The following is a 121896-nucleotide window of genomic DNA, read 5'->3' as shown; positions in this document are numbered from 1 at the left end:
ACGGGACGGCGACCTCGGTTTCCGCCTCCGCGAACAGAGGAGGATCGTAGCCATGCACGCACTTGAAGGGTGAGAAGCCAGTGGCCTAGGTAGGTAGAGTGTTGTGGGCGAACTCCACCCACACCAGGAGTCTGCTCCATGTCGAGGGGTTCTGGGAGACCAAGCACCGGAGACCAGTTTCCAGCTGCTGATTGAGGCGCTCAGTCTGGCCGTTGGATTCAGGGTGATGTCTCGAGGATAGGCTGACCGTGGCGCCAATGAGCCGGCAGAACTCCTTCCAGAACCGGGACACGAACTGCGGTCCCCGATCCGACACAACATCCCTTGGGAACCCATGGTATCGCACGATTTGGTGCATGACGATCTCAGCCGTGGCCTTGGCCGATGGCAATCTTGGCAGGGCGATGAACCGGACCATCTTGGAGAACAGGGTCCACGACAGTTAAGACGGTGGTGTGACCCCGTGAGGGGGGAAGACCAGTGACAAAGTCCATAGAGATGTCAGCCCATGGTCTGGAAGGGATGGGAAGGGGCTGAAGGAGTCCCATGCAACGTCCGGTGGAAGATTTATTCCGGGCACAGACTGAACACGCCGCAACGTACTCCCGGACCTCCGACCCCATGCTTGGCCACCAGAACCTCCGAGAGATGGCGTGCATCGTCCGCCGAACTCCCGGATGACAGGAAAGCAGCAAGGCGTGGGCCCAGTGAATCACCCTAGAGCGTAGCGACTGAGGAACGAACAGACGGTTCTTCGGGCATCCAATGGGCATCTGCACCCTGCTGTTAGCCTGCTTCACCTCAGATTCTATTTGCCAGGACAACGCTCCAACCACACATGACAGTGGAAGGATTGACTCAGGTGCTTTGGCAACAGGCGCGGGGTCAAATCGACGGGACAAAGCATCCGGCTTGATGTTCTTGGACCCCGGCCTGTAAGAGAGAACAAAAGAGAAACGGTCAAAAAACAGTCGCCATCGTGCCTGGCGAGAATTAAGTCTTTTGGCGTTCCGGATGTACTCCAGGTTTTTGTGGTCCGTCCAGACCACAAAGGGGTGTTCGGCCCCCTCCAACCAGTGCCTCCACTCCTCCAGGGCCACCTTGACCGCCAGCAGCTCACGGTTGCCGATGTCGTAGTTGCGTTCGGAAGCGGAGAGACGCCTGGACAGGAACGCACAGGGATGCAGCTTTCCATCCTGCTCCGACCGCTGGGACAGGACGGCCCCAATCCCCTCATTGGAGGCATCCACCTCCACAACGAACTGGCGACGCGGATCCGGCAGAGTGAGCAGCGGAGCCGACGTGAAGCGGCGTTTCAGGGTCCGGAAGGCAGCCTCTGCTGCAGGCGTCCACCGGAACTGCACACGAGGAGACGTGAGTGCATGGAGGGGCGCTGCAACGGAGCTGAAAGCCCGAATGAAGCGTCTATAAAAGTTTGCGAACCCCAGGAACTGCTGGAGTTTCTTGCGGCTGTCAGGTGACGGCCAGTCCGTCACAGCGATGACCTTCGCCGGGTCCATCTCAACCGTCCCTGCGGACACTATGAATCCCAGAAAGGCGACAGTTGAGACATGGAACTCGCTTTTTTCTGCCTTGACATACAGATGATTGTCCAGAAGGCGCTTAAGGCCCGCAGAGACATGGGTGACATGAGTGTCCGGATCAGGGGAGTAAATTAGAATGTCATCCAAATATACGTATACAAAGTGGTCCAGGAAGTCTCTGAGGACGTCGTTGATCATGGCCTGGAACACGGCAGGAGCATTGGTTAGTCCAAAGGGCATTACCAGATACTCGTAATGGCCCCTGGGTGTGTTGAACCCTGTCTTCCACTCGTCCCCCTCCCTGATCCTGACCAGATGGTATGCGTTTCGGAGGTCGAGTTTAGTGAAGACTTTGGCCTGCTGGAGCTGGTCAAAAACAGAGGACATGAGCGGCAATGGGTAACGATTTTCATTGAGGGCGCTGTAGTCAATGCAGGGCCTAAGGGACCCGTCCTTCTTCCCAACGAAGAAGAACCCAGCCCCGGCTGCAGAGGAGGAAGGACGGATTAGGCCTGCCGCCAGAGAGTTGTCGATGTAGTCATTCAGGGCCTGGCGTTCTGCCACTGAAACGGGGTACAGACGCCCTTTGGGAATGGTGGACCCTGGAACCAGGTCTATGGCGCAGTCATACGGGCGATGGGGAGACTCGAAGCTCTGGATTTGCTGAAGACCTCACCCAGATGGTGGTAACAGGCGGGAACTGTACTCAGCTCCGGGGTCCCGGTCCCTAAAGCAGGACGAACGGGAAGTGGGTTAATGTTCACAGAAGTTTGTTTACCTGCGGACCCAGGACTCCGGTGTTCTTCACAGCCCGACCCCCATCCCAGGATTTTCCCTGATGACCAGTCGACCTGGGGTCCGTGCTGACACAGCCAGGGGTACCCCAAGACCAGGTTCCTAGAAGAGCCCTTAAACAGGTAGAACGGCATGACTTCTGAATGGTCTTGGATGGACACTTGAAGAGGTTCTGTGGCGTGCGTGATTTGAAAAAGACCCCTTCCATGAAGGCCACAGACCCGGACGGGACTGTGCAGGGAACGAGGCTCCAGTCCTAGGTCTTCTGCCAGCATCCAGTCCATTAAGCTGACATCGGCCCCTGAGTCTATAAGAGCTGTGAGGGATGTGGTGACGCCACGGTGTGTTACCTCTAGGTGTGTGAGGCTTCGTGTGGGTCTGCCCTCGGTTGCTATGTGACTCACCCTTGCCGAGTTCTTCATAGGACAGAAAGGAACCAGATGACCGAGCTCTCCACAGAAGAAGCACCGCCCCTCTCGCTGACGTCGCTGTCGTTCCGCCGCTGAGAGCCGTGCTCGGTTCACCTGCATGGGTTCCCCCTCCCTTCCCCTAGGGGGCGAGCGAGGCGGGTCGGCCGGAACCTGGCGGAAGATCCGCCTCTCCGCGGCCTCAGTTCCTCCAGACGTCGCTTCCCCCATGGGACCGCGGCTACGCCGGGAGGCCAGTTCACGGATCCTATTGTCCGTGCGAACGGCGAGAGCTATGAGGGAGTCCAGATCTGACGGTAAATCCAGGGGTATGAGCTGCTCCTGGATGCGCGGCGCCAACCCCTTCAGAAAGACGTCGTACAGCGCCACCGAGTTCCATCCGCTCTCAGCCGCCAAGGTGTGAAAACGGACGGCGTACTCACAGACCGAATCCCCTCCTTGGCGTATGCAGGTAAGCTCCCGCGCCTTATCCCTGCTGGTAGATACGGGGTCGAAAGTGCACTGAAGAGCCTCTTGGAAGGCGAGGAGAGACATGCAGAGAGGGGAGTCGCGAGCCCACTCGGCCATGGCCCAAGCTCGAGCCCTCCCCGAAAGGTGGGAGATCATGGAGGCAATTCTCGCCCGGTCTGATCCAAAAGCATGGGGGGAATGTTCAAAATGAATCGAACAGTCTGTGAGGAAGTGCCTGCATAATCCTGACTCTCCTGAGTAACGCTCGGGAGGGGCGATCCTAATTTCCGAACACCGGGCAGGCGCGGGCGGGGCAGAAGCCGGGACGGCTGACGAGGCTCCCGGGAGCGGGTTGGTCAAGGGCTGCCTTGTACGGAGTTCCTGGACTTGGGAGGTGACCTGAACCATGTGGGCGGCCAGGGACTTCTGGAAGTCCTCCTGCTGGGAAAGGCGAGCCTCCAGGCGTTGTAGAACGGCAGCTGCTCTCTGCTGAGTCCATTCTGGCCTGATTATACTGACAAGGACCACAGAATGGCGAGGACTCAGATGCAGAGTTCTTGGAAAACGTTTATCCCTGAGAACCTGAGATAGGCGTAGGGTTTGGTAAACATCTACACATGATAATCAGGCACAGGACAGAGGGAGACACAGACCATAAATACATATGAGGAGGGACAGCACAGGTGGGAACGATCAGGGATGATTAGGACTACAGCTGTGGGGAAAACAGACATGAACAGGAAAGGGAGGAACTTTCAAAAGAAAACAGGAAGCGACACACGAGGACACAAATGTCAGACAGGAACTTGACGAAACATGACATGTGGTGACCTCTTACTAGAAGTGACAGAGGTGAGGGGAAATAGTGAAAACTTGCGCAGCCACTTGGCTTGTCCTTTTTGCATGCCAAAAGAACAACCTAATGGCTGTGCTGTTCATGTGCAAACTATGTTGAAGGCTGCTCTTTGGGCATGTAAATTTTAACTAATCCAGCCACTTGGCCGTCCCTTGGACATTGTAGGTAGAAAAGCCAAATGGCTGCCCTACAGACGTTCTAGTGTTAACTCCCCTTCTCTCCCTTTCTTCTGTGCCCTTACTCCCCCTCTCCAACATCCCTCCCATCTTTCCTCTTCGTCTTTTCCGTCCAGTCCAAGGTGTGAGTGCGAGAGGGAATGGGTGTGTGTTTGTGGACATTCTACCCTGTGACAGACTGGCGACCTGTCCAGGTTGTCCCCTGCCTTCGCCCACAAGTGGTCGGGATAGGCTCCAGCAGCCCCGTGACCCCGAAAGGGAAAAACGGTTAAGAAAATAAATGAATGAATGACTATTGTGGATCAAGCGGAAATAACATCAATTATTACGTCCTCCAAATCCTCAACGTGTCTGTTAGACCCAATTCCCACTAGACTTTCTAAAGAAACTTTTCCCCTAATTAATGATCCCATATTAACAATGATAAATACCTTTCTGGAAACGGGTTACGTGCCACAGTCTTTTAAATATGCAGTTGTTAAACCTCTTCTGAAAAAGCCCAGTTTGGATCCTAGCATCTTGGCCAACTATAGACCGATATCAAACCTCCCCTTTGTTTCTAAAATCCTAGAAAGAGTTGTAGTTAAGCAGCTTTACTGCCACCTACAGGAGTCCCACAGGGCTCAGTTTTAGGACCCATCCTGTTTATGCTTTATATGCTACCCCTAGGAACCATAATCAGGAAACACAGCATTAATTTTCATTGTTATGCCGATGATACACAGTTGTATTTATCCATGAAACCTGACCAGAATGAGGATATAGAGAAACTGAACGGCTGCATCAGAGACATCAAGACCTGGATGACAATTAGGCCGCTTTTCCACTGCATGGTTCAAGTGACCCAATTCCAATTTTTTCCTCTCATGTGGCACAGATCAGATATGACCGGTGAACGTGTAAGCAGGACAAAAGCGCATGGATTACGATTTTCTCAGATCGGATTCAGGCCTCATTCATATGTGGAAATAAATCAGATACGTGAATTTGCGTGTGCCATGTAAGCAGACAAATCGGACATTCCCCAGTAAATGCGAGTCGTACGTCAGTGACGTCAACTCAGGACACCACCAACTGAGATCACATGACTTATGAAGGTGCTTTTGTGCGCTGATTTTGCTGTTGGAGGTCAGCTGGAACCCCATCAGAGCGTTACCTTTCAGCCTGAGGCTTCAGACCGTAGTCGGAAACCGCTGTTATCTCCGGTCCGGTCCCGGTCGGGACGCAAACGGTAACTAATGAAGCGGACACCGTTGCTCTGGAACAGGCTAGAAGCCGTTTATTTCTTTGCTTGGATCACACTGTAAGTACAGCTCAACGTCTGCAAACACTTCCTAAGAGAGAGCACATAAGCCGGCCGAGCAGGCCTCCTTTTTTCTCTCCCGCGCATCACCTCAACGCCTCCTTACGTCACTGCGTTGCCTCCATGACAACCGCAGTCACATGAAAGAAACACAACAAAACGGGGACGGTTTCGCCATGCTAAACGTTTGCCGTTTGGACCAACACGCATCAAAAAACACACTCATAACTTCTTAAATCCGTGCGGTCAGTGCTCAGGTCCGCGGAAGGCGGAAATGCTGCTACGTAGTCCTCAGAACGTCTATGTTTGATAGTTTCAGCATTGTGTAGTGTAAATGCAAATATCGGATACGGGTCACTTTTAAAAGATGATGTAAGCGGGTCGTCAAAAAAAATTGGATATAGTCAGAAAGTCGGATTTGGGCATCAAGACCTGCAGTGTCAATGCAGCCTTAATGACCTCCTCCTGACCCCAGAAAAAACTGAGGTCATTATACTTGGTCCTAAAAACCTCAGAGATGCTCTGTCTGCTCAGATAGTCTCCCAGGATGGCATAAGTATAGCCCCTAATTCCACAGTTAGAAACCTTGGGGTTTTATTTGACCAGGATTTATCATTTCAGGCTCACATATCTCAGGCGTGTAGAACTGCCTCTTTTCACCTGAGGAATATTGCTAAGATCAGAAATATACTTTCTAAGAGTGATGCTGAAAAACTCATCCATGCATTTGTTACGTCGAGGCTGGATTACTGTAACTCCTTGTTAGCAGCGTGTCCTAAGAGTTCCTTAAGAAGTCTCCAGCTTGTTCAGAACGCAGCAGCTAGATTGTTAGCAGGAACTAGCAGAAGAGATCACATCACTCCTGTGTTAGTTTCACTTCACTGGATCCCAGTTGATTCTAGAATCAAGTTCAAGATCCTCCTGTTAACCTAGAAGGCCTTACATGGAATGGCCCCGTCCTATATTAAGGACCTCATAGTCCCTTACCATCCAATCAGAACACTTCACTCCCTAAATGCAGGACTGCTTGTGGTTCCTAGAATTAGTCAAAGTACGGTTGGAGGTAGAGCGTTTAGCCACCAAGCCCCTGTCTTATGGAATAAACTCCCAGCTCATGGAAGAGAGGCCGACTCAGTTTCTACATTCAAAGTTAGACTGAAAACATTCCTCTGTGGACAGGATTATTGTCAGACTAGTTAGTATTCAGAGATTATTTCACTTAATGTTATACAGTTAGAAACCTTGGGGTTTTATTTGACCAGGATTTATCATTTAAGGCTCACATATCTCAGGCGTGTAGAACTGCCTTTTTTCACCTGTGGAATATTGCTAAAAATGTAGATTTTCTAATTATATTATTATTACCATCTGCTAAAAGTTAAGCTATTAACATGCTTGAATTCAATTTAGTGACAATAACAAGCGCCTTCCGTCCGTGAAACCCGGGTTCGACTCCAGGCTGCTCCCTGTTCCCTTCTCTACCTCTGCCGGTTCCAAGCCCGGTTAGAGAAGGTTGCGCCAGGAAGGGCATCCGGCGTAAAACATTGCCAAATTTACCATGCGACTTGTTCGCTGTGGCGACCCCTGATGGGAGAAGCCGAAAGTGGAAGAAAGAACAATAAGTTGTTAGTAGCTGCTAGAAGTTGAAGCTGGGGTAACTATGGTGCTCTGGGGTTCTGTCCTCTTTTCTCATCTACTTCTACCCTTCCTCTCCTCTATTCTTGATCATTATTCATCATTTAGTTCTCCATGCCTCTGTTTGGTGCAGTGATTCATGTATTGTCCCTCTTTCCCCGGTGGAGGGGGACTGTTTCCAGATTCCAGCTGGTGATCCTGTACCTGACCACGGACCCCCCCTCTGGCTTGTCTCGCGCCCCCAACTCCGACTGGATGAAGCTCATCTGCTGGACTATTCAAACATGTAGTTGTAGAGTTAGATAAGTTAATTCTTCTCTAAGAGTTCTGGTAAATCGCCTGTCTGTCCTGGGGGAGGATCCCTCCTTCATGTGGACACCCCTGAGGTTTCTGCTTTTTTTCCTGGAATCTGTTTTTTCCTTACCGAGAAGGAGGGTCTAAGTGCAGTGATGTCCAGTTTAGTTTAATCTGTTTAGTTTAGCAATCGGCTTTTGTATTCTACAACTGATTTTATATTCAACATTAACATATATGAATAAATGTAAGCATTGAATGAATCCTAATGTCAACGCCCCTTCAGCTTTACAATCATAAGTCAGTTTATATTCTCATCTGGGGATTTTAGTCAGGTGAGCCAGACTAATGTACTAAAGACCTAAAGACATACAGTTGGCTCTAAAGTGTATATAAAATATGATAAAGATTTATTTCTACAGACTTCCGGCTCTCCTGAAATTGTTTTCATAAAACAAGAGATCTTAGACCAATAAAAGATTTATTTGAGAAACAGAATATTGGATGTTGTATCACAACAATGAAAGTCTTCTTGCTGTCATACTTTAGTATGCAGCCTGACCAGTTTGGATCAGAACCAGAACCTCCAGAGTGCAGATGCTAATGGCAGAAACTGATGAGAATTTTCAAAAAAATTTAAATATGAAACAAACATCCAATCAGAAGCAGCAATGCCAACTTTCCTAAGTAAGCCCCACCCTCATTTCTGAATAGTGGGTGGAGCCATCATCAAATACCTGTGCCTGCTTACAAAAGCCAGTCTTACATGCAGAAAGTGAAATAAAACCAAACAAACAGAAGTTTTCATTAGACCCAAAAACACTTTCCTGCTGTAAAAACACACAAGGGAGTTTTTGTGTTTTTTAATTCACTTTTCTTGAAAGTGAATTAAATGTGTCCTCGGATCGGTATAACATTAAGTGAATCCCTGTGATTGAAACTTTTGGTATTCATGAGTGAATGAAGCAAACTCTGAAGGTGATCCAGGAGCTAATGGGTCATGGATTTACTAATCTAGATGTTTAAATCCAGGTAACCGACAAGCAGATGTGGATTAGGACTCAGAGAAACATTAGCTGTTCTGTCAGGTTCTTCAAGGTCAATTTCTCCAAAACAAATCAGGGAAACAGTAAAGTTGGTAAACTGATAACCTTGCGTTATGTCTTTTTGTGGGCGGAGTTACTCTAATTCTAAACTAGTTGATGGTTTATTCAAGTTAAAGCAAGTTAAGGTCTGGGTTCATCTTTTTCAGAAATGTAGTTTTATATTTTTCAGCTTTACTCTAAAAACTAATGAACTGGAGCTTGACAGAAGCAGAACGCCAGTCTCTGAAGTCAGGAACACCCAAAGAACCTTTAGCGGTCCTCCTGCACGGCGGCGGTCCTGTCCAGCAGCAGCTGCCGCAGCTCCTGTGGGTCTGTGACGGGCAGCGAACACCTGAAGTCCTGGCAGACGTAGGCCGTGGCGGCGCCACCCTGTTGGCTCATGGACATCAGGGTGGGGAGCCGCTGGCACAGGAAGCTTTGTGGATCTCCATCAACGAACATCAGAACCTAAAAGAACATAAAGGTACAGCTGGATGACAGCAGCAGGAGGCCCAGGGATCAAGGGTTTCAACAACCACAAAGACTTTTTTTTAATGATTTTCAGATTCCAGACAAACCTCAGAGTCATTCTCATTCTGAAGACGGAGAAACTTCCATCTGAAGTTTATTAATGTGAGGAAGTTAACCGTATTGGACAGGAACTACCCCCCCATAGCAGGTAAAACGGCAGAACTCAAACCACAACCTGGCTAAGAAATGACAAACGTGATGCTTTTAGTTTAACCAGAACTCAAGTCATGATGAACTCAAAGAGGATCTTCTCCATGTGTTCCTGCACTGCAGCTTCCGCGGCAGAATCTATTTTTGGCATCAAATCTGACTCAAACACTCAGATTGTAAAGTTCTGTTGACCTGAGAGTCAATCCAGACAGCAGGAAGCAGCTCCGACCCCCTGACCTGCTGCAGGATACAGGGCTCCAAGGTAGCTTAGCACAGGCTGGGACCAACATGTGATGGTCCTGAAGATCCGTCTCTGAACATGTGATGGTCCTGATGGTCCTGGACTACAAAGCCAAAGTTACCAACCTACTCAGTGACACAACCACATAAAAAGCACTGAGAAGAGACACAACCAGCAGCTACAGGAAAAGGTTATAGACTGCCTATAAAGACTGGAGAGAGATCAAGTCATCGACAAGCCACTATATCACAGACTGTACCCAGGTAATACCACTCCATGCATCTATGGCCTCCCAAAAATCCACAAGGAAGGAATACCACTGAGACCCATTGTCAGCAGCATTGACTCCATCACTTACAACATGGCTAAACACCTGGCTACTATTTTGGCCCCTCTAGTTGGCAACACAGAGCATCATGTTAGGAATTCACAAGATTTTGCAAACAAAGTCAAACATCTTCAGCTGGATTCTGACGAGAAGATGGTGTCTTACGACGTAACTTCCCTCTTCACCTGCACTCCCACCACGGAGGCAGTGATTTCAGTGAGGAAGAGATTACTACAGGAGTCTCAGCTACAAGACAGAACAAATCTGACACCAGACCACATCTGCGAACTGCTGGAAGTGTGCCTCAATTCCACGTATTTCCAATTCAGGGGAAACTTCTACAGGCAGAGACACGGCTGTGCTATGGGCTCTCCAATCTCGCCCATTGTGGCCAATTTGTAAATGGAAGAAGTCGCGAGAAGAGCCCTGGACTCTTTCCCAGGTATTACTCCAAGCCACTGGTTCACTTGGGTCAAGATCAAAATCCAGGAAGTGGAGACTTTCACAGATCATATCAACGCAGTCGACGAGAACATCAAGTTCACCAGGGAAGACACAAAGGACAACACCCTAGCCTTTCTAGACTGTGCAGTGACCATTGGAGAGGACAGACAGCTCCAGGTTGAAGTGTACAGGAAGCCTACTCACATAGATCAGTACCTGTTATTTGACTCAAACCACCCCTTACAGCAATAACTAGGCGTCATCAGGACACTACAACACAGAGCCCAGGAGGTGCCCACAAGCTCTGACGGAAAAGAAGAAAGAAGAGCAACATATCCACCAAGCCCTCCGAACCTGTGGATATCCCAAGTGGGCATTCACCAGATCCCAACATACAGGAAAACAAGACAAGAGGGATCAAGAGCCGAAAGGGAACAGTATTTCCATTCCTTATGTCTCAGGCCTGTCTGAAAAACTAAAAAGGATTTTCAAACAACATAACATCCCATTTCAGCACAAACCAGTTAATACTCTCAGACAAAAACGGGTTCATCCAAAGGACAAAATTCCCAGCTACAAACAGAGTAATGTTGTGTACTCTATCCACTGCAAAGAGAACTGCAATGAACAGTATATAGGAGAAACCAAACAACCTCTACACAAGCGGACCTGAGTCTGCAGTGCGTCTCCACCTGAAGGCCACAAACCACTCTTTCCAGGACAGTGAAGTCTGAATTCTAGCCAGAGAGAAAGGATGGTTTGAGCGAGGAGTGAAAGAAGCCATCTTTGTCAAGAAGGATAAACCTTCTCTTAATAAGAATGGTGGTCTCAGGTTTATTCTTCCATCCATCTATGGCAGTGTTCTGAAACCTAAACAAACCAAACCAGTTCCACCTGAGTCGTTAACAGCTGAAAGAGATGACCAGTTTGGGGAGGGAGTCACTGGCTCCCCAACCCCCAGCCGAAGACAAAGGACTATTAACGACCCGAAACCATGTAGGCTAAGTAGACAATACTATCCAGTTTCAGGTCTGAGTCCTCTCCCATGAGCGCATACAGTATATACCAGCTCTTTTACCAGCTAATTCAGAATTGACAAAGCCGTTTGGGAGGGTGTGAAGCGTCTTGAACTTTAAAAACCAAGTCCAGATGACAGCCCCTATACCTACAACTATGATTAATAGTTATAGGTATAGTAATCAATTTAGAATTAATCATACTAATCATAATCATAGCACAAGTACACATAAAAAACAAGTTGAAAAGTCCAAAACAGACAAAAACTGAAAATAATCATTAACTGAAATATGTCCAATTTCAACAGAAAAAGACTGATCAGAAATCTGTATGTAGCCACAATAGTAAGGCATTTCTCTGAGGCAGGGAGCCTTGGCAAGACTGTTTTGCAGCTATGTGTGTGAGTCGATGGCATAAACTCACGGAAGAGTAGTTTGTTCAAAGGTCTGGTTGATCCAGTTAGAAGTTACACCGAAGTGCGGTTTAAGGTTTAAATAGACAGCTATCAGAAATGCAGCCAGCCACAACAGATCAGCAACAACTAGAGCTTGGATGACAGGAAGTGGCTATGTGACCCGGATGTTAATATAAAGAACTGACCCCACCGCAATAAGAGCGCCCAGGTGTTCCAAATCTGTGATGCAAGTGGGACACTGATCCGGGTTACACAGACAACCCGTCTAACAAACGGAATGGATTCTTGAACGTCACATGCTGATGAAGAACAACCCCACATCCCCTGAAGAGAAGCAGCAGTCACGCTTGAGAGGGCCTCCTTCTGGACCTGCTCAGTCACCATGATGACCTTTGTCTGGACCTAGAGGTGGAACATCTGGGTCCACCATGAAAATTCTGTGTAATGTTCACAGTGCTGCATTTTAGCATTTTAAAAGGAAGGAGATGTTAAGACAGAAGATGAAAAGTATGAAACTGTGTCTTTTTAAGGCTATCAGTCTTCAGAGACATGAGGAACCATGTTGGTGGCCTCCATACCGTCCACATGAACTACATTCCAAAAATAAAACACAAGTGTCAAAGTGAAGCTACATGTCTAATCGATCAGTTCAGGTCTAACAGCCAAATCCATGAGACCCTGCAGATCTTTGAAGATCGTCTGACACTTTTCCTCACCAGCAGGTTCCGTTTTCAGAGGAGTTCCAGGCTCAGACGGATCAAAAACCTGACATCTGTAGTTGTTATGAGCAACAACAACACAAGTTCATGTACTCTTATTGACAGTTAAGGGCAGTTTCCACTCTTTACTGATATTTTTGGGTTTATTATGTTGTTAACTCCATCCAGAAGATCAGCTGCAGACCCTCCCGAAGGTCCAAAGTCGTGAGGGTGATTCTGGGTTTCCTGTTAGAAACACCGGATTACCTTTCTCAATAGGAATCTTTCCGGACAAAATGAAAACGGGAAAAGTCAAATCACTTTATAAAAGTGAAGACAAAGACTTCATCAATTGCAGACTGATGTCTGCCAAAATTTCCAAAAATATTAGAAAAGCTATTAGTAACCAGGTTGGATCAATTCATGACCAGAGAGGCAAATTCCTTTTATGGCTCTAATGGAATTTACTGAGGAAATATTCAAACCAACCAACAATAACACAATAACACACGATATTAGCATTTTCACTTACCTCACAAAACAATTTAACACAATAAAACATAAAATTGTACTTCACAAACTCCATAAATATGGGATTTGTGATCACATCACTGCAGTGATCATCTCATCTCATGACAGCAAACGTGCACGTGACGGCAGCAAACGTGCACGTGACGGCAGCAAACGTGCACGTGACTGGAGCAAACGTGCATGTGACTGGAGCAAACGTGCATGTGACGGCAACAAATATGCACATCTGTTGCCATCATGTGCACGTGACGGCAGCAAACGTGCACGTGACGGCAGCAAATATCCATGTGACTGGAGCAAACGTGCATGTGACGGCAACAAACATGCACATTTGTTGCCATCATGTGCACGTGACGGCAGCAAACGTGCACGTGACGGTAGCAAACGTGCATGTGACGGCAGCAAACGTCTATGTTACGGCAGCAAATATCCATGTGACTGGAGCAAACGTGCATGTGACGGCAACAAACATGCACATTTGTTGCCATCATGTGCACGTGACGGCAGCAAACGTGCACGTGACGGTAGCAAACGTGCATGTGACGGCAGCAAACGTGCATGTGACGGCAACAAATATGCACATTTGTTGCCATCATGTGCACGTGACGGCAGCAAACGTGCACGTGACGGCAGCAAATATCCATGTGACTGGAGCAAACGTGCATGTGACGGCAACAAACATGCACATTTGTTGCCATCATGTGCACGTGACGGCAGCAAACCTGTACGAGACGGGAGCAAACGTGCATGTGACAGCAGCAAACGTGCACGTAAAGGCAGCAAACGTGCACGTGACGGCCGCAAACATGCACCTGACGGCAGCAACATGCACGTGACGGCAGCAAACGTGCACCTGACGGGAGCAAACGTGCACGTGACGGCAGCAAACGTGCACGTGACAGCGGCAAACGTGCACAAGACGGCAGCAAACCTGCACGTGACGGTAGCGAACGTGCATGTGGCGGGAGCAAACGTGCATGTGACGGGAACAAGCGTGCATGTGACAGCAGCAAACGTGCACATTTGCTGCCATCACGTGTACGTGACGGCAGCAAACGTGCACGTGACGGGAGCAAACGTGCATTTGACGGCAGCGAACGTGCACGTGACGACAGCGAACGTGCACGTGATGGCAGCGAACGTGCATGTGACGGCAACGAACGTGCACGTGACGGGAGCAAACGTGCATGTGACGGGAGCAAGCGTGCATGTGACAGCAGCAAACGTGCACCTGACGGGAGCAAACGTGACGGCAGCAAACGTGCATGTGACGGCAACGAACGTGCACATTTGCCGCCATCACGTGTACGTGACGGGAGCAAACGTGCACGTGACGGGAGCAAACGTGCATTTGACGGCAGCGAACGTGCACGTGACGGCAGCGAACGTGCATGTGACGGCAACGAACGTGCACGTGACGGGAGCAAACGTGCATGTGACGGGAGCAAACGTGCATGTGACAGCAGCAAACGTGCACGTGACGGCAGCAAACGTGCACGTGACGCAACGAACGTGCACGTGATGGGAGCAGACGTGCACGTGACGGCAGCAAACATGACGTGTCAGACGATGGCTCCCCCCCCCCCCCCCCCCAATGAACACAAAAGCCACACAACTGGTAAAGCAAACAAATGACAAAATCTATCTGAGACTTTGAATTTTCGCTCGTTCCACTGATGTTCTACAGATGATCAGGAAGCAGAACACTTCAGAACCTTTTCTTTCTGGAGAGACGGTATGTAAACATGCTCAGAGAACGCTGGACTGGTTAGATGTTTAAAGACATCTTAGCCGTCTGCCATCGTAATAGAGAACAAACCCGCTTCTACGTCTGAGGGAACGAGGATGCTGGAGCCTATCCCAACCACTGCTGGGGGAGGGTGGGGTTAATTCGTGACAGTTCCCCAGAGCATCACAGGGCCAGAGAAACACAACACTAGGGACAAAACCAGTGAAGCTATGAGGCATGTTTTAGGACTGTGGGAGGGAACCAAAGAGAACCACACAGGAACCAGGAGAACATGCAGAAAGAACCCAGCTGGGATTTCAACTGACACCTTCTTATAATAAATTTGTAAATCTCTAAAAATGTATTTATGCAAGTCTCTAAATGTTAGATGTTCATTTTCGTGGTATTAGTTGCTTTGTGTTAGATTTCTATCTCCACTGAAAACCACACAGATCTATATATTATTATTATTTTTAATCAGATCCTAAAATGTACACACAGCTGTAAACTGAGACATACATTAAGACACAAAGAAGCACATCCAGATGAAAACTATCATGTCAATGTACAAACATAATACCAAACACAATGTGCGTGACCTTTGACCCGTCATATATTTCCATTTACTGCACTGAACATGTTTCTGCCTGCCTGGTATGTAGAAGACGATGCTGCAGGTAACCGACAGGTGAGTCAAAGCAGAGAAAGAGGAGGAGTTTGTCTGAGTAAACCCAACTGGTTCCCTCTGACCCTGAATGTGAATGCAGCACAGCTCCATCAGTGGAACCTACCGTCCATCCATCCACCATCCATCCATCCATTCAATTCAATTCAATTCAATTTTATTTGTATAGCCCAAAACCACAACAGTCGTCTCGATGGGCTTCGAAGTGAAACATAAACTCAAAATGATCACCAATACAAAGAATACAAACTGACTAATCTAAACTGGCATCCCTGCCCTTAGACCCCCCTCTCTGTGAGGAAAAACTCCCAAAAAAAACGGATTCCGGAAAAAACGAAGAAACCTCAGGGGTGTCCACATGAAGGAGGGATCCTCCCCCAGGACAGACAGGCGATTTACCAGAACTCTTAGAGAAGAATTAACTTATCTAAATCTACAACTACATATATAAAGTCCAGCAGACGAGCTTCATCCAGCCGTGGTTGGGGGGACAGTCAGGGGGGGCGAGTCGAGCTGGAGACAGGAACCACAGCCAGGTGGAGGAGCAGGAGCCGAGACGAGTTACACCAGGGGTGGGCAATTCCAGGCCTCGAGGGCCGGTGTGTCTGCATGATTTCCAGATAGTCTTGCCCTACTCATGGCTGATTACCTAGTTCAGGTGTGTCCAGCCAATCAGAACATGCCAGAGCAGGGAATGCTGGAAAACATGCAGGAATGCGGCCCTCAGTGCCCACCTCTGAGGTACACGGTCAGGTACAGGAGCACGGATGAACCAACTAGAGCCTCTTTTCCTCTTCCCCAGGAGGGGAGAGGAAAAGAGGGACAATACATGAATCACTGCACCAAACAGAGACATGGAGAACTAAATGATGAATAATGATCAAGAATAGAGGAGAGGAAGGGTAGAAGTAGATGAGAAAAGAGGACAGAACCCCAGAGCACCATAGTTACCCCAGCTTCAACTTCTAGCAGCTTAAAAACAAATAGTTATTGTTATTAAGTTTAATTTAAACACATTAACATTAAGTGAAATAATCTCTGAATACTAATTAGTCTGACAATAAGCCTGTCCACAGAGGAATGTTTTCAGTCTAACTTTGAATGTAGAAACTGAGTCGGCCTCTCTTCCATGAGCTGGGAGTTTATTCCATGAAACAGGGGCTTGGTGGCTAAACGCTCTACCTCCAACCGTACTTTTACTAATTCTAGGAACCACAAGCAGTCCTGCATTTTGCGAGCGAAGTCTTCTTATTGGATGGTAAGGGACTATGAGGTCCTTAATATAGGACGGGGCCATTCCATGTAAGGCCTTCTAGGTTAACAGGAGGATCTTGAACTTGATTCTAGAATCAACTGGGATCCAGTGAAGTGAAACTAACACAGGAGTGATGTGATCTCTTCTGCTAGTTCCAGCTAACAATCTAGCAGCTGCGTTCTGAACAAGCTGGAGACTTCTTAAGGAACTCTTAGGACACGCTGCTAACAAGGAGTTACAGTAATCCAGCCTGGACGTAACAAATGCATGGATGAGTTTTTCAGCATCACTCTTAGAAAGTATATTTCTGATCTTAGCAATATTCCGCAGGTGAAAAAAGGCAGTTCTGCACGCCTGAGATATGTGAGCCTTAAATGATAAATCCTGGTCAAGTAAAACCCCAAGGTTTCTAACTGTGGAATTGGGGGCTATATTATACCATCCAGGGAGACTATCTGAGCAGACAGAGCATCTCTGAGGTTTTTAGGACCAAGTATAATGACCTCAGTTTTTTCTGGGTTCAAGAGGAGGTAATTAATTGTCATCCAGGTCTTGATGTCACTGATGCAGGCGTTCATTTTCTCTATCTGGTCATTCTGGTCAGGCTTCATGGATAAATACAACTGTGTATCGTCGGCATAACAATGAAAATTAATGCTGTGTTCCCTGATTATGTTTCCTAGGGGTAGCATATAAAGCATAAACAGGATGGGTCCTAAAACTGAGCCCTGTGGGACTCCTGTAGGTGGCAGTAAAGCTGCTTAACTACAACTCTTTCTAGGATTTTAGAAACAAAGGGGAGGTTTGATATCGGTCTATAGTTGGCCAAGATGCTAGGATCCAAACTGGGCTTTTTCAGAAGAGGTTTAACAACTGCATATTTAAAAGACTGTGGCACGTAACCCGTTTCCAGAGAGGCATTTATCATTGTTAATATGGGATCATTAATTAGGGGAAAAGTTTCTTTAGAAAGTCTAGTGGGAATTGGGTCTAACAGACACGTTGAGGATTTGGAGGACGTAATAATTGATGTTATTTCCGCTTGATCCACAGCAGTGAAGCAGTCTAATGTTACAGAGGTTTCTATGGATGCCTCCATTTCTACCGCTTCAGCCTGTTCTGGGCTGATAGTAGGAATAACTTGATTTAACTTATGTCTAATATTTGAGATTTTACTATCGAAAAATGTAAGAAAATCATCAGAGCTGAGAGAAACAGGAACATGTGGTTCTACTGAGCTCTGACTGCGAGTTAATTTAGCAATAGTGCTAAAAAGAAATCTTGGATTGTTTCCATTCTCTGATATTAAGGTTGAATAGTACTGGCTTCTAGCTCTACGCAGAGCTTTTTTATAATTTAATAGGCTATGTTTCCAGATATCCAGAGACTGCTCTGAACCGGAGCGGCGCCATTCTCTTTCCAACTTACGGGTTTCTCGTTTAAGAGAACGAGTTTCAGCGTTAAACCACGGTGCTACTCGGTTTTGTCTGACGAACTTAGGTTTCAAGGGGGCAACAACATGGAGTGTACTCCTGAGGGCTTGTAAGGCATCATTAACAAAGTGGTCATTTATACTAGGACTGATACTATGGGAGCTGGTCTCAGAGTATTTTCTCAGAATGTCACTAAGTACTGGCTGAACTGTGTGTTTAAACTCAGACACAGAACGGTCAGTTAAGGTTCTTCTAAGCTGTTTCTTATTCACTGGGGCAGAAGGATGTTCCAGTGTAAGCTGGAAGGTAATCAGAAAGTGATCAGAAATGATGGGGTTAAGAGGAAGGACACTCAGCTGGCTGATCTCTATACCATGGGTTAGAACAAGGTCCATGGTGTGCTTATGACAGTGAGTGGGTTCATTCACACTTTGGGTGAAACCAACATCATCTAATAAAGCTGCAAAAGCCTTTCCTAGACAGTCACTGGGGTCATCAACATGAATATTAAAATCCCCTAATATTATAGTTTGATCAGAATCTAAGACAATAGTCGATAGGAAGTCGGAAAACTCAGTTAAAAATTCTGAATATGGGCCGAGGGGGGCGATAAATAATTATGAGTAAAAGAGGTGAATCCTTCCATCATCCTTCCATCATCCATCCATCCATCCATCCATCATCCATCCATCCTTCCATCATCCATCCATCATCCATCCATCCATCCATCCATCATCCATCCATCCATCCATCCTTCCATCATCCATCCATCATCCATCCATCCATCCAACATCCATCCATCCATCCATCATCCATCCATCCATCCATCCATCCTTCCATCATCCATCCATCATCCATCCATCCATCCATCCATCATCCATCCATCCATCCATCCATCCTTCCATCATCCATCCATCCATCATCCATCCATCCATCCATCCATCCATCCATCCATCCATCCATCATCCATCCATCCATCCATCCATCCTTCCATCATCCATCCATCATCCATCCATCCATCCAACATCCATCCATCCATCCATCATCCATCCATCCATCCATCCATCCATCCTTCCATCATCCATCCATCATCCATCCATCCATCCATCCATCATCCATCCATCCATCCATCCATCCATCATCCATCCATCCATCCATCCAACATCCATCCATCCATCCATCATCCATCCATCCATCCATCCATCCATCCATCCTTCCATCATCCATCCATCCATCATCCATCCATCCTTCCATCATCCATCCATCATCCATCCATCCATCCAACATCCATCCATCCATCCATCATCCATCCATCCATCCATCCATCCATCCATCCTTCCATCATCCATCCATCCATCATCCATCCATCCATCCTTCCATCATCCATCCATCATCCATCCATCCATCCATCATCCATCCATCCATCCATCCATCATCCATCCATCCATCCATCCATCATCCATCCATCCTTCCATCATCCATCATCCATCCATCATCCATCCATCCATCCATCATCCATCATCCATCCATCCATCCAGCATCCATCATCCATCCATCATCCATCCATCCATCCATCATCATCCATCCATCCATCATCCATCCATCATCCATCCATCCATCCATCCTTCCATCATCCATCCATCCATCCATCCATCCATCATGCATCCATCCATCCATCCATCCATCATCCATCCATCCATCCATCCATCCATCCATCCATCATCCATCCATCCTTCCATCATCCATCATCCATCCATCATCCATCCATCCATCCATCATCCATCATCCATCCATCCATCCAGCATCCATCCATCATCCATCCATCCATCCATCCTTCCATCATCCATCCATCCATCCATCCATCCATCATCCATCATCCATCCATCAATCCATCCATCCATCATCCATCCATCATCCATCATCCATCCATCATCCATCCATCCATCATCCATCCATCCATCATTCATCCATTCATCCATCATCCATCCATCCATCCATCCATCATCCGTCATCCATCATCCATCCATCATCCATCCATCCATCATCCATCATCCATCCATCATCCATCCATCCATCATCCATCCATCATCCATCCATCATCCAACATCCATCTATACATCCATCATCCATCCATCATCCATCCATCATCCATCCATCCATCATCCATCCATCATCCATCCATCCATCATCCATCATCCATCATCCATCCATCATCCATCCATCATCCATCCATCATCCATCCATCCATCATCCATCCATCATCCATCCATCATCCATCATCCATCCATCATCCATCCATCATCCATCATCCATCATCCATCCATCATCCATCCAACATCCATCCATCCATCCATCCATCTATACATCCATCATCCATTCATCCATCCATCCATCATCCATCCATCATCCATCATCCATCCATCATCCAACCATCATCCAACCATCATCCATCATCCATCCATCCATCATCCATCATCCATCATCCATCCATCATCCATCCATCATCCAACCATCATCCATCATCCATCCATCCATCATCCATCATCCATCATCCATCCATCATCCATCCATCATCCAACCATCATCCAACATCCATCCATCCAGCTGAAATGAGACTCAAAACCAAACGTTTGTTCGATATGATGATGAAAACAAACCAGAAAAAAAAATTTTTTTTTCTGATCTGTAACTGAAACATCGGCGAGTTCACGCCCGCAGACATTTCTGTGAGAAGGTGGCAGGAGCAAAAGAGCTCAACATTGACCTTTAAATACCCCAGTATAACCCCCCTCAGCAGACCGGGTTCGACCTCACAAACATCCAGACGCTTAGTGTTTTCACAGTGGACCCCCCCCACCAGAGATTGGCTCCTTACCTTGAACGGTAGAAAGATGGTGTGAGCTGCAGCAAGCAGAGCGGCTGTGTCTGCAGCGCCCTTCTGACCACAGATCACAATCTGCAGGAGAGCACATGTGGAGGGGGGGGGGGGGGGGGGGACTTTAGTACTGTCAGTCTTTCTTTATTTACTTTGTCCAACAGCTGAACAGACAGATCAGAGATGAAGGCCTCTTGTGTTGGAAAGATTGTAATGTTACAACAGGAGTTCTGGATCTTCTGACACACCAGGTGTACAGTCCAGACCAAAAGTTTGTCCTGTATTTTTCTATAAACCCCCTTTTTAATTGAGGCTAAACTTTTATTAAATACGTTTGTCTCCTTTTTTTATTTGGACTGGACGGAAAAGACGAAGAGGAAAGAAGGGAGGGATGTTGGAGAGGGGGAGTAAGGGCACAGAAGAAAGGGAGAGAAGGGAGTTAATGAGATCTGGAGGAGGATTACAGGGGGGGGGGGTTACAATCATTAAGCAACAAGATGCTGGAGGATTATCATCATTACTGTCTGGTGTGTGACGATAACCACATCACTGCACTTTTATTTTTTTAAGTTCTGCACATGGTTTGTGATTGAAACTATAACAAACACATTAAACATTCATCTTTGCTGATAATTTACTTTTTCTAGTCCTGTGTTCAGACTTCAAGGGTTTCTAGGGGAAACCTTTTATCACTGTTCTCCTTCACTCCCTCATGCACTGTGCGGTTAACAACGACACCGCGCCCCCTGCTGGCTCATCACCGCGGTGATGAAAATTCCCACACCGTCACAGCTCTAGTCTGGTGTTAATGTTAGTCAAAAGGGGCGGGCCCCAAGAGTGGTGGGAGGTCCCTGAGGAGCGTAGTAAACATTCCCTGACCAGGCTCTAGATCAAAGTTTTCATTGAATTTGATTAATGGTTTGGCTTCACCAGCAGATAGATGTGGTTCCAGGTCTGCAGATGGCTTGGTCTCCTCTACAGACCATCTGCATTTAAAGAGTTAGTTTGATCTGGAACCATCACCGGGTTTGGACCACATGATTCTGGGTTAGGGTTTACCCATCCATCCCTGGTTTTCTACGACACCTCCACACACGCTTACCTGTGTGAGCGTGTGGTGATGGGCCATCAGAGCTCGGACCATCTCTGGTAAGGATATTGGGACCTGGGTCAGCTTCTTGGAAAAGGCGGCAAGCAGCTTCAGGGACGTCTGGGTCCGGTCCTGTCCAGTGAAGCTGCTCAGGCGCAGAAGGTTGGAAGCTGACACAGAGTTAGCGCTGGGCTCTGCTCCATCCTGGTCTGGACACAAAATGATTTGAATTAACAGTTATTTCTGTACCAGTAGAACATCCATGGGAGAATACACAGACTCACAGGTCCACCTTGCTACTACTGGGTTGGACCCCCTTTTGCTTTCAGAACCGCCTTCATCCTTGGTGGCATCGATTCAACAAGGTTCTGGAAACCTTCCTCAGATTTGTTTTTGTACTTGTTGGTGTGTGCAGTCATGTATGTGAAGGTTTGTGGAGCCAACAGGTGTGTTTGCAATATTTTAGTGTATGGATGGGTGTGTCTGTGGACAGGCCCCGCCCTTTTGACAAACATCAACATGTCAAAGTTACAATGACAAAGCTCTGGCAGCGTATTGCCCCTTCTTGTCTGTCTTTCTGTAACCAACCCCCAACCACCTCCCTTTGTACCCAAAGGGTAGCCCACCTGCCCCACTGCCCCTCTGTCCTCCATCAATAATGTTTAATGCTGCAAATCACTGTGTATTCCTTTCAAAGCAAAAGCAACAGGAGTCAAGTGGTATTTATCTAAGCTATAAACTGATCAAAGGTTTTTTTATCTGAATCTCTGGAGAACCAATCCGCTTTTGGCAGATCGACTAATCTTCCATGATTTTAGCCGTTCAGCCCGTGAAGGAGGAGTGATCAGAAATATGTTGGCTGTTTGAAAACCACCAGGACTAAAAACGATGAATTTCTGATTTTTTTTAAATCTGTGTAATACTTTAGGATCAAAATATCAATAACAAACTAATGAGTTCACTTCCTAAAGTAGATCTTTCTTCTCTGACTGAAGATCTAGCCTGAAAAACAACATCTTCATCATCGTCTGGCGTTCTCTCACCCTCTTTCAGCTGAAGCAAGATTGTGTCGTCCTTTGGATCGCTGCAGAAGTAGCCTCCTCCCTGCTCATCTTGAAACAAGGAGTCCTGCCGGAGCTGCAGCTCCTCAGCCCAGACCAGCCACTCTGTCTGCATTGTGGCCTCGTACAGGTCCAGGAGACCACAGATGACGAAGGCGTAGTCATCCAGGAAGCCGGCAATTGGAGGAGATCTGGAAAGGCAGAGGAAGGTTAGACCAGCTGGACTGAAGATGTTGTTCTTGTGCTGCTGTAAAGAAAGTGACCACACTAACCAGGACTCCATTGTCTGGGTTTGACAGATGCACAGTCAGCGATGACAGGTTTATTAACCAGTCGACTGACAAAAGAATGCTGTCTCTGAATCTACTTTAATCATTGCTAAAATGTGAAAGATTTGATTTAAATGAAGATATTTGTTTAAAACCTAATGTGTCATCATCTACAGATAGGGCTAAATATACTGTCCGAGTGATGGACGAGCTTCGATAAAGAAACCCGACAGTTATGCAGATGACTCTCAGATGGAGTGACCTTCTCTGTCAGATCATGTAGATTTGTGATGGATTATGTTTTCTTCTGGAGATTCCACTTTGCAGATTAACCAGTTTACAATGAGAGCACAAGTATGGGACGTCCAGAGAAAATCCATCACATTTCTACAAGATCTCACAGGGTCAGAGGTCATTGCACCACGGGTCAGAGGTCATTGCACCACGGGTCAGAGGTCATTGCATCCCGGGTCAGAGGTCATTGCACCACGGGTCAGAGGTCATTGCATCCCGCGTCAGAGGTCATTGCATCCCGGGTCAGAGGTCATTGCACCACGGGTCAGAGGTTGCAGACAGTTTCGAGTGAAAGATGCAAACGATAATTACAATATTTTCAAAGGATTTCCAGGGAGCAGTTCAGGAGTTTCAGACTAACAGCAGCAGGAAGAAGTCCAGTCTGTCACTGAAGGTTAGCGATAACACTGCATCATACAGGGGGTGGGTGTCATCTCCACCCTTTCTGCCACCTCCTTCAATGAGACAAGAGACATCCCCATAAATGGAGCAGACCACTCCTTGAGGCCCTCCAGTGTCCTAAAAGGTCTTTGGAAGAGGTCTCTGCACTCCAAAAGACCGCCGTCTCCTCAGCAGAGGGAGCTGACTTCTTTTTATCTAGATCAGGGGTCGGCAACCTTTTTTACTCAAAGAGCCATTTGGGACCGCCCCTAATAAAAAAAAGAAAGCACCCGGAGCCACAACCCGTTTTGACATCATTATTTATATTATGCATGTATATATTATTCAAAGGTGCTCATTACGTCGATCTTCAATGAGTGTAGATCGCGGGCCAGAAAAGATAAAAAAAAAAAAAAAGTACTTCTTTAAAATCCACCAAAGTCCTCACTGAGAAGTACGGGACTTGATTGACATGTAGATTGGCCAATCGGACATCGTCTGAAGCATACGTCGCTGCAAATGCACATTATGTTCTTTAAAAGATGATACCGCGGTCGCGTGTGGGCGGAGCTACTGGTTCTGGTCTGATCGCTGCATGGAGCGATGTGTTCATCAATGCATGGTAGACACGGAGAATGTGGAGAGATCAGATTTATTATTTTGAAGAGTTCTACTTGGTAATCATGTTTCCATGTGTGAGTTCATAAAATCATCGCAGAGAAAGTCTCTGCTTCAACTCCCGCAGGGAAAGCTGCGTCTGAATCTGACGCCGTGTTTGCATCTCTGACAGAGTTTGAAGCCAAAGCCTCTTTACCTGCTTTTCCTCTCTACCTGTTCACCTGTTCATATCCTCTGCAGCTGAGATTTGTTTCCCCCGCGCTCCTCAGTGTGTCCTACACAGAGAGTGCTAAATACGATAATCCGGGCGCTCCAGCGCCGCACAAGGATGAAAGAGCCGGACGCAGGTTATAGCGGGGATAGAGCGGGTTAAGAAAATGAATGGAAGAAGGCGGCCCGCTGAAGAAATATTCAATATTGTACACATTTTATTATTAGTCTGAACTACCTTTTATCTAGAAAAATCTTTTATTTTATCAGTCCAGTACGGAAAAAAACATCAACAAAAGCTGTGTTGGGCGGTTTTTGGCTGGGTCTGGCAGTTTTCAGATGACTTTTGGGCTGGAAAACTGTGACTCTATCTGGCAACGCTGGCGCGAACTCTCAGTCTGTCATCAGCGAGTTGCTCTCTGCCCCGCGGCACGTCAAGTTCCCGGCAGAAGATCGGAGTGTTAAGCCGCCCCGCGTGTGTCCTCCTGCTATCAGCTCTGCAGGTCTCGCCCGATAAATACGAGCTCATTACGAAGCTGTTTCGTACGTGGCACGCGCTTCGTACGGAGCCAGCAGGGCCTTTGAAATGCCATGAAAAATGAACAAACTCAAATAAAATTTATTTATTCTAAAATACTCATTATTTTCCAAAGTCACAGGGAGCCACAACAGATGGATGAAAGAGCCACATGTGGCTCCGGAGCCATGGGTTGCCGACCCCTGATCAAGAGCATCAGTGTTGTGTGTCCGCTCCACTTTATAGTTGAAGTGAGTACCCAACAGTCCACTCTCTGTGTCCCTGGATGATCACGAGTACTGGCAGAAGTCCACCACCAGCTCTGCAGTTTTTTCCTGTGTTGATCTAGTTCCACTAAGTTCAGTCCACAAAGTTCTGGATCGGTTCTTTGTAGTTCCCGTTATTGTCCTCCATGATCAATGAGAGCATCGTCTAGGAACCTCAGCAGGAGACCGGATCCTGCGCGTGAATCCCGCTATGAGCCAGAACTGCACGGCGGTGGACCTGGACTCTCTTCACCTTGTAGACTATGATCTCTCCTTCAGAGGCTGTTCGTTAGGAACAAACTTAAGAACAACGCCTCAGTCCACTCTTCAGAACAAACTTCGCGTCAGTGACTGGGCTGCGGTGAGCGTCAGGTCACAGATGTGGATATTCATGAGGCGAGTCTATAAACGGCAGCCTGTCCCTTTGAAATTCTCTGATGGTTTCTCCGTACCGGTTCTCATCCTCCAAAGGCCTTCGGTGGCACAAAGGCTGACTGTGATTTCAGACGTCCTTACAGCTGAGAGCACTCTGTACTCCAGTCCCTTCACTTCCTATTCCCTCCGTTTATCCCACCTCCTACAATGACACCTCTGGCAGTGAGTGCAGGAGGATAGACGCTGACAGGAGGACCGATAGAGCAGTGTCAGGAGAGGCGGATGCTCAAAGGCTGAAGCCTGGGAGATGATAGAGATGTGAGGAGTCCTGTTTTATCTGCAGACACACTTCCATTGAAAGGAGACAGCCAGAGAGCTGGAGGGCTGGACTGAAGATTGGAGCCGTGATGAAGTTATGTGGAAATAGAAAGGAGCCGTCTCACTGGGGTCCTCCAAACGGGCCACTGCTTGGTGAAGTAAGATGACCTCCACCTGAACTCGTGGACATCTGCTCTCCACATTGGACCCTTCCTCTGGAGGAGAGCTCAGCTAGTGGTTCAAGCTTCCCATCCAACCTTTACTGCTGAGTCCATGAGTCTTGAGCAGTCCAAGTCCCAGGCAGACGCTCTACCATCAGTCCACTGAGCTGGAGGTTTTTCAGATGTTACTGGGAAATGATCAGTCTGACCCTCCAAATCCACCCGGACTCGAATATGTATCACTTGGTACGACCCGTTTCCCTTTACACCTGACTTCATAGCTTCAGGCTGGAGTCAGATATGCGTTTACCAACCGCAGTCCTGGTAGTCAGTGTCCAGGTCAGCAGTTTGAAGAACTTCTGAGGTTGCTGGGAAGGAGCAGAGAAACTGGATCCAGATTTTTTATAATTCACACCTCCAACGGCACCATCAGAAGAAGATCTCCAAACCCACACAGATACATTTAGCTTCACATGCAGAATTACATCCACATCCCGATACCAGAGCTGGACTCCCCGGGGGTTGAACCTTTCCTTAACCACTCAGCTGAGGAGAGTGAAAAACCTGACAAAGGCTGCAGTCCTCTGATTCCCAGCTTCTCAGCAGTGACCTTATTGATGGAGATTAATTTGAAGCGGTTCTTAGTATGACAGGATGTTTCCATAACGCCGTTATAATGCTGCACCAGCGCCTTCCTATAAAGTCATGTGGAATCTGGAACCACCTGGAAAATCTATGACTTTAAGTCTCCCATTAGCCCAGTTAGATCCAGTCCTCATCAGTCCTTATGGTAAATGATCATATGTGTCTGGAACGGCGACGGATTTATCCTGGAAACCGGCGCGGTAAGCGTTACCAGTGATGACAGCATGGACAGTAATGGAGGAGAGCCGGGCTGTGGAACCAGGCCAGAGGAGGCGTTCATGAGCAGTTGGAGAGCAGTTCATCATGAACATTGTGGCTTTAGAAACATTTTCTGCTGATTTTCTATCATTTCCCACTCCCTCACTCACAGTATTTAGGACACCGGGGTAGCCAACGAAACCAGGGCAGAGGAAGAGGCCGAAGCTCCTAACACCTTCTGACAACAGGAGCCACTTCAGAGGCTTTGAAGGAGAAACCCAAAACACGACCCACAACCGAAACATTTAAAGGGTCTGTTTTAGGAGCGATGATGCATTCAGGGTCTGTTTCAGACACAATGATGCATTCAGGGTCTGTTTTAAGAGCGATGATGCATTCAGGGTCTGTTTTAGAAATGATGATGCATTCAGGGTCTGTTTCAGACACAATGATGCATTCAGGGTCCATTGTAAGGACATATATGCATTCAGGCTCTATTTTAGAAATGAGGCATTCAGGCTCTGTTTTAGGAGCGATGTTGTATTCAGGGTCTAATTTAGGAACGACGATGCATTCAGGGTCCATTCTAGGGACATAGATGCATTCAGGGTCTGTTTTAGGAACGATGATGCATTCGGGGTCTGTTTCAGACACATAGATGCATTCAGGGTCCATTCTAGGGACATAGATGCATTCAGGGTCTGTTTTAGGAACGATGATGCATTCGGGGTCTGTTTCAGACACATAGATGCATTCAGGGTCCATTCTAGGGACATAGATGGATTCAGGGTCTGTTTTAGAAGCGATGATGCATTAAGGGTCTGTTTGAGGAGCGAAGATTGCATTCAGGGTCTGTTTTATGAGCGATAATGCATTCATGGTGTGTTTTAGAAATGATGATGTATTCAGGGTCTGTTTCAGACACGATGATGCATTCAGGGTCTGTTTTAGTAGCAATGATGCATTCAGGGTCTGTTTTAGGAACGATGATGCATTCAGGGTCTATTTTAGAAATGATGATGAATTCATGGTCTGTTTCAGACACAATGATGCATTCAGGGTCTATTTTAGGAACGATGATGCATTCAGGGTCTGTTTCAGACACAATGATCCATTCAGGGTCCATTGTAAGGACATATATGCATTCAGGGTCTGTTTTAGGAACGATGATGCATTCGGGGTCTGTTTCAGACACATAGATGCATTCAGGGTCCATTCTAGGGACATAGATGGATTCAGGGTCTGTTTTAGAAGCGATGATGCATTCAGGGTCTGTTTTATGAGCGATAATGCATTCATGGTGTGTTTTAGAAATGATGATGTATTCAGGGTCTGTTTCAGACACGATGATGCATTCAGGGTCTGTTTTAGTAGCAATGATGCATTCAGGGTCTGTTTTAGGAACGATGATGCATTCAGGGTCTATTTTAGAAATGATGATGAATTCATGGTCTGTTTCAGACACAATGATGCATTCAGGGTCTATTTTAGGAACGATGATGCATTCAGGGTCTGTTTCAGACACAATGATGCATTCAGGGTCCGTTTTAGGAGCGATGACGCATTCAGGGTCTGTTTTAGAAATGTTGATGCATTCAAGCTCTATTTTAGGAACGATGATGCATTCAGGGTCCATGCTAGGGACATAGATGCATTCAGGGTCTGAATTAGGAGCCACGATGCATTCAGGGTCCATTCTAAGGAGATAGATGCATTCAGGGTCTGTTTCAGACACAATGATGCATTCAGGGTCTGTTTTAAGAGCGATGATGCATTCAGGGTCTGTTTTAGAAAAGATGATGCATTCAGGGTCTGTTTCAGACACAATGATGCATTCAGGGTCCATTGTAAGGACATATATGCATTCAGGCTCTATTTTAGAAATGAGGTTCTCAGGGTCTGTTTTAGGAGCGATGTTGTATTCAGGGTCTAATTTAGGAACGACGATGCATTCAGGGTCCATTCTACGAGATAGATGCAGTCAGGGTCTGTTTTAGTAGCAATGATGCAGTCAGGGTCTGTTTCAGACACAATGGTGCATTCAGGGTCCATTCTAGGGACATAGATGCATTCAGGGTCTGTTTTAGGAACGATGATGCATTCGGGGTCTTTTTCAGACACATAGATGCATTCAGGGTCCATTCTAGGGACATAGATGGATTCAGGGTCTGTTTTAGAAGCGATGATGCATTCAGGGTCTGTTTGAGGAGCGAAGATTGCATTCAGGGTCTGTTTTATGAGCGATAATGCATTCATGGTGTGTTTTAGAAATGATGATGAATTCAGGGTCTGTTTCAGACACGATGATGCATTCAGGGTCTGTTTTAGTAGCAATGATGCATTCAGGGTCTGTTTTAGGAACGATGATGCATTCAGGGTCTATTTTAGAAATGATGATGAATTCATGGTCTGTTTCAGACACAATGATGCATTCAGGGTCTATTTTAGGAACAATGATGCATTCAGGGTCTGTTTCAGACACAATGATGCATTCAGGGTCCGTTTTAGGAGCGATGATGCATTCAGGGTCTGTTTTAGAAATGTTGATGCATTCAAGCTCTATTTTAGGAACGATGATGCATTCAGGGTCCATGCAAGGGACATAGATGCATTCAGGGTCTGAATTAGGAGCGACGATGCATTCAGGGTCCATTCTAGGGAGATAGATGCATTCAGGGTCTGTTTCAGACACAATGATGCATTCAGGGTCCGTTTTAGGGACATAGATGCATTCAGGGTCTGTTTTAGGAGCGATGATGCATTCAGGGTCTGTTTTAGGAACGATGATGCATTCAGGGTCTATTTTAGAAATGATGATGAATTCATGGTCTGTTTCAGACACAATGATGCATTCAGGGTCTATTTTAGGAACGATGATGCATTCAGGGTCTGTTTCAGACACAATGATGCATTCAGGGTCCGTTTTAGGAGCGATGACGCATTCAGGGTCTGTTTTAGAAATGTTGATGCATTCAAGCTCTATTTTAGGAACGATGATGCATTCAGGGTCCATGCTAGGGACATAGATGCATTCAGGGTCTGAATTAGGAGCCACGATGCATTCAGGGTCCATTCTAAGGAGATAGATGCATTCAGGGTCTGTTTCAGACACAATGATGCATTCAGGGTCTGTTTTAAGAGCGATGATGCATTCAGGGTCTGTTTTAGAAAAGATGATGCATTCAGGGTCTGTTTCAGACACAATGATGCATTCAGGGTCCATTGTAAGGACATATATGCATTCAGGCTCTATTTTAGAAATGAGGTTCTCAGGGTCTGTTTTAGGAGCGATGTTGTATTCAGGGTCTAATTTAGGAACGACGATGCATTCAGGGTCCATTCTACGAGATAGATGCAGTCAGGGTCTGTTTTAGTAGCAATGATGCAGTCAGGGTCTGTTTCAGACACAATGGTGCATTCAGGGTCCATTCTAGGGACATAGATGCATTCAGGGTCTGTTTTAGGAACGATGATGCATTCGGGGTCTTTTTCAGACACATAGATGCATTCAGGGTCCATTCTAGGGACATAGATGGATTCAGGGTCTGTTTTAGAAGCGATGATGCATTCAGGGTCTGTTTGAGGAGCGAAGATTGCATTCAGGGTCTGTTTTATGAGCGATAATGCATTCATGGTGTGTTTTAGAAATGATGATGAATTCAGGGTCTGTTTCAGACACGATGATGCATTCAGGGTCTGTTTTAGTAGCAATGATGCATTCAGGGTCTGTTTTAGGAACGATGATGCATTCAGGGTCTATTTTAGAAATGATGATGAATTCATGGTCTGTTTCAGACACAATGATGCATTCAGGGTCTATTTTAGGAACAATGATGCATTCAGGGTCTGTTTCAGACACAATGATGCATTCAGGGTCCGTTTTAGGAGCGATGATGCATTCAGGGTCTGTTTTAGAAATGTTGATGCATTCAAGCTCTATTTTAGGAACGATGATGCATTCAGGGTCCATGCAAGGGACATAGATGCATTCAGGGTCTGAATTAGGAGCGACGATGCATTCAGGGTCCATTCTAGGGAGATAGATGCATTCAGGGTCTGTTTCAGACACAATGATGCATTCAGGGTCCGTTTTAGGGACATAGATGCATTCAGGGTCTGTTTTAGGAGCGATGATGCATTCAGGGTCTGTTTTAGGAACGATGATGCATTCAGGGTCTATTTTAGAAATGATGATGAATTCATGGTCTGTTTCAGACACAATGATGCATTCAGGGTCTATTTTAGGAACGATGATGCATTCAGGGTCTGTTTCAGACACAATGATGCATTCAGGGTCCGTTTTAGGAGCGATGACGCATTCAGGGTCTGTTTTAGAAATGTTGATGCATTCAAGCTCTATTTTAGGAACGATGATGCATTCAGGGTCCATGCTAGGGACATAGATGCATTCAGGGTCTGAATTAGGAGCCACGATGCATTCAGGGTCCATTCTAAGGAGATAGATGCATTCAGGGTCTGTTTCAGACACAATGATGCATTCAGGGTCTGTTTTAAGAGCGATGATGCATTCAGGGTCTGTTTTAGAAAAGATGATGCATTCAGGGTCTGTTTCAGACACAATGATGCATTCAGGGTCCATTGTAAGGACATATATGCATTCAGGCTCTATTTTAGAAATGAGGTTCTCAGGGTCTGTTTTAGGAGCGATGTTGTATTCAGGGTCTAATTTAGGAACGACGATGCATTCAGGGTCCATTCTACGAGATAGATGCAGTCAGGGTCTGTTTTAGTAGCAATGATGCAGTCAGGGTCTGTTTCAGACACAATGGTGCATTCAGGGTCCATTCTAGGGACATAGATGCATTCAGGGTCTGTTTTAGGAACGATGATGCATTCGGGGTCTTTTTCAGACACATAGATGCATTCAGGGTCCATTCTAGGGACATAGATGGATTCAGGGTCTGTTTTAGAAGCGATGATGCATTCAGGGTCTGTTTGAGGAGCGAAGATTGCATTCAGGGTCTGTTTTATGAGCGATAATGCATTCATGGTGTGTTTTAGAAATGATGATGAATTCAGGGTCTGTTTCAGACACGATGATGCATTCAGGGTCTGTTTTAGTAGCAATGATGCATTCAGGGTCTGTTTTAGGAACGATGATGCATTCAGGGTCTATTTTAGAAATGATGATGAATTCATGGTCTGTTTCAGACACAATGATGCATTCAGGGTCTATTTTAGGAACAATGATGCATTCAGGGTCTGTTTCAGACACAATGATGCATTCAGGGTCCGTTTTAGGAGCGATGATGCATTCAGGGTCTGTTTTAGAAATGTTGATGCATTCAAGCTCTATTTTAGGAACGATGATGCATTCAGGGTCCATGCAAGGGACATAGATGCATTCAGGGTCTGAATTAGGAGCGACGATGCATTCAGGGTCCATTCTAGGGAGATAGATGCATTCAGGGTCTGTTTCAGACACAATGATGCATTCAGGGTCCGTTTTAGGGACATAGATGCATTCAGGGTCTGTTTTAGGAGCGATGATGCATTCAGGGTCTTTTTTAGGAACGATGATGCACTCAGGGTCCATTCTAGGGAGATAGATGCATTCAGGGTCTGTTTCAGACACAATGATGCATTCAGGGTCCGTTTTAGGGACATAGATGCATTCAGGGTCTGTTTTAGGAGCGATGATGCATTCAGGGTCTTTTTTAGGAACGATGATGCACTCAGGGTACATACTAGTAGTATCAGTCCTAGTATAAATGACCACTTTGTTAATGATGCCTTACAAGCCCTCAGGAGTACACTCCATGTTGTTGCCCCCTTGAAACCTAAGTTCGTCAGACAAAACCGAGTAGCACCGTGGTTTAACGCTGAAACTCGTTCTCTTAAACGAGAAACCCGTAAGTTGGAAAGAGAATGGCGCCGCTCCGGTTCAGAGCAGTCTCTGGATATCTGGAAACATAGCCTATTAAATTATAAAAAAGCTCTGCGTAGAGCTAGAAGCCAGTACTATTCAACCTTAATATCAGAGAATGGAAACAATCCAAGATTTCTTTTTAGCACTATTGCTAAATTAACTCGCAGTCAGAGCTCAGTAGAACCACATGTTCCTGTTTCTCTCAGCTCTGATGATTTTCTTACATTTTTTGATAGTAAAATCTCAAATATTAGACATAAGTTAAATCAAGTTATTCCTACTATCAGCCCAGAACAGGCTGAAGCGGTAGAAATGGAGGCATCCATAGAAACCTCTGTAACATTAGACTGCTTCACTGCTGTGGATCAAGCGGAAATAACATCAATTATTACGTCCTCCAAATCCTCAACGTGTCTGTTAGACCCAATTCCCACTAGACTTTCTAAAGAAACTTTTCCCCTAATTAATGATCCCATATTAACAATGATAAATGCCTCTCTGGAAACGGGTTACGTGCCACAGTCTTTTAAATATGCAGTTGTTAAACCTCTTCTGAAAAAGCCCAGTTTGGATCCTAGCATCTTGGCCAACTATAGACCGATATCAAACCTGCCCTTTATTTCTAAAATCCTAGAAAGAGTTGTAGTTAAGCAGCTTTACTGCCACCTACAGGACAACAGCCACTTTGAAGACTTTCAGTCGGGGTTTAGACCTCACCACAGTACGGAAACTGCACTAGTTAGAGTCTCTAATGACTTGTTATTGGCCTCAGAAAAGGGACTAGTTTCTATTCTGGTCCTGTTGGACCTCAGTGCTGCCTTTGACACTATCGACCACGGTATTTTACTCCATAGATTAGAGCAGGACATAGGGATCAGAGGATCTGCTCTCCAGTGGTTTAAATCCTATCTGTCTGATAGGTATCAGTTCGTTAATGTAAATGGCCATTCCTCTCAGTGTACTTGAGTCAACTATGGAGTCCCACAGGACTCAGTCTTGGGACCGATCCTGTTTACGCTTTATATGTTACCCCTAGGAAACATAATCAGGGAACACAGCATTAATTTTCATTGTTATGCCGACGATACACAGTTGTATTTATCCATGAAGCCTGACCAGAATGACCAGATAGAGAAACTGAACGCCTGCATCAGTGACATCAAGACCTGGATGACAATTAATTACCTCCTCTTGAACCCAGAAAAAACTGAGGTCATTATACTTGGTCCTAAAAACCTCAGAGATACTCTGTCTGCTCAGATAGTCTCCCTGGATGGTATAAGTATAGCCCCCAATTCCACAGTTAGAAACCTTGGGGTTTTACTTGACCAGGATTTATCATTTAAGGCTCACATATCTCAGGCGTGTAGAACTGCCTTTTTTCACCTGTGGAATATTGCTAAGATCAGAAATATACTTTCTAAGAGTGATGCTGAAAAACTCATCCATGCATTTGTTACGTCCAGGCTGGATTACTGTAACTCCTTGTTAGCAACGTGTCCTAAGAGTTCCTTAAGAAGTCTCCAGCTTGTTCAGAACGCAGCTGCTAGATTGTTAGCTGGAACTAGCAGAAGAGATCACATCACTCCTGTGTTAGTTTCACTTCACTGGATCCCAGTTGATTCTAGAATTAAGTTCAAGATCCTCCTGTTAACCTATAAGGCCTTACATGGAATGGCCCCGTCCTATATTAAGGACCTCATACTCCCTTACCATCCAATCAGAACACTTCACTCACTAAATGCAGGACTGCTTGTGGTTCCTAGAATTAGTAAAAGTACGGTTGGAGGTAGAGCGTTTAGCCACCAAGCCCCTGTCTTATGGAATAAACTCCCAGCTCATGGAAGAGAGGCCGACTCAGTTTCTACATTCAAAGTTAGACTGAAAACATTCCTCTGTGGACAGGATTATTGTCAGACTAGTTAGTATTCAGAGATTATTTAACTTAATGTTAGTTTGTTTAAATTAAACTTAATAATAACTATTTCTTTTAAAAGGCTGCTAGAAGTTGAAGCTGGGGTAACTATGGTGCACTGGGGTTCTGTCCTCTTTCCTTTTTTACTTCTACCCTTCCTCTCCTCTATTCTTGATCATAATTTATCATTTAGTTCTCCATGCCTCTGTTTGGTGCAGTGATTCATGTATTGTCCCTCTTTTCCTCTCCCCTCCTGGGGAGTGGGAGTGCTGCCAGACTCCAGTTGGCTCATCCGTGCTCCAGTTCCTGACCGTTTACTTCGCCTTTGCTCCTGCTCCTACACCTGGCTGTGGATCCTGCCTCTGGCTCATCTCCGGCTCGTCTCTGCTCTGTACCTGACCGAGTACCTCGTCTCTGCTCCTGCTCCTACACCTGGCTGTGGTTCCTGTCTCCGGCTCGACTCGCGCCTTTGACTGTCCCCACAACCACGGCTGGATGAAGCTCGTCTGCTGGACTTTTATATATGTAGTTGTAGATTTAGATAAGTTAATTCTTCTCTAAGAGTTCTGGTAAATCGCCTGTCCGTCCTGGGGGAGGATCCCTCCTTCATGTGGGCACCCCTGAGGTTTCTTCGTTTTTTCCGAAATCCATTTTTTTTGGGAGTTTTTCCTTACCGCGAAGGGGGGTCTCAGGGCAGGGATGCCAGTATAGCTTAGTCAGTTTGTTAGTTCATTTTAGTATTTTTCTATTGAACTCTTTGTATTCGTGATCCTTTTGAGTTCATGTTTTACTTCGAAGCCCATCGAGACAACTGTTGTTGTGATTTTGGGCTATACAAATAAAATTGAATTGAAAAATTGAAATGAATACTAGGGACATATATGCATTCAGGGTCTGATTTAGGAGCGACGATGCATTCAGGGTCCATTCTAGGGAGATAGATGCATTCAGGGTCTGATTTAGGGGCGATGATACATTCAGGGTCTGTTTCAGACACAATGATGCATTCAGGGTCCATTTTAGGGACATAGATGCAATCAGGGTCTGTTTTAGGAACAACGATGCATTCAGGGTCCATTCTAGGGAGATAGATGCATTCAGGGTCTGTTTTAGTAGCAATGATTCAGTCAGGGTCTGTTTCAGACACAATGATGCATTCAGGGTCTATTCTAGGGACATAGATGCATTCAAGATATGTTTTAAGAGCTATGATGTATTCAGGGTCTGTTTTAGGAGCGATGATGTATTCAGGGTCTAATTTAGGAACGACGATGCATTCAGGGTCCATTCTACGGAGATAGATGCAGTCAGGGTCTGTTTTAGGAGCGATGATACATTCAGGGTCTGTTTTAGTAGCAATGATGCAGTCAGGGTCTGTTTCAGACACAATGGTGCATTCAGGGTCCATTCTAGGGACATAGATGCATTCAGGGTCTGTTTTAGGAACGATGATGCATTCGGGGTCTGTTTCAGACACATAGATGCATTCAGGGTCCATTCTAGGGACATAGATGGATTCAGGGTCTGTTTTAGAAGCGATGATGCATTCAGGGTCTGTTTGAGGAGCGAAGATTGCATTCAGGGTCTGTTTTATGAGCGATAATGCATTCATGGTGTGTTTTAGAAATGATGATGAATTCAGGGTCTGTTTCAGACACGATGATGCATTCAGGGTCTGTTTTAGTAGCAATGATGCATTCAGGGTCTGTTTTAGGAGCGTTTTAGTAGCAATGATGCATTCAGGGTCTGTTTTAGAAATGATGATGCATTCAGGGTCTGTATTAGGAATGATGATGCATTCAGTGTCTGTTTCAGACACAATGATGCATTCAGGGTCCATTTTAGGGAAATAGATGCATTCAGGGTCTGTTTTAGGAGCGATGATGCATTCAGGGTATGTTTTAGGAGCGTTTTAGTAGCAATGATGCATTCAGGGTCTGTTTTAGGAACGATGATGCATTGAGGGTCTGTTTCTGACACAATGATGCTTTCAGGGTCTGTTTCAGACACGATGATGCATTCAGCGTCTGTTTCAGACCCAATGATGCATTCAGGGTCTGTTTTAGGAATGATGATGCATTAAGGGGTCTGTTTTAGGGACATAGATGCATTCAGGGTCTGTTTCAGACACAATGATGCATTCAGGGTCTGTTTTAGGAGCGATGATGCATTCAGGGTCTGTTTTAGGAGCGTTTGAGGAGCGATGATGCATTCAGTGTCTGTTTTAGTAGCAATGATGAATTCGGGGTCTGTTTTAGGAACGATGATGCATTCAGGGTCTGTTTCTGACACAATGATGCTTTCAGGGTCCATTCTAGGGACATGGATGCATTCAGGGTCTGTTTCAGACAGGATGATGCATTCAGCGTCTGTTTCAGACCCAGTGATGCATTCAGGGTCTGTTTTAGGAATGATGATGCATTAAGGGGTCTGTTTTAGGGACATAGATGCATTCAGGGTCTTTTTCAGACACAATGATGCATTCAGGGTCTGTTTTAGGAGCGATGATGCATTCAGGGTCTGTTTTAGAAATGATGATGCATTAAAGAGTCCGTTTTAGGGACATAGATGCATTCAGGGTCTGTTTCAGACACAATGATGCATTTAGGGTCCATTTATGGAACAATAAAGCACTTTTTTCAGAGAAGCAGATTTTCTGATCCTACAGTTCTCTGCTCACACCAAACTCTGACTCCGTCTGAACTTACATGTGCTGCACGTCCATGTGGTCTCCACGGTAACACGATCGGAGGATCATCTGCCGCTCGGCGTCCCACAGATGTTCCTTCAGGAACCTGGCGACTCGCTCCGCTCTCTCCAGCAGAGCCTTGTCCCCCAGGACAGCGCCGACCCGAGCAAAAGCTGACAGCATGAGTCCTGTGTGGGGGGAGCAGAGGAGATGAGTCCACATCCACCCGCCTCAAACGGCGTGTCCCGAATCTGTGGCTTTGAAGTCCCCCCCCCCCCCCCCGCCCAGCAGAGGACAGCTGATTAAGGAGTTTCCTCATTAGACAGGAAACGCAGAGGCTTCAGCAGGAAAGTCATCCAGGTGGCGGCGCCTCATTACCTCGCCATCATTAGATCAGGCGGCGGGGGAGGGGCAGCCGCTCCGTAATGAACCACACGGCTGGATTATTGCAGGAGGGCATCAGGGATTTTCCTCCATCTGATTTTGTCCAGAACACTTTGGTCTTCTCTAAACTCACCGTTCCAGGAGGCCAACATCTTGGTGTCCAGGTGTGGGCGGGGCCGAACCTTCCTCACCTCTGCCAGTCTGGCTCTGGCAGAGGTCAAGAGTTCAACGACCTTTTCCAGTGAGACGCCAAAGTGAGCAGCTGTTAACTCCAGAGAGTAACGGATGATCAGAACGTTGTGGCCCTGCAGCTCCCCGTGGGGGTCCTGCCAACAGAGGGGGCCCACAGGTCAGACGCCACCCCTACCCACATGTAAGGGGAGGTCCGGAGTCCGTACCTGCTCAGGTGTCACGTTGCCGTGTTCCTTCACTCCGTAATGGTGCATGAAGACGTCTGCCTGGGTGGTGGTTCCACTGCTGCCCTCCACCACAGCAGGCAGGAGCTCCCGGATCTCTGACGCGGTCCAGACGCAGAAGGCCCCCTCCCGCTTCCTCTGGCCCCCCCATGCCGGGACCGAGTCTGCATCCTCTGCACTGTAGAAACCCCCCGACTGGACAGATGGGGGGAGAACATCAGAGGACAGGAGAACATAAGAGGACAGGAGACCACAGGAGGACAGGAGAACATAGGAAGACAGGAGAACATTGGAGAACAGGAGAACATAGGAGGACAGGAAGACAGGAGAACATAACAGGACAGGAGAACATAAGAGGACAGGAGAACATAGGAGGACAGGAGAACATAGGAAGACAGGAGAACATTGGAAGACAGGAGAACATAACAGCACAGGAGAACATAAGAGGACAGGAGAACATAGGAGGACAAGAGAACATTGGAGGACAGGAGAACATAGGAGGACAGGAAGACAGGAGAACATAAGAGGACAAGACAACATAGGAAGACAGGAGAACATAGGAGGACAGGAGAACATAGGAGGACAGGAGAACATAGGAGGACAGGAAAACATAGGAGGACAGGAGAACATAAGAGGACAGGAGAACATAGGAGGACAGGAGAACATAAGAGGACAGGAGAACATAAGAGGACAGGAGAACATAGGAGGACAGGAGAACATAAGAGGACAGGAGAACATAGGAGGACAGGAGAACATAAGAGGACAGGAGGAGATTGGAGAACAGGAGAACATAGGAGGACAGGAGAACATAAGAGGACAGGAGAACATTGGAGAACAGGAGAACGTAGGAGGACAGCAGAACATAGGAGGACAGCAGAACATAGGAGGACAGCAGAACATAGGAGGACAGCAGAACATAGGAGGACAACAGAACATAGGAGGACAGCAGAACATTGGAGGACAGGAGAACATAACAGGACAGGAGAACATAAGAGGAAAGGAGAACATAAGAGGACAGGAGAACATAGGAGGACAGGAGAACATAGGAGGACAAGAGAACATAGGAGGACAGGAGAACATAAGAGGACAGGAGAACATAAAAGGACAGGAGAACATAAGAGGACAGGAGACCATAAGAGGACAGGAGGAGATTGGAGAAGAGGAGAACATAGGAGGACAAGAGAACATAGGAGGACAGGAGAACATAAGAGGACAGGAGAACATTGGAGGACAGGAGAACATAGGAGGACAGGAGAACATAAGAGGACAGGAGAACATAGGAGGACAGGAGAACATAAGAGGACAAGACAACATAGGAAGACAGGAGTACATAGGAGGACAGGAGAACATAGGAGGACAGGAAAACATAGGAGGACAGGAGAACATAAAAGGACAGGAGAACATAAGAGGACAGGAGACCATAAGAGGACAGGTGGAGATTGGAGAAGAGGAGAACATAGGAGGACAGGAGAACATACGAGGACAGGAGAACATAAGAGGACAGAAGAACATACAAGGACAGGAGAACTTTGGAAGACAGGAGAACATAGGAGGACAGGAGAACATTGGAGGACAAGAGAACATAAGAGGACAGGAGAACATAAAAGGACAGGAGAACATAAAAGGACAGGAGAACATAAGAGGACAGGAGAACATAAGAGGACAGGAGAACATAGGAGGACAGGAGAACATAGGAAGACAGGAGAACATTGGAAGACAGGAGAACATAACAGGACAGGAGAACATAAGAGGACAGGAGAACATAGGAGGACAAGAGAACATTGGAGGACAGGAGAACATAAGAGGACAGGAAGACAGGAGAACATAAGAGGACAAGACAACATAGGAAGACAGGAGAACATAGGAGGACAGGAGAACATAGGAGGACAGGAGAACATAGGAGGACAGGAAAACATAGGAGGACAGGAGAACATAAGAGGACAGGAGAACATAAGAGGACAGGAGAACATAGGAGGACAGGAGAACATAAGAGGACAGGAGAACATTGGAGGACAAAAGAACATAGGAGGACAGGAAAACATAGGAGGACAGGAGAACATAAGAGGACAGGAGAACATAGGAGGACAGGAGAACATAAGAGGACAGGAGGAGATTGGAGAACAGGAGAACATAGGAGGACAGGAGAACATAAGAGGACAGGAGAACATTGGAGAACAGGAGAACGTAGGAGGACAGCAGAACATAGGAGGACAGCAGAACATAGGAGGACAGCAGAACATAGGAGGACAACAGAACATAGGAGGACAGCAGAACATTGGAGGACAGGAGAACATAACAGGACAGGAGAACATAAGAGGAAAGGAGAACGTAGGAGGACAGCAGAACATAGGAGGACAGCAGAACATAGGAGGACAGCAGAACATAGGAGGACAGCAGAACATAGGAGGACAACAGAACATAGGAGGACAGCAGAACATAACAGGACAGGAGAACATAACAGGACAGGAGAACATAAGAGGAAAGGAGAACATAAGAGGACAGGAGAACATAGGAGGACAGGAGAACATAGGAGGACAAGAGAACATAGGAGGACAGGAGAACATAAGAGGACAGGAGAACATTGGAGGACAGGAGAACATAGGAGGACAGGAGAACATAGGACGACAGGAGAACATAAGAGGACAAGACAACATAGGAAGACAGGAGTACATAGGAGGACAGGAGAACATAGGAGGACAGGAGAACATAGGAGGACAGGAAAACATAAGAGGACAGGAGAACATAAAAGGACAGGAGAACATAAGAGGACAGGAGACCATAAGAGGACAGGAGGAGATTGGAGAAGAGGAGAACATAGGAGGACAGGAGAACATACGAGGACAGGAGAACATAGGAGGACAGGAGAACATAGGAGGACAAGAGAACATAGGAGGACAGGAGAACATAAGAGGACAGGAGAACATTGGAGGACAGGAGAACATAGGAGGACATGAGAACATAAGAGGACAGGAGAACATAGGACGACAGGAGAACATAAGAGGACAAGACAACATAGGAAGACAGGAGTACATAGGAGGACAGGAGACCATAAGAGGACAGGAGGAGATTGGAGAAGAGGAGAACATAGGAGGACAGGAGAACATACGAGGACAGGAGAACATAAGAGGACAGAAGAACATACAAGGACAGGAGAACTTTGGAAGACAGGAGAACATAGGAGGACAGGAAAACATAGGAGGACAGGAGAACATTGGAGGACATGAGAACATAAGAGGACAGGAGAACATAAAAGGACAGGAGAACATAAAAGGACAGGAGAACATAGGAGGACAGGAGAACATTGGAGGACAGGAAAACATACGAGGACAGGAGAACATAGGAGGACAGTAGAACATAAGCGGACAGGAGAACATAGGAGGACAGGAGAACATAAGAGGACAGGAGAACATAAGAGGACAGGAGAACATAGGAGGACAGGAGAACATTGGAGGACAGGAGAACATTGGAGGACAGGAGAACATAAGAGGACAGGAGAACATAAGAGGACAGGAGAACATAGGAGGACAGGAGAACATAGGAGGACAGGAGAACATAAGAGGACAGGAGAACATAAGAGGACAGGAGAACATAGGAGGACAGGAGAACATTGGAGGACAAAAGAACATAGGAGGACAGGAGAACATAGGAAGACAGGAGAACATAGGAGGACAGGAAGACAGGAGAACATAGGAGGACAGGAAAACATAAGAGGACAGGAGAACATAGGAGGACAAGGGAACATAGGAAGACAGGAGAACATAGGACAGGAAGACAGGAGAACATTGGAGGACAGGAGAACATTGGAGGACAAGAGAACATAGGAGGACAGGAGAACATAGGAGGACAAGAGAACATAGGAGGACAGGAGAACATAGGAAGACAGGAGAACATAGGAGGACAGGAAGACAGGAGAACATTGGAGGACAGGAGAACATTGGAGGACAAGAGAACATAGGAGGACAGGAGAACATAGGAGGACAAGAGAACATAGGAAGACAGGAGAACATAGGAGGACAGGAAGACAGGAGAACATAGGAGGACAGGAAAACATAAGAGGACAGGAGAACATAGGAGGACAAGGGAACATAGGAAGACAGGAGAACATAGGAGGACAGGAAGACAGGAGAACATAAGAGGACAGGAGAACATTGGAGGACAAGAGAACATAGGAGGACAGGAGAACATAGGAAGACAGGAGAACATAGGAGGACAGGAAGACAGGAGAACATTGGAGGACAGGAGAACATTGGAGGACAAGAGAACATAGGAGGACAGGAGAACATAGGAGGACAAGAGAACATAGGAAGACAGGAGAACATAGGAGGACAGGAAGACAGGAGAACATAGGAGGACAGGAAAACATAAGAGGACAGGAGAACATAGGAGGACAAGGGAACATAGGAAGACAGGAGAACATAGGAGGACAGGAAGACAGGAGAACATAAGAGGACAGGAGAACATAAGAGGACAGGAGAACATAGGAGGACAAGGGAACATTGGAGGACAAGACAACATAGGAAGACAGGAGAACATTGGAGGAAAGGAGAACATAAGAGGACAGGAGAACATAGGGGGACAGGAAAACATAGGACAGGAGAACATAGGAGGACAGGAGAACATAGGAGGACAAGAGAACATAGGAAAACAGGAGAACATAGGAGGACAGGAAGACAGGAGAACATAGGAGGACAGGAAAACATAAGAGGACAGGAGAACATAGGAGGACAAGGGAACATAGGAAGACAGGAGAACATAGAAGGACAGGAAGACAGGAGAACATAAGAGGACAGGAGAACATAGGAGGACAAGGGAACATTGGAGGACAAGACAACATAGGAAGACAGGAGAACATTGGAGGAAAGGAGAACAAAAGAGGACAGGAGACCATAAGAGGACAGGAGGACATTGGAGAACAGGAGAACATAGGAGGACAGGAAAACATAGGAGGACAGGAGAACATTGGAGGACAGGAGAACATTGGAGGACAGGAGAACATAAGAGGACAGGAGAACATAAAAGGACAGGAGAACATAAGAGGACAGGAGAACATAAGAGGACAGGAGAACATAGGAGGACAGGAGAACATAGGAGGACAGGAGAACATTGGAGGACAGGAAAACATACGAGGACAGGAGAACATAGGAGGACAGTAGAACATAAGCGGACAGGAGAACATAGGAGGACAGGAGAACATTGGAGGACAGGAGAACATAAGAGGACAGGAGAACATAAGAGGACAGGAGAACATAGGAGGAAAGGAGAACATAGGAGGACAGGAGAACATAAGAGGACAGGAGAACATAAGAGGACAGGAGAACATAAGAGGACAGGAGAACATTGGAGGACAGGAGAACATAGGAGGACAGGAGAACATAGGAGGACAGGAAAACATAGGAGGACAGGAAAACATACGAGAACAGGAGAACATAGGAGGACAGGAGAACATTGGAGGACAGGAAAACATAGGAGGACAGGAAAACATACGAGGACAGGAGAACATAGGAGGACAGGAGAACATTGGAGGACAGGAGAACATAGGAGGACAGGAGAACATAGGAGGACAGCAGAACATAGGAGGACAGCAGAACATTGGAGGACAGGAGAACATAGGAGGACAGGAGAACATAGGAGGACAGGAAAACATAGGAGGACAGGAAAACATACGAGGACAGGAGAACATAGGAGGACAGGAGAACATTGGAGGACAGGAGAACATAGGAGGACAGCAGAACATTGGAGGACAGGAAAACATACGAGGACAGGAGAACATAGGAGGACAGCAGAACATAGGAGGACAACAGAACATTGGAGGACAGGAGAACATAGGAGGACAGCAGAACATTGGAGGACAGGAAAACATACGAGGACAGGAGAACATAGGAGGACAGCAGAACATAGGAGGACAGGAGAACATAAGAGGACAGGAGAACATTGGAGGACCGGAGAACATTGGAGGACAGGAGAACATAGGAGGACAGGAGAACATTGGAGGACAGGAAAACATACGAGGACAGGAGAACATAGGAGGACAGCAGAACATTGGAGGACAGGAGAACATAGGAGGACAGCAGAACATAGGAGGACAGCAGAACATAGGAGGACAGGAGAACATTGGAGGACAGGAGAACATAGGAGGACAGGAGAACATTGGAGGACAGGAAAACATACGAGGACAGGAGAACATAGGAGGACAGGAGAACATAGGAGGACAGGAGAACATAAGAGGACAGGAGAACATTGGAGGACAGGAGAACATTGGAGGACAGGAGAACATAGGAGGACAGGAGAACATTGGAGGACAGGAAAACATACGAGGACAGGAGAACATAGGAGGACAGGAGAACATAGGAGGACAGCAGAACATAGGAGGACAGGAGAACATTGGAGGACAGGAGAACATTGGAGGACAGGAAAACATACGAGGACAGGAGAACATAGGAGGACAGCAGAACATAGGAGGACAGCAGAACATAGGAGGACAGGAGAACATTGGAGGACAGGAAAACATACGAGGACAGGAGAACATAGGAGGACAGGAGAACATAGGAGGACAGCAGAACATAGGAGGACAGCAGAACATAGGAGGACAGGAGAACATTGGAGGACAGGAAAACATACGAGGACAGTAGAACATAGCCTTCCAGAATGAGACAGATCTTTTTGCTCTGCTCGCCCCAGACTGACGACAAATGGTCTGAAAACCCCAAAACAGCCCTGAAAGGAGAATGGGACCAATCTGCAGACCAGAAAGCTCATTTCTACATCACAGAATCACATTTGAAAGAATTCCTCTGGAATGTTGAGTCACTTAGAACATCCAGAACCCAGCAGAGGATTCTGGCCAAGTTCTGCTCCATCATGGAGGTTCTCCACAGACACAAGAGGACTTCTGCCCCCTCAGCCATCAGGCTACTCCATGTGTGGGGATAAAGGGCAATAAGAAGGGGTAACACTGGAAACTAGAGCAGGATGTTTCTTCCTCTGCTCAAAGGAAGTAGTTGGGCCTTTCAACCTATTTCTGCAATTCCTCTCCTCACATTTGGATCTAAACATCTCCTGGTAACTCTGTTCTTAGACATCCATCTGGGGGCGTGCACGCTAGAGCTAGGGGTGTGCACGAGAGCCTGAAAGCGTGCACCCCTCCTCTCCTGAAGAGGAGGCACATCAGAGAATCTAAAGACGAGCAGGTTCTGAGCGGCTGGGTTCTGAGCGGGTGGGTTCCTGCTGCAGAAGAAAAGGAGATTTCAGGCTGCGTCTGGTTTACCTGATCACTCAGGTCTCTGGAGACGTACTGCAGGACGTCCTTCGCCACATCTGCAAAGAGGCGCTCTCCTGATACCTGCAGAAGCAGCACACCTGTATGAGGGTCATCCATCAGTGTGATTCATCTACAGGATGTTCATTTACCAACAGCATGTGACCCAGAAAACTTCTGTCACCACCAACCAGCACCTGTGGCTCCTGATCAACTCTCTGCTGTCACAAAACGCCTCAGTCTGCAACAACCGTACGTGGGGCCTGACCTGCACGGGTTCTGGGGGTTTCTGGGTTGTCCGGTCCGTGGAGGTGGTAGAGGAGCGGCTGGATCTTCAGACGCATCTTACAGTTACCTTAAGGCTCGTACGACCACCTCAAGGGACGTCAGGAAAATGGAACGTACCATTGTCATCTCAAGCAAAATGATCTAATTGAACCCTTTCAATCTGGTTTTCACCCCTTTCATAGCACCGAAATCAAAATAAACTCAAATAAAAATCCCTAATGACCTTCTCCTAGCAGCTGATTGTGGACTCTTCACCATCCTCATCCTCCTTGACTAGAGCGCGGCATTTGACACCAACTCTCCCTCCATCCACTTTCACAGACTTTCAGCTCTCTGTATCGAGTCCACCCCCCCTGGATTCATTCCTACTTCACAAGCTGCACTCAGTTTATCCAACTGAATTCTTTTAAATTTAAATTCCTCACTCATTATCTCTGGTGTTCCTCAAGGCTCTGTTCTCAGCCCCCTCCTCCTCATTCCTACCACCCTTTGGCAATATATTCCCTAAATTGAGCATTGATTTTCATTGTTTTGCAGATGACACTCAGTTCTACCTGTCCAGTAAACCCGACTCTTCTCTTCCACCTGCCTCCCTCTCCTCCTGTCTGTCTGAAATAAAAACCTGGTTCACCTCAAACTTCCTCAAACTTAACAGCGATAAAACCAAACTACTCCTTGAAGGCACCAAATCCACTCTTCCCAAAGTTTCCAATGTTACCCTTTCCATTGATTCCTCTCCAGTTTTCCCCTCAAGTAAAGAGTCTGGGTGTCATCAGTTCATTATCCTTTCAGTCTTACATCAACAGCATTACTCGGTCAGCCTACTTTCATCTACATAATATCAACGTCTCCGCCCCTCCCTCACCGTCCACTCCGCCTCCATTTTAGTTCATAGTCTGGTCACTTCTCGCATCGACTACCACAATGCACTTCTCTCTGGTCTCTCCAAGAAAACTCTAAATAAGCTTCAGTTGGTCCAGAGTTCTGCTGCTGCATCATCACCAGAACCCCCTCCTTCCATCACGTCACTCCCGTTCTCCAGCAGCTGCACTGGCTTCCAGTAGCCTTTAGGATTCACTTCAAGCTCCTTCTCTCCACTTTCAAAGCCCTCCATAGCCTGGCTCCCTCCTATCTCTCTAATCTCCTCCATGTTAACACTCCCTCTCGCTCTCTTCGGTCTTCTTCCTCCCTTCAGCTCTCTGTCCCTCCGGCCCGTATGGTCACCATGGGGGGCCGTGCCTTCAGTCGCTCTGCTCCCCAACTCTGGAACTCTCTCCCCCCAGACCTCCGTAACACTGACTCCTTTATGATCTTTAAATCCAGACTCAAAACTCATCTGTTTAAATTGTCTTTTCCAGATCCAAATTTTTCCTCTTCTGATTTTATTAATGATTTTAACTTGTTTATTGTTTTTAACATGTGATTTACTTTTGAATCTGTACAGTGTCCTTGGGTGTTCTGGAAGGCGCTTTCAACTAAAATGTATTATTATTATTATTATTATTTATTGTCGTGTGTTAGTAAGTGTATCATGAAGTATCTGTGAGGATGATGGACGTTCCACACACCTATGGCGTCCAGGTGATGCTGTGGTACAGCGTCCTTACGCCACACTCTAGCCGTTAGTGAGGGGAGAGTTCTGGTTCCTCAACGACCACAAATGCGGCGTGCACGTGGCGTGCACGTGATCCATAAGTGTCTCTAGGACGTCCACACAAACTACACTGTTTTATTTCCTCATTTCTAACAGGCTGCATCGAGGAGCGTGCACGTATCATGTGCACAGCAGTAACAGCTCCTAGTTCAGTCTGCAGGATTTGGGGGGGGTTGAAAAACATCTGTATCTGTGCAACACGCCTGAGTCTCCCCTACTCCCCCTGACCCCCCCTTACGTGTTGCAGAAGTGTTCTGTATGACCATGACGGTAGAAAAAACATGCAGGCACATTTCCTCTCCACAGGGTCACTGAGCGCTGTATGACCTTCATGTTTCATGGGGTCACCTGCGTTCCCCGTACAGGTTTGACCATTTTCACCCACGGACGGCCGTATCCAGCTGGGACTAAGGCTTATTGCCGTCAGGCTGATGACCACGCCCACCTGGAAGGCTGTTATGTAGGCCACGGCGAGCTGAGCCTGGTCGTACAGCATCTTCTCAAAGTGAGGAACGTGCCAGGATGAATCCGTGGAATATCGATGGAAACCCTGGGACAGAAAGGTGGAACCGACGGTTGACCCAGCAGAAGGAAAATGAAAGACATGAACGCAAACAGAAGAAGCAACAGAAATGCTTTTCCTGCTTTTGGTTTGGACTTTTTACTTCAGAGCATTTAGTCTGTGGAGTTTTAGCAGAGATGTTTCTAAAGCCACGTTTGCCTTTTACAAACATTACAGAACTGTGGACGGTCTTCACTGACGAGGCAGAAGGCTCGTTATGACTTCAACACCTGTGTTTTAAATTAACACTCACTTCACACAAACAGGAAGACACCCAACCGTCTTTGAAAGCTTCAACGACCCGAACTCTAACCTCTACCAAAAGACCAGAACCAGATCTTTGTATGGACCTGAGCCACGTGGTCATGGATGCCTCCCAGCGCCATCATTCGCAGCGTGTGCGTGGCCATCTGAAGAGCCTCCAGCCCCTCTGAGGTGGAGCGGTTCGTCCACCAGAACGTCATGAGGAACATCAGGTTCACTGAGGAGCAGAAACAAGGTCCAGGTGGGTCCTGAAGACCAGATCCCAGGCACATCAAATTCAGCTGCAGTGAAACGTTTAAAGAAATCATTGTTTCTTTGGGCTTTGCTCCCATGATGCTTTGCTCTCCATCTCCAGACTCTTCCTGAAGGAGGTTAGAGGTTCTGCTCCTGCCATGCTTACCTGGTGACGGGAACTTGGGCGCTTCTCGAAAGCCTCCGTACTCTTCCTCATAGGAATGAGCCAGCTGCTGGAAGCAGCGGTCGGCCACGTCTGGAGCTAACGGGGGGCCTTCTCCCCCGTTGGCAGTGATGGACGTGCCCTTCTTCAGGGCAGAGAGGATCTTCTCTCCACCGGACTCCAAAGATGGACGGTTGTTCTGCCACTGAGGAAGGAGGGAGGAGTTTCTCCTGAGGATGGACTGGACGAGAACGGAGGTCTTTGAGGAAAGGTTCAGACCTGATCGATGATTCTGGTGAGCACCGTGATGAATCCGGGTCTTCTTCCCTGGTCTCTGGGTGGAAAGTATGTTCCTCCAATGAAAGGTCTGAGGTCGGGGGTCAACCAGACGCTCATGGGCCAGCCGCCACCGCCGCTTGTAGCCTGGAAACATCATCATGAGGGTCAGCAGGGAGAGCTGGTAGCGTCTGAAGCTCATGGTTGACCACACACCTGGACAAAGGTCATGTAGACCTTGTCCACATCAGGTCGCTCCTCCCGGTCCAGCTTGATGCAGACGAAGTGTTGGTTGAGGATCTTCCCCACGTCTTCATCCTGAAAGGACTCCCTCTCCATCACGTGGCACCAGTGGCATGTTGAATACCCCACTGGAGGGCAGAAGAGGAGTAGATGAATCCAGCAGAAGCAGTAGTGCTGCCCCCTTGTGGCTCCATAAGTGCAGCATAAAAATATGTTTTTAGTGTTGTATTTTAATCTGAACTGTTCTTTAGCCCAGGCGTCTGCAGCCTGCGGCTGCGCAGCCACATGTGGCTCTTTGGTTCAGAAAAAAAGTAAAGAATTTAAAAGTGGGCTTGCAATTTTGCTTAATTTGTTTTACTTAAGTTTTGTGTTGGTTTATTTTTCAAATAACCTTAAAACACATATTCTTCTTGTTTTCTGCTTGAAACCTTTACAAAAATGTCCGTATCAAACAATAGATTCTGGACCAATGCAGCCATGTTTGCATTTATGGTAAAAGCAGAAAATGGACCATAACAATAGAAAACTTTCTTCCCTTTTAATTCAGGTGCATCTGCAGCAGCAGGAGGGTCTTACTGGACACATTTGATTTGGATAGGAACTTGTCTGTCTGTCAACAGAAAAAGAATTTAAAGATTTGATCTATAGAAAGATAGAAGCCTGTTCTGATTCAATTATGGGTTTTAAAGCTACATTTTTGAAAGAAATGGGTTTATGGCCTCATAAACGTGAATAAAAGCTTGTATTTTTTAAAGGTAAAGTGAGAATTTGTGGCTCGCTTTGGGTTTTGGCCACTAAAAAACTGTCCAACACGGCTGATTTAGTGCTAAAGGTTGTAGAGTCCTGCTCCAGCCAAACCAAACTGTCCTCAACAGTTTGATGTGATAAGAAATCAAAGTGGGGCCGCTGGTTCAGACCCGAAAACAAAAATCGTTTCTGTTTTGATGTCTGATCCGATTTAAAAGCGTTTTATTACCTGACAAAAAAATGGGTTTGTCCTCCGTCTTGGCCTTCTCAAAAGCTTCATGTCCCCATGGATACCTATGATGACATCATCATACTCCTCTGCTCTTCAGGTCAAAGGTCAGGCGGTCGGGCTTTCTCACCAGTCAACGGGGTTGTGGGCGTGTTGGAGAAGATACGGGGACTTCTCTCTGGCCAGCCTGTTGGAGTGTTTGTGAGGCGATGAGGAGCCGCCGCCTGACGCCATCCTCCAGAGGACAGACGGGCTGGACACAGAGCCAGTGCCGTCACGCTCTACCTGTGCAGGTGTTCCCACATCACGCCTGCTCCTGAAGGAGCTTCATCCTCAGAAAAAGTCTAGCTTCAATATTTGTGTTTCATTCCTGCCGTTACCCAGAAACCTCTTAGAAGTCCATTAAGAAGAAATACATCACACTCCGTCAAACCAAGACGACTCTTCAAAAGCTCCAAGAAAACAAGAAACGACATTTGGGACAGATTCTCCTTTAATTTTTTTAAATTGGGAGCTACTTTGAGAAACCAAGTGTTGGATTATTTCTGTCAGAATCACCTGCTGTGCTGCTGAATGTTAGCATGAGGCGACGCTGTTCATCAACTTCATCATCAGATAACTGAGATTTTCAACGCCAAAATAATCAAAGTTATGACGCAAGCAGACTGACCACTGACGTCATCATTTTAACCGCATTAACGGTGAAAGAATTAAACACGCATTTGGAACCGGGTTCGCTTCCGTCCCGCTAATCAACACTACTGTCTATACAGACGCGTGCGTGAATACCACGTGTGCGTGAATTACCGGTGTTCGCTAACCTAGATCAGGTTAAAAGGTCACGGGTGAGTTAGCAGCTTCTGGCTTCCATGTTTACCTGAGGCGGAGAGCCGGCGGCAGCGGGAGCGACCTGTCGCCAGGTGGGCGGAGCCTCCCAGCGAAGCACCTGGAGCTCCACCTGTGCTGCGACCTGCCTGAACCCCAACAGGCGGACAGACGAGTACGCTCCACGGGTCCGTGTTTACGCGTGAACCGCCGCCATGCTAGTGCTAGCATCCTAATCTGCGTCGGCACGCGCGTCTCCGAGCCAGAACCGCACAGGTTCCGTTTAGTGTTGACAGAAGCAAGCGCCCAAAACAAAGATGGAGTCACTTCCTGTGGATGCAAACACACTTCCGCTTGGAAACACCACAAACACACGACAAACCCTTGCTGCATTTATTTACCGAAATACAAAAGAAACATTTCAGACAAAATTATAAAACATGTGTGCATTACTGCATGCATGTGTCTGTGCGCCTTGGTGTGTACGTGTGTGATTGTGTTGATCAAAAAGTACATTTATTGGGATAAAAACAACAATTTTTGAAGGATCTTCTGCAAACTTCCAGGGGGGTATTCCAGAAAGCCTGTTTAAACTATCCTGACTTTAAGCCTGAACTCTGGCTGAAATCTTCCTGAACTTGTTTACTCTGGGTATGTCGGTTCCAACAGACCGGATATGAGTTAATGTAATTACGCTCCACTTGGTAACCCTGGGTTAATGCACGTACACGGCGTGTACATGAAGACATTCTCAATGGGTCGCTGATTTACGGAGTCACCATGGAAACGCGTGGTGAAAAAAAAAAAAGATTTAAATGATGGCGGATGAAGATTATACGTCCATCAAAAAAGTAATACTGCTGCATCAGCAAGAAGGAGTTAGCATAACCTGCTTTCTGGAATACCCCCCAGGTTATGCTAGTTACCACAGTAAGTTTGAGGCTAAGGAAGTTGATAACCTCAGGTTTCTGTTCCAGAAACAGAGGTATGTTTCAGGGTAGGTCAATTTGCCATAGCAACTCATGCTCTGAACATAACCCGGTCTGGAGCAGGTTTAGTTGAAGGTTAGTTTGTTTTCAGAGAGGTGAAGCAGCATGGCGTGTCCATTTGAAGATGATTTAGTGGATGAAGAAGCTCAGATAATACTTTTTCCACCGTGAGAGGCTGATAAGACCACATATGGATGTTGGAAAGATAAACTTTATACTTTGATCTAACTTCATTATTTGCTTCAGTTAAGATAAATCATGTCTTTGTTTAGTCAGTTTAAAAATAACACGTAGCTTTCAGACAGTTATTTTACTTTCATTGAAATTAATTCAATTAAGTAGGTGTAACTTTGGTGCTGCTGTTAGATCGGCACCGCAAGGGATTGTGGGATACCATTCCCTTTGCCTGTCTGGACGGATTTTGGTTTAAGTGGGTTTTTGACCAAATGTGTTTAGTTGTTTAGCTGTTTTACTGTGTTTTGCCGAGTTATTTTGTCCTACTTTGCTTACGCCTCTGCACCATGAGTGAGAGTAAAGAAGAGGATAATGAGTTTATATAGCACCTCTACCAAGTGCAGCTTTAATGACAAAGATGGAAAATTCTTAAATCAAATAATGTTCTCTGCGCATTTTTTTCTCCCGTCCTTTTTATTGTTGTACAAATGAGTATATCTGCCGGCTCAAACTTAGACATATGAGAGTTCAAGAAATATAACTAATTAAGATGGAAAAATTATTAATTGAATTGGAGTAATATGACATTTAGTTAGATAAATACATAAATTTGAGTTGTATAAACAATTATCGAGTTTTTTAGACGTAATAAATTAGGTTGAATAAATTTAACTCAATTACTTCTTACCAATTGAAGTAATTCATTTAAGTTGGCAAAATTGGATAAGTTACATATAAATGTGCGTCACAAGGAAAATAGAAACAAGATCAGAAACTCGTGCGTTTACTTTGTCTTTTCTTCTACTACAAGCAGAAACTCTTTCTTTTGATGATGCAGCCGTGTTTCTTTTTTGATGGACTTATAATCTTCATACTCCGTCATTAAAACCTCAGACTCCGTCTCACTGAAGTGTAGCTCTCACTTTTTTTTTTTTTTCTCCACGCGTTTCCATGGTGACTCCAGAAATCGGCGATCCATTGAGAATGTCTTTATGTACTTGACATGCACGTGCATTAACCCAGGGTTACCAAGTGGAGCGTAATTACGTCAACTCATATCCGGTCTTTTGGAACTGACATACCCAGAGTAAGCAAGTTCAGGCGGATTTCAGCCAGAGTTCAGGCTTAAAGTCAGGGGAGTTTAAACATGCTTCCTGGAACACCTCCCTGGACTTAACTTCCCATCAGGCTTTCTGATGTTTCCAGTTGAGTTGGATGATTGTGGAGACAAAGTTGCTTCGGGTCACCACGTCTGAGGCCACAATGTTGAAGGGGGTCTTGGCGGACTGCTGCTGCACCCACAGCAGTAGCTGTGGCAGACCCCTGCGGACGACGTTGGGGAAGTTGTCACAGATCCGAAGGACGTACTTGAGAATCCTCCGATCAACTGGAAGGGTCAGGTTTAAGCCGCAAACAAAGAAACCTGTGGGACATAACGAAGGATCTGTAAGAACCTAACATCTGAACATTTGACACGTTAGTAGGTGTTTGTTTACATTTTCATGAGTAAAATAAAGTCTAGAGACCACAGAGCTCCACTTGTTTAGGACAGACATAAACAGATGAAGTTCCACCATCAGAGCAAACTTACAGTTGGAAGGCTTTCCTGTCTCCAGAACGTGACTTAGTGTTGACACAACCATTGCCCGGTCCATACTGTCAGCATAATAATACTTTATTTTGGTCCACAAAGCGGTCTGCTGATACGCTGGATGATCGTAAGAGACAATGACGTTCCTGCCGTGGTCCCAACAGGTCTTCAGGGTGGGTTTATCCTGTCAGGATGAAGCAGGATTCAGGTCAACAGCTGTTTCTACGCTGGACTCCTAACAGGTCAGAACAGCTTCAGCGAAAAGCCGTTACCGTCTTGGGGACCAGTTTGGCTCCAAACAGAGTCTTTATGAAGTGGATGAGATGGTTGTGCAGTGAAGCTGCAAACTTGTCAAAACCTTTGAAGTGGGACAAAGACAGAATGAGGACCTCTTTCCGGTGCTTCTCTGCCCATTCATTTATGTCCCTGAAAACAGTCTGACAGTAGACGGGTCATTAGCAGAGGAGATCACATATTTACCGTTTTAGGACTCTCTTTGTTCTGTCATGCAGTAGCCTCAGTCACAATTTCAAACAAACGACCTTCAACTCTTTAGCTTTAGCTTGATGTTTGGTTTTGTACATTGATGCCGACAGTAGAACAGTAAATCCTGGGTTAGGTAATGTCTTCACTTCACCACAGCTTTGCTTCCACTTCTGAGAAAAAGTGTCAGTTATTATCTAGTGTCTGTGGTTGCAACAAAACCACAGAGAAAACTGATGAGTTCCTTTAAGTACGGTACTCTATCTCAGCTTTGGTTCTCCCACATTTTCAACAAAGTGGAGAAAAGTGAGCAGCACTTTTCTTTTGATGAAGAATGAACTCAAAAGCATTCATCAGGTTTGGAAGGAGAACTTTGAAGAACTGATGAATGAGGAACATGTTCGAAAACACAGAGGAGAAGAGGTGGGTGTTGTGGAGAAGGAAGCAGAAAAGATCAGATCAGTGAGGAAGAAGAGGATGGAGAGTGGAAAGGCAGTTAGTCGTGATATCATACCTGTGGAGGTATGCAAGAGTTCAGGAGAGTTTCTGGCAGAATGAGAAGATGACAGGAACCTGCGAGGAGCAAATCCAGAGTGATGAAGGTCTGGGCTTACCTCCACGTCGGTCCGTGTGTACAGCCCGTGGTAAAAGTAGAGCCTGTTGGGGTCGGTGTCTTTTGGCTTGCGAGCAATCCTCAGGTCAAAGTATCGAACTCCTGCATCCAGCTGCTCCTTGATGTTCACCTCCTGCAGTAAACCAAACTTCTCTGGGTCTTTCGTCTGTTTCCATAAAAATGCATTCCAGCTTCGCTTACCTGAGTGGTTCCCCATCTGTGCACCAGCTTCCTCACACAGCAGAAGCGGCTAAACCTTCTCAGCTGATCTGGCTCAGCTATGGACGAGTTGACATCCAAGTCAAAGCTCATGGAATCATGGCTTCCTGGAAAAGAGGCGGGAATGAGTATCTGCAGCTCCCGACAGCACCGCCTTTACCCAGCAGGCCGGCTTAGAACGGGTTAGAGAAGAAAAAGATTTGGAGCCGCCATCCAAAAGGAGGCAGGATCAGTGCACACTCCATACAGAAGACCCAACTCAGACACGGATTCAAAATGACACATGATGACCGGAAACTGGATTGCAAAGACTGGAGGTTCTAATGTGACCATGGTCAGATCCATTCAGATGAAACCTTCTGTCATGTGAGTCTGCAGGTCTGCTAGTCATCCGCTGAGTGAAAGTCTGCACCGTTATCAGCTGTCAGGGATTTTGTGGTTCTTTTCCTATTTGGATCGTTTTAAAACCTGTACTTCCTGTTTTTTCATTGTGACGGTTTCTAACAAATGTTTTTGTCCCAACGAGTTTTCCAAAGATTTTCTAATCTTGTTTTTCTGCTTCTCCAAACGTGTCTTCTCTGCTGGATGGATCATCTGTCTTCATCATGTCCTCTTGCTGTTGTGCTAACAACTCCTTTGTTTTCTGATAAAAAGGACTCTGTTCTCCTCTACTTCCTGGTCTCTGCAGAACCAAACCCCTTCCTTCTGTGGGGGAACAGATGTTCCAGAGGTTCTGTGTTTCCTCATCTGGTTAGCTGCAGCTTGTTTACAACCCAAATCTGGTTCTGATGGAGGTTTTCTGTCATCTTCTCCTCAAAGGGATTTTTCCTCGTCACAGCTCATTACAGGGATTAAAAACCCTTTGGTAATCTGATGTCACACAAAGAAAACAATCTGGAGTCCTGCATCATCAGAGTCTGAACCCCCAGAGCTCCATGTGATGCTTTCTAAAACGCTTTCAGAGCAGCTCAGTTTCAATTACTGCTTAAAAGTCAAATGAACAGAGGAAAAGGGAATTGATTTTTCCTTCTCTTACCTGGTATAGCCAGATTAAAAAGAGGAACCGTGTAGAGATTAGGTGGTAGTTTTGACATCCAGTCCCTGTTTTCCTTCCCTTTTACCTTCATCCTTTCTTCACACCCTTCAGAGGCCGTTCCAGAGGATCTCCGTCTGCAGATGAAATGAAAATATGACTCTGTCGTACCTGCAGCCGACAGTTTTCCTAACTGTTGAGTCCTTCAGGTCAGAAAAGGAAGGGAAGTTAGCGGTAGAATGCAGCATTGGCGCCTGCTGACATTTACTGTTCAACCCCGTCCAACACGCAGAACAAGTTAGTCCGCTGCTGTCCCTCTGGTTCTCAGTAGAAAATCCAGATTCAGACTTGCTCCTCCAGGATGTTTGATCAAGGAGATAAAAAGGGACGTTCCTCACATCTGCTGCTAGACAAAAACCTACGGACGGCCTGAACGTAGCGCCAGAGGTTGAAAAACAGGATCAACGAGCAGGAAGGGTTTGTACCTTCAACCTGTAAATAACAAGGTTCAAAAAATGCTACAGAGTGCCGCCCATTTGTTTCAAAAGCGTCTTTGAATCCAAATCTATTCCAGAAAATAAAGAAGGAACACCTGTCAGCTCACCTGGAGGACACCAAGAGTCAAAGGTCAAACATGACGCTGTTAAGGAGAAAAAAACATTTGTTCTGTTGAGGCTTTAAAAGCTTTACCCAGGGAAGAATTTTTGATTAGCTGCAGCTGTAATCCAGTTTCCAATGATGTTAGTTTGGGGGAATAATTACAGGATGTCATCTGGACTTGTTTTTTTTTGAAGTTGAAGACGTTTCACCTCTTATCCAAGAGGCTTAGTCAACTCTGAAATAGCTGGTAAAATAGCTGGTTTAAATGTGCTCATGGGGGAGGAGTCAGACCTGACGACACTTAGTTCTTATTAGACTGCTAGAAGTTTGAAGCTGGGGAACGTATGGAGCCTCGGGGTTCTGTCCTCTATTCGTCCTCATTTATGTATCATTCAGTTCTCCGGGCCTCTGTTTGGTGCAGTGCGATTCATGTATTCATGTTCACTCCCCTCTGGGGATTCCAGATTCCAGTTGGCTCGTCTCTGCTCCTGCTCCTACACCTGCCTCCGACTCGTCTGGCGCCCCCAGCCGTCCTCCAACTTCATCTGGATGAAGCTCGTCTGCTGGACTTTATATATGTAGTTGTAGATTTAGATAAGTTAATTCTTCTCTAAGAGTTCTGGTAAATCACCTGTGCGTCTTGGGGGAGGATCCCCCCTTCATGTGGACACCCCTGAGGTTTCTGCTTTTTTTCTGGTTTTTTAGTTTTTTTCTTACGGACAAGGAGGGTCTAAGGGCAGGAATGTCAGTTTAGTTTAGTTTAGTTTAGTTTAGTTTAGTTTAGTTTAGTTTAGTTTAGTTTAGTTTAGTTTAGTTTAGTTTAGTTTAGTTTAGTTCAGCAATCAGCTTTTACATTTTAGAACTGATTTCCTGTTCTTCAATTACAGTATGAAGCCCATAGAGCAGGGGTCTCAAACTCGCGGCCCGCGGGCAAATTTGCGGTCCCCAAGATGATACTTTGGGAGCACATCCTCTCTGACGTCTCCACCTTCAATTTCAATAAGTCCAAGTTCAGTCCAGATTTACAGACAATCCTCATTAATCACACTGAGGGTCTCAGCTGTTTGGGAGGAAGTGCTGCCAAGTGTCCATCAGTAAGAAGAAGACGAACCATTATGTTCAGAAGAACCATTGATGAAGGTTACAGATCATTGAAGGTTATAACTATTAAACACAGATTTGTGTTTAATAGTTATAATTCAACAGTGTTAACTGAATTCTGTTAATAAGGATGTTTAAATCAGAAAACAGCAGATATAGAAGATTAAATAAACAGAAATGTATTACTGATTTATTTACTTATTGATTTTTTTTGTTTACGTATTTTATTTGAATGAGAGTTTTATGAATACATTTTGTACAGAAAACAGTTATATAGTATAGTACATGTTCCATAAAAATTTATTGTCTCTCAGACAATCACAAGTTGTGTGCGTGTGTGTGTGCGTTGAAGTTGCTGCCCTCCCTCAGCTAGACCCTGTTTTCAGTGGCCCCCAGGTAAATTGAGTTTGAGACCCCTGCAATAGAAAAATTTATGTTGTATTGTTGTCCTATATAAATAAAATGGAATGGAATTGAAGAACAAAGCTCTGCTCTCTGAATATGAAAAGTGTTTGAACTGGAAGAATGCCTCCACACCCAAAGACACACCCACAAACCCAGACACACCCACGGACAAAGACACACCCACGGACGAAGACACACCTACAAACCCAGAGACACACCCACGGACAAAGACACACCCACGGACAAAGACACACCCACGGACAAAGACACACCCACGGACGAAGACACACCTACAAACCCAGAGACACACCCACACCCAAAGACACACCCACACCCAAAGACACACCCACAAACCCAGACACACCCACGGACAAAGACACACCCACAAACCCAGACACACCCACGGACAAAGACACACCCACGGACGAAGACACACCTACAAACCCAGAGACACACCCACACCCAAAGACACACCCACAAACCCAGACACACCCACGGACAAAGACGCACCCACGGACGAAGACACACCTACAAACCCAGAGACACACCCACGGACAAAGACACACCCACAAACCCAGACACACCCACGGACAAAGACACACCCACGGACGAAGACACACCTACAAACCCAGAGACACACCCACGGACAAAGACACACCCACGGACGAAGACACACCTACAAACCCAGAGACACACCCACACCCAAAGACACACCCACACCCAAAGACACACCCACAAACCCAGACACACCCACGGACAAAGACACACCCACAAACCCAGACACACCCACGGACAAAGACACACCCACGGACGAAGACACACCTACAAACCCAGAGACACACCCACACCCAAAGACACACCCACAAACCCAGACACACCCACGGACAAAGACACACCCACGGACGAAGACACACCTACAAACCCAGAGACACACCCACGGACAAAGACACACCCACAAACCCAGACACACCCACGGACAAAGACACACCCACGGACGAAGACACACCTACAAACCCAGAGACACACCCACAAACCCAGACACACCCACGGACAAAGACACACCCACGGACAAAGACACACCTACAAACCCAGAGACACACCCACACCCAAAGACACACCCACAAACCCAGACACACCCACGGACAAAGACACACCCACAAACCCAGACACACCCACGGACAAAGACACACCCACGGACGAAGACACACCTACAAACCCAGAGACACACCCACACCCAAAGACACACCCACAAACCCAGACACACCCACGGACAAAGACACACCCACGGACGAAGACACACCTACAAACCCAGACACACCCACGGACTAAGGCTACGTTCACACTGCAGGCTGAAACGACCCAATTCCGATTTTTTTGCCCCTATGCGACCCAATTCCGATCTTTTCATGACAGTCTGAATGACACAGATCCGATCTTTTCAATTGCGACCGCCGTCTGACCGGCCAGGCGACTTGATTCCGAACCGTACGTCATCGACACGCAACAAACGTCATCATTTTGCGTTGAAGTAGGCGGGAACGAGAACGTTAACATCAACCACGGTGGATGATGCTGCTGAGACCAGTCAGTGGAAGGGAAGCAGGTCACATATTGGATTAATATTTGGGGTGATCGCTCTTTTCAGGCCAAACTCCAGGGCTCTTATTGCAACTGGGCGGTTTTTGAAAAAAATTCCAGATAAATGGCAGAGCGTGGTGTTGAACCTTTACCGCTATAACTTTTTTTTCTTTCTCCCCTTTGACCGTGCTCAAGCGCGGGGGACCCGAGGCGATCCTTCTCCTCCTCCCTGTTCTGATCCTTAGATTCTCCAGAACGGGTTAATAAAGAGTCCATAGCATTTATTCTGGGGGAAACCTTCTTTTATTACCGTCCTCCGTAACACACAACATGAATGCGCGCCCACACTGCCCCCCCCCCCCCTATTCTCTATCGCGGCACGCGCTTGCACACACACACACACACACACACACGCGGGGGCGTGGCCCCAACACAAACACATTCCTCTTCCACTACAGTGGGTACAGACGATCCCGACTCCATTGCCTTCTTAAAATGAGAAGATTGTAATTGTGCTGCTCCTTCGTGAAAATAAATTTAATATTACAAAAAGAGCTCCGCTTTTGACAACACTGTTGTTGACATCCATTGTTAACGTTGGCTCCGCAAACAACAAGTGACATCGTTCACTGTTGTTCACTGTATTCTTCTGGCTTCTGCGCATGCGGGTCTCGTTTGGGTCGTGTCACGGTCACACTGGAGATCACAAAAGTTTGGATTTACTTGGAAATGTGAACAGTCTAGCAAACAAATCAGATTTTTTCAAAAAATCCGAATTGAGCATTAAGCCCTGCAGTGTGAACGTAGCCAAAGACACACCCACAAACCCAGACACACCCACGGACAAAGACACACCTACAAACCCAGAGACACACCCACACCCAAAGACACACCTACAAACCCAGACACACCCACGGACAAAGACACACCCACAAACCCAGACACACCCAAAGACACACCTACAAACCCAGACACACCCACAAACCCAGACACACCCATGGACAAAGACACACCTACAAACCCAGAGACACACCCACACCCAAAGACACACCCACAAACCCAGACACACCGACGGACATAGACACACCTACAAACCCAGAGACACAGACAAAGACACACCCACAAACCCAAACACACCCACAGACAAAGACACACCCACAAACCCAGACACACCCACGGACAAAGACACACCCACGGACGAAGACACACCTACAAACCCAGAGACACACCCACAAACTCAGACACACCCACAGACAAAGACACACCTACAAACCCAGAGACACACCCACACCCAAAGACACACCCACAAACCCAAACACACCCACGGACAAAGACACACCTACAAACCCAGACACACCCCCGGACAAAGACACACCTACAACCCCGGACACACCCACGGACAGAGACACACCTACAAACCCAGAGACACACCTACAAACCCAGAGACACACCCACAAACCCAGACACACCCACGGACAAAGACACACCTACAAACCCAGAGACACACCCACACCCAAAGACACACCCACAAACCCAGACACACCAACGGACAAAGACACACTTACAAACCCAGACACACCCACGGACAAAGACACACCTACAGACAAAGACACACCCACAAACCCAGACACACCCACACCCAAAGACAAACCCACAAACCCAGACACACCCAAACCCAAAGACACACCCACAAACCCAGACAAACCCAAACCCAAAGACAAACCCACAAACCCAGACACACCCAAACCCAAAGACACACCCACAAACCCAGACAAACCCACAGACACACCCACAAACCCAGACACACCTACAGAACAAGGTCACACCTACAACCCCAGACACACCCACAGACAAAGACACACCTACAAACCCAGACACACCCACAGACAAAGACACACCCACAAACCCAGACAGAACCCACAGATACAATAAAACCTCTACAACCAGCAAGAGGAACTGAGATAAAAAGAAAAAGCGGGAACCTTAGTCACTGGTAGAAGAGACCTTCACGGAGAAGCAGAATTTTTCACATGAACAGCTGAATGTTAATATTTGACTCTGCAGCTTTATAAATGGAACTCCATTTGGTTTTTATTGCTACATAGTTATTTATCACTTTAAGCCGTGACTTCTGGTCCCCAGCCCGGATAAAATCCAGGGTTGAGTCAGGAGGGGCGCCTCTGCTGAACCACCAAACCGCTGTGCCCTAAGGTGAACAACAAAACATGAAACTGCAAATTAATTTATTATGATGATAAATGAGGAATCTGGAGCAACAAGGGGGGGGGGGGTTGCCCCAGGCCAGTCACAACCTCAGAAATGCTCCTGCATCCTTCAACTCTACTTTATGTCCATATTATTCTGTCTTTTGACATTTTTGTTCATTTTCCTGGCAAATGTGAAAATGTTGAGTGTGAATCTTTGGCTTAGGGTGAATAAAGTTTTATGTTTTTTTAAACCCTTCAACTCTCGCGAGAGTTTCTCTTGTGTGTCGTTTTGGATCAGTGTGAGTGTTCTGTGAGGTTTGAGGAACCATCTGCAGATTTAACATCACAGCAGCTTCTCTTCCTGATCCACGTCCGCGGCGGGGCACGCGCAATGCGCGTTCGTGACGACAGTTTGTTGTTTTGTTAAGGGCAGGGGCGGAGCCACGGTGAAAACACGGAAGAAGACGCGGGGCAGCTGAACTCACTCAGCAGGTAAACCGCGAACAGACGTCCTTCAAGATTCCTAAACGTTTCTCCATGAACCGGACTGCAGGTGAGGCGTTCACGTGTCCGCTGATGGCTTGGAAAAACGGCGTTTAACGTCCCGCCGGGCCTGGGTTTGTCCTGTTCGTTCTGCGCCTGCGCACTGCTGTTGTGAAGAAGAGCTCCAGGCTGCAGAATCTTGGAACCTCAAAGATGTGATGTTCTCCTGCAGGAAGGCACTGGTCCCTGAAGAACCTGCAGAACCTCGACAGATCTCACCTGGTTTCAGGAATGACAACAGTTTGGTGAGTGGAACCGGCTGCTGATGTTCTCCCGCTGGCGTTCTCCCCCTGGCGTCCCCCCCCCCTGACGTTCTCCTCCTGCAGAGCTCCTGACTCTAACCCTCTTCCAGCAGGTTCTATGATCCAGCTGAGGACCCGTGAGGAGGAAGAGGGCTGCTGGGAAATCTGCGAGCTCAGACGGGCGGCGCTCCAAAACGATGCCAGGCTCCTGGACGAGATGCTCTGCCAGGACGTCTACAGGAAGGTCCTGAACTGCAGAGGCGGCTGGGGCGTGGCGGGCACGCCGCTGCACGCCGCCGTGTCCAGAGGTCACCTGGGCTGTCTGCAGGTTCTGCTAGGCCACGGTGCGCTGGTGGACTGCGTGGACGTGAAGGCGCAGACGCCTCTGTTCGCCGCCGTCAGAGGGAAATACCTGGACTGCGTCTTGACGCTCCTGGGAGCAGGCGCCGACCCCAACGGGAACCCGTCCAACAGCGGCTCCCCGGTCCTCAGCGCCGCGCGGGAGGGGGACGTGGAGATCCTGAGGCAGCTGCTGATCCACGGCGCCGAGGTGAACTCGCGCTCCAAAGTCTTACTCTGGACCTGCAGCGCCAGGGTGTCCAGCGGGCCGCTGTACCTGGCCGCCGTGTACGGACACATGGACTGCTTCAAGCTGCTGCTGCAGTTCGGCGCAGACCCCGACTACAACTGCGCAGACGTGAAGCTGAGGAGCTCGGACAAGCAGCCCAAAACCGTGCTGGAGATGTGTCTGCGGCACGGCTGCGGCGTGGAGTACGTGCAGCTGCTCATCGACTTTGGCGCCAACGTCTACCTCCCCACGCTCATCATCGAGAAGTCCACCAAGCAGAACGAAGCCGTGGAGCTGCTGCTGCAGGAGCGAGGTGGGAACCCCTGCTGTTCCTGAAGCCTCAGCCTGGTTCTGGTTCTGGAAAGATCTGCTTTTCCTGAAGCCTCAGCCTGGTTCTGGTTCTGGAAAGATCTGCTGTGCCTGAAGCCTCAGCCTGGTTCTGGTTCTGGAAAGATCTGCTGTGCCTGAAGCCTCAGCCTGGTTCTGGTTCTCCAAACTGAGGATGGAACTTTAGAAGTTTGTGAACCTCAGAAGAAGTTGGTCTCATTTCACCAATAACGGATCTGAAGATGCTGAAGGCAGTGGTTCTGTTTTTATCAGAATCTTCTCTGTCTTCAGTCCAAACGACCAGAACCACAGATCTTCTAGAAGACGGGGGCCTGACCCCTCACCTGTCCTGTGTCTGCTGTACTGACAGAATCTCTCTTTCGTCCTCAGGAACTCCGAAGGCTCTGGCGTCCCAGTGCCGCCTGGCTGTGCGACGGTACCTGAAGAAGATCAACCGGATCCAGAGCATCCGGCTGCTGCAGATGCCCACCAGCCTGCTGAACTTCCTGCAGCACGAGGCTGAGCTGTAGATGAGGATCCGCCGCAGACTTCCTGTTCCTCTGAAAACGTTTCCTGTCTGTGTTCAGATTCTACAATGGATTAAAGGAGTTGAAACTGTGGCTGTAATCTGCTGTAATCTGTGACACCAAACATCTTCAACATGAACCTCAGTCTCTGCTCACCACCACATCTGGACCAGGGGGCGGCCCCCCCAGCAGACGGCGCTGTGATCTCCAGCTCAGAGTCCAGCTGCTCCCATCACCAGAACCTCCTCCATCCATCACTTGACTGACTGTCACAGCCTTCTCCTCCATGATCTCCTCCTGCTCCTCCTCCAGCAACCCAATGACTGACAGGGATGAAGGAGATCCAGAAGATGGATGGATGAAAGTCGTTCTCAAGAGAAAGGCGCCTTCAAAAGAGATGTATGGAGATCAGATCATGTCTGTCTTTATTGTCATGAGGTTCCAAATGTCCTCAAATTAAAGTAAACATGAACAAATGTAAACATGTTTGTTGTGTTCATACAGAGATTTAGTAAAAATGTTTATCACAGATAAAAAAAGAGTTACTAAGAGAGACTAAGTCAGTAGGGAGGTAACAAAAGATTGAAGTTAAACGAATCATTAAATAAAAGAACATAGATACACTTACCTACATATATACACATATATATATACACATAGATAAATATACACACTTGCATACACACTTGTCAGTGTTCAGATTCGACAATGGATTAAAGGAGTGGAAACTGTGGCTGTAATCTGTTCTAATCTGTGACCCCAAAATAACTCGACAAGAGAAGCTCAACTTCTTGAAGCACTTCCATACATTCCATATATGTGTGTGGGTGTAAAAAAAAAAAAAAAACTTGCCCCTCTCACCCTCCACGGGTGGTTTCTCTTCCAAGCTGGGGTCCTCTACCAGAGGCCTGGGAGCTTGAGGGTCCTGCAGTATCTTAGCTGTTCCTGTTCTTTTCTGGACTGAGAGGTCTGAGGTCTTTCCAGGTATCTGTTGTAGCCACTCCTCCAGCTTGGGGGTTACTGCCCCGAGTGCTCCAATTACCACAGGCACCACTGTCACCTTCACTTTCCTTGTTTCTCCAGTTCTTCTCTGAGTCCCTGGTATTTCTCCAGTTTCTCATGTTCCTTCTTCCTGATGTTCCCATCGCTTGGCACTGCCACATCCACCACAACGGCTTTCCTCTGTTCTTTATCCACCACTACAATGACTGGTTGGTTCTCCATTACCATCCTGTCAGTCTGGATATGGAAGTCCCACAGGATCTTTGCCCTCTCATTCTCTACCACCTTCGGAGGTGTTTCCCATTTTGACCTTGGGGTTTCCAGTTCATATTCTGCACACATGTTCCTGTATATTATTCCAGCCACTTGATTGTGGCGCTCCATGTAAGCTTTACCTGCCAGCATCTTACACCCTGCAGTTATGTGCTGGATTGTTTCAGGCGCCTCTTTGCACAGCCTACACCTTGGGTCTTGTCTGGTGTGGTAGATCTACACCTTGGGTTTTGTCTGGTGTGGTAGATCTGATTCTCTATGGCTCTGGTGCTCAGGGCTTGTTCCTGAGCTGCCAGGATGAGAACATCAGTGGGGACAGAGCATCACCTTGGTATATCCCACATTTGATGGACACTTGTGCAAGTGGCTTCCCATTGGCTTCAAGGGTGGTTTTCCACAGCTTCATTGAGTTTCCTATGAAGGCTCTTAGAGTCCTGTTGATGTTGTACAGCTCCAAGCATTCAGTGATCCATGTGTGTGGCATTGAGTCATAGGCCTCCTTGTATTTATTTATTTACACACACACACACACACACACACTTACATACACACCTGTGTTCAGATTCTACAATGGATTAAAGGAGTGGAATCTGTGGTTGTAATCTGCTGTAATCTGTTCTAATCTGTGACACCAAAATAACTCGACCACAAAGGCTCGACTTCTGGGAGCAAACGGTCGTAGCTGCTGCATCTCCTGCTACTCTGGGACTTTTCCAAAGATGGGGGACACCGTGTCTTTGCCTGCAGAGCAGCGGCAGCAGGAACTGAACCTCTACGCCGATGCACTCTTTACTTCAGCCGAATGGAAAGGCTTTGACATCGACCAGTAAGTTCAACCGGTCCAAAGACCCCTCCGGTTCTGTTGTTGTGGATTTGAAGGTGTGAATTTCCCGCAGGTCTCTGCAGAAATTCTCAGGGTTGGATGCAACAGCGCAGCTGGACGCCTACAGAGACTACATCATCCAGGGACAAGACCTGATCTACGTTGCAAAAGCCGTGGAGAAGCTGGGGTCTACTCTGGGCGGACTCTCCCCCATCGCTAATGCCGTGGGGCCACTGGCGCTCTGCATTTCTATGTTACTGGAGATCGTTGGCATTTCCATGGGCAAGAACGCCATGGGCACGGTTCAAATGCTGCGGCGGGTGTTTGCAGAGGAGAAGGCCAGTGAGGTGAGGAGATCAGCAGGACGGAGACAACCAAGAAAGACGGAAATGTTCAGAAAAGTTCTGAAACTTCACCCTCAAACTCTCATTTGGTGTCTTCAGGTACGAGATTTGATGGACGAGTACCTGAAACGTCTGCAGATCAACCTGAGGAACCCAGAGCTTCAGCTGGCCGACACCCGCCGCCTGGAGGCAGAACTGAGCACCCAGCTGACACGGTTGCAGGTGCAAATCCATAAAACTGAACTTAGAGCTGAAGTCCCTCAGGAAAGAAAGACAGATGATCGGATGACAAACCAAATCAGTTTTCACTTTCATTGCCTTTTTATTTCCAAGAGTGAGGAAGTTTACTCCATCATAAATCGACTTTGATCAAGCCAACATGTGAAGATGACAGGTTACTAAACACCTCTTACTAAACAGGTGTCGTTCCTGCAGTCTCTTCAGGTGAGACTTGTGTGTTCTTTGCTTCAGAACTCCATGGTGGTTGACGGACACATGAGCACTCGCTTCCTGAAGCAGTGGGTGAACGGAGCCGCCTTCCACACACAGATGCTGATCCACGAGGCTCGTCTGGAAGGGTCGGCAGGGGTCAAGGCCACTCATGCAGCCGCCGTTTACCATCAACAAATGAACTTCCTGTTGGAGAAATACAAGGCCTACCTGCAGACGGTGGTCACGGTCCACGGTGACAGGGGCCCTTCTGGGTACTATGTCGTTCGGCAAACGGACAGTGTATGTGCAGTAGATTACGGAGAAGGTCCACATGGAAAAAGACAAGTCGGGTTTTTCAATGCTAAAGAGAAGTACTGCTTTGAAACCCCTGAGTTCATAGAAACGCTGTTTCAAAGACGAAAGATCGCTTGGGCTAAAACGTACTTCTCTGACCTGCGAGCAAATATTCCATCTCTGGTCCAACTACGAAAGAACTTTGTCATCAAAACTTGAGGTAGACAAGAGTTTCAACAAACAACTTCAAAATAAAAATGAAAAGAAATAAACAATTTCAAGACAAACTTTTATTGGGTTCTTAGAAAAGCACAGGTTTCAACATTTGGCTGTTGAAAGTTAATAAGAGATGTTTAGCTAGGTCTGTAGGCGGCAAGAAATGATTGGGTGTTGATGAAAGTTCAAGATCAGTAAAAATAAAAATGTGTTTTTTGTCCGTCCCTTTTATTCCCTTAAAAACAATGATTTCAAGTATTCTACAGTCATGAAACTGTCGGCAGAAGGTCACCACCCGTCCAGAAACGTGGCGTGAACGTGAAAACGCCTTGCTGGACCCACAACCTTCAAGTAGCTTCAGTTTCTGTTAATCACTCAACAGTCGTCTCATTTGGTTCACTCTTAAAAGACGCTGAAAGATTGGCCGTCGTCATGGCAACGTCAGCCCAGTCCCACATCGAGTGACATCATGACGATGAAGCCCAGGATGGCGGTCCAGGACGCCAGCCGCCCGTTTCCACTGGCAAATAAAAACAAAGGAAGGCTGAAATCATCCCCCTCTTCCATCTAAAACCCTCAATGTTCACTTTGCTGACGTTTTTGCATTTGTGAGGTTTCTGATGCTTTTTCTGGTTTTACTTTCTGACTGATGGTTTCTTCCTGTGGATCCGGCGTCTGCAGGATCTACAGGAATCATCATGTCCCCCAGCGGTCTGACCAAACGGTCTTCATGCTTTCATGATGTGATGTAGGATGATGGACCTTCTGGTCAAACGGAAATGAAATAAATAAATTATGATGATGATGATGAATGGGACTTTTGTTTCACTCAAACGTTCAGCAGTTTGATCTCTTTTACCCCCCTTCCCCTGAAAGACGCCCATTTATCGGACTCACCTGACTTGAGCCTCCGGTATGATGTCATCCACAACTACGTAGACCATGGCCCCAGCAGCGAACGCCAGCGCGTATGGCAGCAGAGGCTCTGCCAGGACCACGGCAAAGGCGCCCAGCAACCCAGCCACAGGTTCGACCATGCCGCTGAGCTGCCCGTACCTGCAGGGGGAGGGGCTAAAATGAGCTCGCGGTCGCCCTCTAGTGAAGAGAGGTGAGTGTGCATTTTCCCACCAAAAGGCCGTCCAGGTTGAAACCACGGAGCGGCAGGCTCACCGCTAGGACTTCTGGGAAATTCTGGATCCCGATGCCGATGGCCAAGTTCCTGAAACACAAAGGTCTGTTTCATCAACCCGGCCTGTTTCTGTTCAAAGGTACCAATTGTTTTTTAATTAACCTTTAATTAACCACTGAGATTCAGAAAACTCTTTTTCAAGAGAGTCCTGGCCGAGAGGCGACAAGAAAACACAGTAGAAAATAATCTCTCTCTCAACTTGGATTTCAATCATTTAGGAGGGAGTTCTGTAAGTTTCCAGTCTTTCTGTAGCATATTGCATGAGGAGGGGGCAACGAATGCAAAAGCCCTTTTACCATAGTCAGTGCAGACAAATGGATCTGACAGCAGTCATTGGACCGCAGTCCATATGAGTCCATTGTCCTCATTGTCTAATTCTGAAAGCCGTTTAAATGTTTTATGGATTTTGTACTGAGGGGTGGGGTTAGGGTCCGAAGATTTGATTTTCTTTATGTACTGAAAACGTTGAGTCTTTCTGAACAAACTGATCTTTGCAGCTCAGTAAAAACATTGTCATCATACTCTCACCACACGCTAGCAAACAAAAACTAGGGCGGGGTTGATAAAATTGATCAGTCGATATGAATCAATCCAAGCTTAACAGATCAAGAATCGATCCATAAAAGTAGAGAATTCCCATTCGACGTTTAATGCTAACGCTCTTTTCACCTAAACATCCATTGCTGACTAAATGAACAGCTTTATAGACTCACAGGCAGGAATTTTCCAAACTCTTAACCCTTGTGCTATCCTAGGCATTTTAACATTGGGAGTTGGGTCATCTAGACCCACTAGACAGTGCTCTGAACCTTTTTTCTTCAATGATTTGTGATCTTCACTGGTGTCCATGGATTACATGAAATCTTTCCACCTTTATCCACCTTTGTCATGGTAGGGAGAACACCTCAATGGAAGGGGGGGTAATCTAAGATAGCACAAGGGATAAGGAAATTTTTTTTTAAACACAGTTTTTTGCTCCAATCTGCTGGAATAACGTGTAATGCTATAGCATTACATATAGAAAAAGGATGACGTCATCGATGAAACAAAGACATCATCACAGACGGAACCGCTGCAGGAACGTCAGGTGGTTGTGGGTTTGGATTCCCTCCTCTGCTGCTACAGCCAATCCAGTTGACTGTTTTATGAGAACCTCTTCAGAGTGGAAGGATCCAACTGAGGTCAGTTGATGCCGAGCAGCACCCCGCTTCTGACGTCTTGTTGGTCTCATCTGTCACTTTCCACTCTCCACTTTGTGGAGCCAGATGTAAACGGTTGGAGGAGGAACTGAATTCATGTTTGTGTGTACGTGAACTCAGATCTGCATCTCACGCTAATCACGCTGACCTCCAGGTGGGAGCTCAGCTGCTGAGATGGTGGAGGACTAACTCCTCCTCCTTTCAGAGCTCCTCCTACAGCAGTCAGAGGTTTCTGTAACAGAAATGTGTCGCTAAAACATAAACTGTTCCTTCACAGCGGCTCTGGAATGGAAGCAGCCGCTGTCTGACAGGTTACGCAACACCTGAGCTCAGCTGAAGCAGATGAAACCTCATGAGGCCAAACCCAGAATAAAAATAAAACTCATAAAGCCAAACCCAGAAGCAGACAAAGCCTCATGAAGCCAAACCCAGAACCAGACAAAGCCTCATGAAGCCAAACCCAGAAGCAGACAAAGCCTCATGAAGCCAAACCCAGAACCAGACAAAGCCTCATGAAGCCAAACCCAGAACCAGACGAAGCCTCATGAAGCCAAAGCCAGAACCAGACAAAGCCTCATGAAGCCACACCCAGAACCATACGAAGCCCCATGAAGCCAAACCCAGAACCAGACGAAGCCCCATGAAGCCAAACCCAGAACCAGACGAAGCCTCATGAAGCCAAAGCCATAACCAGACAAAGCCTCATGAAGCCAAACTCAGAAGCAAACGAAGCCTCATGAAGCCAACCCCAGAACCAGATGAAGCCTCATGAAGCCAAAGCCAGAACCAGACATAGCCTCATGAAACCAAAGCCATACCCAGACGAAGCCTCATGAAGCCAAAGCCAGAACCAGACAAAGCCTCATGAAGCCACACCCAGAACCATACGAAGCCCCATGAAGCCAAACCCAGAACCAGACGAAGCCGCATGAAGCCACACCCAGAACCAGACGAAGCCGCATGAAGCCACACCCAGAACCAGACGAAGCCCCATGAAGCCAAACCCAGAACCAGACGAAGCCTCATGAAGCCAAAGCCATAACCAGACAAAGCCTCATGAAGCCAAACTCAGAAGCAAACGAAGCCTCATGAAGCCAACCCCAGAACCAGATGAAGCCTCATGAAGCCAAACCCAGAATAAAAATAAAACTCATAAATCCAAACCCAGAAGCAGACAAAGCCTCATGAAGCCACACCCAGAACCATACGAAGCCCCATGAAACCAAACCCAGAACCAGACGAAGCCGCATGAAGCCACACCCAGAACCAGACGAAGCCGCATGAAGCCACACCCAGAACCAGACGAAGCCCCATGAAGCCAAACCCAGAACCAGACGAAGCCTCATGAAGCCAAAGCCATAACCAGACAAAGCCTCATGAAGCCAAACTCAGAAGCAAACGAAGCCTCATGAAGCCAAACCCAGAACCAAACGAAGCCTCATGAAGCCAAACCCAGAATAAAAATAAAACTCATAAAGCCAAACCCAGAAGCAGACAAAGCCTCATGAAGCCAAACCCAGAACCAGACGAAGCCTCATGAAGCCAAAGCCAAAACCAGACGAAGCCTCATGAAACTAAAGCCAGAACCAGACGAAGCCTCATGAAGCCAAAGCCAAAACCAGACGAAGCCTCATGAAACCAAAGCCAAAACCAGACGAAGCCTCATGAAGCCAAAGTCAGAACCAGCTGAAGCCTCATGAAGCCAAAGCCAAAACCAGATGAATCCTCATGAAGCCAAAGCCAAAACCAGATGAAGCCTCATGAAACCAAAGCCAGAACCAGACGTAGCCTCATGAAACCAAAGCCAGAACCAGACGAAGCCTCATGAAGCCAAAGCCAGAACCAGACGAAGCCTCATGAAACCAAAGCCATAACCAGACGAAGCCTAATGAAGCCAAAGCCAGAACCAGACGAAGCCTCATGAAGCCAAACCCAGAACCAGACGAAGCCTCATGAAGCCAAAGCCAGAATAAAAATAAAACTCATAAAGCCAAACCCAGAAGCAGACAAAGCCTCATGAAGCCAAACCCAGAACCAGACGAAGCCTCATGAAGCCAAACCCAGAATAAAAATAAAACTCATAAAGCCAAACCCAGAAGCAGACAAAGCCTCATGAAGCCAAACCCAGAACCAGACGAAGCCTCATGAAGCCAAACCCAGAATAAAAATAAAACTCATAAAGCCAAACCCAGAAGCAGACAAAGCCTCATGAAGCCAAACCCAGAACCAGACGAAGCCTCATGAAGCCAAAGCCAAAACCAGACGAAGCCTCATGAAACTAAAGCCAGAACCAGACGAAGCCTCATGAAGCCAAAGCCAAAACCAGACGAAGCCTCATGAAACCAAAGCCAAAACCAGACGAAGCCTCATGAAGCCAAAGTCAGAACCAGCTGAAGCCTCATGAAGCCAAAGCCAAAACCAGATGAATCCTCATGAAACCAAAGCCAAAACCAGATGAAGCCTCATGAAACCAAAGCCAGAACCAGACGTAGCCTCATGAAACCAAAGCCAGAACCAGACGAAGCCTCATGAAGCCAAAGCCAGAACCAGACGAAGCCTCATGAAACCAAAGCCATAACCAGACGAAGCCTAATGAAGCCAAAGCCAGAACCAGACGAAGCCTCATGAAGCCAAACCCAGAACCAGACGAAGCCTCATGAAGCCAAAGCCAGAACCAGACGAAGCCTCATGAAACCAAAGCCAGAACCAGACGAAGCCTCATGAAGCCAAAGCCAAAACCAGACGAAGCCTCATGAAACCAAAGCCACAACCAGACGAAGCCTCATGAAACCAAAGCCACAACCAGACAAAGCCTCATGAAGCCAAAGCCAAAACCAGACGAGGCCTAATGAAGCCAAACCCAGAACCAGACGAAGCCTCATGGAGCCAAACCCAGAACCAGACGAAGCCTCATGAAGCCAAAGCCAAAACCAGACGAAGCCTCATGAAACCAAAGCCAGAACCAGACGAAGCCTCATGAAGCCAGAGCCAAAACCAGACGTAGCCTATTGAAACCAAAGCCAAAACCAGACGAAGCCTCATGAAGCCAGAGCCAAAACCAGACGAAGCCTAATGAAACCAAAGCCAGAACCAGACGAAGCCTCATGAAACCAAACCCAGAACCAGACGAAGCCTCATGAAGCCAGAGCCAAAACCAGACGAAGCCTAATGAAACCAAAGCCAGAACCAGACGAAGCCTCATGAAACCAAAGCCAGAACCAGACAAAGCCTCATGAAGCCAAAGCCAAAACCAGACGAGGCCTCATGAAACCAAAGCCAGAACCAGACGAAGCCTCATGAAGCCAAAGCCAGAACCAGAAGAAGCTTCATGAAGCTAAAACCCAGAACCAGACTAAGCCTCATGAAGCCAAAGCCAGAACCAGACGAAGCCTCATGAAGCCAAACCCAAAACCAGACGAGGCCTCATGAAGCCAAAGCCAGAACCAGACTAAACCTCATGAAGCCAAAGCCAGAACCAGAAGAAGCCTCATGAAGCCAAAGCCAGAACCAGACGAAGCCTCATGAAACCAAACCCAGAACCAGACGAAACCTCATGAAGCCAAAGCCAGAACCAGATGAAGCCTCATGAAGCCAAAGCCAGAACCAGACGAAGCTTCATGAAGCCAAAGCCAAAACCAGACAAAGCCTCATGAAACCAAAGCCAGAACCAGACGAAGCCTCATGAAGCAAAGCCAAAACCAGACGAAGCCTCATGAAACCAAAGCCAAAACTAGACGAAGCCTCACGAAGCCAGAGCCAAAACATGACGAAGCCTCATGAAACCAAAGCCAGAACCAGACAAAGCCTCATGAAGCCAAAGCCAAAACCAGACGAGGCCTCATGAAGCAAAAGCCAGAACCAGAAGAAGCCTCATGAAGCCAAACCCAGAACCTGTCATGGCTGACGAGACTGTGGCAGACCCAGGTGCTGAAACCCGGAAGGAATACTCGGCAGGCGAGGCGGATGAGTAGTAAAGGATTTAATGGAGGAATGACAGGGTTCCAAGAGAGGATGTTTTGTGGATGGTTGGAGGGTCTTGGCGGCGAACACCGTGTTTCCAGAAGGATGTCCAGAGGGGCGACGAGGAGGGACCAGAGCGAAGGAGAGTCGGAGTCCAGAACGTGACAGGCGTGATCGTGATCCTAGGCAGGCAGAGACAAGACAAGGTTAGGCGAGGCAGATATTACATGGACTAGAATAGCGAGCAAGGCCAGAGAGTGCACCGTGGAGTACAACGAACTAGCGTCGAGTACGGGTCCTGGTTCTCCTTAAGAGTCCCCCGGCTGATGAAGATGATGAAGCGCAGCTGGAGTCCTCAGGTGAACCTGATGAGGCGGGGCCAGCAGGGGGTACCATGACAGTACCCCCCCCCCCCCCCCCCCCCCCCCAACGACCGCCTCCAGGCGGGCCAGGACGCCGATCGGGGTGCACCCGAAAAAAGTCATCTATCACGGCGCGGTCCAGAACGAAGGAGCGAGGAATCCATGACCTCTCCTCCGGGCCGTACCCCTCCCAGTCAACGAGGTACTGGAACCCACGACCCCTGCGTCGGACGTCCAGAACGCGGCTGACAGCATAAACCGGGCCACCACCAATGACCCGGGCGGGAGGAGGGGGAGCGGACGGCGGGCAAAGAGGGCTTTGGCGGACAGGCTTGATTTGGGAGACGTGAAAAGATGGATGAATCTTGAGAGAAGCTGGTAGTTTCAGGCGGACACAGTTGGGATTGACTATCCGTTCAATGACGAACGGACCAATAAAACGAGGAGCCAATTTTCGGGACGTGGCCTGGAGGGGAATGTTTTTAGACGACAGCCATACCTGCTGTCCAGGTTCGTAAGGAGGGCTCTTAGTGCGGTGACGGTCAGCGAACTGGCGGTTACCTTCCTTAGTCCGAAGGAGAGCTGCCCGAGCCTGGCGCCAAACCTCCTGACAGCGCTGCAGATGGAGTTGGACAGAGGGCACCGCCAGATCGAGCTCCTGGGAAGGGAATAAGGGGGGAGAGTAACCCAACGATGCTTCGAATGGCGACATACCAGTGGCTGTGGATGGGTGGTTGCTATGGGCATATTCCACCCACACAAGGTAGTCAGACCAATCTTCCTGATTCTGTGCCGCAAAGCAGCGCAGGGCCGCCTCCAACTCCTGGTTTGCCCTTTCAGCTTGGCCGTTGGACTGCGGGTGGTAGCCAGAAGAAAGGCTGGTGGAGGTCCCAAGGGCGGAACAGAAAGCCTTCCACACCTGAGAGGTAAATTGCGGACCTCGGTCAGAAACAATGTCAGAGGGTATGCCATGGTGACGAAAAACGAGTTTGATAAGGGTGTCGGCAGTTTCAGAGGCAGTAGGTAATTGTGGCAACGGGATGAATTGAGCAGCCTTCGAAAAACGATCAATTACAGTCAGGATAACCGTGAATCCATGAGAGGGAGGCAGACCAGTCACGAAGTCCACCGCGATATGGGACCAAGGTCGACCAGGCGTGGATAGAGGGTGTAGATAGCCGGCAGGCGGGGAGTTGGAGGTTTTAGCCCTGGCACAGGTGGTACAGGCAGCGATATACTGACGCACATCCTCAGCCATGGTGGGCCAGTAAAACCGGCGTCTCAGCAGAATGAGTGTCCGACGGACTCCCCCATGGCAGGCGATTTTGGAACTGTGCCCCCACGTGATGACGTCAGATCTGAGTCTGTGGGGAACAAACAGGGTGCCAGGGGGACAGGTAACAGAGTCGGGTTTCTCACCTTGGCACTGTAGCAACCTGGTTTCCACGTCCCAAGTGAGGTTCCCCACGAAGAGAGAGTCGGGAAGGATAGGAGAAGTGCTATGATCGTCCGTAGTGTTGTACTTTCTAGACAGGGCGTCAGGCTTGCCGTTCTTGCTACCTGGGCGATAGGTGATAGTGAACTGGAACCTGTCGAAAAACAAGCACCAACGGGCCTGTCTAGAATTCAGCCTTTTCGCTGAGCGCAGATATGCCAGATTTTTGTGGTCTGTCCACACGATGAACGGTTGTTCAGCCCCCTCCAACCAATGTCTCCACTCTTCCAAAGCCAGCTTGATGGCAAGGAGCTCACGATTGCCGACATCATAATTTTTCTCTGTTGGACTGAGTTTTCTGGAAAAGAATGCACAGGGTTTGAGTTTACCCGAGGCAGATTCCCGCTGGAACAACACAGCCCCTACCCCTGAGTTAGAGGCGTCGACCTCCACGACGAATTGCTTGTGGATATCAGGCTGAATGAGAATGAGTGCAGTGGTGAATAGTTCCTTGAGCCTCCTGAAAGCAGCATCCGCCGCGGGGTTCCAAACATAGAGGACCTTGACTGAGGTGAGTTGGGTGAGTGGTGCTGCGATTCCGCTGTAGTTACGGATGAATCTCCGATAAAAGTTGGCGAAGCCCAGAAACTGTTGTAACTTTTTACGGGATTCCGGAATGCTCCAGTCAGAGACAGCTTGGAGTTTGGAAGGATCTGGCCTGATCTTGCCAGCCTCGAGAATGTACCCCAGGAAAGGAACTGAACTGGCATGAAATTCGCATTTTTCAGCTTTCACATAGAGTTTGTTTTCTAACAATCTTTCCAGGACAAGCTTGACGTGGTGACGGTGTTCTGTGGCGTTACTGGAGTAAACGAGTATGTCGTCTAAGTATACAAACACAAAGCGATTGAGGAAGTCGCGCAAAACGTCGTTTACCAGACGTTGGAAAACAGCTGGGGCGTTGGTGAGGCCGAAAGGCATGACGAGATATTCGTAATGCCTGAGGGGGGTATTAAAGGCCGTTTTCCATTCATCCCCCTCCCAGACTCTAACAAGGTGGTACGCGTTACGGAGGTCTAATTTAGTGAATAAGTTGGCTTCCTGAACGGAATCGAAGACAGAGTTAATGAGGGGGAGTGAGTACTTATCCTTAACCGTTATTTGATTGAGCTCTCGGTAATCAATACAAGGCCTGAGAGACTTATCTTTTTTTTCTACGAAGAAAAACCCTGCGCCGACAGGGGAGGTGGAGGGCCGAATGTGGCCGGGTGCTAGAGCTTCCTGAATGTAGCTTTCCATCGAGAGCTTCTCAGGACCGGATAGATTGAAAAGTCTCCCTTTAGGAAGGGAGGCACCATTGAGAAGCTCGATGGCGCAATCATAGGGCCTGTGAGGGGGTAGCGCAGAAGCTTTAGACTTACTAAATACTGTTTTGAGAGCGTGGTAACATGACGGCACCTTGGAAAGATCCACATCCTCTTTTTCAGGAGGGTTGGGAATGGCTGTAGTGGGAAGAGCAGAGTGTAGACAGTTTGCCATTCAATACGTACTCCAGTTAACGATCCGAGAATTAGACCAGTCTATTTGGGGATTGTGAAGGCGTAACCAGGAAAACCCCAAAATGACGGGCGTTTGAGGAGCGTTGGTGACGAAAAACTGGTGGTACTCACGATGGTTCCCGGAAGTAATGAGCTGAATGGGCTCGGTGCGCAATGTTATTTTGGATAGCAATTTTCCCCCTAAACCCGCAGCTTTTACGGGAGTATCCAACGGTTCTACCGGTAACCCAAGTTGTCGAACCAAACCTGAGTCAATGAGGCTATGTTCAGCACCAGAATCAATAAGGGCACTAAGTTCAAGAACTGGGTTAAGAAACTTGACAGGAGTAAAAAGAAAAGGTTTGGCATTTCTTTCCGATAAATCCCCTCGCGACCTGTCGCTTAGCGAGGGGTTCGGGAGTTTAACCGTTTTGGGCAGTGTGAGACAATATGAGCTGGGTCTCCACAATAAAAACACAATCCGTCCTTACGGCGCTTAAGTCTTTCTTCCGGGGAAAGCTGCGAGTGCCCAATTTGCATGGGTTCGTCGTCCGGAGTTATAGAGGCTTCGATAGGCGGTTGTTGGGAAAATTGGAGAGAGTGATGGGGAATCTCTGTGGCAGATCGGCGATTAGAATAACTCCGCTCATTTTGCCGTTCCTGGAGTTGTATGTCGGAACGGAGGGCGGCAGTTACAAGCTCCTCAAAGCTATCCACTTCAGGTTGCGTACATAAATGATCCTTTATCTTTTCGTTTAGTGATTGGTAGAAAATACCTTTGAGAGCGATGTCCGGCCAGCCCGATTCGACCGCTAGAATGCGGAAGTCTATGAGGTGTTCACTCACCGGTCGGTTACGCTGCTTGAGGCCGAGCAACCGCCGGGTAGCTTCTTCCTGCTTGCGTGGCTGATCAAACACTAGCCGGAACTCGCCGATAAAACGGTCATAGGGAAGATGTGAGAGTGGATTAGCGGCTAGAAAAGCCTGAGCCCACTGGAGTGCTTTGCCGCGGAGAGAATTAACTATCAGAGAAATTTTGCGATGATCAGACTGGTAGTACCTGGGGGATTGCTGGAATAACAGCTGGGACTGTAGCAGAAATCCGCCGCATGCCTCTACGTCGCCGTTGTATGGTTCCGGTTGCGCCCGGATGTTTTCCTCGAAGGAGGCGGAAGTGATGTTGGTGAGGTCACCAGAAGCGGGAGCTGCAGTGGCGGCGGAGCTAGCTGCTTGGTCAGCTAGGGTCCGCGTGAGATTATCCAACCGGCGAAATAATTCCTGTTGGGTGGCGGACATTTGAGCGATGGCCTCGGCTTGTCGGGAGAGCAACATACCTTGTTGGTTCAGGGCCAGGCGGAGACCGTCCGGGTCAGCTGGGTCGGGGATATAGCTAGTTCGTTCTGTCATGGCTGACCAGACTGTGGCAGACCCAGGTGCTGAAACCCGGAAGGAATACTCGGCAGGCGAGGCGGATGAGTAGTAAAGGATTTAATGGAGGAATGACAGGGTTCCAAGAGAGGATGTTTTGTGGATGGTTGGAGGGTCTTGGCGGCGAACACCGTGTTTCCAGAAGGATGTCCAGAGGGGCGACGAGGAGGGACCAGAGCGAAGGAGAGTCGGAGTCCAGAACGTGACAGGCGTGATCGTGATCCTAGGCAGGCAGAGACAAGACAAGGTTAGGCGAGGCAGATAATACATGGACTAGAATAGCGAGCAAGGCCAGAGAGTGCACCGTGGAGTACAACGAACTAGCGTCGAGTACGGGTCCTGGTTCTCCTTAAGAGTCCCCCGGCTGATGAAGATGATGAAGCGCAGCTGGAGTCCACAGGTGAACCTGATGAGGCGGGGCCAGCAGGGGGTACTATGACAGAACCAGACGAAGCCTCATGAAGCCAAACCCAGAACCAGACGAAGCCTCATGAAGCCAAACCCAGAACCAGACGAAACCTCATGAAACCAAAGCCAGAACCAGACGAAGCCTCATGAAGCCAAAGCCAAAACCAGACGAAGCCTCATGAAGCCAAAACCAAAACCAGACGAAGCCTCATGAAGCCAAAGCCAGAACCAGACGAAGCCTCATGAAGCCAAAACCAAAACCAGACAAAGCCTCATGAAACCAAAGCCAGAACCAGACGAAGCCTCATGAAGCCAAAGCCAAAACCAGATGAAGCCTCATGAAGCCAAAGCCAGAACCAGACGAATCCTCATGAAGCCAAAGCCAAAACCAGACGAAGCCTCATGAAGCCAAACCCAGTACCAGACAAAGCCTCATGAAGCCAAAGCCAAAACCAGACGAAGCCTCATGAAGTCAAAGCCAGAACCAGACGAAGCCTCATGAAGCCAAACCCAGAACCAGACGAAGCCTCATGAAACCAAAGCCAGAACCTAACAAAGCCTCATGAAGCCAAAGCCAGAACCAGACGAAGCCTCATGAAGCCAAAGCCAGAACCAGACGAAGCCTCATGAAGCCAAAGCCAAACCCAAACGAAGCCTCATGAAGCCAAACCCAGAACCAGACGAAGCCTCAAGAAACCAAACCCAGAATCAGACGAAGCCTCATGAAGCCAAACCCAGTACCAGACGAAGCCTCATGAAGCCAAACCCAGAACCAGACGAAGCCTCATGAAGCCAAAACCAGAACCAGACGAAGCCTCATGAAGCCAAAGCCAGAACCAGACGAAGCCTCATGAAGCCAAAGCCAAAACCAGACAAAGCCTCATGAAACCAAAGCCAGAACCAGACGAAGCCTCATGAAGCCAAACCCAGAACCAGACGAAGCCTCAAGAAGCCAAACCCAGAACCAGACGAAGCCTCATGGAGCCAAACCCAGAACCAGACGAAGCCTCATGGAGCCAAACCCAGAACCAGACGAAGCCTCATGAAGCCAAAGCCAAAACCAGACGAAGCCTCATGAAGCCAAAGCCAGAACCAGACGAAGTCTCATGAAGCCAAACCCAGAACCAGACGAAGCCTAATGAAACCAAAGCCAGAACCAGACGAAGCCTCATGAAACCAAAGCTAGAACCAGACAAAGCCTCATGAAGACAAAGCCAAAACCAGACGAGGCCTCATGAAGCCAAAGCCAGTACCAGACGAAGCCTCATGAAGCCAAAGCCAGAACCAGACGAAGCCTCATGAAGCCAAACCCAGTACCAGACGAAGACTCATGAAACCAAAGCCAGAACCAGACGTAGCCTCATGAAGCCAAACCCAGTACCAGACGAAGCTTCATGAAACCAAACCCAGAACCAGACGAAGCCTCATGAAGCCAAAACCAGTACCAGACGAAGCCTCATGAAACCAAAGCCAAAACCAGACGAAGCCTCATGAAACCAAACCCAGAACCAGACGAAGCCTCATGAAGCCAAACCCAGTACCAGACGAAGCCTCATGAAACCAAAGCCAAAACCAGACGAAGCCTCATGAAGCCAAAGCCAGAACCAGACGAAGCCTCATGAAGCTAACCCTAACCCTAACCACCAAACATCTTCAACATGAACCCTGAGAAGTAGAACCTCAGTCTCTGCTCACCACCACATCTGGACCAGCGGCGGCCCCCCAGCAGACGGCGCTGTGATCTCCAGCTCAGAGTCCAGCTGCTCCCATCACCAGAACCTCCTCCATCCATCACTTGCCTTAGGGCCTCCAGCAGCTCTGCTGACTGTCACAGCCTTCTCCTCCATGATCTCCTGCACATTCTGACCCCCTCCTGCTCCAGGAGACCCAGAAGATGGATGGATGAAAGTTGTTCTCAAGAGAAAGGCGCCTTCAAAAGAGATGTATGGAGATCAGATCATGTCTGTCTTTATTGTCATGAGGTTCCAAATGTCCTCAAATGAAAGTAAACATGAACAAATGTAAACATGTTTGTTGTGTTCATACAGAGATTTAGTAAAAATGTTTATCACAGATAAAAAAAGAGTTACTAAGAGAGACTAAGTCAGTAGGGAGGTAACAAAAGATTGAAGTTAAATGAATCATTAAATAAAAGAACAGACGCACATACTTAGATACATACATTGAGAATAAACAGTATTTGATCCCTTGCAAATTTGGTTGGTTTGCCCATTATTAAAGAAATGATCATTCTATACCTTTAATAGTAGATGTATTCTAACATAAAGAGACAGAATATAAAAATGAAAATCCAGAGAAAAAACTTTAAAGAATTGATACTAATTTATTTGTATTTCACTGAGGGAAACACGTATTTAATCTCCTAGTAGAAATTAGGAGTTCTGACTTTCACAGGCCAGTTAAACCCTCCCAATCAACTTGTTACCTGAATTGAACACTTCTGTTCAAACTTATCTTAGACATGTTGACCAAAGAACTCTCAGGACCTCAGAGACAGGATTAAAAAACAACCATTGGCGCAATTGTGAGAAAATGCATCAAAAGACCTCCGTTGCGGATTTCCCAGCGTGGGGTGGCAATTATCATGAGAACAGTGAGAAACTGGCCTGCAACCACGCAGCAGGAGTTGGTGAATGACCTCAAGGCAGCTGGGACCACAGTCCCCATGAAAACAGTTAGCAAAACTTTAAAATCCTGCAGTGCCCCAAAAGTACCCCTGCTTAAGAAGGCACATGTGGAGGCTCCCCTAAAGTATGCCAGCGATCACCTCAAAGATGCACAAAGTGCTTGGGAGAAGGTTCTGTGGTCAGACCGGACCAAAATCCAACGAATTGGCCTAAACTCGACTCGTCATGTGTGGAGGAAGAAAAATGCTGCCTATGATCCCAGGAACACTGTGCCCACCGTCAAACATGCAGGTGGAAACATGTTTTGGGTGTTTCTCTGCCAAGGGCACAGGGCTACTAGACAGTAGTGCAGTCCTGAGAGACAAGCTCCTCCCCTCTGTGAGGAAGCTAAAAATGGGCCGTGGCTGGCTCTTCCAACATGACAATGACCCAAAGAACACAACAAGTGAGTGGCTCCAGAGGAACCATGTTAAGGTTGTGGAGTGGCCCAGCAGGTGTCCGGACCTCCGGACAGCCCACCAACCTTGATGATTTAGAGAGGATCTGCAAAGCATATTGGGCCAGAATTCCCCCTGATTTGTGCTAACCTTTTCTTTTTCTTTTTTCTTTTTTACTTGTCCTTGTCAACATCTGGGAAGACGGATGAGAACTGAAGGCCTCTTGTGTTGGACATATTTTACTTTAACAAAAGGGGTTATGAATCTTCTGACAAACCAGAGGTATGTCTGAATAAACCCCTTTTGGAATCAAGGCCAAACTTTATTCATTTTAATCATATTTGAAAATATTTGGTGTTGGACCGGACGGAAAAGGAAAGGAGGAAAGAATAGAGAGGGGTTTTAGAGGGGGGGGGGGGGGGGGTTGGGAGGATAATTGAAAGAAGAGGGGGGTAAAACCATGAAGCAGCATAAAGCAACAAGTTTCTGGATGGTTATAATCATTACAGTGAGGTTCAGATGTCATGCAAATCTATAAGGGCGTGGCCTGTCCACACACACTCAAATGTTACAAACACACCTGTTGGCTCCAAAAATGTCCACATGTCAACATGTACACAAAACAGATAGTGTTCACACACGCATACTTATGCCTTCAGACCAACTAGTGTGAAATATTTATTTCAATCACGCAAAAGCATTTTTTTCAAAGGTGAGCTAACACCTGTGCTCAGGTGACTGTTCGTGTTCCTCTAGAAATGGATGGTGGAATGTAAAAAGAAGGAGGGGGAGTGACCAGCCATCCCCAAACCAAGACCCCCACCGCAGCAGCAGCGGCAGCCGGAACCCCCCAACACTCACACAGCAGCAGATAGAGAACAACCGCTCCCGGGGCGATCACATCCACCACCAAGGCCAGGGCCTGCAGGACCACCACGGGGCCCCCAGAGACAGAGAGCGGGGAAGCATGTGGGGACAGAAAGTGCAGCCCTGGCCCAACCAGGAGAGCAGCCCCCCCGCTGGCCGGTAGGGCCCAACGCCGGGCCCCACCCGAGAAGAGTGCCCACAGCCCCAGACGAGCACCTCATCACCACCCATGAGTTCTGGGCATCCCCCCACCCCAACCCCAGGTACGAGCCAGGACCCCCCCAAGGGAGACCCGCTCCAGGCAGCCATCCACCTGGCCCACGGTTGGTTCAGGAAGGAGCAGGGCAGGGGCTAGCCATCCCCGCCCAGGAGGAGAGCAGCCAGGAGAAAAAGGGTGGGCCACAAGGTGTGTTGTAAACATGGCCCGACCAGGCTCAGCCACAGTTGGAAATTTGGCGAGGCCCAGTGCTCAGGGGCTTGGACCAGAACCCACACCACAGGGACACAGACACCCCCGGCTTAGGTGTGATATGATCCCCGCCTTCTGGCCTTGCCAGAAAGCTCAGGGATCCCCCTCCCTGCGTGGAGAGAGGACTGCCAGGCCGAGGAAACCAGCATCCAGGGAACACGGCCGCCGTTGCCAAGGGCTCAGTACCCCCTACCAGGGGTGGGGGTAGGGGACAGATGGTCCAAGGTCCAACCTTCCTTGCAAAATGCGTATGTGTGTGTTTGTGAGGGTGTTTGTGTGCATGTGTGTGTTTATGTTGGAATGTATATTTTGAGGAGTGAAGAGTGTGTACTAAGGGGATGCAGTTAAAATTGGCGGGTAGGGCACTGAGGGGACATCTCCTGATTACTCACAGTGTCCCATCACCCTCCCCACCAAGGGGCCGTTCATGTTTACAGTGCAGTTAAAATTGGCGGGTAGGGCGTCAAGAGGACATCTGCTGCTTGCTGGCAGTGATCTCCCAGCACCCCCCCTACCAAGGGCCCTACATGTCTAAGGTGCAAATAAAACCGAGAGGGGGGGGCCCATTCCATACGGCAACCATGGGAGCGTGCGACCACTGCCAAGTAGCTCCTCCCCCCAAGGTGCTTCACAGGCCAAACCCCCCACCCCCTCACCCTAATATGAGATTATATGATGAATGGGGTAAATCGGGGACAGCTGGTAGACTGTCCCCTCAGCCCAGGGGTCCCACCCCCCCAGGCACCGAAACCTCAGGCCCCACACCAACCACCCCACACAGAGAGAGAGGAACCCGAAAGCGCCCCCCCCCCCCCCCCCGGGGCAAGTCCAGGCCCCCGCCCCTAGGCACCGCCCCTGGGAGAGCTCGGGTTAGGCCCTGACGGGACCGAAGCAACCAACCAGCCGGGGCAACCACCGATTGCCTCAGCGGAAACCCCGACCCGCCAAACCTCAAGTCCCCGTACCGATAGTGCCCCCCCCCCAGAAAGCTCCCCCCCCCCCCCCACCCCCAGATCCCGCAGCCCCGGCGGATAACACCCAGAGCGACCGGGGGCCCCAAGAGGGTTGCCCCACCCCAGAGCCAGGGAAGAAGTGATCCCAGCCCCAGGTGAAGATGGGCAGCCCATCCAGGGCAGCTTAACCCCCCCCCCCCCCCCCCCCCGAGCAGGGCTCCCCGCCAAGCCCCCCGGCACAGACAGGCAAGGAGACCACCCCCCTAAGCCAAGCCAGACCACCACTCAACCCGCACAAGCCCGTAAGACCGCGCAGCTCCCCAGCCCGACCCCCCGACTAACGGAGTCGTCACCGGGCTCCGGAAGGCCAATAATTAAGTGCTCTAGTAGTATTACGCCCCCTGCTTGCCAAGCTGGGAAGTGAATCATTTTTTTGTTTATAAGGATTTCTGGGTTCTTCCAGATGGGTGTCATTTTGCACGGGAGCTGCTTCCGGTGACGTCATTTCCGGGTGAGCGTTTTCCAGTGTTAGTCGTGTTTGACTGCTGCTCTCTTGTTTGGCATTAGCCTGACTACTATTGCTTACTTTAAGTGTTATTTGGTTTAATATTCACATCTAGCACCTTTTAGTAGCGAATACACTACTGTTAAACCGCTTGCTGTTCACTTTTCTCATTTTGCTAAATAAATCACTTCTCTTTACCCAAACACCGCTAGCCTTAGCTTAGAACCTAGCATGGCCACCACTCCTTCCGCCTTTCCCCCTTTCTCCTGCTCCATGTGCCATATGTTTAGTGAGGATCCTGCCTCCTTTAGTGAAGGTAGCGGTAGGTGTGTTAAGTGTAGTCTTGTGTTAGACTTGGAGGCCAGGCTGGAGCAGTTAGAAGCGCGGCTCCGCACAGTGGAAGCTAAGCCGGCTAGCCAGGTCGTTACTCATAGCGTGGGCCGCGCTACCAGGGCTAACTTAGTTAGCACCCCAGCGCCCTCCCAGCAACCGGGAAATACACAGGGGTTTGCACCGGTTGGGAGGAAACATAGTGCTAAACGCAAAAACTCTCAAGAAGAACCCTCAACTCTGGTTATCGGCTCCTCTGAAGTTAGACACGTGGAGCTCCCAGCGACCCCTGCCGAACTTAGTCAGTGATGTAATGTAAGGCAAGGCAAGGCAAGGCAAGTTTATTTGTATAGCAGAATTCGTACACAAAGTAATTCAAGGTGCTTCTCAAAACAGAAAAATGCATTAAAATCACAATACATCATAGAAATAATCAACGTAAAATTTATTCTAAAAGAAAAGAAAAATTTGAAAATTGATTTAATAATAAAGGAAGGAAAGGAAAGAAAAGTGCAGATAGGACCTTTCAGTCATATACACGGCTGAACAGAAATGTTTTAAGTCTAGATTTGAACATGAACACAGAAGAGGCCTGTCTTACGACTTCAGGGAGGCTGTTCCAGATCTTAGCTGCAGAATATTGAAACGCTGATTCCCCTTGTTTAGTTCTGACTCTGGGAATCAACAGGAGGCCAGCCCCTGTGGTCCTCAGAGTACGAAATGGTTCATATGGCACTAACATGTCAGAGATGTACTTTGGTGCTCGGCCATGGAGAGACTTGTACACAAGCAGAGCTGCTTTGAAGTCTATTCTTTGAGGTACAGGGAGCCAGTGCAGAGACCTGAGTACAGGACTAATGTGATCATACTTCCTGGTTCTGGTCAGGACTCGAGCAGCAGCATTCTGGATGTACTGAAGCTGTTTTACAGCTCGTTTGGAGAGGCCGGTGAGCAGGCCGTTACAGTAGTCTAACCTACTGGAGACAAATGCATGAATAAGTATCTCTAGGTCTGGCTTTGACACTATGTTTTTGATTTTGGCAATGTTTTTCAGATGGTAATATGCCGCTGATGTTTGTGACGGTGTGGCACCGTCAGATGACGAGGGGGACCACACCGTGTTTTATTGTTTGTGCATTCATGTATTTTATGTTCTGAAATTACTACCTGTGATGCCACCTGGCAGCTAATGAGGAGCAACGCCCAATAGGCGTGGCTTAGCGTTCAAAAGGGAGCACCACAGGTAGTGAAAGGAGGAGTGAGACAGAGGTGCCATGCGCTGGTGCGGCCCTGCGTGTAGCAACTGTGGTGCTTACTGTCCTGAATAAAGACAGAACCTCCTCACCTTGACTCCTCTGCATCCTTTGCATGGCTGTTAAAGTTCAGGTCAGAGTCCATGATTACCCCTAGATTTCTGACTTGATTTGAGGGTTTAAGAGACAGAGAATGAAGGTAGCTGCTGACACTTTCTCTTTGTTTCTGTGGGCCAAAAATAATAATTTCGGTCTTGTTTGAGTTTAGCTTGAGAAAGTTGTTCTGCATCCACGCACTGATCTGTTGGAGGCAGTGACTGAGTGAATCCACCAGCCCATATTCACCTGTTGTCAGTGACACATAGATCTGAGTATCATCTGCATAGTTGTGATAAGAAATGTTATTACTGTGTATTAACTGCCCTGGTGGCAGCATGTAGAGGTTGAACAGAAGGGGTCCCAGGATCGATCCCTGGGGCACACCACAAGTCAAGGCCATGTAGTCTGAGACACAACTCCCAATTTCAACAAAATATTTCCTGTCTTCTAGATAAGACTTGAGCCAACTTAGGGCAGATCCAGAGATGTCAACCCAGTCTTGGAGTCTGTGCAAAAGGATCGCATGATCAACAGTATCAAAGGCAGCACTCAGGTCTAGCAGGATTAAGACAGAGACTTTGCCATCATCAGTGTTCAGGCGGATGTCGTTGGTTACCTTGATAAGAGCAGTTTCTGTGCTATGATGGGGTCTAAAACCTGACTGGAAAACATCAAATGAATTGTTTAATAAGAGAAAGTCAGTAAGCTGTTGGTAGACAACTTTTTCAAGGACTTTCCCTAAAAATAGCAGATTAGAGATAGGTCTGTAATTATTCAGTACAGTGGGATCAAGACCGCTCTTCTTCAGGAGAGGTTTAATGACTGCAGTTTTTAAGGCCTCTGGAAATATTCCAGATTGAAGAGAGACATGTTAACTATTTGAGTAATTGATGGCAACACACTGTTCCGGACAGACTTTAGAAATCTAGTGGGTAACACATCAAGGCAGCATGTAGACGAGCTCAGACGGGTGATGGTATCTTGGACAGTTTGGTCAGTGACAGGTACAAAGTGAGTCAGCTTAGAGTGAGTAGGTGGCCGTTGGATAGTTATATGTGTTGTGGAGTTGATGGCTTTTTTAATGACCTGAACCTTGTCATTAAAAAATACAGCAAACTCATTACATTTAGGTGTGCAAACCAGTTCTATTGGTAGCTGGGTTGGAGGGTTAGTTAATCTATTTACTATTCTGAACAGGACACGAGAGTTGCTGCTGCAACTTCAAATGATTTCAGAGAAGTACCTTTCCCTTGTTCTGCATAAGATCTGGTTGTAAGCGTACAACTTCCCTTTATACATTCCATAATGAACCTGGAGTTTTGACTTGCGCCCCTTTCGCTCAGCTCTGCGGAACTGTTGTTTCTGTGCCCTGACTAGATCATCTTTCCTCCAGGGAGCTTTCTGTCTATGTTTTCTCAATTTAACCTTCATAGGGGCTGTAGGTGCCATGAAGTAAGTGTGGTCTTTCTTATGGTGAATTGAACATATATTTGTTTTAATTAAAGGCCATTGAGTAGGCAATCAGCTGGTGGGTCACATGGTTGTGGGCGGTGACATTAATTGACTATAACTCACCTGTGGTTTTTTACCTGTGTAAGATGGAAGGGGGGGTAAGCTGGGTTGCCGTATTTTTTGTTGACCGCTTCATACGCTTTATGCGCTTCATACGCTTTAAGGCCCGTACACACCGGGACGAATATTCGCCAGGCGTTATTCGCCAGCGTTTTTCGCCACGTTTTTTGTGTTCACACCCAGGCGATTTTCGCTGACGATGAGTGGAGTGAACATGCAATTTCATTCCCTGACATTAGATGGCGCTTAATGTAAAACAGAAATACTCCTGTACACAAGGTGGCGCTGCGCAACTTTACGCTTCTTAAAGTCGCTTTTCACTCAGAAGAAGAGAGCAAGTATTTACGCGCTTGTCAGAATCAAACAAAGAAAACATGAATATTTCAAGCACCAGTAGCTCCAACTGGTGCTTGGTTCGGGGATATTTTAGAATGTCCATCATTATTGCTTCGCGGCTGTGTAGACGCTACTTGGCGTCTATCTTCTTCGCTGGTATGTGTGCTCAGCAAGGCAGTTTTCTGTTTGAGCGCCCCCAAGTTGTGTTTTACTGTAACTTCAGAAGCTCCAGACACGTGAGTAAAAGCGCCATTCTCATTGGTCGAGTAGATTTCGACGCGACGCGTCGAAAAAAAAAAACGAACCCAAGGCGTTTTTTTTTTTTTGACGCTTTAACGCGTGGCGTTTTTTCGCGTCGGTGTGCACACTCTCATTGGTGCCCTTTGTTTAGTCACGAGGCGTTAAACGTCGGCGAAAATCGCCGGCGAAATTCGTCCCGGTGTGAACAGGCCTTTATGCGCTTTATACGCTTTATACGCTTCTGTGCTTTTTTCTTGATTCCTTGTTTTTTCAATTTTTTTTATCATAATATTACAAGTGGATTTAATTACCTTCATTTTCCATTATTAAAACTACAAAAATTCAAACTTCGTTATGCTCTATTGTTTTTGAGCGCGTCATTCAAAACCCGGACCCACCCAGTGTGAGCCTCTCAGCAACTGTTTGGTTTTGTCGCTACAGGGGCAATGGAATCCAGAACATTCAAGATGCTAGAAGTAACAGAATTCAGCATTTCATCAACATTGGCACCAGAGGCGTTTTCAGGGTTTATATGTACAATGTACAGCCGCTTTTCAGCATTTAACCGCTGGCTTTCTAGATGGTGCCCAGAAAACGGCATTGGTTTTGTGGATAATTGGAGTGTGTTTTGGAGGAAGCCCGGTCTCATGCGGAGAGACGGTATCTATCTTACTCTGGACGGTGCCGCTCTTCTTTCTAGACACATAGACAATATCAGAGAATGGAAACAATCCAAGATTTCTTTTTAGTACTATTGCTAGATTAACTCGCAGTCAGAGCTCAGTAGAACCACATGTTCCTGTTTCTCTCAGCTCTGAGGATTTTCTTATATTTCTGATAGTAAAATCTCAAATATTAGAGATAAGTTGAATCAAGTTATTCCTACTATCAGCCCAGAGCAGCTGAAGCGGTAGAAATGGAGGCATCCATAGAAACCTCTGTAACATTAGACTGCTTCACTATTGTGGATCAAGTGGAAATAACATCAATTATTATGTCCTCCAAATCCTCAACGTGTCTGTTAGACCCAATTCCCACTAGACTTTTTAAAGAAACTTTTCCCCTAATTAATAATTCCATATTAACAATGATAAATACCTCTCTGGAAATGGGTTACGTGCCACAGTCTTTTAAATATGCAGTTCTTAGGGGGTTGGCGGGGGGTCCTGCTCGGGGGGGGGGGCAGCGGCGCTGGATGGGCCCATCTACACCTGGGGCTAGGATCAGACCTTCCCTGGCTCTGGGATGGGACGGGACAACCCTCTTGGGACCCCGGTCGCTCTGGGTGTCATCCGCTTCGGCTGCGGGGTCTGGGGTGGGGGGCTTTTCGGGGGGTGTTCTGGGGGGGGAGGGGGAGCCCACTTTTGGTAAGGGACATGGGGGGTTGACGGGTCGGGGTCTCCGCTGAGGCAATCGGCGGTTGCCCCGGCCGGTTGGCTGCCTCGGTCACGTCGAGGCCTGACCAGAGCTCTTCTAGGGCCGGCGTTTGGGGTGGGGGCCTGGACTTGTTTCAGGGGGGCGGCACTTTCTGGCTCCTCTCTGGGGTGGGTGGTGCTGGGCCTGGGGTGTTGGCGCCTCCGGGGATGGGGCCCCTGGGCTGGGTGGACCTGGCCCCTATGCTGGGGGGGGGGGGGGTGGGGGACAGCTGTTTCACCACCAGGGGACAGTCTACCAGCTGTCCCCAACTTACCCCCTTCCTCATATAACCTCATATTAGGGTGAGGGGGTGGGGAGTTTAGACTGCGATACGCCTGGGGGGGGAGCTACTTGGCAGTGGTCCCCCTCCTCCCATGGTTGCCGTATGGAGTGCCCCCCCCCCTCTTTCGGTTTTATTTGCACCTTAGACATGTAGGGCCCTTGGTAGAGGGGGGTGCTTGGACATCACTGCCAGCAAGCAGCAGATGTCCTCCTGGCACCCTACCCGCCAATTTTAACCGCACCTTAGACATTCAGGGCCCCTTGGTGGGGAGGGTGAGGGGACATCACTGTGAGTAATCAGGAGATGTCCCCTTAGTGCCCTACCCGCCAATTTTAACTGCACCCCCCTTAGTACACACACCCCTTCCCCCTCAAAATATACACTCCAACACATAACACACACACATGCACACACACACACCCCCAAAAACACACATACACGCACACACATTTTGCAAGGAAGGTGGGACCTAGGACCCTCTGTCCCCTGCCCCTTCCCTGGTGGGGGGTACAGGACCCTTGGCAACGGCGGCCGTGTCCCTTGGGTGCCGGTTTCCTGGGCCCGGTGGTGCTCTCTCAGTGCAGGGGGTTCACATTACACCTGAGCCTTTTGTTTTTTGGGTTCGGGTCCTTACCCCTAGGCGCTGTGCCCCGCCAAATTTTCAACTGTGGCCGAGCCTGGTTGGACCATGCTTACAACACCCCTTGTGGGCCCCTTTTTCCCCGGGGTGCCCCCCTCCTGGGCAGGGGCGGCGGGCCCCTGCCTTGCTCCTCCCTGGACCAACCCTGGGCCGCGTGGGTGGCTGTCGGGTGGGTGGCTGCCTGGAGTACGGAGCGGGTCTCCCTTGGGGGGTCCAGGCTCGTACCTGGCGTTGGGGCGGGGCGGGGGGGTGCCCGGAACTCCTGGGTGGTGATGGGGTGCTCGTCTGGGACTGTGGGCGCCCTTCTCCGGTGGGGCCCTGCGCTGGGCTCTTCCGGCGCGGCGGGGGGGCTGCTCTCCTGGTTGGGCTGGGGCGGCGCTCTCTTTCCCTCCGTGCCTCCCTGCTCTCTGGCTCTGGGGGCGTCGTTCCGGTCCGGCTGGTCCTGGCCTGGGTGGCGGATTGGGTCGCCTGTGGGGCGGTTGTTCCCTGCCTGCTCCCGTGTGGCGTTGGGGGGATCTGGCTGCCGCTGCTGCTGCGGCGGGGGTCTGGGTGTGGGGGTGGCTGGGCACTCTCCTTCCTTCTTTTCACATTCCACCATCCATTTTAGAAGAACATAAACACTCATCTGAGCACAGGTTTAGCTCACCTTTGCACTAATAGTTTGCATGATTGAATGACTGAAATATGTCACACTAGTTGGTTTTAAGGCATAAGTATGCGTGTGAACACTATCTGTTTTGTGTACATGTTGACATGTGGACATTTTTTGCGGCTAGCAGGTGTGTTGATAACATTTGAGTGTGTGCGTGGACAGGCCCCGCCCTTTTTGTACTACATTTGAACCTTGCCGTAATGATAAACAACCAGTAAACTTGTTGCCCTCAGAGGCCCTCGGCTCTCATCTGTCTGCCCAGCTGTTGGACAGGACAAGTTAGAAAAAAAATATATATGCAGTTGTTAAACCTCTTCTGAAAAAGCCCAGTTTGGATCCTAGCATCTTGGCCAACTATAGACCGATATCAAACCTCCCCTTTATTTCTAAAATCCTAGAAAGAGTTGTAGTTAAGCAGCTTTACTGCCACCTACAGGACAACAGCCACTTTGAAGACTTTCAGTCGGGGTTTAGACCTCACCACAGCACAGAAACTGCACTAGTTAGAGTCTCTAATGACTTGTTATTGGCCTCAGAAAAGGGAATACTTTCTATTCTGGTCCTGTTGGACCTCAGTGCAGCCTTTGACACTATCGACCACAGTATTTTACTCCATAGATTAGAGCAGGACATAGGGATCAGAGGATCTGCTCTCCAGTGGTTTAAATCCTATCTGTCTGATAGGTATCAGTTTGTTAATGTAAGTGGCCATTCCTCTCAGTGCACTCGAGTCAACTATGGAGTCCCACAGGGCTCAGTCTTGGGACCCATCCTGTTTAGGCATTATATGCTGCCCTTAGGAAACATAATCAGGAAACACAGCATTAATTTTCATTGTTATGCCGACGATACACAGTTGTATTTATCCATGAAGCCTGACCAGAATGACCAGATAGAGAAAATGAACGCCTGCATCAGAGACATCAAGACCTGGATGACAATTAATTACCTCCTCTTGAACCCAGAAAAAACTGAGGTCATTATACTTGGTCCTAAAAACCTCAGAGATGCTCTGTCTGATCAGATAGTCTCCCTGGATGGTATAAGTATAGCCCCCAATTCCACAGTTAGAAACCTTGGGGTTTTACTTGACCAGGATTTATCATTTAAGGCTCACATATCTCAGGCGTGCAGAACTGCCTTTTTTCACCTGCGGAATATCGCTAAGATCAGAAATCTACTTTCTAAGAGTGATGCTGAAAAACTCATCCATGCATTTAATACGTCGAGGCTGGATTACTGTAAGTCCTTGTTAGCAGCGTGGCCCAAGAGTTCCTTAAGAAGTCTCCAGCTTGTTCAGAACGCAGCAGCTAGATTGTTAGCTGGAACTAGCAGAAGAGATCACATCACTCCTGTGTTAGTTTCGCTCCATTGGCTCCCAGTTGATTCTAAAATCAAGTTCAAGATCTTCCTGTTAACCTAGAAGGCCTTACATGGAATGGCCCCGTCCTATATTAAGGACCTCATAGTCCCTTACCATCCAATCAGAACACTTCACTCACTAAATGCAGGACTGCTTGTGGTTCCTAGAATTAGTAAAAGTACGGTTGGAGGTAGAGCGTTTAGCCACCAAGCCCCTGTCTTATGGAATAAACTCCCAGCTCATGTAAGAGAGGCCGATTCAGTTTCTACATTCAAAGTTAGACTGAAAACATTCCTCTGTGGACAGGATTATTGTCATACTAGTTAGTATTCAGAGATTATTTAACTTAATGTTAATGTGTTTAAATTAAACTTAATAACAATAACTATTTGTTTTAAAAGGCTGCTAACCCTTCCTCTCCTCTATTCTTGATCATAATTTATCATTTAGTTCTCCATGCCTCTGTTTGGTGCAGTGCGATTCATGTATTGTCCCTCTTTTCCTCTCCCCTCCTGGGGAGTGGGAGTGCTTCCTGACTCCTGTTGGCTCATCCGTGCTCCAGTTCCTGACCGTTTACCTCGCCTTTGCTCCTGCTCCTACACCTGGCTGTGGATCCTGCCTCTGGCTCATCTCTGGCTCGTCTCTGCTCTGTACCTGACCGAGTACCTCGTCTCTGCTCCTGCTCCTACACCTGGCTGTGGTTCCTGTCTCCGGCTCTACTCGCGCCTTTGACTGTCCCCACAACCACGGCTGGATGAAGCTCGTCTGCTGGACTTTATATATGTAGTTGTAGGGTTAGATAAGTTAATTCTTCTCTAAGAGTTCTGGTAAATCGCCTGTCCGTCCTGGGGGAGGATCCCTCCTTCATGTGGGCACCCCTGAGGTTTCTTCATTTTTTTCTGGAATCCGTTTTTTTTAGGAGTTTTTCCTTACCGTGAAGGGGGGTCTAAGGGCAGGGATGCCAGTATAGCTTAGTCAGTTTGTTAGTTCATTTTAGTATTTTTCTATTGAACTCTTTGTATTCATGATCATTTTGAGTTTATGTTTCACTTCGAAGCCCATCGAGACGACTGTTGTTGTGATTTTGGGCTACAAATAAAATTGAATTGAATCAAATGGTAGATCTGACAGGTTGAACTTTCCACATAACGCCTGTTCCAAGTCTTACCATGAGTTGGTTTCTTGATTCTTTTTTAACCATTTTAAGATGTATTGAATCAGGAATCAGGAATCAGGAAACTTTAATGTCATTTTATCATGATAAAACGAAATTAGGCTCTCTGGTCCCGGGCCAGCCGTTTACATTCAGAGATAAATAAATATAATAACAATAATAATATCAATGTGATATCAGTCTGTTACGGAGTATTGCACAGAAGTATTTTTCATTTTTGCACAGTATGTTATGTTAAGCATTGCACAGCCCTGTGATATTGCACTTGGGAATTAGCTTGTTGTCAATGGAGAGGGGGGGGGGTGCAGTGATCAACCGGAGTTCAGCAGTCTGACTGCTATAGGAAAGAAACTGTTCCTCAGTCTGGTGGTCCTGCTCTTTATGCTCCTCAGTCTCCTTCCTGAAGGGAGCAGGGAGAACAGAGGGTGAGGGGTGGGTGGGGTCTTTCTGGATGCGGGGGGCCCGTTTCCTGCATCTGGTCGTGTAGATGTCAGTGGTGGACGGCAGGCTGCAGCCCACAGTCCTCTGTGCAGCTTTGGTCACTCGTTGCAGAGCTTTCCTCTCTGCCGCAGAGCAGCTGCCGTGCCACACCGTGATGCAGGAGGTCATGACGCTCTCCACCACACACCTGTAGAAGGAGGTCAGGACTGAGATCCCCATCCCAGCACGCCTGAGCCTCCTCAGAAAATACAGGCGCTGGTGTGCCTTCTTGACCAGGCAGGAGGTGTTGGTGCTCCAGGTAAGGTCGTTGGTGATGTGCACGCCCAGATACCTGAAGCTGGAAACCACTTCCACCGAGTCCCCTCCGATGTGAATGGGGGGAGGGGGGTATCTGTCCTTCCTGAAATCCACGATCGTCTCCTTGGTCTTCTTCCCATTGATGCAGAGTTTGTTGTCTCTGCACCAGCTCTCCAGATGTTCCACCTCCTGCTTGTAGTCGGACTCGTCGTTGTTAGAGATGCGTCCAACCACAGCTGTGTCATCCGCAAACTTCACAATCAGACAGCTGGGGTGACTCGCTGTGCAGTCGTGCGTGAGCACGGTGAACAATTGTATTGTATTGTAATCTATTGCAAGAAAGTAATTGTGGAAGTTAGGTAATTCTAATCCTCCACAGCTTTTTGCAGATTTTAAAGTTTTTAGACTAATTCTTGCAGGTTTATTGTTCCATAGAAAGCTTGATATGGATGAGTCTAATGTTTTGAACCATTTTAATGGCGGTTGTGTGGGAATCATTGAGAAGAGATAATTAACTTTGGGTAAGATTTTCATTTTAACCGTGGCTACCTTGCCCATAAGGGACAAAGGCAGGTTGGTCCAGCGTGTTAGATCGTCCTGTATGTTTTTCAGTAATGGGGTGTAGTTTAGCTGCACCAGTTCTGATAGTTTGGGGGAAAAATTGATACCTAGATATTTGATATTTCCTGATTTAACTGGTATTGTGAGTCTTTGCTCCGCATTACTGTTCAGTGGTAATAAAACAGACTTATTCCAATTAATGGAATAGTCTGATATGGAGGAGAATTCATTTATGATCATTGCTGTTTCATTTACAGAATGTAAATTCCTTAAAAACAGTAATATGTCATCTGCATAGAGACTAATTTTATGATGGCTGTGTTTGGTTTTAATTCCTTTAATGCTCTCATTCTGTCTTATTGCTGCAGCTAGAGGCTCAATGAATATAGCAAAAAGAGAAGGAGAGAGTGGGCAACCCTGTCTGGTTCCTCTTCCAAGAAAAAACCTGTTGGAAGTCTGTTTATTAGTTCTAACTGATGCATTGGGGTTATGATATAATATTTTGATCCAACTGACAAATGATTCTCCTAACCCAGACTTATGGAGGGCAGCGATGAGAAACTTCTAATTTACTCTATCAAAGGCTTTTTCAGCATCCAATGGTCATTTCCTGGTCTTTAATAGTGGCAAAGTCTATTATGTTAATGAGTCTGTGGACATTGTCATCCGAGTGTCTGCCTTTTGACGAAACCTGTTTGATCGAGGTGAATTATGTGAGGAGTGATGTTTTCTATTCTCTGTGCTAGTGCTTTGCAGATAATTTTAACATATGCATTGATTAAACTTCATGTTAGGTGGTAGTGATTGGCTATCATTGATAAATGTGACAGTTTCTCTATTTATTTTAAGCTGATTAGCTAGAAATTTGCCAGATCTATTAGAGTTTTCAAATCTTTCAAGTCGTAGCCTTTGTATCTGAAATTGTGTTTGTTTATTGATAATTGAATTCTAAGAAGGTTGCCCACTCTTTTTTAAAGAATTCAATAAATTCCTTGTCTTTTAACAGAGATGTATTAAACCTTCAGGTTGTGCCTGTGGATGAGGATATTCCCTCCGAATTATTAACGGAAACTGGTGCATGGTCACTGATAGTAATTGGATGAATGCTGGAACTTTTAATTTCTTTTAAAAGAGATTTACTGATTAATAAATAATCTAAACGAGAATGTGAATGATGAACTGGAGAAAAAAAGGTGAACCCTTTAGTGCTTGGATGACATGAGCGCCACGCGTCGCAGAGACCCAGATCATTCATGTACTGCTTTAGAATACTTGCAGACCGCCATGTACGCTGATTTGCTGCTGTGCTGAGTCTGTCAAGTTCAGGGTCCAGAATCAGATTAACATCTCCTCCTGTAATGATTGTGGAGTCAGAGTGAACCGAGAGTGAGGTGAAGAATCTGTGAAAGAAGGAAGAGTCGTCAACATTAGGGCCATAAACACTCGCTATACAAAAGTCCTTATTCTGAATGGATATATTAATGATTACAAATCTGCTTTCTGAGTCAGTAACTGTATCCTTATGAGTAAATTTGACGTTTTTATTAGTCAAAACAGCAACTCCTCTTTGTTTGGAGTTGTAACTAGCAGAATACATGAATGTGAATTGTAAGCAGCACAGGAGATGATCAGATGATTTAGATAAATGGGCCTCCTGCAGCAGAACTATATCTGCTTTAAGATCATTCAGGTGGGTTAACACTTTAAGCCTTTTTGACCCACAGCCAAGTCCACGCACATTCCAGCTAACGATGTTAAGACTGTTCATAACTACTCTAATTGTGAGAGTTCAAGGCTAAATAGTGCGTGTGCCAGTCCGTGCGCACGTGCCCGCTGTGCGTGCCTGCTGCACCGAGAAGCGCTGTGCGTTGTGGGTGAACGTTTCCTGGCTGTGAGCTGCATGTTGCTTGCGTCCTGTGTGAGGCTAAGTGAGCTTTTCGCAGTTTATCAACGTGTGTGTGCGGGATCGCGTCTGCATGCCCGTGTGCACGCTAGTATGCGCGCACGCCCGTTCCATGCATAAATAAATACTCACCTTGGATGCGTTTACCTAATTTACATACGAGGAAAGGGGACCGGGGGGGGGACAAGAGAAAAGAGAGAGGAAAAGAGAAAGAACAAACAACAAAAACATGAATGTGAGAGGGGAAGAAAACAGTTTTCATCAGACTGAGAGGTGTGGATTATTGATGATCCGATTATTTCCTATTCAATTAAATAAGTGTGCGGGTTTCTTCTGGGCAGTGCAGGTGTCAGTGCGCCTCTGAAAGCTTTCAGAACAGCCAGGGGGTGATCTCTGGTTCCCGGATTAGCCAGCCGTCCACGTTTAGAATGATCATTTCTTTATTAGTGTGCAAACCAACTAAATAAACAAGGGATCAAATACTTTTTACTTTCACTGTACGTACACGTATGTGTGTATATAACCAAACATGATGTACACATGTGTGTGTGCACATCACCTGTTTGATGATTACTGTGATGTTGGCGGTCCGGACACATGTTGTATCCTCCCCCCACGCTAACTGAGATCAGAGCTGATGTTCTGGTGTTCTGTTCGGCGTTTGGGGTTCCAAAGATGTTTCCTGTAGCCTGGAGGCTCAGAGGAATGTTCGTGGATTTATGGAAAGTTCCCATGGTGACCTGAGGAGCGGGTCATGTGACCTCAAACCCCCCAGACTTTTCTTTGGATAACTTTTTTGAACAGTCACTATCTTTCTAAAGCTGATGAACAGATTTCTTTAGCATTTTATTTCTCACTGAAGTTTTGTAGTTCTTCTCTGAACATGTAAAGTTGGAGGAGTTTATTTTTCATGTTTAGTCCCCCCCCCACGTACACACGTTCCTTCCCGTAATGGGGGGTTTGTTTAATGTCGATGCCCTCTCTTATCAGAATGTCAACAGTTGTCACGGGTGCAGCATGAACTTTACTCACATCCACCCGAGTGGTCATTGAAGCTTGATTTCTAGGAGCAAACGGTCGTAGCTGCTGCATCTCCTGCTACTCTGGGACTTTTCCAAAGATGGGGGACACCGTGTCTTTGCCTGCAGAGCAGCGGCAGCAGGAACTGAACCTCTACGCCGATGCACTCTTTACTTCAGCCGAATGGAAAGGCTTTGACATCGACCAGTAAGTTCAACCGGTCCAAAGACCTTCTCCGGTTCTGTTGTTTTGGATTTGAAGGTGTGAATTTCCCGCAGGTCTCTGCAGAAATTCTCAGGGTTGGATGCAACAGCGCAGCTGGACGCCTACAGAGACTACATCATCCAGGGACAAGACCTGATCTACGGTGCGAACACCCTGGAGAAGCTGGGGTCTACTCTGGGCGGACTCACCCCCATAGCAAACGCCCTGGGGCCACTGGCGCTCTGCCTTTCTATGTTACTGGAGATCATCGGCATGTCCATGGGCAAGAACGCCATGGGCACGGCTCAAATGCTGCGGCGGGTGTTTGCAGAGGAGAAGGCCAGTGAGGTGAGGAGATCAGCAGGACGGAGACAACCAAGAAAGACGGAAATGTTCAGAAAAGTTCTGAAACTTCACCCTCAAACTCTCTTTTGGTGTCTTCAGGTACGAGATCTGATGGACGAGTACCTGAAACGTCTGCAGATCAACCTGAGGAACCCAGAGCTTCAGCTGGCCGACACCCGCCGCCTGGAGGCAGAACTGAGCACCCAGCTGACACGGTTGCAGGTGCAAATCCATAAAACTGAACTTAGAGCTGAAGTCCCTCAGGAAAGAAAGACAGATGATCGGATGACAAACCAAATCAGTTTTCACTTTTATTGTTCCAAGAGAGAGGAAGTTTACTCCGTCATGAATTGACAGGTGACCATAGACAGATAACGACAGACAGGTTATACTAAACAGGTGTCGACAGAAAGATGAGTAAAGACAGATGACAATAGACAGATTAAAAAACAGAAAGGGGGAAAATAGACAGGTGAGGATAGACAGGTGAAGATAGACAGATGGCGAAAAAAAAGTGACCATAGATAGGTTACCATAGATAGGTGACAACAGACAGGTGGCGATAGACAGGACACGACAGACGGGTGACGATAAACAGGTGACAACAGATAGGTGACAACAGACAGGAAATGATAGATGACCTTCGACAGGTGACAACAGACAGGTGGCGATAGACAAATGACACTACACAGGTGACGATAGGCATGTAACCATAGACAGGTGATGATAGACATGTCATGAAAGACAGGTGACAGACAGGTCACAACAGAAAGTTGACAACAGACAGGTGATAACAGACAGATGACAAGAGACGGGTGATAACAGACAGGGGAAGATAGACAGGTGTCGTTCCTGCAGTCTCTTCAGGTGAGACTTGTGTGTTCTTTGCTTCAGAACTCCATGGTGGTTGACGGACACATGAGCACTCGCTTCCTGAAGCAGTGGGTGAACGGAGCCGCCTTCCACACACAGATGCTGATCCACGAGGCTCGTCTGGAAGGGTCGGCAGGGGTCAAGGCCACTCATGCAGCCGCCGTTTACCATCAACAAATGAACTTCCTGTTGGAGAAATACAAGGCCTACCTGCAGACGGTGGTCACGGTCCACGGTGACAGGGGCCCTTCTGGGTACTATGTCGTTCGGCAAAGGGACAGTGTATGTGCAGTAGATTACGGAGAAGGTCCATCTTGGAAAATACAAGTCGGGTTCTTCAAAGCCAAAGAGTCGTACTGCGTAAAAACCCCAGAGTTCATAGAGACGCTGTTTCAAAGACCCGAGATCGCTTGGGCTAAAACGTACTTCTCTGACCTGCAAGCAAATATTCCATCTCTGGTCCAACTACGAAACAACTTTGTTATCGACACTGGAGGCCGCCAAAAGTTTTAACAAACAATGTTAAACTAAAAATGAAAAAAGAAAAATCAACAATCTCAATTTCAAGAGAACCTTTTAATGACATAAATATTCAACTGTTCTTAGAAAAGCAGCAAATCAGGTTTCAACATTTGCCTGTTGAAAGTTAATAAGATGTTTAGCTAGGTCTGTAGGCGTCAAGAAATGATTGGTGGTTGATGAAAGTTCAAGATCAGTAAGAAGAAAAATCTTTAGTCAGTCCCTTGTATTCCCTTAAAAACAATGATTTCAAGTATTCTACAGTCATGAAACTGTCGGCAGAAGGTAGCTTCAGTTTCTGTTAATCACTCAACAGTCGTCTCATTTGGTTCACTCTTAAAAGACGCTGAAAGATTGGCCGTCGTCATGGCAACGTCAGCCCAGTCCCACATCGAGTGACATCATGACGATGAAGCCCAGGATGGCGGTCCAGGACGCCAGCCGCCCGTTTCCACTGGCAAATAAAAACAAAGAAAGGCTGAAATCATCCCCCTCTTCCATCTAAAGTACTGGTTAATCTAATCTTCTGGTTTGACTTTCTGACTGATGGTTTCTTAAACCCTTAAACCATCATCATGTCCCTCAGCGGCTTTAGAACAATCTTTTCAAACCGTGTGACCAAACAGTCTTCTTGCTTTCATGATGTGAGATAGGCTGATGGACCTTCTAGTAAAATGGAAATGAAATAAATAAATTATGATGATGATGATGAATGGGACTTTTGTTTCACTCAAACGTTCAGCAGTTTGATCTCTTTTACCCCCCTTCCCCTGAAAGACGCCCATTTTTTGGACTCACCTGACTTGAGCCTCCGGTATGATGTCATCCACAACTACGTAGACCATGGCCCCAGCAGCGAACGCCAGCGCGTATGGCAGCAGAGGCTCTGCCAGGACCACGGCAAAGGCGCCCAGCAACCCAGCCACAGGTTCGACCATGCCGCTGAGCTGCCCGTACCTGCAGGGGGAGGGGCTAAAATGAGCTCGCGGTCGCCCTCTAGTGAAGAGAGGTGAGGGTGCGTTATCCCACCAAAAGGCCCTCCAGGTTGAAACCCCGGATCCACGGAGGGGTAGGCTCACCGCTAAGCCTTCTGGGAAATTCTGGATACCGATGCCGATGGCCAAGTTCCTGAAACACAAAGGTCTGTTTCATCAACCCGGCCTGTTTTCTGTTCAAAGGTACCAATTGTTTTTTAATTAACCTTTAATTAACCACTGAGATTCAGAAAACTCTTTTTCAAGAGAGTCCTGGCCGAGAGGCAACAAGAAAACACAGTAGAAAATAATCTCTCTCTCAACTTGGATTGAAATTATTTAGGAGGGAGTTCTGTAAGTTTCTAGTCTTTCTGTAGCATATTCCATGAGGAGGGGTCCATGGAAAATTGAAATGGAACCGACAGCAGTCATTGGACCGCAGTCCGTATGAGTCCATTGTCCTCGTTGTCTTATTCTGAAAGCCGTTTAAATGTTTTATGGATTTTGTACTGAGGGGTGGGGTTAAGGTTAGGGGTTAGGATCCGGAGATTTGATTTTCTTTATGTACTGAAAACATTGAGTCTTTCTGAACAAACTGATTTTTGCAGGTCAGTAAAAACCTTATCATCAAACATAAAAACTAGGGCTGGGTTGATAAAATTGATCAGTCGATCTGAATCAATCCAAGCTTAATAAATCGATCATCGATCCATAAAAGTAGAGATTGATCTTTTATTTCTTTCCTCCCAACGCTACTCTGTCAGATTTGTTGAGATTAAGCTTCAAAACAATCGTGTACATCTGTAAAACTGCTAAACAGTTTCCTAAACCCAATCTGATGTTTCATGGAACATTACTAATATACTCTGATACGTCTACAGACATTTAACAAGAACAGCAGTAAAGCCAAAGTCTGCTAGCTTGATGCTAACGTGTAATAGAATTTCCCATAGGAAGGCTAATGCTAATGCTAGTTTAACCTAAACATACATGGATGACTAAATGAACAACTTTATAGACTCACAGGCAGGAATTTTCCAAACTCTTAAGGAAACATTTTTTAAAGTAACCATTTTTGAAACTATTTTTTTGAAACCACGTTCTATGCTCCAATCTTCTGGAATAACGTGTAATGCTATAGCGCCAGCTCCACCTAGTGGCCAAACTGAAACGCCTCCAGGAGGCAGAACAGTTAGTTTTGTAATATGATAGTTTAGAACTTTTATAATGTTATTGATCTGCATTCTTGTTGGAGTTATCCCTCTGGAGAAACCATGTAACACTTGATGGTGTTAACAATCTCACTGGTTTATTATTTCACTAAGAATATTGACAGTGCTGAACTGTATCAGATCAATATCTTCTAAACACATGTTGTTGTTGTTGTATTTCTATAAAACTATGTCTAAATGTGTAAACTGAGTAAATTCTAAATTAAATTGAGCAGATCAAAAGGATCATGAATCAATCAAAGCTCTAGTGAATGGAATTGATTCTGGAAATGATTGATGATACCCCGCCAAGTAGAAACAGGAAGTTTGTAACAATCGTGAAACTCTGGGAGATTCACAGACGTCCATCTGCTGTCCATCTGGACGTCTGCTCATGGGAGAACCAGACACCTCCTCCAGATACAATTTCATGCTCTTACTTTATTCAATGTTCTTTAAAAGTTCTATTTTTATTGTCACACCTCTTGATTTAGAATAAAGAAATATTTGAATGAGGTGAGGATAGACAGGTCTGAGTTATTTAGGGGTAGGATCTAGAACTCACTGGGAAACAGTTCCTCACATCTGCAGGAACCCTAAACAGCCACTGGATGGCAGCAGAACAGTTCTACAGGGGACACTGCTGCTTCTGTTGTTTCCATGGCAACTATTAGAGCTGGAGTTTGATTCTCACCTTTGAACATCTTCTGCTTTCCATAAAGACACTGATGTGAGTTTACTGAACACCAGAGAACCCTGGACTGCAGACTGACAGACTATGTTTAACAAAAATAATCATGTCATACTTGAAGGTTCTTCTGGATCTTTCATTTGCAATCAGTGCAAACACTAAAGTTTCTGGAAGACCCACAATCATTCTGCTCAGAACCAGCCAAACACCAAGAAGGAGCTCAGACGCATTTTACTTTCAAGTCAGAATCTGGGAAGCTTGATCACAGCCAGGAACCATTCAGTGGTGCAACCCTCACCCTAAAGGCTGAGCATCCACCATAGACACACAGAACCAGTTCAGGATCTTTGGTGTGACCCGCCTGTAGAGTCCAAACTCCCAGTTTTAAAGTCCCACTCCAAACCTTTCTGATCCATTTCCAAAGCAATCCCAGTGGTCTTTTAATCCTGATGATGCCGTTTTAAGCCAAAATCTAAGAATCTGAGTCGTTTTCTAGGACATAGTTTCTGCAGAGCGGCAGGAGTTCTGAGTTGTGGACGGGACCTTTAACAGAGAGCAAGTCCGCCCCCATTTCCCATCATCCCTATGTTTACACTCTCACCCGCTAGCTTACAGCCTCTCACAACTAGGTGGATGCATCAGGATGGGGCGGAGCAGGGAAACTTTGGCCCCGCCCATTTCAGTTGCAGTGTCACAAATGTGAGCTTTATCCAATGGCAGTTTTTGGTCTGCTCCTGATTCACAGCGAGTTGAATAAAGAAATCCTCAGAAATGCAGATTTAATCCTAAAAAAATGTAAATTTAATCCTTTGATCCTAAAAAACAGGAGGAACTCAACTCCAGACTGAAGCTCATCTTTTCTTCTGTCTAAAAAGCAGTTGGAAGGGTTTTTTGATCCATCACCAGGAGCTGACCACTGAAATGAAGGATTCTGCACAGACACGGGGTCTGACAGGTCATCCATCATATTTTGGCAGTGCCAGATTAGGCTTGTAAAGCTCAAAAGGAAGTCAGTCTGGATCCAGGGAGCCGTAACACACCAACAACCGGACATAGAGAGGAAACGGCAGAGCAGAATGTTGGTTCTGTTTTTGTTCTGTCAGCCAGGATAGTGTCCGTCGTTTACCCACCAGAACCATAAAAATCCTCATGTTTGGGTTTCTGGTAGGTAAATAAGATAAGTCAAAGATTCTCTTTTTTTTTTTTTTTTTTTAACTTGTCCTGTCCAACAGCTGGGCAGACAGATGAGAGCTGAGGGCCTCTTGTGTTGGACATATTTTACTTTAACAAGAGGGGTTATTAATCTTCAGACAAACCAAAGGTATCTCTGAATAAACCCCTTTTGGAATTGAGGCCAAACTTTATTAATTTCAACCATGTTTGAAAATCTTTGGTGTTGGACCGGACGGAAAAGGAATGAGGGGAAGAAGAGAGAGGGATGTTAGAGAGGGGGGGGGGGGGGGGGTAGGAGGGTGATAATAGGAGGGGAAGGGGGGTAAGACCATGAAACAGCATAAAGCAACAAGTTTACTGGTTGTTAATCATTATGGTAAGGTTCAAATGTAGTACAAAAAGGGCGGGGCCTGTCCACACACACACTCAAATGTTATAAACACACCTGCTAGCTGCAAAAATGTCCACATGTCCACATGACGACACAAAACAGATAGTGTTCACACGCATACCTATGCCTTAAAACCAACTAGTGTGAAATATTTCAGTCATTCAATCAAGTAAAATGTTAGTGCAAAGGTGAGCTAACACCTGTGCTCAGGTGAGTGTTTATGTTCTTCTAAAATGGATGGTGGAACGTGACAAGAAGGAGGGAGAGTGCCCAGCCATCCCCACCCCAAGACCCCCACCGCAGCAGCAGCGGCAGCCGGAATCCCCCCAACGCCACACGGGAACCGGCAGGGAACAACCGCCGCCCGGGCGACCAAGCCCGCCACCCAGGCCAGGGCCAGCAGGACCGCCGCAAGGCCCCCAGAGCCAGAGAGCAGGGAGGCACGGAGGGAAAGACAGCGCCGCCACAGCCCAACCAGGAGAGCAGCCCCCCCGCCGCGCCGGGAGCGCCCAACGCAGGGCCCCACCGGAGAAGGACGCCCACAGCCCCAGACGAGCACCCCACCACCACCCAGGAGTTCCGGGCATCCCCCCGCCCCCACCCCAGGTACGAGCCAGGACCCCCCAAGGGAGACCCGCTCCGCACTCCAGGCAGCCATCCGCCCGGCCCACGGTTGGTCCAGGGAGGAGCAAGGCAGGGGCCCGCCGCCCCCGCCCAGGATGGGGAACCCCAGGGAAAAAAGAGGGCCCACAAGGGATGTTGTAAATATGGCCCGACCAGGCTCGGCCACAGTTGGAAATTTGGCGGGGCCCAGCGCTCAGGGGCAAGGACAAGAACCCACCCCCCAGGGACACGAACACCCCCGGCTCAGATGTAATGTGAACCCCCCCACCGCGCGGAGAGCACCGCCGGGCCCAGGAAGCCGGCACCCCGGGGACACGGCCGCCGTTGCAAAGGGGCCCGTACCCCCCACCATGGAAGAGGTAGGGGACAGATGGTCCTAGGTCCCACCTTCCTTGCAAAATGTGTGTGCGTGTATGTGTGTTTGAGAGGGTGTGTGTGTGCATATGTGTGTGTTTATGTTGGGATGTATATATTGAAGGGGGAGGGGTGTGTGTACTAAGGGGGGTGCAGTTAAAATTGGCGAGTAGGGCACTAAGGGGACATCTCCTGATTACTCACAGTGATGTCCCCTCACCCTCCCCACCAAAGGGCCCTAAATGTCTAAGGTGCGGTTAAAATTGGCGGGTAGGGTGACAGGACGACATCTGCTGCTTGCTGGCAGTGATGTCCAAGCACCCCCCCTACCAAGGACCCTACATGTCTAAGGTACAAATAAAACCGAAAGAGGGGGGGGCCCACTCCATACGGCAACCATAGGAGGGGGGCCACTGCCTAGTAACCCCCCCCCCAAGGCCTATCACAGGCTAAGCCCCCCACCCCCTCACCCTAATATGAGGTTATATGAGGAAGGGGGTAAGTTGGGGACAGCTGGTAGACTGTCCCCCGGTGGTCAAACAGCTGTCCCCCGCCCCCACCCCAGCAAGGGGGCCAGGCCCACCCAGCCCAGGGGCCCCACCCCCGGAGGCGCAGACAACCCAGGCCCAGCACCACCCACCCCACACAGAGAGAGAGGAGCCAGAAAGCGTCGACCCCCCCCGGAGCAAGCCCAGGCCCCCACCCCCAAACGCCGGCCCTAGAAGAGCTCTGGTCAGGCCTCGACGGGACCGAGGCAGCCAACCGGCCGGGGAAACCGCCGATGGCCTCAGCGGAGACCCCGACCCGTCAACCCCCCCTCCCCCGTACCAATAGTGCCCCCCCCTCCACCAGAATGCCCCCCCACAGGACAGGGCCGACAAGACAACCCCCCCCCCCACCCCACCCCAGACCCCGCAGCTGAAGCGGATGACACCCAGAGCGACCGGGGGCCCCAAGAGGGCCGTCCCGTCCCGCCCCAGAGCCAGGGAAGGGCCGATCCCAGCCCCAGGTGTAGATGGACAGCCCATCCGGCGCCACTGGCCCCCCCCCGAGCAGGGCCCCCCGCCAACCCCCCCAGCACAGGCAAAGGGACCACCCCCCCAAGCCAAGCCAGACCACCACCCCACCCCCCCACCACGCACCCCCACACCCAAGCCCAGAGGACCACAAAGCACCCCAGCCTGCCCCACCCAGGCGCCGGACCCGACCCCCCGATCAACAGAGCCCCCACCACCCCCCGCCAGGCACCGGAGGCCCCGACCCCCACCCCGGCCCACGGCAGAAGGGCAAGGAGCAACGACGACCAGGCCCCCCCACCCCCTAAGTCATGGAGTTAGCTATGGGAGACCAGAGAGACCGAATTCTTTCAAAGTTACTTGAGCTTTGGGCTGACATTTTTTCCAAGCTGATATGATCAAACAGCAGATTTCTGTGTTGACTTATATTTATATTTTTCTTGCTTTTCCAATTTATTAAAATAGTTTTTTTAGCAATGCAAAGAGTAATGAAAATGATAGATACTAATCCTTCTTCTATATCGATGGCACTCATGTCACCAAGCACACAAAGTGACGGTGAAGCTGTGATTGAAACCTTAAGCCAGACTGATAGATCGGCACATACCTGCTGCCAGAGAGCCTGGACAGGCGTGCAGAACCATAGTGCATGCATGGAATTGTCGGGTAGATTACTGTCACAGTGCTGACAAATGTCTGAGTTACTGAGACCCATCTTGAACATCCTCTGTCCAGTGTAGTAAATTCTGTGTAGAGTTTTGAAATGGATTAGCTGCAGATTTGGACTTTTTGTCAGTTTAAAGGTGTTTAGGCAAAGTTCTGACCAAAAGCTTTCATCTGTGCTGATGCTCAAATACGCATCCCATTTTGTTGTCGGAAGTGAAATATTGTTATCTAAATTACATAAAAGTTTGTATATTTTGGAGAGAGTTTTATTCATTGAGAAATTGATCAGAGTGGTAACTACATCTGGTAGCTTTAAATCGTTGTCTCTGTATTTAAACTTTTTAGTAATAATTGATTTAAGTTGCTGATATTCCAAGAAGTTATTTATTCCATGTTTGTCTTGAAGTTCCTGGGGGGTTATGAATCTTCTATCAATAATTACGTGCTCTAGTTGTTTTATGCCCCCTGCTTGCCAAGCTGGGAAGTGAATCATTTTTTTATTTATAAGGATGTCCGGGTTGTTCCAGATGGGTGTCATTTTGCACGGTTGAATTGATGATTTTGATATTTTGAGAAATTCCCACCAGGCTGTTAAAGTGGCATTTATATTAAAACTTTTGAAACAATCCTGTTTTTTAACTGTTTGGCTAATAAATGGAAGATCTGATAGGTTGATCTTTCCACATAACGCCTGTTCCAAGTCTAACCATGAGTTGGTTTCTGGATTATTTTTTAACCATTTTAAGATGTATTGTAATCTATTTGCAAGAAAGTAATTGTGGAAGTTAGGTAATTCTAATCCTCCACAGCTTTTTGCAGATTTTAAAGTTTTTAGACTAATTCTTGCAGGTTTATTGTTCCATAGAAAGCTTGATATGGATGAGTCTAATGTTTTGAACCATTTTAATGGCGGTTGTGTGGGAATCATTGAGAAGAGATAATTAACTTTGGGTACGATTTTCATTTTTACTGTGGCTACTTTGCCCATAAGGGACAGAGGCAGGTTGGTCCAGCGTGTTAGATCGTCCTGTATGTTTTTCAGTAATGGGGTGTAGTTTAGCTGCACCAGTTCTGATAGTTTGGGGGAAAAATTGATACCTAGATATTTGATATTTCCTGATTTAACTGGTATTGTGAGTCTTTGCTCCGCATTACTGTTCAGTGGTAATAAAACAGATTTATTCCAATTAATGGAATAGTCTGATATGGAGGAGAATTCATTAATGATTGTAGCTGTTTCATTTACAGAATGTAAATTACTTAAAAACAGTAATATGTCATCTGCATAGAGACTAATTTTATGATGGCTGTGTTTGGTTTTAATTCCTTTAATGCTCTCATTCTGTCTTATTGCTGCAGCTAGAGGCTCAATAAATATAGAAAAAAGAGAAGGAGAGAGTGGGCAACCCTGTCTGGTTCCTCTTCCAAGAAAAAACCTGTTGGAAGTCTGTTTATTAGTTCTAACTGATGCATTGGGGTTGTGATATAATATTTTGATCCAATTGATGAATGTTTCTCCAAACCCAAACTTATGGAGGGCAGCAATGAGGAACTTCCAATTTACTCTATCAAAGGCTTTTTCAGCATCCAGTGATAGTATAGTCATTTCCTGGTTTTCAATGGTGGCAAAGTCTATTATGTTAACGAGTCTGCGGACATTGTCATCCGAGTGTCTGCCTTTGATGAATCCAGTTTGATCAAAGTCAATTATGTGAGGAGTGACTTTTTCTATTCTCTGTGCTAGTGCTTTGCAGATAATTTTTACATCTGCATTAATTAAAGAAATGGGGCGATAGCTTGAAGGACTAGTGGGGTATTTGTCTGGTTTTAGAAGAAGGATAATGTTGGCGGAGTTCATGTTAGGAGGTAGAGATTGGCTTTCATTGATAAATTTTACCGTTTTATAAAACGTTGGTGCCAGTTGTTCCCAGAATTCCTTATAAAACTAAGCAGGAAAGCCGTCAGGCCCTGGTGCTTTACCATTGGGCATAAGTAACAGAGCTTCATGAAGCTCAGACAACGAGAACGGAGAATCTAAGTTTGTGATTTGATCTTCGTTTAACCTGGGTAGGTTTACATTGTTGAGAAATGAGTTGATGCTTTGTTCTGATGGATTAATCTGTGGAGTGTATAAGTTTTGATAAAAGTCTTTAAACGCATTATTAATTTTTACCGGGTCATGGGTGACATTCCCTGTTTGGTCCATAATAGAAGTGATTGTTGATTTTTCTTTATTAATTTTAAGCTGATTAGCTAGAAATTTGCCAGATTTATTTGAGTTTTCATATTTTTCCGGTCGAAGCCTTTGTATCTGGAATTGTGTTTGTTTATTGATGATGTCATTTAACTGCAGCTTTAAATTTTTCAGGTCGCCCAGTATGTGTTCCTGTGCAGAAGCAGCATAAGCAGTCTCCAGGGTTTTGATTTTATTTTCTAGTTTTAATAAATCTGCTTTCTCTTTGCGTTTTTTATGCGTTGAATAAGAGATAATTTTCCCTCTCATGACTGCTTTTGCTGTTTCCCAAAGAACACTTGGTGATATTTCAGAAGTATTGTTGAATTGAAAGATTCTCTAAACCCTCTGAATCCCTTCTGGGGTCACAGGTTGCTGGAGCCTATCCCCGGGGGGCCAACGAAGGAAACGTCTGTCAACACTGGCTCATACCTGGCACTCTCAAAGGTCGCAGACGGCGTCTTTCCAACAGCTCCAAACCCCACGCCCACCGCCAGGCCCTCTGTGGAGGAGAAAAGGATGACGTCATCGATGAAACAAAGACATCATCACAGACGGAACCGCTGCAGGAACGTCAGGTGGTTGTGGGTTTGGATTCCCTCCTCTGCTGCTACAGCCAATCCAGTTGACTGTTTTATGAGAACCTCTTCAGAGTGGAAGGATCCAACTGAGGTCAGTTGATGCCGAGCAGAACCCCGCTTCTGACGTCTTGTTGGTCTCATCTGTCACTTTCCACTCTCCACTTTGTGGAGCCAGATGTAAACGGTTGGAGGAGGAACTGAATTCATGTTTGTGTGTACGTGAACTCAGATCTGCATCTCACGCTAATCACGCTGACCTCCAGGTGGGAGCTCAGCTGCTGAGATGGTGGAGGACTAACTCCTCCTCCTTTCAGAGCTCCTCCTACAGCAGTCAGAAGTTTCTGTAACAGAAATGTGTCGCTAAAACATAAACTGTTCCTTCACAGCGGCTCTGGAATGGAAGCAGCCGCTGTCTGACAGGTTACGCAACACCTGAGCTCAGCTGAAGCAGATGAAACCTCATGAGGCCAAACCCAGAATAAAAATAAAACTCATAAAGCCAAACCCAGAAGCAGACAAAGCCTCATGAAGCCAAACCCAGAACCAGACAAAGCCTCATGAAGCCAAAGCCAGAACCAGACGTAGCCTCATGAAACCAAAGCCATACCCAGACGAAGCCTCATGAAGCCAAACCCAGAACCAGACGAAGCCTCATGAAGCCAAAGCCAGAACCAGACGTAGCCTCATGAAACCAAAGCCATACCCAGACGAAGCCTCATGAAGCCAAACCCAGAACCAGACGAAGCCTCATGAAGCCACACCCAGAACCAGACGAAGCCCCATGAAGCCAAACCCAGAACCAGACGAAGCCTCATGAAGCCAACCCCAGAACCAGACGAAGCCTCATGAAGCCGAACCCAGAAGCAGACAAAGCCTCGTGAAGCCAACCCCAGAAGCAGACGAAGCCCCATGAAGCCAAACTGTCAGATAAATGCATCTAGACATTAAAGAAAAACACAATTATAAACAACAAACCACAACAAGAATCAAGTTTCTCATGCACGAGGGAGAGGAGCAAGAGTGACAGAAAACGTCTACCACGCTTCTCTTCTCAAAGGTTTGCCTTTCCCTGTGCTGCTTTTATTAAGGACACAAGAAGGAGGTAACATTTTCAAGACAAAGAGAAAAAGTTCATTAGGGGGTGTCGTCAAATGACCCTTTTGGTTGGATTCTAACTTCAAACAGTATCCCTTATCAGCTCAGGACAGTGTGTCGTAAACCCCTCATCCTGGGTGGGAGATGAGAAGCAGATGAACAAACACACAACTGTTTTCAGAAAAGGTCAATCTGAGTTAACATTTAAACATACATTTAGACAAAAACATTTACACAATGATAATAATAAAACCATTTCCTTCACACAAACCCAGAAGCAGACGAATCCTCATGAAGCCAAACCCAGAACCAGACGAAGCCTCATTAAGCCAAACCCAGAACCAGACGAAGCCCCATGAAGCCAAACCCAGAACCAGACGAAGCCTCATGAAGCCAAACCCAGAAGCAGACGAAGCCTCATGAAGCCACACCCAGAACCAGACGAAGCCTCATGAAGCCAAACCCAGAACCAGACGAAGCCCCATGAAGCCAAACCCAGAACCAGACGAAGCCCAATGAAGCCAAACCCAAAACCAGATGAAGCCTCATGAAGCCAAACCCAGAACCAGACGAAACCCTATGAAGCCAACCTCAAAACCAGATGAAACTTCATGAAGCCAAACCCAGAACCAGACGAAACCCTATGAAGCCAACCTCAAAACCAGATGAAACCTCATGAAGCCAAACCCAGAACCAGACGAAACCCTATGAAGCCAACCTCAAAACCAGACGAAGCCTCATGAAGCCAAACCCAGAACCAGAAGAAGCCCCATGAAGCCAAACCCAGAACCAGACGAAGCCCAATGAAGCCAAACCCAAAACCAGATGAAGCCTCATGAAGCCAAACCCAGAACCAGACGAAGCCTTATGAAGCCAAACCCAGAACCAAAACCTTTAACAAATGTGGTTTGGTTTTGTGGGAACTCTTTCAGTCCATCATTCTGGCAGAACCTAGAAAGGCTTGGAGCACAGGAGAGGACGAAGACACAAAAGGATGTTATGAATTCATTACACTGCTGTTCTAAAGTGCGTTGGTTCGATTCCAGATGTTAAATGAAGCAGAGTTTTCATGAAGTTCTTCTCCTGATGAGTCTTTGTGACCCCTTCAGACATGGAGGTTTTTCAGAATAAGGGTCTGGTTCATCAGTGCAACAGAAGAAACAGACAAATGACCCCCCTCCCCCCACCCCCCTTACCTGGGATATTGTGGATGGTTATGGCTAAGATGAGGAGAAGAATCCGCCTCCACCTGTGGCCTGTCTGCCCCGCCCCTTCTTGTTCTTTACTTCCTGTTTCCGGACCATCTGAAGAGCCTGAATGCGGGGTTCTCCTCCTCTGGTGGACGTCTCCTCCATTTTCTATTTTATCTTTAGGAAGAAGGAAAACAAAACACTATCACAATGATCATGATCAGAACAGAAGAGCATTCATGAACTTCTGGGTTGGATGTTGCTATATGAATCTTTGTTCTCCAGGCTTTAACAGAAAAGACTCCAACAGAAATGATTCAATTCTATTCAATTCAATTTTATCTGTTTAGCCCAAAATTCACAACAACAGTCTTCTCGATGGGCTTCATATCGGTAATTGAAAAAGTAAAACATGAACTCAAAAGGATCACGAATACAAAGAGTTCAATAGGAAAATACTAAAATGAACTAACAAACTGACTAAGCTATACTGACATCCCTGCCCTTAGACCCCCCTTCGCGGTCAGGAAAAACTCCTAAAAAAACAGATTCCGCAAAAAACGAAGAAACCTCAGGGGTGCCCACATGAAGGAGGGATGTTTGATGAAACCGCTCAGGTGGAGGTCAGTTTCAGCTGCAGCATCTATAGAGTCTGTTGAGGAGAAGACGGTTTAGGAAAACTGGATTCATTTGTCTGAAGTCAGACTTTTCTAAATGTATCGGTCCCCCAACTCTATGAGTCCGTTATGGTGTACCACAGGGCTGTGTTCTTCGTCTTACTTTGGTTTTCTTAGGTTAGAAGGAATTTTACTGCACTGACATGTAGGACCCTTGGTGGGGGGGAACTAGAACATCACTTGCTTACTCTGGGTATGTCGGTTCCAAAAGACCGGATATGAGTTGGCGTAATTACGCTCGACTTGGTAACCCTGGGTTAATGCACGTGCACAGCAGGTACATAAAGACATTCTCAATGGATCGCCGATTTCTGGAGTCACCATGGAAACGCGTGGAGAAAAAAAAGAGAGAGAGAGCTACACTTCAGTGAGACGGAGTCTGAGATTTTAATGACGGTTTATGAAGATTATAAGACCATCAAAATGTAATACGGCTGCATCATCAGCAAAAGAAAGAGTTTCTGCTTGGAGAAAAAGAACGGACAAAGTAAACGCACGAGTTTCTGATCTTATTTTCATTGTGACGCATATATATATATATATATATATATATATATATATATGTATATATAAATATATATATATATATATATATATATAAATATATATATATATATACACACACATATATTTAAAACTTATCCAACTTAAATTAATTCATTTGGTAACAAGTAATTGAGTTACATTTATTCAACATAATTTCTTACATCTATCTTACTCAAATTTACTTATTTATCTAACTAAATGTCATTTTACTCCAATTCAATTAAAGTTTTTCCATCTTAACTTATTGTAATTCTTGAACTCTCATATGTCTAAATTTGAGCTGCAGATATTCTGATTTTTAAAACAATAAAATGAATGAAACAAAACGTATTTGTATCATCTAACCATTTACCATATCAATGAATTTATCATCACACCACTGCACAGTGTGGGTGCTATATAAACTCATCCTCCTCTTCCTCCCTCTCACTCATGGTGCAGAAAGAATTAAACATGGTGGGACAAATAACTCGACAAAACACAGTAAAACAGCTAAACAACTAAACACATTTGGTCAAAAACCCACACTTAAACCCAAATCCGTCCAGACAGGCAAAGGGAATGGTATCCCACAATCCTTTGCGGTGCAGATCTAACAGCAGCACCAAAGTTACACCTACTTCATTGAATTAATTTAAATGAAAGTAAAATAACTGTCTGATAACTACGTGTTATTTTAAAACTGACTTAACTAAAAAAATGATTTATCTTAACTGATCAAAGTATCAAGTTTATCTTTCCAACATCCATATGTGGTCTTATCACCCTCTCATGGTGGAAAAAGTATTATCTGAGCTTCTTCATCCACTAAATCATCTTCAAATGGACACGCCATGCTGCTTCACCTCTCTGAAAACAAACTAACCTTCAACTAAACCTGCTCCAGACCAGGTTATGTTCAGAGCATGAGTTGCTATGGCAACTTGACATACCCTGAAACATACCTCCATTTCTGGAACAGAAATTCTCTGCAGAAATTTCTATTGTACATTTTGTTCTTTTGCAGATTGTACTTTGTAAATTGTGCTCTTCAATTTGCGAAATTATTTTATTTTATTTTTATATTATTGTTTGCACTGAATGGCTTTAATTTCACTGCATGCGTGTGTGATGCGAATTTTACATGTGTACAGTGACAATAAAGATATTCTATTCTATTTTATTCTAGAAAGCTGAGGTTATCAACTTCCTTAGCCTCAAGCTTACCATGGTAACTAACATAATCTGCTTTCTGGAATACCCCCCTGGTCATTATTCTGTTTTGGTGAAATAAACAGAACTAATCTAAAGGTCAAATGTTCTGGACTTCTGCTGGAAGGATTCTGGTTCCTCCCACATGTTCAAAGGCAAAAACCCTTCAATCCATTTTCCTCTAAATGAATAAATAGTTTAACCCTAACAGACGGTTGTCACAGTAACCGTTTGTCGTCATGATGGCTGCAGGGCCTTGGAGAAGGAGACTCAGGCTGCAGCGTCTGCACGGGTTTACGGATAAAGAGGGCCAAACTCTGACGGAGAACTTTAGAAACCAACAGGAGCTCAACAACACAAGACAGGAACACAAGCACAAAAAAAACACACACACACAACAGAAACAAACACAACATAGACACACACAAAGCATAAACACACATACATATCACAGAAAAACACATACACAGCAGAGACACACACACGCTCACAATCACACGTTTGCACAGCAGACGATGAGGTCTCTTCTGTACCGGAGCTCAAAGACTGCAACAGAAGCTGATACTGGCGACGTGCAGACGCTCATGAACGATGCGGTTACCCGAACATCAGGAGACGGACACGCAGGTGAAGCTCCTACATTTATGGTCACACTGTGTACTTTGTGCTGATTATTCAGCCTGTTTCCATCTGCTGCAGATCCTGAACTGGACGCTTTGCTTTAATTACTTAGAAGATTCCAGAGGTCCTTGTCATACTTTTCCTCCTTTCTGATCTGGAAATAACAGCGGTTTCCGACTACAGTCTGAAGCCTGAGGCTGAAAGGTAACACGCCGATGGGGCTCCAGCTGTCCTCGAACAGCAAAATCAGCAGACAAAAGCACCTTAAGAAGTCATGTGATCTCAGTTGGTGGTGTCCTGAGTTGACGACAGTGACGTACGACTCGCATTTACTGGGGAATATCCGATTTGTCTGCTTACATGGCACACGCAAATGCACGTATCCGAGTCGTTTCCGATTTATTTCCACATATGAATGAGGCCTGAATCCGATCTGAGAAAATCGGAATCCATGCGTTTTTGTCCTGCTGACACGTTCATCGGTCATATCCGATCTGTGCCACATGAGAGGAAAAAATCGGAATTGGGTCACTTGAACCATGCAGTGGAAATGCGGCCTTTATGTGGTTCAGATAGAAACTCGAGTCATCAGCGTCTGTGTTCTTCATGACAAAACAGTTCCTTCGAGAAATGAAGGTCTTCATGGAACCAAAGCATAAAATCCACTGCATCAAACTAACAATAACAACTGTAGGAGTTTGTTAACCTCCGTCATTAAAGGATCGGAACCCGATGAGCAAAAAAACAAAAACAAAGAACCACCAAGACAATGTCTGCTACCCACTAACAGCACCGCATAACCAACCACCTTTCCATTTCTAAATGTAACCCAAAAAAAGCTGGGAGAACCCCAGAAAGCAGGTTTCAAAATGAAGTACCGTACTTTTAGGATTCTCATGTTGAAATGTCCAATTTTACACCCTAAATCTGGTTTCTGAAGCTTTTCTTATTTTTTTTTACATAATTTCCTCTTCATGACACTAAAAAGCTGAATGTCATTTAGAAATAATTAAGCTTAGTTTGCTAACTCCAACTTCCAAAGGAAGATGATGCAGTAAGGAGAAGCAAACAGCCAGAAGTCTGAAGATCTGCTGTAAACAGGCTGTGCAGTGAGGAGATGCAGGTGGAACACGTCAGTGAATGTGTCAGGGACCAACCCAGTCTACTCTGTTGGACCAGCAGCAATGAGAGCTTTCACATTGTGAGGACATCAACATACATCTGAGTAGTTAGTTGTGCTCTGCATCTCCAGGTTTGAGATTCTGACTCATTTTAAAGATGGACATCGATGCTGAATTATGTTTTCACCGGAACGATTCAAAGTCCAGGATTTGGACTGAAACTTTACAGCCATACTAGCACTGTCTGAAAAGAAATGTGGATTTGTCTCTGTGACCTGAAGTGACCCTGACTTTTACTGTGATCATGCGACCATGTGATCATGCGACCATGTGATCATGCGGCCATGTGACCATGTGATCATGCGACCATGTGATCATGCGACCATGTGATCATGCGGCCATGTGACCATGTGATCATGCAACCATGTGACCATGTGTTCATTTGACCATATGATCATGCAACCATGTGACCATGTGATCATGCGACCATGTGGCCATGTGACCATGTGATCATGCGACCATGTGCCCATGCGACCCTGTGACCATGCGACCATGCGGCCATGTGATCATGCAACCATGTGGCCATGTGACCATGTGATCATTCGACCATGCGGCCATGTGCCCATGCGACCATGTGATCATGCGGCCATGCGACCATGTGATCATGTGACCATGTGATCATGTGACCATGCGGCCATGTGCCCATGCGACCATGTGACCATGTGACCATGTGACCATGTGATCATGCAACCATGTGGCCATGCGGCCATGTGACCATATGATCATGCGACCATGTGATCATGCGGCCATGTGACCATGTGATCATGCGACCATGTGATCATGCGACCATGTGATCATGCGACCATGTGTTCATTTGACCATGTGATCATGCAACCATGTGATCATGCGACCATGCGACCATGTGGCAATGCGACCATGTGATCATGCGGCCATGTGATCATGCAACCATGTGATCATGTGTTCATTTGACCATGTGATCATGCAACCATGTGACCATGTGATCATGCGACCATGCGACCATGCGGCCATGTGACCATGCGACCATGCGGCCATGTGCCCATGCGACCATGTGACCATGTGACCATGCGGCCATGTGATCATGCAACCATGTGGCCATGTGACCATGTGATCATGCGACCATGTGGCCATGTGATCATTCGACCATGCGGCCATGTGCCCATGCGACCATGTGGCCATGTGATCATGCGGCCATGTGACCATGTGACCATTCGACCATGCGACCATGTGGCCATGTGACCATGTGATCATGCGACCATGCGGCCATGTGCCCATGGGACCATGTGACCATGCGGCCATGTGATCATGCAACCATTTGGCCATGTGACCATGTGATCATGCGACCATTCGATCATTCGACCATGCGGCCATGTGCCCATGCGACCATGTGGCCATGTGATCATGCGGCCATGTGACCATGCGACCATGCGACCATGTGACCATGCAGCCATGTGACCATGCGACCATGTGACCATGCAGCCATGTGACCATGCGGCCATGTGACCATGTGGCCATGTGATCATGCGGCCATGTGACCATTCGACCATGTGACCATGTATACAGAGAAGAAACTCCTGAATCACAGAAATATTGGATGTTTGTGATCTGAAAGACGATAAAGAGGAAACATTAAAACGTTGCTGCCCCTCAAAATGTGCAAAAACCTCCCTCTGAGCATCAGAGTTGCCGCCTCACTGTCCACTTTTAAAACCCGTCTTAAAACATGTTTTTTTTAATTCTCTGGCTTTTAACTCTTTGAACTGTAATTTGTCATATTGATGCCCATTTGTTTTTAGTTTTAAAAGAGCATTTTGGTTTCAAGTGTTTTTAAAAAAATGTTAGTCTGGTCAAACATGACAAGAACATCTGCTGATGCTGATCTGAGTGGAGGCGGAGTCTGCTGATGTCAAGCAGACAAATAGGGAACACACAGGTATTCCCTATCATACTATCATACGCCCACAGGCCACTGTTACCAGGAAACAGTTTAACCCTGACGTGTGTGTTATGCACATTTGTGCACATGCAACCACAAAAAACAGAAACCAGCACGCCTCAGCCAGAAAACTGATGCAGAAACATGACTCAGCAGAAACCATACATCCAATGAATGTGCAAAGGGGATTAAAAAAGTTGATCTTAATCTTACTGAGGATCAGAAGAAAACTCTGGACTGGGACACATCTGAGACATCAACCCCCTTCCTGTCTAGAGTGGGACACATCTGAGACATTAAAGCCCTCGTCTCCCCCCTGGTCAGAGCACTGAAGCAAAGACCAGCCACGTAAGACACTTGTCGGTCTACGTCTTTTTATCGAGAGAAGCTTAAGTTTGAGATAATGGCCTGTCAGGTGTGCATTATCAGAGGGTCACTCATAATGCGGGAGCTTGAACCGTCTCACAAAACCTACAACCGACAGAACCCTGTGGAACCCAGCTGTCTGGTCCACACATCAGGAAAGCACAGCTCTGATACACGGATGACTCCTGAGCCTGATCAGGTGGTCCTGCCCTTCAGAAGGATCTGTGAAAAACTGGATTTAAGAACCAGAGGAGCATTGTGGATCTACGGTTCCAAAATTGCTGTGTACAACAAAACTGGTCAGTACCCGTTTCACGGCTCAGTTTCCCACCAAGCAAGCGTTTAATTCCTCCGAATGCTGTCTGAATTATTGAGGCTGTGATGCACTAAGGATGAGACAGACGTGGAAGAGTGAGAGCCACGCATCCTGAAGATAGAAGAGGCGTACGAGCTTCTGCACACCGCTTCAAATACACCAGTTGAAGAGAAAGACCACAGAGCCGACAGCAGAGGATCCGTTTAGTCAGGGATGGAGGAGCTGCTTCAGAAAGGTGCTCCTCCACTCCTTAAATGATGGAGCAGTTGGCTCCGTCTGTGCAGACGTGGTCTCAGTGTCTGGGTCCTCATCAGAACCTGCTTTAACCTGACTCATTTACTGAAAACATCAGACCCGATTGAGGTGGACAGCAGCACCAAACACTCAGCTTTAACCGCTAAACTTTGACAGAATCAGATCATCTTAACGTTATTGTTTGGTTCTGGAGCAGGAGGTCACTGATCTCTGGAGAGCAAACATGAACTCAGGGAGGCTAGGGACACTTTGTATGCTGAACTGCACCAGGGTTCCCTTTCAGGTGATCCGATAAATTTCCAGGAACTGTTAGACATCAGAAACCCAGGAACCAGAGCAGTCAAGTGAAAGCAGTTTCAAACAGTGTGCTGTCGTATTCATGTTCAGCTCATCACTAAGGAGGCTCCTCCCATTCACCATGAGGCAGGTGCTGCCCGCAGAACAGCCTCTGCCTGCGGTTCTGAACCGATCTCTGTCACAGCATGAACAGCAGTCACAGTCAGGAGAACAGAGGCATCGTCCAAGTTCATATACCACACATCTGAGGAGACTCTCGTCTTCTGTGATGGCTGAAACGCCACTGCAGCTTAATGGAAGAAACAAAGGCTGATTCAGATCAAGGACAGGAAAGATTGAAGCCAACTGGATCAGAAAAACCACCACCTAGTGTAGAAAAAGAATCAGAAAGGAGCAAGAAAAACGGTTTCCTAGATCACAACCGAGAGGGGCCCACAACAGAACTGATTATAACTACTCCCAATCAAAGACAGACATGTAGTTCAACATGCAGGACAAACATGAGACAATGAATCTATTACATAACATGATTTTCAGATACACTTTGAACAAATGTATATGAACCCACCCCTCTATTATAGAATCCCTCAGATATTATGTCTTCTAATGAGCTGAGGTGGTGGGTTCTAGGGTTGGTAGGTTCTGGGGTGGTGGGTTCTGGGGTTGGTAGGTTTTGAGGGTGGTTGGTTCTGGGGTTGGTGGGCTCTGGGGTTGGGGGCTTCTGGGGTTGGTGGGTTCCAGGATTGGTGGGTTCTAGGGTTGGTTGGTTTTGGGGTTAGTGGGCTTTGGGATTGGAGGGTTCTGGGGGTGGTGGGTTCCATGGTTGGTTGGTTTTGGGGTTAGTGGGTTTTGGGGTTGGTGGGTTCTGGTGTTAATGGGTTCTGGTGTTGGTGGGTTCTAGGGTTGTTGAGTTCTGGGGTTGGTAGGTTCTAAGGTTGGTGGGTTCTGATGGTGGTGGGTTTCAGGGTTGGTGGGTTCTAGGGTTGGACGATTTTGGGGTTAGTGGGTTCTAGGGTTGGTGGGTTCTGGGGTTGGTAGGTTCTGGAGTTATTAGGTTCTAGCATTGGTACGTTCTGAGCTTAATAGGTTTTGGGGTTGGTGGGTTCTGGGTTGGTAGGTTCTGGAGTTATTAGGTTCTAGGGTTGGTGGGTTCTGGGGTTGGTGGGCTGTGGTGTTGGTGGGTTCTGGTGTTGGTGAGTTCTGGGGTTAATAGGTTTTGGGGTTGGTTCTTTCATCTTTTTAGAAATATTCATGCTAGTGAGATGATTTATGTGCAGCTTTCCAAGGAGAAGCTTCAGACCAAAGAATTGTTGAAGGTAGAGAAAAGAGTTCAGAGGAGGACAGAAGGAGCAGATGGAGGAGGACTGCAGCCATCAGAGAATGTCCACCAAATCCGGATGTTGGTATATGAGGGAGGGCTTGCCTGGGAGGGGTCCGGCTCTACCTATCCGGACGCTCATCTCCTCCGAGTCCTGCAGGAACCACGGCTCCTCG

The 121896-nt window shown here is 47.1% G+C and overlaps 6 protein-coding genes across 23 annotated transcripts in view; 3 read left to right on the top strand and 3 right to left on the bottom strand.

The window, feature by feature from the left end:
* Positions 1-7945: 7945 nt before the first annotated feature.
* Positions 7946-51673, bottom strand: spata20 (spermatogenesis associated 20). Of its 8 annotated transcripts, none has more exons than XM_078938063.1 (16): positions 51388-51672; positions 50641-50835; positions 50511-50575; positions 49508-49662; positions 49295-49438; positions 49019-49220; positions 48705-48835; positions 48238-48342; positions 45860-45934; positions 38578-38790; positions 38313-38505; positions 37815-37983; positions 23032-23240; positions 22001-22197; positions 20899-20979; positions 7946-9034 (listed from the first exon to the last, which is right to left on the bottom strand). In XM_078938063.1, the coding sequence occupies exons 1-16, from the start codon at positions 51564-51566 to the stop codon at positions 8837-8839; spliced, it is 2511 nt and encodes an 836-aa protein (XP_078794189.1). In that variant the 5' UTR covers positions 51567-51672; the 3' UTR covers positions 7946-8836. The 8 variants fall into 8 exon arrangements, with proteins under 8 accessions (XP_078794189.1, XP_078794190.1, XP_078794195.1 ...); XM_078938064.1 differs by having other exon boundaries at positions 50641-50763; XM_078938069.1 differs by having other exon boundaries at positions 50641-50795; positions 51388-51651.
* A 1748-nt stretch (positions 51674-53421) lies between these two features.
* On the bottom strand, positions 53422-56665 carry LOC144988024 (PI-PLC X domain-containing protein 1-like). The gene is made up of 6 exons (XM_078938072.1): positions 56441-56665; positions 55387-55511; positions 55187-55318; positions 54362-54526; positions 54090-54273; positions 53422-53921 (listed from the first exon to the last, which is right to left on the bottom strand). The coding sequence occupies exons 1-6, from the start codon at positions 56529-56531 to the stop codon at positions 53683-53685; spliced, it is 936 nt and encodes a 311-aa protein (XP_078794198.1). The 5' UTR covers positions 56532-56665; the 3' UTR covers positions 53422-53682.
* A 5920-nt stretch (positions 56666-62585) lies between these two features.
* On the top strand, positions 62586-65017 carry LOC144988025 (ankyrin repeat and SOCS box protein 12-like). Of its 8 annotated transcripts, none has more exons than XM_078938075.1 (4): positions 62586-62820; positions 63044-63116; positions 63227-63994; positions 64399-65017. In XM_078938075.1, the coding sequence occupies exons 3-4, from the start codon at positions 63232-63234 to the stop codon at positions 64536-64538; spliced, it is 903 nt and encodes a 300-aa protein (XP_078794201.1). In that variant the 5' UTR covers positions 62586-62820; positions 63044-63116; positions 63227-63231; the 3' UTR covers positions 64539-65017. The 8 variants fall into 8 exon arrangements, with proteins under 8 accessions (XP_078794201.1, XP_078794199.1, XP_078794203.1 ...); XM_078938073.1 differs by having other exon boundaries at positions 62600-62820; positions 63224-63994; XM_078938077.1 differs by having other exon boundaries at positions 62740-62881.
* A 1423-nt stretch (positions 65018-66440) lies between these two features.
* LOC144988023 (uncharacterized) lies at positions 66441-68731 on the top strand. Its single transcript, XM_078938071.1, has 4 exons — positions 66441-66636; positions 66707-66980; positions 67077-67199; positions 67449-68731. Exons 1-4 carry the CDS (start codon positions 66530-66532, stop codon positions 67920-67922), a joined length of 978 nt encoding a protein of 325 aa, XP_078794197.1. The 5' UTR covers positions 66441-66529; the 3' UTR covers positions 67923-68731.
* A 30175-nt stretch (positions 68732-98906) lies between these two features.
* Positions 98907-101551, top strand: LOC144988020 (uncharacterized). The gene is made up of 4 exons (XM_078938046.1): positions 98907-99104; positions 99176-99449; positions 99546-99668; positions 100341-101551. The coding sequence occupies exons 1-4, from the start codon at positions 98998-99000 to the stop codon at positions 100830-100832; spliced, it is 996 nt and encodes a 331-aa protein (XP_078794172.1). The 5' UTR covers positions 98907-98997; the 3' UTR covers positions 100833-101551.
* slc39a11 (solute carrier family 39, member 11) overlaps positions 100877-121896 on the bottom strand; it is a 71500-nt gene continuing 50480 nt past the window's right edge. For 2 of the 4 annotated variants that reach the window (XM_078938042.1, XM_078938040.1), the window contains exons 5-10: positions 121826-121896; positions 113044-113214; positions 110604-110673; positions 101868-101966; positions 101637-101795; positions 100877-101292 (exon numbers count right to left, since the gene is read on the bottom strand). The exon at positions 121826-121896 is cut by the window's right edge and continues 68 nt beyond it. In XM_078938042.1, coding sequence (XP_078794168.1) covers positions 101214-101292; positions 101637-101795; positions 101868-101966; positions 110604-110673; positions 113044-113214; positions 121826-121896 — 649 coding nt within the window. In that variant the 3' untranslated portion in view covers positions 100877-101213. The remainder of the gene's footprint in view (positions 101293-101636; positions 101796-101867; positions 101967-110603; positions 110674-113043; positions 113215-121825) is intronic. The other 2 variants (XM_078938045.1, XM_078938041.1) reach the window with 1 other exon arrangement.

The sequence above is a fragment of the Oryzias latipes genome, chromosome 19 (genome assembly GCF_053564925.1).
Source record: "Oryzias latipes strain Hd-rR chromosome 19, Olatipes_Hd-rR_3.1".
Taxonomy (NCBI): domain Eukaryota; kingdom Metazoa; phylum Chordata; class Actinopteri; order Beloniformes; family Adrianichthyidae; genus Oryzias; species Oryzias latipes.
The sequence above is the reverse complement of the archived record's forward strand: the minus strand, read 5'-3'. Positions and strand labels throughout refer to the sequence as shown.

Bases quoted from the DNA above. Each gene is read 5' to 3' on its own strand.
- LOC144988024 (XM_078938072.1), bottom strand. From the start codon at position 56,531: ATGAAGGTAAAAGGGAAGGAAAACAGGGACTGGATGTCAAAACTACCA. The intron at 55,512-56,440 runs GTAAGAGAAGGA...CCTCTTTTCCAG, and splicing joins TTTTAATCTGGCTATACCAG to GAAGCCATGATTCCATGAGC. The intron at 55,319-55,386 runs GTAAGCGAAGCT...GGTTTACTGCAG, and splicing joins ACAGATGGGGAACCACTCAG to GAGGTGAACATCAAGGAGCA.
- spata20 (XM_078938063.1), bottom strand. From the start codon at position 51,566: ATGCTAGCACTAGCATGGCGGCGGTTCACGCGTAAACACGGACCCGTG. The intron at 50,576-50,640 runs GTGAGAAAGCCC...ATGTCATCATAG, and splicing joins GCCCACAACCCCGTTGACTG to GTATCCATGGGGACATGAAG. The intron at 49,663-50,510 runs GTAATAAAACGC...TCTGCCCTCCAG, and splicing joins CAAACCCATTTTTTTGTCAG to TGGGGTATTCAACATGCCAC.
- LOC144988025 (XM_078938075.1), top strand. From the start codon at position 63,232: ATGATCCAGCTGAGGACCCGTGAGGAGGAAGAGGGCTGCTGGGAAATC. The intron at 63,995-64,398 runs GTGGGAACCCCT...TTTCGTCCTCAG, and splicing joins GCTGCTGCTGCAGGAGCGAG to GAACTCCGAAGGCTCTGGCG.
- LOC144988020 (XM_078938046.1), top strand. From the start codon at position 98,998: ATGGGGGACACCGTGTCTTTGCCTGCAGAGCAGCGGCAGCAGGAACTG. The intron at 99,105-99,175 runs GTAAGTTCAACC...AATTTCCCGCAG, and splicing joins AAAGGCTTTGACATCGACCA to GTCTCTGCAGAAATTCTCAG. The intron at 99,669-100,340 runs GTGCAAATCCAT...TCTTTGCTTCAG, and splicing joins CCCAGCTGACACGGTTGCAG to AACTCCATGGTGGTTGACGG.
- LOC144988023 (XM_078938071.1), top strand. From the start codon at position 66,530: ATGGGGGACACCGTGTCTTTGCCTGCAGAGCAGCGGCAGCAGGAACTG. The intron at 66,637-66,706 runs GTAAGTTCAACC...AATTTCCCGCAG, and splicing joins AAAGGCTTTGACATCGACCA to GTCTCTGCAGAAATTCTCAG. The intron at 66,981-67,076 runs GTGAGGAGATCA...TGGTGTCTTCAG, and splicing joins CAGAGGAGAAGGCCAGTGAG to GTACGAGATTTGATGGACGA.